Here is a 110,623-nt window from a genome sequence, read left to right as displayed (position 1 = left end):
CTTCTTTTCAAGAACCACTGGACCAATAAAGCTGAAACTTATTTGGAAGCATCCTGAGGTAGTGTAGATTCTAAATTGTTCAAATCATGACCCCCGGGGGTAGGGCGGGGCCACAATAGGTATATTAAAAGGGTGGAAATCTGGTAAAGAACAGCATGGCCAAAGTTACTCAGGTGAGCGATGTGGCCCATGGGCCTCTTGTTTTTATTACCATGAGAAAAATAATTTGGGGGAGACTCACCTTTAAAGAGCCTTTTTTGAAAGTGTTTACACTACCAAGGTTTCTAATCTCAGTAGGCAAAGTATTCCATTATGAAATTGTTGATGGAAAGAATGAATTATTTTAGCAAGTATGTTCTTCATTGGGGAATAGCACTATTATTATAACTACGTAAATCAGAATGAATAGTTTGTGAGACATCAGGAGATAATAAATTTAATAAATACTCTGGCGCCAGACCATGTTTAATTTTAAACATTAAATATATTGTCCTTCCTGATATACTTTAATTTTGACAATAAAATATAAGATAGTCATATTGTATATTTTATTTGTCAAAATAAAGTATATCAGGAAGGACAATACCTTGAAAAGGAAAAACAATACTTCTTTTGTTAGTAATGAAAATCTTTTTCTCCGAATGATTATCTTGTGACACAGAGTAATAATTTCCAATCGCCGCACGATATGTCATTAGATCATTACCCATAATATATAAACATTGCTACCCTGTTTTAAATTACGGAAAATTGTTTCATGTAAGTTAAAAGACGCTGTCAGACAACCTAGCTTCTGTTGAAAACCTTTTTGTTTGAGATTAGGGAATACTTTATTACCTAAAACATGTTCAGAAATGCGGATATGAATGATACTCTCAAAAATCAAAAGAAGCATGACAATAAAGCGACTGGTCTTTAGCTATTGCAAGAGGTTTTGGATTTTCCTCCTCTCTTATATAGAGGCACTATGAAACCCCGTGTCCATGAAGATGGTATTGTAACAAACAACACAATAGCATTAAACAGTTTTACGGTACATTCAAGAACACGTTCGCACCGAAGAAAACGTGCTCATAAGTAACTCGATCAGCGCCAGGAGCTTTTCTGTATTTGAGTTTGCGAATAATGGGTGATAACTCGGTTACGGTAATTACAGAAATAAAGAAATATTCAATAGTTTATTTGTTTAGTTTTCCTCTGATTTTCCATGCTGCATTTTAAAGTGAAAGTGGACATAGTGTATAATGAACACGGCACAAAAAAGAAAGAAAAAAATGAAAATTGTTTAATTAAGGGTCCTCCACACCCCGTGACTTGTGACGAATATCGAGAAAAAAAATACTTTTACTTCCGGTTTTATATAGTTTGTGCACTGGCGATTTCCCTGGTACCGCCAAGGGAGTTTTATAAACGCTTTAGAGATGGTGGTTTTATGCAGTAAACTGAGAGCGACAGCCTAATCAAAAACAGTGAACACAATTACGCATGGCATGATTACGGCTGACGAAAGAAAAAGGCGCCGATTTTTTTCAATGAAAGAACAGTTACTGTAGACCTTATTTGTAGCATAATAATTCGTAAATAACAGGCCCCAAGACCATAAACTGAAAACAGACTTAAGTGAAAATGTCAAACCAATATAACTTTTGAAATAATTTTGATACTAAGGCAAAATCATCATATATTTGAATTTAAATGTTACATAAAATTACAAATTTTTAAGCAGATACAGGTACATTAAATAAAACTCAAGATATTAAAAATCAAAATTTTGACTTCTCTGTTGTAACAAATTTAATGAATTCGTTATAACGAATTCAAAAATTTGTTATAACGAATTAAATTCGTTTAAACGAATTATAAATTTTGTTCCAACAAATTAAATTCGTTTAAACAAATTCTAAAATTTGTTTTAACGAATGAAATTCGTTTTATCAAATTCAACAATCGGGTTCTATAGAAATATATATATGAATTCGATATAACGATTTGTCGAATTCGTTTTAAAGAATTTAATATGTTATAACAAATTAAGGAATTCGCTATAACGAAATAAATTCGTCATAACAAGTTTAAGTTACGATCCTGATCGCACCTCTGTTATTTTAGAGGTCCGGGTTGCATTGCTTCAATAACCTTTGATCTTGATTACTGTTCGTTACTTTCATAATTAATTATATTAATTACCTTTATCTAACAAGTAGTGAATGCATTCTGTGGGGTTTTTTTTATGTCAAGTCTGCATTCAGCATATTTTGTTTTGAGAAGTAAACATATAAAAATTTTGAAATATGCTTTGTTACAAAGATAGATAATTTTTCTTACTGGTTCATGATTACTAGACTAATCATCAGAAGCCTTAGTGATCATCATTAACCGACTCTTAAAGTATAAAATTTTCAAGAGAAGATAACCATATATTAACTCTATATTGTGTTGAAAACACCTTTCAAAACACCAAACCCCTAAACATTGCTAGGTACTTTATGTCGTTTAAACTGCTGCACTAAACATACTTCAGTTTAAAAAAAAATATTTCAGTTGTTCATCAGTTTTATTTAAACAATGAAAAAAAATTACAAAATTTAAAATATACAAAACATGTTAGTTATGTTTTACAAAACAATGAAAAAAGAAGAGAGTTAACTATACAAGCGTTAATATACAGAAAAAAGGGAATTACAGGAGGTAAGCATATGACTGTCCAAAAATAGAATATAGAAAAGCCTAAATATACAATGTAGGTGGTTAAAGTTTCTTTCATCATTCACTAACTAAAAACTTTTATTTTCATTCTTTTGGCTATTTTGTGCATGCTTATATATGAGAATAACTATTTTCATTAACGTTATTTCATGAAAAAGGACATAAGATTACATGTATTTCATGAAGTTGGCCATAAGGAAAGCATATACGTGCACAAATGTGCTCTCATAAATGACACCAAACGTATGAAACTGCAAAGCTTACATTTTAATAAATGTACAACAAGAGAGGCTCTTTAAGTTATAAAAAAAATACTAGTTAATTAATTACTAGTGTCACATAGTAAATTTTATGAAATTAACTAACTGTCACGTAGTAAATTTAATAAAATTTATTAACAATGTAGCACTAGGAGCACTGGTGTGTTACCATTCCCTTTCTTCTGTACATGTTTGACATACTTATATAACACTCGAATAACTAAATATCACAAAGAGAGCAACAGCTATCATTTCAGAATGTCTAACATCAATATAACTTAAGTATCACAGTTAAACTGAAAGCTCACAAATGAAAACAAAACAAATTCAATATATATCATATCTTTCATTTTCCTTATCATATTGCACTGGTATCAATTTCATTCATTTTCTTCATCTACCATACTAAGCTGGCGATCTGTTCCGCGGTAGAAATCTTCCTCCGACTCCAGACTTTCACGGTGTGACTTCCGTCGCCGTCTTTTCATCACCGGGGGAGGTGGCGGGAAGTGCTCTACATCCGTGACACAGCCAAAACGGGCGTAATGTTTGATCAAGCTCCTCCATACAAAATCACATGATAAAAGATGTTTGTTCCCTATTTGTAAAACTTATAATTACTTTTAAGGCAATTACAACAGTCTTGGTACTTAATACCAAAGATTTTTAGCATTAGTGACGACACTCAAACTACAACACTGTAAATCAAATTTAATTTGCCAATAAGACAAAAAGAAAGGTATTTCAAAAGTATGACCAAGGTAGTTTTTTTTAATGCCTGCGTTTATGTGCATGTTACATTTAATCTTTGTATTAACAAACAGGGACATCTTCTACTTGTGCAATTCCTATATTAGTCAAACAACTACATGTCTGGTAAATATGACAAAGATAATTCTCACTTTGCTAGAATAATGTCAAATTGCTGGATAATATTTAGGAGTCTAGAAAGATTGCATTATGAAATCCAGAACAAATATAGGTATCTGAACTTAAGTTTCATTTAAACTTTCTTTTATTTCTTTCTGATATTTTAATCCAGATAAAAATATTTTTTAAAAGTATATTCTAGTTTCAAATTGATCTTCTAATAGAAATAGCTTTGTATTAGACCCTAGCATTGTTTGCCAAAATCATAGTTTTGTTGAATTAGACAATTTTTACATGATGTCATTACCAATGATGATGAGTCCACGTCTTGCTCTGGTCAAAGCAACATTGATCTGGTGTTTATCCGTTATAAACCCCAAGTTCTGTTTACACCATCCCAGGGTTGGTTGTTTCTCGATTCGGTAATCTGGTAGAGACCGAGCTGTGCTGAAAATGACGTAGTCCCATTCTCCGCCTTCAAAATAAGGAAAATACAAAATATAAAATATCTGTCATCAATCTTAACCAAAGATCTATTACTACTCAAATGCTATGTGTGCCGAGTAGAGGTCTAAATTCTAATTTTCAACTAATGGCTTCCCAACACGTGAAGAATTCTCGAAAGGACAAAATGCAATCAAACAACTAGTAATTCTGAACATTGTTTGAAATAGCCTATGTTGTCATTCATTTAAATCAGGAGGCTCATCCCTATTATATTTAATTCAGTTCAAAATAATATGGAAAGCACAGCCCTTATGTCTTCCAGTATGGATACCGAGGGTAAATAAACTGTTGGACCATTTGTTTAAAGCTTTAACTGTGATCATAATTTCGTTAGTTAACGACTGAGAATCTCAGAAGTAATTTATGACCTGAATATGTGCTATTATCCTAACTGAAGGTCATTTGGAAGACATGGTCATAAGAATTCAAATTGTAAAATTCTTGTCTGGTCATTTTCTAATTGGAAACATCGCAAGTTCTTACTTGGCGCAGAGATAGGTGTGATCCTGACACATGTCATCAACAAAGTTCACTTGTCTTGCTCTGGTCTTGCATTCGTTGGGGACATTCGTATTTAAATACACATGTCCTTTTCAATATTATTTTTTAAAAAGGGCTTAAACATACCCTGACTGGCAACAACAGTGTTGACGTTGATATTAATGTACTTCTTTTCCAAAAGAGCCTTCCGAATTCTTGTACATTGTGCATTGTACTGCGACATGATGTTGATGGCCTGTTTATTGCTCGGATTAATCTTCTCATACTTCACTAGGTATTCAAAAACTTTAACCTACAATGAATTAAATTTATTAAATCTCATCTCATTAAGTATGACGATCATATAAATCATCATGCTTTTGTAAAACAAATATTGTGGGAAGACATTTTTTGGTTACACGGTTTCCAAAAAACTTGATCTACATTACAAAAAAAAAAAATACAGCAAAATTGTGTCATATAAGGATGGATTTTACGATAGCCTTGATATATATTCATGAGTAACTTTTGACCTTACAGTGGCCATACATGAGGATTAGAACCGTTATCTTAAATTATAGCACATACAAATTCTGTTCTTAAAAATACATGAAGTATAATCTTTATAAAAAAAAAATCCATTTTTTCAAATTTAGAATTAAGATCTCTGTATTGTAGCAATTCACGACAAGGCTGCGTTGTTGTTATCTATACATTTGAAAAAGTGTCAAATATACTGTAAAATTAGAATTGAACCAGCTGATAAAATGTAAATTTTGTATTCACTGTCACCCGGATAATTCAAAATTTTCAACATAACACTACAGAAATTATTATCAATAACAAGAAATGAAAATTCGGATGTTTTCCTTGCATACCACGTGATCTACTTCTTGTTTGTTGCTACAAGACTGTTCATTTCCTTCTTCTGTAGAAACAGTCAGATACTCCTCCTCTCCCTCCACATGACAGAATATGATTGGTTTTTCCTTGTCTATCCAAATATTTAACGGAGTCTTAGTTTTCCAAGCAGAGGACTTCTTGGTTATCAATTTTTTATCGTAAAAATGAGTTGAGGGAAACTCGCATATTGCTGGATGCTGGAATTTAACCAAAAAAATTGTTGTAACAATATCTATTTCAAAGCCAGCAAAAATAAACATGAACCTTTTCAAATAAAAAAAAAGATGTTAAAATATTAACCATTCTGTACTGGAATCTCAGCATTTTTGCAAAGATTGCATAACGTTCAAACAGTGAAACTTCTAAGCCAAGCTCAGCAGCATGAGTGGAACAAATTACTGGACTAAGTTGTTTGTGATCTCCAATTAAAACAACTTGTTTTGCTTTTGTAGCTATGATGGCTGCAATACTTTCCGGCTCTGTACACATTCCTGCTTCATCAATAATCAACTGGAAAACTTTCCCACGCGTACCCTTAATGAACCGTGGACTGGTTGTGACGGCAGTGGTACAGAATATGACGTCATGCTTCTTTAGTTCTTCTTGTGCAGCTTCACTGGTGATATGCTTGTATCGCCTAATATCTCTTATTGTAGGTCTGTAGCTTTTGTCGGTTCTGAAGAGTTTAAATTTGTCATCGAAGTCCTTTATCTCAGTGGCATGAAGACTTCCTTCTTGACGTATCAGACGATGTACAGATATATCTTTTAATTGTGGATCTGGTCGATTTTCTTTTGCTGAGGCAGATGTAGCATAGTGCTTTCCTGGCATGGGATAATCTTTGTTTTCGAGGGAGTTGCCATATAAGCGTACCATATCAGGTGCTAAATCGTCAAATTTATTCAATATCCATCCTGAATTCACAAACAGATACATGTATTTCCTACTTTTAGATTTGAGCATGTTAATGTATATAGTACAAATTGATTTGGCCTAGAATAAGATGGATTCGATACCTAACTGGCGGCGTTTGTGACCAGCTTTAATTTGCTGGATCCTTGTTTTTCTTGCAAATTGATATTTTTAAAGAAAAAGAGAGAGAGAAAACTTAAAATCTTACTTGCAACAAGATCCACTGATTTATTATTGGGTCCACAGAAGACAACCTGCTGATGCTTATGTCCATCTGCTCTTAGCAAATCATTTATCATGTCAAACAGATAAACTAATTTTATTCCCGTATAAGTCTTCCCCGTGCCTGGAAAAAAACAATTAGAAGAACACATGAAATTTGGCTGAATTTGAGGTCATCTGCTCCACCTAGATCAATACCACTATAATACATGATCCCCATTTATTACGTACGTCATTTCACTATGCAACCTAATGAACCCTTTTCACCAATCACGTTAAGACGATAGTCAATAATTTTAAACTGCTATTTTTTCCTTTCTATTCCTAGTTTGCTTTATATATTTTTATTGTCATGTAAATCTTAGTACCTCAAAAAACAAGCACTATTTTAACAATCTTTACAAATCAGATACTGACTCAATTCAGACTTCCTTATGTTAAGTTTTTAAATATATTTAACCTAATCAGAGTTGGATAATAGTGATGAAACGGAGTGAAATTGCCTAGGTAGGAGAGTGAAATGATCAACGGTGAAACGAGTTATCATGAATTGGTGCTAGAGCGAAATAAACTAATACAGAAAGAGTTCTAGGAAGAAGAAACACCAACTGAATATCAATTAAAGCCTTCAATGTATTACATCAATAATAAATAAATATGACTATAACTTTTAAGAATTAATTTTTTTTTTTTAAACTTGACATAAAGAAGTATGTATGTTGTTTTCCACAAAGAATTTATCTTTATATCTAGTTCTGTTCGAGTTTTGTAGCACACAAGGCATCAGTCAAGAGACCCATGCACCATATTTTCCCCCTTTTTATTTCGATGATTTTTCCACTCCATATTATTGCCCCTGACTATCCTCAAGGGGTTATGATTTAACCAGCCTTAATTTAGACAGCACTGGGATGCTTTAATTTCAATATAACATGACCTTGCTGTTCATTATGAAAAAAAGAATCAACAGAACTTATAGCTCAATCTTGCTTTTTCAATCACATTTCCTTGTAAAACTATGATCTGTCATTGTAGCCCTACCCTACATATTTGATACTGTATATATACAATGCTGTCTTATCTGAATTTGCTCCGTTTAAAATTCTTCAACATGCAACGAAATATCCGTGTATTCAGTTACATGTATATACTAAGCTTCCACCCCACCTCACCCCCCGAGGCAAGATTTGATTCAAGTCGAATTTACTTTACTTGACTTACCTGATGATTCTTCAATATTTATATGAATAAACATGGCCGTCCTGATCTCGATGAAAGTGGAGATGAAGATCTCCTTGTATCCCCCCACCTTTTCTTGGGTCATGAGTTGAACAAACTTGATTCTACTTTATTTGTGAATGCCCCCAAAAGAATATGACTAATTTAGGGTCCAGCTGTTCTTCTGTTTCCCCAATATCTTATCATGTAAATCTTTTATCACCAATTGCATCCCGGGGACCATGATTTTATAAATTAAATAAATTTAAACCTCAACAACCTGAGGACCTGTTTCCATACAAATTTGATTGATCATGGCCCATTTGCTCATCGTCAGAAGACTTTTTAGATTTTTTTCCTAAAGACATGTACTCCCATGTTGACCCCCTATTGTTCCACAACGTTACTCTCCTGGTCCATGATTTAAACAAACTTGATTCTATCTTACTTGTGAATGTTTTTACATATCACAAATCATTGCCGACTTTTAAAACCTTTCATATATTTCCCATGTAAAACTTTGATACCCTATTATGGCCAATTTTCCCCCCAGGGGCCACAATTTAAACAAACTTAAATATACATTATGTCAGGAAACTTTCATTAAGTTTTATCTTTTCTGACCAAGTGGTTCTTGCGGGAAATTTTAAAAGATGTCACCATTGTTCCACCAATTTTTAAATATCTTCCCTTGAAAGAGGACGTGGCTATCAATTTTCTCAAACTTGATTACCATTGATCCAAGGAAGGTTTGTAGCAAGTTAAGTTGAAACTGGCTCAATGGTATTTGAGAAAATGAAAATGTTAAAAGTTTACAGACGGACATATTGATTTAGAACAAAATGTGATAAAAAAAAAATATCACTTGAGATTTCGGCTCATGTGAGCCAATATACTTTCAATCATTACCATGGAAAAGAGGATTTGTAAAACACTTCTTCCTTCGATGATTATATTTTAAAAAAATAGTAAACAACATTTCTGTTTTTCTTTCAGACAAAACATCTTTACATGTAATAATTTAAATCTGCATGTACTTTAAACTTACCTGGAGGTCCATGGATAAGGCTAAAGCTCTTGGTTAGTGAATTCCTGATGGCTTGTGTTTGATATACATTGCTTGCTGCAATGGATGGTAAATCTATTTCGATTTGTATATTTCTTGCTTTTTCCAGGTAAGTTTCACCTGTAAAAAAAGACTCAAGTGTTCCAAGGAAAAGCATTTGTCGCCCGCTATAGCATTATTAAAGATATACACCAAAGTTTATTTGAATACAAGTATCATTGTTCATGCATTTTTCTGCAAAGAAATAAATATCAACAAATATTAACACTTCGATATAATAGCCTTTATCATAAAGTACGACATCAAAAATAATAATTCAACCTTCAAAGCTAAAATAAATAATAAAATTAAAACTATTAGAAAAGATTATTTCTGTATTTTACTCAAAAGTGTTGATTTAAGTCTGTCTTTATGCATTGTCAGTGTACAACTTTATTTTAAACACGATCCATTTCGGTGTTCCGATGCCGATGTATTGTCATATATAGTATTTGTGGTAAGTACATGTATTTATCACACAGTTTATAAGATTAATTTCATAAGCTCAAAATAAGTATACCATTTACCGAAGCTCTGCGTCCCAAATTTCAGAAGATACATGTATAAGATAAAATAACCGTTAAGAGTATTTTTTAAAATTTTGTCAAAGGTCAAGTGGACTGTAACGCTTGTTTTTTCATGTCTTATGACAAACAGTGTACATACTAAACAGCACAGTTTTATCCTCTCAAATGTCTTTAAAAAAAATGCTGTACATTGGCATTTTGAATTTTTTTTATAAAGTGGGTCAAAGGCTATTTTGAAAGTGCACGAGGTTGGTGACCACTGATTTAACTAAAGCCATACAGCCTAGCAATACATGACCAGAAAATCATGCAAATCCATACCTCTTAAAGATCTCAAGATATACGGTGTAACAGACGGACACACAGACGTCGGGAAAAATGATTCCTATGTGTCGCTCTGCACTGCAGAGCGACACAAAAATCAAGGACACATATTTAAATAATTTTCTACCGAGATTTCTTGTACATGCATAGAAAGATATAAAGCTCGGTATTACCTAGATCTGGTGTGACTCTCTGTAGAGCTATATTTTTAGCTAACTTGCTGGATTTCCCAAGACAATTCACAACAGCCTCTATCCGGCTATGAAAAATAAAAGTAGGCAAATTTTCAACACCAATAAAAAGAAAATATGACTTCTAAATGTAAATTACTAAGAAATGTAATTTCATTCAGTTTATTAGCGCACATAAGCCAAAGGGTTTCTGAGCAACGTTTGTTCATCGTCTGTCTCCTCTTAGTCTGTCAACTGTTGTTTCGTTTCATATTCTTTTCTCCAGAGCCATTCGCCCAGTTTTAACAACACTCGACACAAAGCATCACTTGGTAAATTAATTTTCTGAGCGAAATAAGCAAGAACAAGTGAATATATAGTGGAGTCATTTAAAAAGCAAATTAAATATATAGTGGAGTCAATTAAAAAGCTTTCACTGGACCAGAAAATACAGAACTTGTGTTAATTTTTTCTTCCTTAATGTATATTCAATTTGTTCAAGCCATCCCATCGCATGGGCTAGGATTAGACCATACAGGTGTCAAAGTTTAACACAGTAATACGTAGGAATAAAATTCTTGTTCTCGATAAACAATAGCTACAATTAGTCATATTAATATTTGAGAATCCCAAAGTAGTAAAGATTCAACCTTGTTCAAATCATGCCCGGCCAAGGTCACAACAGGGAGTCAAATAATGTAATATAAAGATTGTATGTTGTTTTACGTTCCGTTTCGAGAATAGTTCTCTCATATAGAGACGTCACCATATACCAGCGAAGGGCTTCAAATTTAGACCATTACTCAGCAAACAGGGCCAAGAACAGTACAGTCGAAATTAGTCAAATTGATATGCTCAGGTCCATATAGAGAAAATGGAATTTTGATCCGATTGTGGCCCATGAGTTAAGGCAGGACCACATCAAAGGTCAAAACTTCAAAAAAGCAGGGTTAAAATTAGCCACATTCCTATGTTATATTCATATATACTCTTTGTATGTTGTTTAACGCCCATTCGAAATTTTTTCACTCATACAGAGACGTCATCATTTGCCGGTGAAGGGCTTCAAACTATATTACTTCAAACTTCACCTATACTTAGCACTCATGGCCATTGAGCAATGAGGGTTCTTTATCGTGCCAACGCCTATCAAGACAAGAAACCTCGATATTTAAGATCTTATCTGAAGCATCCCTGATTTTCAATTCCGAACTAACATACATTCATGTTCGGTCAAGTCACTGTCCCCTCACCGCGAAAAAGGATCATAGTTTCATGCTGGATTTAAAAGGAAAATACTTTTTTAAACCGTGTTCTCAAGAACAGCAAGAACAAAGTGATTCGAGCGAACTTGTGGCCCATGGGCCTCTTGGATAATATACAGCACAAAAACAAAGATAGCTACGTTTCTGTTTCGGATTTCTGCACCAGTTCTACACAGCTAGGAAATCCATTTCCCGAGAACATCATTTCGGTTGATGCTTTATTGCTTTCCTTGTGGAGCTTAAAATGAATCTTATACTTGTCTATGACATTCCGCTTCTTTTCGTCACCCTCTCTCGTTTCAACCTCCAAGGAATCTTTCTTTTGAGGCGTAGGTTTCATGATTTTTTCAATGTTGCCAATCTGTCCATGAAGGACCCACTGAAAACGGTAATTTGGGTCTACGGATGATGTTTTCCTTTCTTCATTAGATTTACTGGTTAAATGTTCAGACCTAATGCATAAATAATCAGTATTTGTAATTAGTTCACTTTTGTTCTCGTCGTCACCAACAAGGATAAAATGTGGCGACATTGCACTGAAATCAATGTCTCTTTGTTCACAAAAATAATGATCAAGAATGAAATATCCCATTTGACATGACTCCATGTAGACACTTATTCCATTGATGATTGGAGAATCATCATGCGCTGCATTTGTAACGGCCTCCATCTCAATTATTGGCAACCAAATTTGTAGATAAGCAACCACTGAAGGGTATTTTGATTTGGATTTGTGTATCGAATATTTGGATAAAAACTTGATTGGATCGCGGCTGTGTTGCAAGCAGTGTTTGATATTTTTCGACATATCAAGCAGTTGTAAGGATGGTACAAGAACTCCTTTCTGTGGTTCAGCAGTTATTTGCACACAAACTACTTGTCCTCGAGATAAAGACATTGAAAATCTACATGCTTGGCGAATCACTTCTCCATCTTCTACTTCGGATGAGTGATCAAGTAATGTATCTTTACATGCAGGTACATAATTATGAAGATCTTCATCGACTTCTTTATTGCAATCCGGTTTATTTGAGTCTTTGTACAATGCTTTTCCCTGAAGAACTGTGATACTGTTTTCCAGATCATGGTATTCTCCACGAACCACCTTTAATAGTATTTCTTTCCACCTCTCTTGAAGAACAAACTTTGTTCTTGCATGGGGATTTATTCGTTTGCAAACTTCCTTTCTAGCCTCATCTGACAACCAGTGTAATCTCTGAGCTTTACGTTCATCTCTGTTTGGTTTGCCTGACACATCATAAATGCGAAGTAGCCAGTTAAGGGTCATAATGAGGTCTCCAGTAGTTGTATCTTTATCAAATTTTGGCCTCTCGTATACATGTAGAAGGTTCAACTCAATTTCTTTGCATATCTGAGGAAGACTTCTGAGTCCAGGTAAAACAATGGAAACAGATCTGTCGGATACCTCATGAACAAATCCCTGCAGAATTTGTGGACATTGCTTTAATCTAAATCCCCAAGTCAACATCCTGCATTGCTTTTGAAAATCTTTTGCTCTCCTAATGACATCGTTCAAGCTTTGACACAGGGTATCAACCTCTGATTCTGAATATGGACATTTTTTATTGTCAATAGCTGCATGAAGTAGACGATGGACAATAATGTCAGGGTATCTCCTTATTGGTGATGTAAAATGTACATACATCATTCGTTGCAAAGAAAAATGCATCCCTTCTCTTTGGTCATTTAGGGTACCACTGCATTTGTATGAAGCACTCTCCTGGAAAGAAATCCATTCTTCTAATGCCAAACACTGGCTAGGATGCAGTTCATCAGTGCAAAGGTATTGTATTGCTGACTGGATGTCATTATTTCTTACCGCATCGATGATATTTTCCCACACCCATTTCTGAACAGGCATGATCCTTGTATACCGGAAAGGTCCAAGAGAATTTAGGTCTATCTTATCACCCCCCATTCCTGCACTTGGATCAACATTCTGAAGGCGAAGCACCATGTGCAGAAATGGATAATTTTGATCTTTCCATTTCTTAAGAATTTCTAAAGAGGGGGCAGCTTGACAACGGAGAGGGATAACTTTCGGAAATCGACTTCTTAAATATGCAGCAACATATGTATTTGACAAAATCATGAACTCTTCAACTAGATAATGGGCTTCTCTTGAATTCAAAATTGAATCCTCATTGTCATTCAGTTTGGTCTCAACGGGAAAAGCATGAAATCCTGATCCTGGTCTTTTTGTACGTATTGTTTTAGCTATTTCAAAAAGCTGGAGGATGTCCTTCTCTAAAGCATTGTCACTAGATGATCCCTTCTCAATAATCTGCTGCACTTCCTCGTAACTGAATTTTCTGCAGGATTTAATTTTCGTTTTTTTAATGCATTGGTTTTCAATACGACCAGTTTTAGTCATTCTGAACATAACAGACAATGTAGGCCGCATAACCCCAGGCCTTAAACTACATATATCACGTGACAACGGCTCAGGAAGCATGTGGTAAGGATTCATTCCTTGGCCAGGATAGAATGTACAAGCTCTTTCTTGAGCTTCCCCGTCAATTTGATCATCTTTCTTCACAACCAAGCTTACATCAGCAATATGAACTCCAATTTCAAAAATGTCGCCGACTTTTTCTACGCTGAGAGCATCATCAATGTCCTGGGATCCTTCGGGGTCAATAGTAAAGACCCTAAGATGAGTTAAGTCTTCACGGTCCTCCTCACTCACGATTCTACTAGCTTCTCCTTGTATATCATTAATTAGTTTCTTTGTATATTCAACAGTTTCTTTCTGGTAATACTCTGGTACCTGATGATGAAGTCGAAGAATTTTCATTGCAGATGAGTAACTTTCTTCAATTTCGATAACATCTATCACTGCACCCATTGGGTACAAACTAGACCAAGACAAATACACGACCAAGAAGACAAAGGACGATTTTCTCCCAGGGTCGATCCGAAATTCGGAGTCAGGTTCAATATTTGAGGACTTTGTATCATACTTATACACTTGAAGTGTGTACTTTTTCTGTCTGTTATGGTCAACGTGAAGTTTTGGAACTGTTCTGCATACAGGTCTCATCAAATAATATGCTGTGTCATCCAAGGTACATACAAAAACTGGATGATCAATGTCTCTGGCCTTCCTCCTTTCAAAAACACCGATAATTTTGCCATAGATCTTCTGCGACCTGTTATCCTTATTGATGTCACGCTGAAGTCTTTGAATGACTGTTTTTGTAAATTTTTCGTAGTTAAAAATCTCCACTAGCACAATGTCTCCATCAAATACCTTTCCTGCCTTTGATCTTCCTGATATCTCAATTTCTTTCAGCTCATCTCTAACGTCAAGGTTTGTACACTGTGCTACATGTGCTCCTTGAATGGAAACTTTACAACGTTTGTAACGCTGTGTATTTGACCGAAGTATTTGTTCTAATTGATCAACTGGCAAAAATTCGTCGTATAATTTCTGCTGTTTTTTATCTGTTTGGCTCGGTTCATTGCATTCAGGTAGGTCTAAACCATACTTCATCATATCCTGTTGTAATATATCCTCTTCTTCATTTTCGTTGTTTTCATAATATGCACAACTGTCTTCAAATTTTGACTTTTCACTGTCTTCTTTCGGAATCGTGAAACATCTTCCTGGCTGAGAAGAATTAACCTCTTCTTCGTCAACGTAAAAGTCTTCATCTTCAGCCGACTCTGAATATCCACTGCACGATTCCAATTCTTCCATATCGGACGATGTAGAATCGCTTGCAGAGTTACCAGTATCAAACTGGACTGAAATGTTTGAACTTGACTGTGCATGAGCTGGATGAAAAAGAGAGGAGAACGAACGCCTTTGAGAAGGCAACTCGTTGTTAGAAATGTCCTGCAAACTTTGAACTCTGTGTATATTTTGCTCATCATCTCTGTCCAGAAGGGCCTCATCTTCTCTAGATAATTCTGAAAGAAATTCAATAAAAGTTCAGATTTTTTAAAATAATTTAATTTAACTTTGGATAATTCTTAAAGATGCATTATCATATGTTACTTTTTTTATTTCTCTGACATCATCTGCAGCTCAAACACATTTATATTATGTCTTTTTCTGCTTTTTTGGGTCATTATTTAGTTTTGGACTTGTTCTGCAGATCAGTCGAAACAAAAAGTACACAGTGATATCCAAAGCAGATCAAAGTGAATATTCAAAATTCCTGAGATAATTATCGTGCGTATCACTCTCTTCAAAACTTTCATAAGGGCTCTTCAAAACTATGGACACTTGTGTGTGTGTGTGTGTGTGTGTGTGTGTGTGTGTGTGTGTAGTAACCACCATGTCCATATGTCTCTTTATCGCTGACTTTTATGTGACGCATTTATTGCCATTACTGAATACTACAAAAGTATTTACTAAATAAGGGATTGATTAGTGAATGAAGCGTGGAGTTTTTAGCGAATTTGGTCATGTCAATATTATTTGTGTTCATCTTTCTGCATCCATTTAAAGTAATACAATAATTTGATCATTTTGAAACCCCCAGATTTCATATGTACAACATGATAGTTAACAATGGCGTAGCTAAGCACCAAACAAAGTGTATCCTTAAAATGGCAGGTAGTCTGGGGACCCCAAGTAGGTCCATGCGAAGCTCTGGTGGGGGCACGAGTGATAATTTAATGTGCACTCCCTATTTTTATGCCTCCGTATCGAAGATTCGGGGGTATATAGTTTTTTCCCCGTCCGTCCGTTCGTCTAGCTGTCTGTCTGTCTGTCTGTTTAGCTGTCTGTTTGTCCGCAAAAACTTTAACCTTGTCCATAACTTTTGATTGGTTGGAGCTATGACTTTCATATTTCACATGTGTATTCCTTGTGACAAGATCTTTCTTTGGGTACCATTATGTTTGACCTCTTGACCTTGGAGTTTGAACCACTTTGCAAAATTTTATGCGACTTTAACCTTGGCCATAACTTTTGAAAAGTTGGTGCTTGGGCTTTTAAACTTCACATGTGTATTTCTTGTGACAAGACCTTTCTTTAAATACATACAACTTTGACCTTGGAGTTTGAACTACTTTTGAAAAAACTTTAACCTTGGCCATAACTTTTGAACAGTTGGTGCTAGGGCTTTCATACTTCACATGTGTATTCCTTGTGAGAAAACCTTCCTTTGGATACCAACAATTTGACCTTTTGACCCTGACATAGGAGTTTGACCTACTTTTGAAAAACTTTAACCTTGGCCATAACTTTTAAATAGTTGGTGCTAGGGCTTTCCTACTTCACATGTGCATACCTTGTGACAAGACTTTCCTTTTGACACCAACAACTTTGGCGTTGACCTTGACCTTGGAGTTTGACATACTTTTGAAAAACTTTAACCTTGGCCATAACATGTGAACGTTTGGTTCTAGAGCTTTAACATTTCACGAACATGTGTATCACTTGTGACAAGACCTTCACTTGGGGCCCCATTTGACCTTGACCTTGACGTTTTACTTACTTTTAAAAAAAATTACCTTCGCCATAACTTTTGAAGAGTTGGTGCTAGGGCTTTCAAATTTCACTGGTATATTCCTCGAGAAAAGACCTTTTTTGGGTACCAACATTTTTTATCTCTTGACCTGGAGTTTGGCTTGCATTTGAGAAACTTTAACCTTCGCCTTAAGCTGTCATATGGGGGCATCAGGGTTTCACAAACACATCTTGTGTCTAAATGTAATATGATTGAGAAAACTAGTCTATTCCAGAATGGACGTAAACAGTTCCAGATGAAATGTCACATATTTTTTAAAGATCTAAATTCAACTATATACACTTAATTATGTTTATTACTTTCATCATTTTTCAAATATTTTATTTATTTATTTATTATTATCATATATATATATATATATATATATATATATATATATATATATATATATATATATATATATATATATATATATATATACAGTGTATATATATATATATATATATATATATATATACAGTGTATATATATATATATATATATATATATATATACAGTGTATATATATATATATATATATATATACAGTGTATATATATATATATATATATATATATATATATATATATATATATATATATATATATATATATATATATATATATATATATATATATATCATATGTGTGTGTGTGTGTTTCGTGTCGGGGACACGGAAAGGGGCAAAGGTAATTGCAACCTTTGTTTATCTTTCTTACACATGCTGGATACGTCATTTTTAAAACGTGCATATTAATTTAAATTTCTGTGACAGCTTAATGTATATATGTATCGAACAGAAAGATTTTTAAAAAAAAATTAAATAGAATAAACACTGTGAGCTTGAAAAAAATGTTACAACAATAGTTCGAATTTCCTTGACAATACATTATAACATATAAAATATATATTATCGGATTATCCTTCACCCAAAAGCCTATGGTCAACTAAAGCATATTGAGTTTATACAATTTCTGTCCGTCTGTCCGTCATTCTATCCCATTTGGTTTTCCCAGTTTTCTTTTTCCAGACGCTTGCATCTACTGAACTGATTTTAGTACTGACTGATGCGAGTCTTTCTTGATGAATTAAATACTGTTCGTTTGTCATTTAGATGTGATCATGTTAGATAAAAGTTGTCATTTCTTACAAAAAAAGGTTTCTTAATTTAGAAGAAAATGCCAACATACAAAAAACATTTTTTTTATTTGAGAATCTTTATGAATATTTTGTTTTTCAATACACATTTACTCCTGATACAAGAAAGGTTTAATACATGTATATTATTCCAAGAACAATAACTGGACAAATTCAGAAAAAATAAAGAAACTAATACTTCTGCCTGACCAATCTGATAGTGAACACCCTGATAAAACTTAATGACTTCCTGGATTAAGAATTGACAGTTAAAAATAGATTGAAGGGTGTTAAAGGAACACTAACGGGCCAAGTACCTCACACAAGAATTTTCTTTTTTCCATGCATGTCTGGGTCATTCATTATTTTCACAACTTACAGGTACGATATTCATTACTCCTGTTTGTTTTAAGTTTTTTTTTTAAGATATCAATCAAACAAATTGAAAATCTCTGAAACCATGGAAGTTAGATTAACTGACTTGATATTCTGAAGACGAGGTGAAAAAAATCTTAGTTACAGGATAAACATACACTGAGGTAAAAAAAAAAAATAAGTTTGTTAAAAAAAAAACGGTGGGGGCGTGGCACTAGATTACAGAAACTTTTATCTAAGGACTGCATCTGTACCTTTAATTAATTAATACAAATTAACAGATTTTAATTACAAATTATCAATTTGTAATAACAATTTATTTATTTATTTTAACATATTATCCTTTGTTATTACCGATTATTGATTGTTATATTAAATTAGTTAATTGTTAAAACAAATAATTAATTGGAGTGTTTTTGTGTATTTACGGAAGCTTCTAACGGCGGCTCGGGTGCCTTTTCTAATTTAAAATTACAAATTATTAATTTGTAATTACAATGTCTTAATTTGTTATCTCAAATTCATAATATAATTTATCTGTTATAACAAATTATCAATTTGATCTGACAAATAAATACTTTGTTTAGTCAAATAAGTTACATGTATTTGTTCTTACAAATTACTAATTTGGGGGTTTTGTTACGTTTTTTCAAGTTTAATAAAATCATCATTAGCTGATCAAGAGGGGGGGGGGGGGGAGTTGGAAGTAAGAACCCCCTTTCTCCGAGTTGTGTAATCACTGATTTGTTTTAACAATTATTTGTACTTTCATTTTTTTTTTCAAACTAATTAATATTTGTTATTTTTAAACTGATACATGTAATATAAAATAGGAAAAGGCACTGGTGCATCCCTGTAAAGCTTCGTACTTGATGCATAAAAATTAAATGCATGTACAATCAATTCCTTATGGACACTCATATTTTTTTATATGTACATTTTGTATATTCAAAATTATTTCTGTCGTACATATATACTGAAACACCTGTTACTTAAAAACATTTCTTAAATAGATGTTGTGGTTCCTTGGTATGTGCACTTTCATTTTGCACCCACTGAAAGCCATGTATGATGATTGATTTTTCTCAATAATTAAGGTTGGATATTAACTTTCGTTTTTGAAATTGCTTGAATTTACCTAGAAGTAATGACTGTTACCGAATGTGCAGCGTGTGTATAAGTACGGAGTTCGGGCGCTGTACACGTAAATGACCACCACTCTGTAGGGTTATGAACTACTAGGTATTTCCGATTCTGATATGCTATCCCTTATCGTATCCTACATTGTGTGTTTGATAACAATGTTTGTAAAATGTGTATTTAAACCTTTGTTGAAAATGGCTTTTAAGCACAGTTTCGAAGTGCTATACATGCATTTTTCTGCTATGCAGTTTTTCAGTATATACTTGAAGTGCATCCAGTGCAAGACAAATATAATCACACATGCATGACAATTATTTTTCATTAAATATGCATTTTTAATTTCAATAAAAATGAATCAGATTAACCATATATGATAGACTTACGTTATTGTTGGTTTCTTTTTCGTGAAAAGTGATAAAATTATTCAGCCCGTGACCCCCCAAACCATTAAGAAACCCAATTACTACTCACGGCTCCAGCTGGTCCGCCTTATCCTTGGTTTACGTTTGCCCGGCATTCTTGATTCAGTACGGAGTTTCTCCTCTCTTCTGGACTGTTCTGTTTTATAAATACATTTTGTTATCAATCTACTTTCTGTTTTAACATATACGCGGAAGTGTACAACATATACAACAGTGATGCATGCAATGACGTAATACTTGTATAGCGGAGTATGGTCTAATTATTGATTAAAACTTGTGGTCGATACAGAGGCTTCTTGGCGAAGTTTCAACATTTTCGGAAAATGCAATTTATTTTTAAACACAGGGGAAATCCATTAAACTATGTATAGACCTGTACAGAGGGTCGTACAAGCTTACATGGTGTATATACGAACTTGTAATTTATTTTCAAGAGGTGATAGTGATGTCTTGCCTAATTATATGAATTGTCTAGAATTGTCAAGAGATATAAGTATATGGCCATATAAGAGTCATAATAGCATTTTTACACTATATATTTCATTGAAAAACCAATTTTTATTAAAACTTATTGTGAAGTCAATTTTAGCCCAATTTCCATGATTTTTTCCACTAAATCATGCAGAATTGTTCAAATTTTCTTGTCTAATAATGCTAAACATAATGATACACTAAACAATGAGAATAATTTACTAAATCGTCGAGACAAATATTTCTAACCTCAAATTACTATGATTTCTTAACAAATTAGAGTCGTAATTTTTTTAATTTGCATTTGACTTGTGGGTATCACCGCAGTGCCTACAGATAAAATTATTTTGAAATTATATCAAGAAACTGCAAAGAATTCTACATTTTATGGTGTTTTAGTCATAAAAAATGATCTACAAATAACACTGCAATAATATTTTAGAAAAATGCATTTTTCAATGAAATTTATAGTGGGAAAATAAAATTATGACTCACTTATGGCCAGGTACGTTCATATATATAAATAAAGATATTCTAACAATCTCTTTCTAATAAATAAGATGTGTAAATTAGGAGTATTTACCTGACTGAAAGCGTGCTCTTTTATCATCTTGCGCTTGTTTTTGCTGTAAATAAAAAAGGATATTTTTCCGTTTTGTAAATTTGCTTCAAGAATTAAAATAGCTTAGCTTTTAGCTATTCTGAAAAGTTTAATAAAACAATATATAGCTGGTTCAAGCTATAAATAATAGTTACTATTTTGATGAACTAGCCTATTTGTTCGACAGTAAATTAATTTTTTTTATTTATAAATATAAAAAAAAAATGTACCCCTGAATGCCGTCTGATCATTATTCAATCATACGATTCATAAGAGAATACAATAGATCTAACGTACACAACCACGAGAAATACTAGTAATCATCGGTCATCCTTCAGATTGATATTTAATTTTATTTAATCTATTAATCAAATTTACTTCAAATAAAACACAATAAAAATATGTACATTCCTTTTGTCATCAATTCATTGAAATATTTGCTAATAACTATTGCAGAACTGTGGTCTCTGGGACAGACAAACTGGACAGACATACCTGAGCGCTCTCTTGGATCTATAGTCATATGCCAAAATTACCAATTATTTTCTGACGTCATATTTTAAAATGGCGTCATTAGTCTGGTTCTGTTTAGGACATAAATATAATACTATAGTCTAGTTTAATGACAATTAAAGGCTTTGCCGTACTATATGTAAAATGTTCATGCTAAACACTTAAGGTGGATAATCATATAATTACCTTTAATATATAGAAAAAAAAATAATTAGGTTTACATATGCGCACGGTCCATTTACAAATATTTCTATTTCAAATGATACGTTAATGATGAAAGCAAAGCCATCGAGCCATTTCCCTTGGATTCTGATAATCAACAACTATGAAACAAAGAGTCTACGGGATATTAGCACAGTTTGCTCGATTACTGCCTCCATGTTGGGGCATCAGATCTTACCTGTTTGATGATTGACTGATTAGAATCCTTAACCCACTCATTATCACTGTTGTACTCCTCTTCTTCAGAATCGTCTGACCCAAAAAAGAAAACTTTCAAAGTTTTCAAAACACCGGCCATGATGATGTAATAAATATCAGATTGTATGGAGATCCATTGATGTCATATTTTTTTTTAATCTCGTGTTTATATATATAAATTTACCTTTATGCAATACGCGTTATAGAGTACACACAATCAATACAAGGGGCTACCTCTAACAGAAAGTTGTTATTCAATGATAGGCTATGCAGATTATAATAAAAAGAATGATATCTAGAACGTCCATAACGAAGCTTTCAACAAATTAAGGAGGGGGGTTGACCCTTTTTTCCACATCATATTTTACTGTAAATTTACTATGAAAATATGTCATGTAAGGGTTGGTTGCTCCCACCCACCCCACCCCACACCAACTTTCCTTTCTTTTATGCTGGAGTTTTATGCTAAAGTTTTTCATATATATTTTCTTCCGGCAACACCCTCTTTTCAAAATCGATACTACGTGCCTGCTTTAAAAAGAAAACACATATGAAATGTAAATGTAGGTTAAATAAATGTACATTTAAGAAAGTCATTTCCGTTCCATCTGTTTAAAGTCATTTAAAGCATACGGCGGAATAATTTTGAAACCATTCACATTTTCTGTAAAATTTAAGTAGTAGTTCACTAAAGGATAGATTCGTTGGATCGGATGATGCTCTGTATTCAGTCGTACGATGCAGTGGCGGATTTAGGGGGGGGGGCGCAACCGGCGCCCCTCCCCCTAAAATTGTTAAAGTTAGCGTAAATCATAGTTTCGTCGAGGAAATGTAAAAATTTCTACTTGGTCGGCCTCATCTTTACCCTACAAAATCTCTAGAATCCAGGAGCTTCCATGGACTTCAATAAAACATTCCTATTCTTTTTTCTGATTTTTACATCCAAAAAGTAATTTTTATATATTGATTAAACGAATGCACCGAAAATTAGGTAGTGTCATTTCTTTTAACTTGCTGTTTATATAAACTGACTTGTAGATGATGAAATAAAATTTTTTGACATTTAGTTTTTGTTTTACTTTGACAGCAAAAGATTTATTATAAAATTCATGTGCCTTTTCCTTAAACTGTTGGATTTTTTTTTTAATTGCCGATTTGATGCTTTGCAAAATTATTATATCTTGTGCAAACATACATGTACATGTATATGAATGTAGTGAAACGATATTCTATAATTAAATACAATTGATAAAGATTTTATGTTTTAAAGTACAACAGTACATATTAATTGATATTTTTTTCTTTTTATGAAATAAGCATAGGGTTTGAAATCTAAACCACTATACAAGTGTATTACAAACGTATAAATTTTCGTGATCTCAAAGTACGGTATGTATAGTTAGGCTAATTGTTTCTTGCTCAGGAAAATTCATAACACCTACATATGAACAATTCATAAATACTTTCACAATTATTTATCTACACTTTTTTTTTTAAAAAATCATCTAGACCTAAGTCTATCTTAAAATTAGGAAGAATGGAATTTCAAACAAACCTCTATATCTGGAAAGCAAATTGAAAGTAGAATATTGACGTCTGTTTCTATTTATAGATACTGAGTTTCCACGAATTGTTTACATTTGCGCACTCTGTATGTAACAAAAATAAACGCTGATTTTCAAAAAGTTGACCCGATTTCTCTTTATAAAGACTTACCGTTAAAAGGTAGTCCATACTTATAGCATCATACACAAATCTAGACAATTGCAGAAGGAATTATTACGAATACGCTGAATTTTCATTGAAAGGACACTACAGACAGAGTATAAACACACGGTAAGGGACCTTAAATTATCAGTTTGTAGTCTTGTTTAAAATCGGTTCTAGATATTATTGAATTAGATTCATTTAAGATTAATTTGATCACTAACGACACAGATCAACCAATTCTTCATGACGATTTTGCTCTAAAAAAGCAAACAAACATCAGTTTTGAAAGTTTTTCATGTGTTTTTATACTGCGAAGAGGAGTTAAAATTATCATTAATGTGGCATTGTCAGGATTGTACATCTGCTTTTTATACCTCCATTGTAGAAATGATAGATATTTTATGATATGCTTTAAGAAATTTAATATTTAACTTTTCCACAATTGTTTGAAACTGGGTCAAAAATAAAGAAGAGGTACAAAACCACATGAAGATATTGTACTATATTGCACAGTGTAAAAAAAAAAGGTGACTCGAATACAGAGGGTGCCGAGGGACGCTGTCTGTGCACAATCAATCTGACTGGCAAACCTGTACTCTGAGTATTCAAGACACTCGTTCAACATGCATTTAAAAGTGATAGGGAAAGCATAAAAAAAATTACAAATAATTATGTACTTTGCACAAAATAGACCTTTATGAAATGAGTTATAGATATTTTATATTCCAGTTTTCAGAATCATGTTGCACTTACTTGCATTAAATTTTGAAATATTTAACATTTCCACAGTTAAAAATTGGGTAAAAAAGAATAAAAAATTGAAGAGATACAAAACCATATGAATACTTGTTAAAAATAAAAAATAAAAATAATAGCAGCATACTATAGCATGATGTTAAAAATGGACTTGAATACAGACGATACCAAGGGACGATGCCCGTGCACAGTCAATCTGATTGGCAAACTTGAACCCCTCAGTATTCAAGACACTCTGTCAATATACATGTAAAAGGGAAAGAGGAAAAGGGACAACAAAACCTACTTTAGAAGTAAATATGCACTTAACACAAACTAGACTTTAGTGTCAGAACTGAGTTACTGATATTTTATATTCCAGTTTTCAGAATCATTTTACCGACTTAAACTATTATTTGCACATTTCCTTGGTCATAAACCAGGTTCACTTATTGTCACTGTCCAAGTTATGAAAATTCTTACACAATTTGTTTATTTATTCAGAAAGGAAACTGAATCTAGCACCTGGAAATTCCTTATATGCGTCATATACTGCACATTTTGTTGTGCTTAATGTCATAAAGCTATAGCATAGAAACCATTTTAGTTTTCTCGTTAAATATAGATCTATTCGGTAATATTAAGACCAATGTGCTTTCTGGATTAATTTTTTATACTGATTAGTTGTTTCCTCAATCAATACACCTTTTTTTTTATTCGGTGATTTTTTTTATGGATTTTTAGTGTAGCAAAGGTAAGAAGGATTGTATATACATGTATCAGGAAATTAGAATACTTACATTTTTTTTAAATACCCCTTCTATGAATTTATTATTTTTTTTATTTTAAAATTTATATAAGGAATAAAATAAATACAGTAAATGAGTGTAGTGTTTTAACCGCTTTAAGGATATAGACTTACATGTAATGTAATTAGTAAGCCTCATAACTATAACCGTTGGGACCAACACTGAGTTATTTTTAAACTCGCTGTATATTAAATATACCGAACTTTCTAGAAATATTTTTTTAAAGAAAACTTTAACGATAAAACAATTACCTATTTTAATAACAGGGTATATTACCAGTATGGAAACAGACTCGGACTGGCAGAAGTTCCATCTTGCGGCAGACACCTGCTGTAAGAATGGAGATTATATCAGAGCCAAGGAATTTGCAACACAGTTATATGACTCCATTGCATTATATTATGAAGAGGAAATGGACGATGAGAAAGTCTGTGTTGCTTACGACAGATGTTTAGGTCTCGCTTTAGAGGTAAGTACGAAGTACGAAATTTGGAAACAATGTAAGGTCTGATTTTATTTTATCTAGATGAAGTTGAAGATCATCTGAGATGTAAGATCCGTTTGATATTCATCGTTATCAGTTTGATATTCATCGTTATCATATTCATACAGAAACCGGAACTGCAGATCTTTATTATTATTATTATTTCTTTCAGCTTAATGACAGTAGTTTAGCACTAAAGTGCCTTTACCGAGGTATGTGAATTTGGTTGTTATAGTATTTATGCTAAGTGATACCTAGTTTGGATTGATAAATTAAATCGATACAAAAACGTGTGATTTAACATACTAACATATAAACTTACAGGTTCTATTTATTTTGGTATACTGCTTGAAATTTCTAGAAAATCATACGCGATTTTTGCCTAAAACACGTGTACATACCTCATTTCTATTTTATTTTCATAGTATAACATGATTTTTCAGAGAAATTTCACTCACTGGAGTATATAGACCCTGCAATGTTTTGGGGTGGAATTTTGACAAATCCAGAGTCTCATTTAGCGGTATGAAACCTGTATTTTAATTCTAGATCTATCTAGTAGCGTATATGTTGTGGATAAATGTGACTATTCTTTCTGAAAAAAGAAATCTCTTTTGTTATAGAATGGAACACTTTAAAAAAAATCTTTTCTATGAGACTGTGATTATTAATGTTTTCTCTGGGCATTTTGACTCAGTCCCATTTATGAAAGAAACTCTGATTATCTAATTAAGGATGCAGTATCCCTGATAGATTTAAAATTTAACAGCATTATTAATTTGGAAACAGTGTAAGTTCTGATTTTATTTTATCTAGATGAAGTTGAAGATCATCCGAGATGTAAGATCCGTTATTGATGAGTATGAACACAGATCGGGGCCAGTTGTTTCGAATTGCATCAAAGAAATACAGATATGCTATCACCTGTTGCTGTCCACTTACTGTATAGATAGGTCAAGTATGGAACTTATCCTGCGTGAGGTTCTAAAATTTGATATAAGCAACGGATGGAAACTTCTGAAAAAGGTAAATGCGATATTATTGTATGTAAATTATTTTATTTAATTATAAAGTAAACATTATCGTATCCAAAAAAGTATGCTATGAAAAAAACTGTCACCGAACAGTATTTTTAAAAAGTTTGAAAATCAAATTTCGAGATTAATGAAAAGATTATTTATCTAAAGTGGAAACCGTTATTTACAGCAAAATCCCAGACCGGTGTGTGGAATGTGCAAAAATCGTAAGTTAGTTACTACTATAGAAATATTCTGTCATCTCAATCCTAACAGGACTAGGTGCTTCTCAATATTACCTAAAAACAGAAAAATAACTTTAAAACGTCCTGTTGGAATACAGTTGATTAAATTATTTTGCAAATATTCCTCTCTATAAAAGTTTGTTAAAATTGTGACAATCGTCAAATTGATATGCAAAGATTTCCGTGTTATACGTATACACTGGCAGGTTCAAATTTGTCAAAATCAAGATCTTCAAAGTTAGGACACAGCAAAGAGGAAGTTCTATCAAAATAATTTTGAAATCCTTCTCTAAAAGACAGAAAATTACTGATGTAGATTTTCATTTGTTAAGTCTATTGCCTGGGGAAGAACTAGGGTATAAAAGCTTTGTATTAGCTTTGTTTGGGATCAAGCTGAGTTACTTTACATTGTATTAAATATAGGAAATGGTGACTTGACTTAGAGAAGCATAGTGACCAGTTTTTATCATTTGAATGAAAGTAAATGTTTTTTTTAAATTTGAAATCATTGATTCAGTTTGCAAGAGTCATTCGTCCGACCCTAATTTGGCATTAGTGATGGAGCTGTGGGCGTGTGCGTTGGAACAGCTTGAAATGTTGGATGTAGCGATCAACAAGGCAAAAGACGCCATAGCTATGGCAGAAGCGGTCAGTTATACTATTTTTTTGATTGATATGCCATGCAAGACTACTTTGTACATTGAGAAACAAAAACACTCGAAACGAGTAAACATTTGTTAACGTTTGAATGCTACAGATACATGATAAAACATCCTTTGAGAGATTACTTACCAGACTAGAAACGAAGGTTGCAGAATTGAACGAAAGCACATGTGCAGAAAGACCTGAAATAGCTGCTGCCAAAGTCTCCAAAAGGGTAGGACAATATATTGAATTAGAAAGCTATAAGTTTAATTGATATCGACAGAATCAAGAATAAAATAATTATATTGAAAAAATTTCAGAGTAACACAGACGTAAAGAGGGAACTATTAAAAAGAGAAAACAAGCGTGAAAGAGGTTTGTTTGATGTTTTTTTTATACTGAACAAATGTGATCTGACAAATCTGATAATTTAATGATTTATAAATATAAGTCATGGAAACTAAGAAGTAAGTAATGACTTGAAATTTGCACAATGATAGTATGTTGCTAAATCACAATGTATTATATTATACTAATTTTTGCATAACAAACAGCAGGTTCAAGTTACAGTTTAACAGTTATTATACATTCTAGTATGTAAATGTTAAAAGTTAACTTTAATGCATTTTTCAGTCAAAAAGAAAAATAAAGACAAGGAAACTGTCCTTGGTAGATTAACGACCACAGAAAGTGATGGAACAGAACCAAATTGTTGTTCTAAATATGATTCGGATGCTTCTCAAGATGCACAAGAAATAACACTCACCCTGTCAGATAACTCTCCCAAAAGCTGGAAAGATGTCAAAGATTTTGACCTACCTGTAACCAAGCCCAAAAGAAAACGAAGGCGCAACCGTACTGGTGACTCTGGATTGTCCTCCACTGGACACCAAACAGGAACCCCAGAGTTTGGTAGTGAGGTAAATTCTGAGGGGTCATGTATTTTCTCTAATATGCATGTAGCTGATTCTGAAGACAGTGAGGATGAATACCAACCACTTCCTGCAAGTTCAACTCATGATCTTTACTTTACGGACCAAACACAAGATTTCAATTCTCAGTTTTTTAATCAAGAGAGCGAAGAGGATGATCTTCAGGAAGATACTTTTTTTAATGAAAGCTGTGAACGTCTGCTGCAACCTGAGGACATAAATCTTGATATTATGCATGACATTGACAAGCGTGTCTTGGAAAATGGTTTGAATTTGTCAGAACGTTTCATTGGAAGCTTTAAAAGAAACAAAATGAAATATGCCGAATATCCAGATCTGAAAACAAAAGAAGAATCATTGATGCTTTGCTTAAAGAAACCACAAAAATACAAACATTGCAGAATCACAATTGAAACCTCTCATGGAGCAGTCTGCACAGTATTGGACGAAAAAGACAAAATTAAGACAATAGAAATATCAGGTCGATCAAAATGCGGAAAGGTATATAATGAAGATGAAGTAGTTGTAGAAATCCTCAGTGAGCCACTTGGAGGAGATGTCATTCCTCGCCTAAATAAAACTCCCAGTTTCGGTTACAAGAGTGAAGGGAAAGTGTATGGGCAAGTAGTTGGAATAACAAAGAGGACACGTTTCAACAACATTAAAAATCCAGTGTTGTTATGCACGCTTGATGCATTTGAAACACATCTTGTGAAGCCTTTATGCAAAACTGTCCCAAAAATTAGTATCCTTCATAACAATATTGAGAATCAGTTCCAGATAGAGACATATAGATTTGACGAGAATGCAAAAGATCTGAAATTTGAAGAATTGAAGTCAATAGATCCGGCTAACCGTAACGGATACTTATTTCTTGTTTGTCTCATTTGTTGGAATGAGCTCTATCCTGTTGGTGCAGTCCTCTCCGTACACAGCTTCAGTGAAAATTCAAAGTCAAATCTGAAGGTACTGTGTCTCCAAAACCAAATACCAACTTATTACAAGGAAGAGACAATACAGCTTACAAATGACATCATTCAAAACCCATTCCAAGAGAACATGCATAAACCCAGAGAGGTTCTTGCAGAAGACCATCAGGCCTTTACGATTGACCCCCCAGGATCCAAAGATTTAGATGACGCACTGAGTGTCAAAAAAATTGAAGACAATTGTTATCAAATTGGCGTGCACATTGCTGATGTAGCGAGTGTCATACAGAAAGGTGATTCCATTGATAGAGAAGCCAGAGAAAGAACAAGAACATTTTATCCTGGTGAAGGTTATCGACCTCATCACATGTTGCCCGAGCCTCTAAGTACAAACATTTGCAGCCTTTTGCCAAACGAAAATAGGAACGCCATATCAGTCTTCTTTGTTGTTAATTCCTCTGGAGACGTGACTAGTGCTCCCCTAGTAGAAAGAACAATCGTGAAGTCATGTCGTCAGTTTACCTACCAGGAGGTTCAAAGAATAATATCTGATCAAAATGAAAGCAATAAGACTGAATTAAATGAAAATATTCGTATTTTGAGTGCCATTGCCGAAAAACGTCGGAAAAAACGTCTTGGAAACAAGCGTTTTGCTTTTCAATTCGAAGGTGATTATATGAAAAGTAGCGACAGCTATTACTCAGCAATCGATGCTCACAACCTTGTTGAGGAATTTATGCTTTTGGCAAATCATCAAATTGCTAGCTATCTATTGAGTAAATATCCAAAATGCCTGCCACTCAGAGTTCAGGAGCAACCCTCAGCAGAGAAAGTAATGGAATGGATGGAGTCAAATCCAGTAATAGGGAAGTTTGTGCTTGGAATTCAACATCTGCCATTGCCGAACAACACAAGAATTGATGTTGGTACAGTTTCACCAATGAGATGGAATAAAATATTTCCAATTCAGATATCTGTCTGGAAAAGAATGACCTTGAATGTAATGGAAGGAAATTTTGAAGAAGTACTTCGTCTTATTGGATGTGATGAACTCCATCCAAAACAGGCATTAGCATTTGAAGAATGGATTGCCTTTCAGGAGTCTGCAAAATACAGATGTTCAGGAAATTTGACTTCAAGAAATGACGGATGTCACTTTTCCCTTGGAATTTTCCCATACGTTCATTTCACTTCTCCAATTCGAAGGTATGCTGATATTATAGTTCAGAGACTTGTTCATGCAGCACTTGATGGACAAAAATCTCCATACACAAAGGAAGAAGTTGAAAGATTGTGTGATGAAATCAACGATGTTACAAAGCGAGAAAAATCGTTTGAGAAACAATGCTTTGCTCTTCATTTAGGTAAAAAACTTTCTAAAAGATCCCAGATGAGCTATTCTATGGTTCAAAATGTGTCGGAGAAAGAGGTTTCTTTGCATTTTCCAGGAATGAGAAAACTACCGAAAGACTGCAAAGATATTCCTTATTCTTTGATGAAAGTTTGTGCTAAACCACTGGTGAAATCTGACGAAGAATCTAAACCACTAGCTTTGCTTTCATGGCAACAACGATTGTATTCATTTACAGGATATGCCCCAAAAATGAGATTTCAGAAGAAAGGACTTACGGTGCGAATTGATCCACACCAACGGGTGACATATCAGCAATTTCCGAAATGGCAGAAGATCTTAAAAGTAATATTGAGTGGCAAGACTTCCCATTTGAAAGAGGCTTTTTTCGGAACGGATCATCCAGATGTAAACATGAGTCAATCTGTGCCTGCCTGCTTCAACGCAGAGTCTGATGTCAGCTCTGAAGTTCGAGATGGCAACATCATACAACAATGCTGTGAATTTAGCATGAGTCTCAATCATGGTCAAATTTTGGCAGTGCAACTAACAGCAGAACCGAAAAAAGGTGTCATGGTTCCTACTGTTCAAATGGTAGAATTAACGAACAATGTGAAGTTATGCCTTCAGCATATTGAAGATCCTGTAAAGTATTTTGCACGTTATTCAACGCAAAGAATTCCACAACAAATTAAATCCCCAGTTGAATACGTAAAAATTTGGTTGAGTATCTTTCGCATGGAATCTGCTGTTAAAATGACCCAGGGGACTCCTGTTGTCATAAATGATTTACCTGTTGAATTTTCTGGCCGCTCAGATTGTAGTGATTGTAACTTTACCTTGCGAAATTCCTTCTGTATTAAAAGAGATCTAGAATTTGGATGTATATCCGAGAAAACGATCATCTTTGGTGAAGAGGATAACGAAGATGAAAAAGAGTCAAAATATCTCTTGAGTTCTGACTGCGTTTGTATTAGATGTGACTTGGTGAAAGGTGTTCCCTCCCGACCTACCATCGAAACAAACCCAGATGACAGACAGATCTGGATAGGTCATGGGGAAATTAACATTTTGCAGAAAAGCAAGAAGGACAGCAGAATGAAAGTCCACATTCGACTACACAAGGACAGTCTCAAGCCAACAGCAGAAATGTGCTCCAATCCTCCACCGCGGTGTGGTGTTGAACTTCTTCTTAAAGCTGATGCAGACAAGTAAGATGCATGATGTAAAAAAAATTGTTCAGTAATTCAGTATATTTCGATTTTTTATCATCGATATCATGACCGGTATATATGTTTTTTTTACAGACGCGTGGAGGCAATTTTAAGTTGTCTTGGTAAATCAACAGATTTGGCAAAAGCAATTGCGTTGACGAAGAGGATCCCAAAACTCGGTAGCTGATTGCTTAATTGTAGTCATTGTAGCTTTCTGTTATTTAAATAAATTGATCAGGAAGCTTGAATTTTGTATATTCTATTTTAAATATACATGCGTGTAACTTTTCTTAGAAAAAGATCATTTGGAATTGTCCAATAAGATAGAGGCGGACGTGACTATCTGTGGTCTAACTCCAAACAACACACAACAGTTGAAGGCGATACAACGTGCGCTGAGTTCTCGTTTCAGTCTAATTCAAGGTCCACCAGGTTTGTGGTTCATATCTCAAAGTACTAGTATTTTTCATTTTGTCAGTATCATGAATCAGATAAAAGTTCAATGTTTATCTTTTTTCAGGCACGGGGAAAACTTATACCGGTATAAAGCTGGTATACTTGTTCGTGAAAATCAATGATATACTTCAACAGGAAGGAGGAGGCCACAAGCAAGTTGTCTTCTGTGGTCCATCAAACAAATCTGTAGATTTAGTTGCCAGTAAGGATTTTAGTGTATTTTATTTTCTGTAAATTTCCTTTACAAAAAATATTTATATATATATATATATATATATATATATATATATATATATATATATATATATATATATATATATATATATATATATTAATCACTAATATTAATTATATATGGGATGTCAACGAGTACCCGGTTAACCGGGTACTCGATCGAACGTCCGAGTATCGAATACTAAAATCGGTACTCGGTTACTCGGATGTATATTTTTTCGTATTTCAAGTGCAAATATTTATTAAAAAACTTTTATTTAAATATGCACTGTCCATGTCTATACAGTAATGAGCGTCACCTCCACCAGTTAATACCCGTTATCGCTTGTGGCTGTGTACATGTATACACAGTTATTACCGTGACCAATCACTTGACACTGTACACAGCTGTTATCGCTTGTGGCTGTGTACATGTATACACAGTAATTACCGTGACCAATCACTTGACACTGTACACAGCTGTCTTCAACTCTTGTGACCTTAATTTTTGGATGGCTTCAATTATTTGATGTTAATGTTTCAATTTAATTAGCATACTGTAGCGAAATCGGACATACTTAGAAATACTGCTACCAATTCAAAAGTGGAGAAATGTTTAAAAATAACCGAAGATTAAAAAAAATGTTAAAAGTCAGCTGTGCGTAGTAAATTAAGGGTGGGGAAACAACGATATATTTAAGGAATCACTGTCTAGTTTTTTGGGAAGAAGAAATCGTCATATTTAATTTTCAGAGATTTCACAAAAAAAAAAAATAAAATTTGGAAATGTCAATAATATACGATACTCGATCACGCCAACGATATTCTTTTTCGCTAGTCTAATCATTACTAAGTTGATCCTTCTTTCCGTTGATCAAAATGTTTTCCTAAACAAGAACTGTAAACTTAATCATTAATTTTGTAGTCATTGGTCATGTCTTTTGTGTTTGTTTGATACATAAATTAAGTACCAAAAATCATTTTCGTTGGTCTCGAAGATTAGAACTACTAAATTGTTTGTAGCATATAATATGTATGTACATATTTAATGTATATAACACTGAAAGAATCGAATAGTTTTATATATGTGGGTCTATATATGTATAATATATAATGTAGCAAGTCTACTGAAATTATTATATATAACTTTTCATTGTGTATATTTCATGTCATACTATATGATGTGCCATATGGCATAAGGAAAATAAAGAATTGAAATGTACATGCATTAAAAACGAAAGAAAACATCGATGGGGTATACAGTAAATCAACAAACTTTTACATGTATACACACATTTTCCGAGTACCCGGGTACTCGATCGGAAAATCGTCCGAGTAACCGATTATCAAATATTGACCGATTTGACATCCCTAATATATATATATATATATATATATATATATATATATATATATATATATATATATATATATATATATATATATATATATATAATGGTTACACATTTGAAGAATTTTTCTCTTTTCAAGGATGGATGCTCAAGAAGTTAGGTGAATATACCCCCAAAATTGTGCGCATGTATGGCAGTTCATTGGAAAACATTGTTTTTCCAATGCCTGGAAGAGATTACACAAGTAAAACTTCGTGCAAAGACAACAGACCAGATCCGCAATTAGAAGATATTTCCTTACACCATCTCATTCGAATGCAAGGAAAACCACATGCTGAAGAATTAAGAAACTATGACAACATGTTCAAAAATAACCCAAGCTTTTCTGATCAAGGCGAAATACAGAATTATAGAAAGCTGCTAAACAAAGCTTGCCAGGAGGAATTGAAACACTATGACGTCATTTTTTGTACAACTGCTGTCGCAACAAATGCGAGATTTTCGAAGGCAACACAAGGGAATGTTTATCAGATGATCATAGATGAAGCTGGCATGTGCACTGAACCGGAAACCCTTGCACCAATCATCACCAACAAAGCAGAACAGGTTGTACTGATTGGTGATCACAAACAGCTTCAGCCAGTCGTTCTTTGCTCAGAAGCAGCCTCGCTTGGATTGGAGAAATCGTTATTTGAGAGATATGCAGATCGTGCTGTGTTCCTAAACTGTCAATACAGAATGGTAGGTGATTCAAATAAATTAACGTGTATAGTTTCCCAATCAGAGAAAGTGGTTTTTAAGAAATTATTAATTCATTTTACATATGGAAACTAATTTTGATGTAAATATAAGCACGATAGATTGTAATGTTTTTCAGCACCCAAGAATATGCGATTTCCCTTCAGACAAGTTTTACAAAGGAAATTTGGAAACAATGCCTTCGACTGCATGGAAGGTAGAGAAACCCTTATCCCTCTGGCGTGTACCAAACGTGCCACACATGTTTTGCCATGTTGAAGGTGAAGAGGAGAGCTTAAGCGTTACAACCGAGGAAGGAAATCAGCAGTCAAAAAGCAACAAGGCGGAAGTGAAAGAAGTGGTAAGAAGTATTTTAAACCACCATTTACACTGTTTTCAAAAAAGAGGTATAAAATAAGAATCATGATGTGCTACTTTCTTTCTCTCGCACTTGTCGTCAACCAGCCTTTGAAAGAGGATAAAAAATTGAAGTTCATACTTGGCTCAAAGGTTGTTTATAAGTACAGGTTTTGTCATGGTCCTGAATTTTGGTCATTTAGTCAAGCTGATTATCAAAGTACAAAGTCCGGGATATAGTTGTGCAATTAATAGAAACTCGTACTTGGCTCGATTGCAGACGACAACGTTTCTCCGGCATATGGAGAATGTATCATGGTCGAATAGTCAATACAGTTGGAGAAGTTCAAGACTGTATATAAAATGGCTTTGTAGTTTTCTTTCATTTTTTGTGAATGTTTATAGCTTATGATTCTTTTATATTTAATATAAATAATACCTAAATATAAACATACCTTTGATTGAGGAGAAATGTATGAGTCCCAAAAAATAACATAAAAATGTGAATTTCAAAGCATCTATTCAGTATGTTCTTTTCAAGAAACACAAAACTTCAAGTATATCTAGTAAAAATTGATAATACGAATAAAGCAAACGTCATTCAAATTATTCTGAACCAAGATTTTAATTTATTATTCAACTGAAATGGTCGAGGACTTTAAAATCGCCTGAATAAAATATTCTGATCCTTTTTGCCCCGATGTTATCGTTTTCATATATCTCGTGAATGTTTGATTAATTGTTTTTCAATGAATTTAAGAGCAAGACTGCTATGTAAATATTAAATATTAATTACTAGCTGCTTAAACAATGTTTTACCTTTTACTCTTTGTAGGTTCGAATCTTTAGTGAACTGGTTCAGCGTGAGAAAGTAAATCAATTCCAAATCAACATTGTTTCTCAGTACAACGCCCAGTGCTTTGCCATTAAAGAGGCATTGAAAAAAGAAAAATTCATTAATTTCAACGTCAACACTGTAGTGGCAAGTCAAGGTATATACAGATTTGTCATAAGCTTTTTTAGTGGTGTTGCAATTGTCTATGTTCATAGATCTTTCTATGATTATTGTCCAAAAGGCATGCTTATTATCTTAGCTTGAACTTTACAATTGTTAATGATGCATGTTTGGGTGATAAACATGCAAACACTTATTTAAAAGTTCTCTCACCTCACCAAACTTAGTGATATCTTGATAAAGATATAAACAGACATTTCTACATTCATGAAAGTACTGTATATGACGTTATTTCTGAATAAATAATGTACAGAGTCAAATGTATATGATTAATTTTATTTTTAGGAGGAGAGTGGGATTATGTGATATTCAGTACCGTGAGATCACTCCCAGACTACAGAATAGAACCCAATCCTACTTTAGGCTGGTGCAAGCAGAACCTGGGCTTTATTACTGACCAACATCAAATCAACGTGGCTCTTACTAGGGCAAGGAAAGGTCTCTTTATCATAGGTAAGAAGTAAATGATTTCGAATACTGTTCCAAATGCAGGGTGTTTTAGCAAATATGTTCAGACTTTGGGATTTCCCTGAAAAGGTAAGAAGTGTTAAAGGAAGTCAATTTAGCAAAAAAAAAAAAAAAATAAAGAATATAAGTATGCAAGGTTGATCTTTTTTTTTTTGGTAAGACCTTTTAAAAACATGGACTTTAGAGGCATTTCTTTTTAATTTAATGTCATTTGATAATGTTTTCCAAATGGCTGTACGTTTAATTCTCAGTCACCAACTTTGTTTTGCCTCGGAAGTCCCATATTGCTAAAATTTGAACACAGATAAAAAATTCTGTTTCCTAGAAAGAAACTTCTCATCTGATTACTGTTTTGCAAAATTCTATTCAATAGAATTTGAATAAAATTAAATTAATTAAAAGACTTTTGCATAAAATTATTTAACAATATCGATATTGTGATATCTTTTATCATACATAAAAAACTGACTGATGTAATTAATACTTTCAATAAACAATTATGACGTTATTGTATAATATGTAATACTTTACAATAAGATATATATTGAGAGAAAACATACTATTTAAAAAAAAACAGTTGCTATTTTTGTAAATATTTTATCATTGTGCAAAAATATAGACACCCAAAGTTTGGACATGTTTGTTAAAACAAAAGAATTCTCAACTTTCAAAGTTTAGAAATCTATTGTATTTAGAAAAGTAATTACATAGTTTACTGTAGTTACTGGTGAAGAGGATTTTTTATATCAATGATAAAAATTTTACTGCAGTTCATGGTTTCACATAATCTGTTATATCTTGTCTTTCTGTTTGATGTCAGAAACCTATAAAACTAGCACATAGATAACCCTTTAGAAATTTATATCTTCAGAAACTTTTTATGTTTCCAATTAGATCGTACACGTATATCTGCACATCAAGATAGAAAGATAAAGTTGACGAATGTCACCTTTAACAACTATTTTTGCAAATAGTTCGATTAGTTTAATGTGTTGATGTCTTAAGAATTTTTTGTTGATTTGTTGTATAGTGAATTTGTATGACAAGGTTCTTTGTTAAGTTTTTTGAAAATGGCTTCATAACGAATGTAAAGGAAAGACAGTGGTTGCAGACCACCTTACGATTCAAAACATTTATTTTTTGTCCGAGGAATAAATTTTTCAATAAGGAAAATATTCATACCAGAGCAAGTCCAAAGAAAAATGTATATAGAAATAAAAGATTTTAGGCGTGTTGACTAAAACTATAATGTATAAGTTCATACCTATAAACCAAGCGATTTTTTTTTGTCAAGGCTCATAAATGGATCCTCATAATAATAAGGTAATAATGAATACACAATATTTTAATATTTTGTGTTTCAATACTTAGTCTCGATATTGTTTATACAGGAAACAAGAATCTAATGAAATGCGACAATGTTTGGCGCGACTTATTAACACACTACAGTCGACAGGGCTGTGTCGTGGATGCGGAATCTGTTAAGTCCAAACGCCAGAAGAAAAGCAGAAAAGTCAGAGAGGCCACACAGGAAGAATTCAATGCTTAGAAATGGAAATGTTATGAGTAAAATTGTTTGTTTTGTTTTTTTTTGTCAACAAAGTTTAAAATGTACATGTCGTATGTAGTTACATCATAAATAATTCATAGATTTGTTTAAAAAAAAAATAAATGTCTAAAAGTAGGAATTAGATTTGTATTGTTTCTTTTGTATACAATTGAATCTTGGCTTATGTTTTTTTTTTAATTTGTTAACACTAATAATGCAACTTTTATTATTAATGATTTTAATTTTTTATGAATCCTGTAATTTGTTTCCTTGTCGTTTTTCTTCCATAATCTGATCTTTACATCATGTGATAAACCATAGAGATTTTATTTTACTTTCTGTTTTATATCGTTTTAATGTTTTTTATTAACCTACACACAACTATGATATATGTTTTCTATTTGTTTTTACTTATGTTTTTTATTCAATTTATGCATATGGAATTGCAATCAACGTTTCAAAGATTTGTTTATATTTATGTCACTTAAACCTTACACATTTCATTTTGTTGAATAAATTCGTTTAAAAAACACACAAACAGACTTTTGAATGCTTTTTAATGACAAAATTAATAATTTTTAAAAAGGTTAACAGAAATTTAATGAAGTTTGAAATTTGACCATTGAGACTCGAAATGAAATGAAGTTTGAAATTTGACCATTGAGACTCGAAAAAAATGAGTTTGCCGATAAGTTAAACATCAAGGTAACCTTTCATTATGTTGAATTCATAAAATAATGATGAGATTTGAATAGCCAAGTTGTTAAATCCAAATCCACAAATAGTCTGAACAAAGAAAATATTCTTTCCAAATAAGTTACAGGATGCCAAAGTGTTAAAATTGTAATCAAAATCCAGTGACCGAATCCACTAAAGACCACAGGTAATATTAGGTTGTGGAATTTATATGACTATGTATATCAAAATTAACAATTTCTGAAAAGAAACAGATCAATGATTTGATATAGAAGACTTGCTTCGCTTTTTCAATTCTCGATTTCTAAGTATAAGCTGGTAACGCAATCGAGACTGGTTATCCAGAATGCGTGATTTCTATAAATAAATTCCTGAATGACCTACCATAATCAGGCAAACGGAAAAATCCGTAGACAATTCAGTGAGAAAATAATGGTTTAACAATTTTTATTAAAAACGTTAGACAACATTCGTATTTGCTGACATGTCATTGTATCGATCATAGAATTTAGGAAATGTAAACTTTAAACGAGAGAATTGATTTTCTTGTATCATCAACTTAATTTGTCAATAGCTTGCCTCGTTTAAGAAATTGTTCATATCTGGACCATGTTCAAGTGCTTTGGAGGAGTAAGCATTCCCTTTCGACCGGTCACTCCTGCCGTGTGCCAATTTTTTTTTTTTTTTTTTTAGAAAAACGTTCCATTCCACTCAACAACAGATTGTATTTGCAAACAAAGTCATTGTATCGACCATATAATTTGGGTGATGTTGACTTGTATCATCAATTTATTTTGTTCAATAGCCTGCCTCAATTTAAAATTTGTTCGTACTTAGAACATGCTCTTGCGTTTGAATCATCTTGGGGACATAAACTCCATATTCAGGTGAAAATGGTTTATTAGGGAAGTTGACGATAGAAAAGTTGAAGTCATCACGTTACTTATAAAATAGTTGTTAGTTTGTCATCAGTGTCTTTCTCTAGTAAAACATCTAAATATGAAACAGATGTGTTAGACTCTGTGGTGTTTTTTTATTTCGAGTTCATTGGAATATATCGAATCAATGTCGGAATGAAAATCAATATTATTATTGATAAAAAAAAAAGTCCTCCATATATCTAAATGTCAGATTGAAAGCCACTGCAAGAGACTTCTTTTTACCATATAAAAGTTTTTAAATAAATTTTGCTTTATATGAATGCAAAAACAGGTCTGTTTATGAAGGTGTAGAATCAGAAAGTTTTTTAAACACAATTAGTTTGCCGATAGCCAATGACAAAGTATACAAATACGAGTTCTATTTTTTTAAGAAACATTGTCTATGATGTCAAAAAGCCGGGTCCTTAATCAGTCATGGGGAATGATTGAAAAAAAGTGTTGAATAGTCGTACGTTTTTATGCTAGTGGTTTTGGTAAACTTTTGTAATATCGAAGTTCCTTGGAGTTTTTAAAGATCCACATTTGATTAATACCAACTCTCGAGTGTCTCCTTGAACAGTTCTCCGGAAATTTTCACCTTCACTGCTGTGAATATTTCCGTGAGGCGTAAAGAAAGAGTTTTTTAAAAGATATACTAAAACTCGCGATGTATCTTTCTTTGTAAAAACTTTGGCTAATGCTAAAAATCTAGTATAGGTATAGTAATTCAAATTCAATTTGTTGTTGGGGATATTAAAAATATTTAAAAGTTGTTTGGTATGCCAAGGTATTAAGGAGGCTGGGGGGTCAACAAATTAACCACAAATTAACCACCAGATTTAACTTAATTTTCTAGATATGATATCTTAAGCTGTCAACTATCAATTGGCAAAGAAAAATTTCAAAAATTATAGTTTTAAAATTTGATCATTTTCTATATCTTCATATGGAGCTTTTCTTCTAAAGGAGATCAATATAGTCTAAAAATGGCCACAACCCCCCAGTCTCTTTAACGAAAATCCTTTGTCCTCCGACAAAATTAAATGATTTGACCAACGATGTCGTTTTAATTAGTGCGGCATAATAATATTGAATTTAATAAATTTTTTTAATAAAACGGGATATGATATTGATAAGATGTGACGCATTTACTATATCTTGGCTGTCAACCAACCAAGTTCATGCATATTTCAGAGAATTCAAAACGAAAATGAAACACGTTGACAGTATTTTAACGCCTTTTTTAAAAATGGTAATTTTTACTACCTGACAACAAGTAAACATCTACTGTTAATATATTCGCTATAAAAACTTGTTTATTTGGATTAAAATGAATAGGGTGAGTAAAAGCTACATTTTTTTTTTTTTAATTTCAGTCAAGTACTCGTTTGTTTAGTTTTACTCTTTCTCTCTTTAGTTCACAGGCACTTGGGGTATGGACCCCCCCTTTCCATTTTTTTTCCTTTTTAAATCTGGGGTCGAGTCACCTTTTTCCTATTTTTATATTCTAATATGCACTTTATATTATCAATAATGTAACTCTTTTGTCTCTATGTGCTGTTTTTAAATATACCGTTTTCGACTGATACATAAAAAGAGAGAAGGCTTGCAACTCTTTTCTCGTCGTCTGCCTCACCTCGCTTAAACTTCGCCTGATTATTTATCTAAAGCATAAGAACACATGGGATATGCATTCATCAAGAAATTTGTTACATATTCTTCTTCCTTTTCATATTTTCATGTAATTTTTATGTGCCCCAGATTTGTAAATATTTCGATTAAATCAACCGCATCTAGGGTAAATTTTGTTGATGTGCACTCGCTGGGACGGAAGTGTCCGGTATTTTCGGGAGTCATCATTAAGTGTAATGTCATTTGGAACATTAAATGCAAGAGGGAAAAATCCCGAATGTTCTCTTCATATTACATGTAACGGTTAAGTTCTGTGTATAACAAGATAACTCTAACTAGCAGATTCTAATGGATGAAGATAAACATTTAACATACGACCTAGACAATCAAATTTCTCAATATTTTTTGATTACATAGCTTGGAATTTTTATATAATGCAGAACATTTATAAAGTTAGAGTTACCGTTATTGCACTTCCGTCCCAGCGAAAGGGGGGGGGGGGGTCCATACCCCAAGTGCCTGTGCTTTAGTTTACAAAAAAAACAAAACGAAACAAAACAAAACAAAAAGATAAACTCAAATTTTAACACTGCCTATATGTCACTGACAAAAAAAATTATTGAGCAGAGCTGCCTATGAATTACATCCATAAAAGGAAAATAAAATACATGATTATTATTAAGACGGTTAATTTGAAAAAGTATGCTTAGATAACAAAAGTAGTTTTATAATGTAAGAAATGAAAGTAATGAACCGTGGATTGAATAAAGAATACGAATTGTAAACAAGGCAAAAAGACAGAGCTCCGAAAAATCCAAAGGTGGGAAGAGTGAACATCTCCTTTCGAATGGTCACAACCGCTGTGAGCTCTCTGTATTGTTCAGGTAAATAAAGAATTACGTAGTAAAAATGGACAAACGTCTGGTGGGAAACATGATAGTCAAAGTAGGGTTGTCTTGTTTATAGATGTTTGGTGTACTGGATACCTTTTTTGTCATTTGTGTAGATTCAACCATGTTCAAACATCTTTGGAGAAATCAATGAAAACTACGATTAAAAGCTAACTGAAAATTGAAAATACTCTGTATGTTTTATGACCCGAATATATTTTGACTTTTATCCTTCTTAACTGCTCTAATGAGTGCAAAGACCTATTTTTGCTTATTTAACTATGAAGAAAAAAATAAAATACCTTACGCAACATAGTTATTTTCTTGTTCAATATTTAAAAAGGAACCTTGAAAATAAATGTATGCCTATTTAATCATTGAACAACGGTCGATATTTAACAATGCTGAGTAGAGAGGGAAAAGCAATTTAACTTTCAAAGTCTTTTTAAAACGTTATATTATATTTGCTTAATAAAACATCTTCCGTAATGAAATCAAAATGATATCATTCATGACTGATAAATCATGTAATATCTATTTTTACTGCTGACTGCATTACAGAGATTGAATTTTAATAAGTTCACCTTTATCAATAGATATCAATTAGAACAGGACTATCGAACACCTCTTATATGTAATATGAAGATAACAAACAGTAATGAATCACAAAAATCCATTGAAACAATACAAATTTGGAGCAGAGCAAACAAGGCCGTTTAAATAACATTAGAGGTGGGATATATTGAATATTACATAATATTTATATTTAATTTATTTTAATGATTTTAACACTTTACGTAATCTTTCTAAACCGTTAGACAGCGGTAGCTCGTAAAAAATGAATTCAATCAAAAGTTGTATTTCATTTATGAAATTTGCTGTAAAATCTTTAAAGTAACAGCATAGGAGTTGATAACTTTCATGTTTAATCAAGGAATTAATCTTAGTATATCACAAAATTAAAAAAAATACAAAAAACCTTTCTTAAACCTTCGGATTAAAATGATTCAGTAAACTGTTATTGAAATGATGAAGCAGTGCCTTATTCGTTTCTTGAAACATCCACTCAAATATTCTTCAAATGTTTTAAGAATTTTCTGCTGCTCTATGAATAGTGGTTGTGTCATTTATTTATTAGTGTTAAAGTGAATACTAAAATACGCCGTCGATCTTCACTGAGAAGGTTAGAAATTATGTACCAGTAGAAATTGAAAGACCACTCAAATTCTGCCCAGTTTTTCTTGTTATATATTTACTGTAAAATCATATCAAACCTCGTTATCTCGAACTTCACCTGGCCAAGAAAATACTTCGAGATATCCGAGAATTCGATATATCAAGGGTAAAATACTTAAGAAATAGGCGCTTGGGACTTCAAAATCGCTTCGACATATCCATCGTATTCGAGATATCCGTGTTCGAGATACCGAAGTTCAACTGTACTTTCGTGGGGTCTAATTTGCAAGGTTCGAGGAAAAGTCAGAATGCGTTCTTTGGGATTTGATTTCAAGATTTAAGATATGCAGAGTTGTTATACTGTACATATGATATTTTACCTTTCATGGACGACATGAGTTCGCGGGTCTATTCATACCATGAAAACAATGAAAATGTTTTTGTTTTGTTTGTTTGTTGTTAAACGTCCCTCTCCAGAATTTTTCACTCATATGGAGATGCCATAACTTGCCGGTAGAGGACTGCAAATTTATACCTATACTCGGCACTTAGGGCCATTGAGCAATGAGGGTTCAGTTTCGTGCCAACACCTACTGCAACACGGGGCCTCGGTTTATACGGTCTCATCCGAAGGACCGGTCTCCACGTCCGGCAGTGGATTCGAACCCGCTACGAAAGTATCAGTTCCTTACTCCTCGACTTTTGAGCAGACGCACGAACCACTGCACCACGCGGGCGGCAGAATGAAAATGAAACCCACGCAAAAATAAATGAATTTTTTTTAAGAATTTGTATTTTACAATACAAAAGACAGAAAAAGAAATAACAGATAAAAAATTTATGTAATTGATTAGTAGTTTGCCCATTGACCCACTCTAGAATGCAAAATTATTATACTAAAAATGGGATCGGATATCACGGAGGTTTGACGCATTCAAATTACGAACATAAACTCTTTATGCAACATTAACTAAACCAAGTTAATTTCATTCATATATCAAGGAATTTAAATAGAAAATGAAACATGATAGCAGTAAGAACTTTTGTTTTCTTTCAATTGAATTTCAGAATAAAGAAGGAAACCTGTTCTGTGTTCTGTATTATACCTGTGAAAAAAAAAACAAAACAAAAAGAGACTCACATGACAAGGGTTAATAAGGGCTATCTCTTTTTTCTCATTTTCCTCTTCTTTATAAAATGCTCTTTTCTTTTAGCCAAGTACTAATTTGTTCCACCTTTTCACATATCTTTTATCATTATATTTGATTCCCGAATAAATCAAGGACTTCTCCAATTCAGAGGTTGCCCGTATCATCGATGACTTTAAAGATATATATGTTTTTTTTTACTACTGTACGCATTAATAATTTCTAAAATTGTATGAATAGCATTTTTTTTTTACAATACATCTAAACAAGAATAGATATGGGTATTGCATATCCAAGATATTCGACTTTTAATTTAATCGAATTTTCACTGTGCTCATCTGATCTGTAAAAAAAAAAATGCACGTGTTATCAAAAAAAGTTCTTCAATCCGTAGCAAATACTGTCATTAGTATTGCGTCACTAGCAAACAGTGCACACACCTGTGATTACAAGACCAAATAGCCTAGGTCTACACAAGTGCGACCAGAAAGTCAGTCTAAACTCGTTGTTTTCCCGCTTGTCGGGAAGTCCTGAGAACTTGCGATTGCAGCTGTTGTACAACTATTCTGTCAGTAAACAGTTATTAAAAGAAGAAAACACACACACACACCCTCTCTCTCTCTCTCACACACACACACACACAATTAATGATTATCATTGTCTATCATAAGAAATTGTATGATAATTAACGAACAATAATTATGAAAGTAATGAATTTGTGAAAAGATTGTCAATCGAAGAATGACATACATAGCCTGAGAAGGCAGCTGACTAAGAAATATGAATACTTCTTATTTACATTTATGTCTCTCACTATTTCCTAATACAAGCAGCTCACCGCAGCTTTGTTTTGCTCCGAATTTTATTTCAAATACGACAGGACACTTATATGTGAGAATGAAAATTGTCATTTATTCAATACAGTAAATGACGAAAAAAATAAGTTTTACAAACAAGGGGGGAAATCAGCAAATACCAAACATTTTGAACATATAGATATATACATTTTACAAGATATGCACACATACGTTCTGATTTCCCCCATAGAAAATAGGTCACAAAGAAAACTTTAGCTCTGACTAGATACAACATAAACTTTATAAAAATTGGTATACGGCTTACAAAAAGCAAAAGATGGCGACAAATATGGCCAATATGCATATGGCATTACCAAAGACAAAGGATGTTCAAAAATTGTGATATTAACAAAAAAACTCGTAAAAAATATACATCATGAACACAGACTTCAATATGCAAGGGATGTAACACTGTATATAATACAAAAATAAGAATCACATCAAAAACTTCAACCCTGAGTACAAATGAAAAACAATAGGTGGAAATGAGAATGGGGAGGCGGTGGGCAATTAAAATTCCAAAGGTCTAAAAGCGTGTTCCTCGAATCAATGTTTGGCAATAATAACATAACCACGTGACTCTTTATCAAATTCTAATTGGCTAAAGCACCATCTACTTGGCTCATATTACCAGGGGTTCAACACAGGGTTTAATCGACAGGGGTTCATTTCTGGGGATATAATGATTTTCTTAAAATCATTTTACGTTAATTTTGTTTTCTTCCATATATAACATAAAACATACACATCGATATTCTAAACATTTGTTGTAATGTTGTATCTGCTGATCATGAATTGAACTATATCTTTCAGAGCAATTGTGTGAAGAGTACCTGTCTTAAGTAATATATCTTGAAAAAATAGTATGCACTGTTCGAATATTTTAAAAAGAAAAGTCGCCCCAAAAAATATTCGCTGCAATGAATCAACATATTTTGACTTTCATCCAGATGCTTGTCCCTGGCATCAGATATTTACAGAGACAAAAGTATAGTATATGGGGAAGAGAACAATGGGAAACAATGTAGTTACTCTGACCTAGATTTTGATCGGGGGGCGGGGGGTTATGAATATAAATGCACTTATACCGAATGAGAAAACAAGGGTTTTAAAATGTCAAAGTGGGGGAGCAAGAGCAGGCAACAAATTCTCTGTCTGTATTTTTGCCGAATCAGAAATATCTTGGCACTGTTTCTCCATCTTCTCTTATGGTTTTCCGTCATTCTCGGCAGCAAAGGTTCATCTGAACGCTATATATTAAGTAGCGTTTAATTCAGCTATGACAAACTCTAGCGAATCATGAAAATGCTTAGATTGTGCTGAAAGCAGTTTTTCTACGAGGAGTTGTTCGTAAGGGTCTCGTAGGTTGGTAGATTAGGATTGTGCTGAAAGCTGTTTTTTCTACGAGAAGTCCCTCGTTAGGATCTCGGAGGTGGGTAGAGGAGGATTTTCATGGGCACTAAGTTATCCCATTTGTCATAAGGTTCAGCTTTTTTGTTTGCCATTTGAGTTAATATTCAGAAAAATATCCAAATATGAAGCAAATGTTGCAGAATCTCTCATGTCTTTGATTTCAATAACTGGGGTTTATCTAATCTTTAAAAAAATAAAAGTGATAATTTTAAATTGATAAAATGTTAACGATGTATCAAAATGTCGAATTGAAGGTGACAGCAACATTTTTCATAGGGGTTTTGAATTATTCATGTCTCATAAGAAAATTAAAACATGTCAGATCACAAAGGAATATAATTTCAGGAATTCCAACCGATTGATGGAAGACATGATCTCCAAAGACTAAATAGATATTGTCAATCATGAATGCCAGCATCTTTTTGATGAAATATGGAGATAACGAAAAGTATTTAAGCTCAAAGTTCATTAAAACAATACAGATCGGGAGCAGAGCAAACATGGATCTCCAAAAACATCATTAGAGGTGGGATCAGGTGCCATGGAGGAGTGAACATAACGGAAACTACGTCGACAATTCAGTATGTAAATAATGACCTAATAATTTGTATGAAAAACGTTAGTCAGCATATGACTTAATGATAGATTGTATTTGCTGATCTTACAATATCATTGTATCGACCATAGAACTTACGAAATGATGACTTTAAACGAGACTGTTGATATTCTTGTTTCATCAACTTGTTTGTCAATAACTTACCTCGTTTTAGAAATTATTCATACGTGGAGCATGCTCTTACGTATCGAATCAACTGAGAGATATACGCCTCATGTGCAGGTGATAAGGGTATATTGCTGCATAAATAAGGAAAGTTGACGATTGAAAATTTAAAGTCATCACGCTTATCATAAAGCTTTGTTGTTAGATTTCCATAAACGTCTTTTTCTAGTAAAATATCCAATTATGATACAGATGTGTTAGACTCTGTGGTATCTTTTATTTTAAGCTCACTGAGATATATCGTGTCGACATATAAATGGAAATAACTTTTGTTAATTGATAATACGTCGTCGATATATCTAAATGTCGAGTTGAATGTCACAGCAAGAGATTTCTTTTTTTTTAAATAAAATTTTGAATAAATGCTTCTTCATATGAATACAAAATAGGTCTGCTAACAACGGGGCGCAATTGGTACCCATGGGGATTCCAATAGATTGTTCGACCCGGTCTCCAAAAACCACAGATATTGTCAATCAGAAACTCAAGCATCTTTTTAATATCAACTTCAGAGTACTTGTGTGTACAATCAGAATGTTTTTTTAACAAAATAAGTTTGCAAATGACCAATGACAAGGTAAGCATATTTACGAGTCCCATTTTTTATTGAAAAAAAAAACAGCTGTCGATGATGTCAAAAAGCCTGGACTTTAATTTATCGTTGGGAATGGTTGTTTAAAGAGTTGAAAAATCGTATAAGTTGTAATGTTATTGATTTTGGTAAAATTTTGTGATTTCAAATTTTCCAAATTGTGATTTCAAATTTACCAAATCCTTGGAATTTTTAAGTATCCACATTTGATTTACACCACTTCTCGAATATATTGTTGCACAGTACTCCTGAAGTTTCTCCTTCACTGCTGTTAATATTTTAGTGAGGGGTAAAGAAAGAAGCTTGGTAGAACATGTTTACTGGAACCAGCTTTATATCTTTGTTTGTAAGGATTTTTATGAAGTTTCGGAATCCAATATAAATATGGTATTTCAAATTCATTTTGGTTGTTGGGAATATTAAAAATATTCAAAGCTGACATATGATTTTGAAAAATTTCCTTCTTAGAAAGGGAGCCATGAGTAAAAGTTGGATTGTCTTTTGTAGAATTAAATCCCCAAAAATCCCTTCTAAAATACAATTAAAATAATGAGCCTTACAAAGACAATGTTGTTACCTGCTTTGTCAGCTGGGACCAGTACATACTGATAATGTAGTCTATCTAATTTTTTTTCACTTCTGAATTATTGAACACAGAAGGATAGATGGTTTTTCATATTGCCCCCCCCCCATCGCTTAATGCGAGAGTTTAATCCATTCTGACAAAGTGTCAAGATCTTCTTTTCAGGGATTGTGGGAAGAATCAGAATGATACTTGACAATGTAATTTTGTAATTTACCTATTCAGAATATATAAAAATAAAAAAAAGTTCCATTTATATTGAAAAAGCAGTTGTCTTTAATGTTCAAAAAGCATGTTTTTTAATCTACCAATACTACTGAAAATTAGTTTCACAAAGTGTTGAAAAGCCAGTTGTTTTATTCGTTTCCAAAAGCATCCAATCAGATATGCAACAAAAGATTAAGATATTTCAGCGTTATGAATAAGAGTTGTGTCATCTAGCTTTTGGTCTTAAATTAAAAATTTGAACTATGCCATTAAAGGCATTATAGATACTGGTTATAAAAGACATTTAAAAACGGACTCAGATTTATGGACTTTTCTTCAATGCTCATTAAACAGATAATTTATATCATGCAAGAATATGGGCGTATCATGATCGAGAATCTTATTTCTTTGTGATAGATAATTAATGATTTTTATAATTCAGAGATATTGTAATAAATAAAAATGCTTTTTGTATATATTCAAAAGCAATCACCACTTAAAATTTATTGCTTGCCAGAAAGGCGTGATTAGAAGAGGATACTTAATTTGAAATCATGGAAACAGACGAGAACTGGGTAAAATTTTTCCAATCAGTTCTAGTGTGCATTGAGAATAAAGATCACGCCAGAGCTTTAGAATTCATCCGACAGCTTTACGATTCTGGCGAGGTCTACTACGGCGGAGTGGAGAACGAGGACATTGCCAATGAGATCTACAGGCATTGCTTGCATCTTTTAGATACAGGACAGGTGCTTCAATATTTTATTACCAATTTGTGTTTTTAAAATCAAAATGCATATATCTGTTTATTATTTCATGCTCAAATAAATTATTTAAAATATTTTTTTCATAAGGGTGAATTAAAAAAAAAAATGACCAAACGCATATTTATCAACCCACACTAAAAATACAGGCAATGAAAATAGATTTCTATGTCTCAGCATATGTCTTTAGATAGTGTCTAAATACCTGCCAAATATCTCGTTGATATCTCAATTAACAAAAAAGTTATGCCCAAAAATGATGCTAAAATTGTCAGGAGTGCAACACCTTTTTGTGACTTTTTGAAATTTCAGTATTTTTTGGAGATCTGTGAAATAAAAAATAATGCTTCATGTTGAAAATAAAGACTTTCCTGATAATATTCAAAGTATTGAGCTTTAAATGTGGACTGTAGTAACTTTTGTTTAATCAGGTTGTGGTCATGGCTGATGTTTAAAAAAATGTTATACCATGTCAGGAGTGCAAGAGAAAAAATGAAGTGTTGCCAAAAAAACATCAATTGTAAAATTCTAATAGAAAATTAAGACAAAAAAGAATTTTGGAAGTGTAAAATAATAACATATATACATTTTAAAACTTAAAAATGTTATATAAATCACAAGCAGCATTAATGAGAGTCAAGTATATGTGCATACTCCAAAATGTCAGGAGTGCAACATTTGATATTTTGCTCCCAAGCATGAAAAAACTATTATCATTATATGACTTTCTGATTTTTATTTTGGAAAATAGAGACACAAAGAACATTTTTACCAAATAGATTTATCAATTACAGGATCTGTCTGTGCTTCAGATCCATATTTCTATGGTCAGGAGTGCAACACATTTTTTTAAAGATTCAAGTTGTGTGACGAAAAGAGTTCTATTCATGCTTAGAAGTATTCATTAATTAATAATGATCTTTTTGTATAATTTAATGCTAAATTATTGACAGTTTTATTATTAGAGTCCTTCCTTTTTCAATTTTATCAATTCAGATGTGTTTTTATTCTTTTTGTGACTTTTTTAATGAACATTAAAAATAAACACACTAAAACATTGTCATAAAATTCGAGCAATTCCTCCTCAACTTCACAGAAACAACAGAACAAGTTCTTATGTAATTTTCACTTCACAATTCTACTTTAAAGGCCCCAATGCTTTTGGTCAGGAGTGCAACAAATATGTTAGAATTATAAATCATCCAATAAGAATAAAAAGAAAGAAAAAATGATGAGTAGAATTTCTCTGGTGGGTTACTGTGTTTGTCTTCTAAAGGAAAATATGCTTTAAAATATATTTTATCTTCTAAATATACATTTAAGCTAGTTTTTTGGCATAAAATAGGGTATAATTCCAGATAAAATGCGAATTTTAAATACTTTCATCTGTTTTGATTATGAAGTATTGGACTATAAGTATTGCACAATTTTATTACCACTTGATGTTGCCAACACTTTATGAATTTTTGTGTTCTGTGGTTTTAATTTTAAACTTTACTGCAGTCAGGAGTGCAACAAAACTGCTTCATAATTACCGATGCTTTTTAACTATCTTTACTAAAAATTAAGTTGAAAAAAAATGCTTGATGCTATTTGATGTTCAAAACACTATGTCTATCAACAAATTACAGAAATTTTACAGTCAATTCAGGGAATACATGTAGTTTTCATCATTTCACGTATATTTTAAATACAATTTATATATATTACACTTTGCAAATAATCATGTTTTAAGGTCTTCAAAATATAAGAAACCTGCTGTAAACGATGAAAAATATCAACACGACAAATTGGTTTACAAAGTAAGAATGGGTTATTGTGTGTTATCATTTTTAAAACAATGTTAAATAAAATACATATCAGATGTCAGCAGTGCAACACAATAATGTAACATAGGGTCACTTCAAAATCTAGTATTTTTTGTAAGAGAACTCGTATATAACAATTCTTTTTTGGCTTAGATTTAAAGAATTGACTTGAACGGACAAGAAAGTGAATTTTGGGGAATTTTATTGCTTCATATTTTTTTCATATTAAAACTTTTCAAACCAGAATTGAAAAAATAATGTAAAATAACAATCAAAAAGCCAATTTTTTTTGTCACATGTGCAAGAGAAGATACTCATTCAAGGTCTAGATTTAATCATTTATACCCCTTTTACCATTTTAAAGCATAAAAAACTATAATTTCTTGTGATTATGTATTTTAGAAAGTCTTTTAAGGTGTAATGATATTTTCTTTTTTCAAAAGAAATTTTACTAATAAAAATTCTGAAACTTTTTAATCCAATTGTCTATTCTATTGCCACTTCAGGATTTTAAACTAGAATGCATTTGCAATATGATGATATAAGTGAAAAATATGTTATAAGTAGTTGAATTTTGCCAAAAAAATTCAGTTTGGTGGTCATTTTTTTTTAATTCACCCATAAGTTAATACCCAAAAACGGTAAACTAAATGTACCATTTGATTTTGGCACAATGTCCAAATTACTGTAGATTCCTTATTTTTCGCGAGTACTTTAGAACGTGAAATGCCCGTTACATGTCAAATCGCGAGAACAATAATTCGCGAATAGACGTTTGATCTAGACATGCATTTCAAAACCATAACAATAAAAACGAGTAATTTAATTTCGAGAGTTGCTTCTCGCGAAATTACGCGATAATTAATACCTCGCGTATATTTTGGAATTTGCAGTACTCTATCAGTAAAAAAAAAACGTACTGAGATGAGAACATTTTACTTTACTTTGAACTTTAATCTCAGCGTGTTTTATAAGGGGGAAAACTTGCAATTAATGTTCCAATTATTTTAATTTTCTTCAGTCATCGTTAAAAAAACATAACAAATGTATTTTTGCAATTGGAAAGGAAGGGTGGGGTGGTTAGTGGATTTTTTTAATTGAAGGTAAAGAAGGAAACTGTCATCCAGAGTTACGAATTGGGGATTTCCTAGTGAAAATGAGTAAAATTGGTTGTCAATTCTGGAAATGTTACTTAATTCGAGTTCTTATTTTATATGCCACTTATTGAATTTTATTCTGATTTCTTGAAATCATGATAGCACTCTGCTAGACGACCGGATTGGACCCTCTCCCCTCCTCGATTTCAAATTTATCATTACCCTTATTCTCCTCTTTTTTAATTTCCTCTCTTCTTAAATATTAAATTTTTTTTTCAATCGTAATGATAAGACAGAAAAAAAAATAATGGTCTGTGCTAATAAATAAAACAGATCTTGTAAATGAATCTTCATGTTTATTGAAAATTGATGGGATTTAAAATAAAAACCTTATATTAATAAAAACGTTATTCTTTTACATTTGAACAGGTTTGTGATCCATTCCTAAGGACTAAGTGCTTTTACAGAGGTATGGAAAAAATCTTAACTAAAATATATTTTGTCCTTTCAGAGACCAAAATACATAACTTCACTTCACTTATGATAGTTTACATAATATAAATTTTCAGTAAAGCTGCTGTCTTCCGAGAATAGGGATCCAACCGACGTCTGGTTACGAGTCTTGACAGATTCAAGTATTTCTCTGGCAGTATGTATTATTTACATATCTACATGCAATTAAACACAGATGTTTGTAAAAAGATATGTTGTATTGAAAATTCCAAATTCTATTATCATATACTATATTTTATTTACATCCTGTGAATTTTATCGATTTCATTTCTTAAGGAAACCATTGTCCTTCATCAATCAGTAAACGCCATTACATGTATACCACCTGTAAAGATTTCTTGATCAGTGGCTAATCCATCAATGAAACATACAATTACGTACATTTCAGAAATACAATATCCAACCTACTTCATCCTACTTTAGATGATTATTTATAAAGACATAAATATAAACAATAAAATATCTTTCTTTGTTTGTTAGTATGGATATTAACGTTGCAGAAAAAAATTACATAGCCCCCTTCCGCGGGTTATGTATTTTTTTCTACGACAGCAAACAAAGAAAGCATTTCATTGTTTCAATGATTCCAGATTCCAAATTCTATATTCATATACTATCATGATTAATGCATCACATTTACGACGGAAATTTGTCTCCCGCGTGGCGCAGTGGTTAGAGCGTCTGCTCTGGAGTCGCGGAGTAAGGAGCTGATCCTTACGTTGAATCCACTGCAGGACGTGGAGACCGGTCCTTATATGAGATAAGTTAAACCGAGGTCCTGTGTCGCAGTAGGTGTTGGCACAAAAAAGACATCTCACTGCTCAAGCAGGGCCTGAGTGCTGAGTATAGGTATAAATTTGCAGCCCTCCACCGGAAAGTGTTGGCCTCTCCTTATGAGTGAAAAATTCTCGAGAGGGACTTTAAACAACAAACAAACGACGGAAATTTGGCGAAATTCCAAAGTCTATGGAAAAGTTGATGCGCAAAAATTGCACGTTGTATACGTTTGAAATTACTAAAACATTATATGAATTTCTTATATACAGGGCACTTCCTCCTTTCTCTTTCGATTAAAACAATCTATGTTCAATTTTACTTTGTCGCTGGGAACAGAGCAGTCTATAAATGGAGGTAGTTGTTATCAGTCTAACACTGACCAGAGCGTGTGCTCAAAAGAAAAGCACCCTCTGGGAATACAAGTTATGTGAATTTCTTCAGAACTTCTGGTCTAAGTATTCCCCAGAATTCCAGTCTACGCAAACGCACTTGCAGTTTCATACATGTACTAAGGTAATTAGTCCTGTAATTTTCAAGAATATACATATATTAGTGCTTTACAATAAAAAGGCTCGACGAAGTTTCGAACGACTCATTTGAAAAGGAAATAAGTCTCAATTATGTCATGTCAAAATTTAATGACCCCAGGACTGGGTTGCTCAAAACATTAGTTAATTTTGACCACTGGGTAAGTTAGCCGGTGGTTAAATTCTATATCCACTGGTCAACTAACCACTGGTTAAATATTTGTTGCTCAAAATAAAATTAGCCTCTGGTTAGATAACCACTGGTTAAATGATTTAACCAGTGGTTAGTATCCCATAATGCAGTACATTTGTCCACTTGTCAACCAAAAAAATGGCTACCATGGTAAATACAATGCGAGTAAAAAATGAGAAGTTATAATGTTACAACTGTATTGAAGAAGCGGAGAAACACCCATAGATGTACCAGTTATCAACACTAAACAAACGGTTTAAGTCACAAAAAGTCATGAAAGCACATGTTTGGCTAAAAATGCTGTATATTCAAGTGGAGGATCAATAAGAACATAGGGCGGTTTTGATAGGAAAATTAGCACCACGGCCAAGGTGGATAGTTGGCTGTGTAAAGACCGATGATGGTCATCATGGCCCTCATTAATCTAGTGTCGAAGATAATGCAAAGTGACTCGCCATATATCTCTTCGGAATTATTCGTATTCAATACTTGGCTATACTTAAAAGGTAAGTACATCAATTTGCATCGTTTCAAACTCAAATAATAACTTATTGAACACCTTTACCTGTTATCACCATGTAAACGTCGTCTGCTATGTTTCCGAGGAAATTCGCACTGGTTACATTCTCGCTTTAAATGCCTTGCCAGAAGGAACTCACTTCAACGTTTTAAGTCAAACACTTACAAAGAAAAAAAACTTTCTTCACATTTATATCTGTCTTTGTAACACCGATAGTTGGTAGTCTATTTGTCTGCTATTTGCACTTCTGTAAATAACAGAAATGTCATGGTCGAATACATAGATAAAGTGAGTTTGTCACTAAGGCATTTCGCTCCGTACCCGTACACTGTGTAACTAAAATGCATTGATGCATTATCCAAAGTTTATTACATAAATATCACACCTTTTAATAAGTATCAATATTTAGAGAAAATAAAGGACTACATGTATATATAGATATCTGTAAATATCAAATGTGCAAATCATTTTCTATAATTATTTTTAATTATTTATAATCACAGTGGGACCTAGTCAAAATGAATGTAAATTCAAAGGAAATAGAACACTCTTTATTTAATGCAGAAGGCAAGAAGCATCGCTTAACGAAATGGGGCCAATAAAAAATTATTTTCAAGCAAATGATAATTAAAATTGTAAAAAAAAAAAAAATTAAATAAGACATTTGATGAGAAGGGGTGGGGGGAGGTCAATTCCCAATTTATTTTTATGTATTTTAATAATTCATGGTTGGTTACCAAACTAATATATCAATTTATTTGTATCCGTTAGTAAGCCTATATACAAATGACAGACAATTTTATTCATTTTACATACATATATTTATCATAATTTTTTTTATCAACAGGATATTGCCACTTGATAAAATCCTTTGCAATACGAACAATTTTAGCCTTGAAAGAACCCATTCAATACATTCTTGCTGATGCTGAAGACATAAAATCCTATCATATCTCTGACAGTGTTGTAATCCCCTCTTCTATTTTGCTGCAAAGCCATTTCTGCTTGACTTATAAATGAATGTGTCTTTGTTTAAGTACTCCTCAACATTAAATTCATGATTACAATGTATACAAGACTTTGTTTCTTTTGTTATCCTCCAAAATCTACAACAAACAATAACTAGGTAGCCATGCTTATCCACTGGATAAGAGACTTAACAGCACCTCTGTGGAATGGCTAACTTTGGCCAATATTTAACCACTGTTCTTATTGATCCTCCACTTGAATATACAGCATTTTTAGCCAAACATGTGCTTTCATGACTTTTTGTGACTTAAACCGTTTGTTTAGTGTTGATAACTGGTACATCTATGGGTGTTTCTCCGCTTCTTCAATACAGTTGTAACATTATAACTTCTCATTTTTTACTCATTTAACCAGTGGTTATCTAACCAGAGGCTAATTTTATTTTGAGCAACAAATATTTAACCAGTGGTTAGTTGACCAGTGGATATAGAATTTAACCACCGGCTAACTTACCCAGTGGTCAAAATTAACTAATGTTTTGAGCAACCCAGTCCTGGACTGGGTTGCTCAAAACCTTGGTTAGCGCTAACCGCTGGTTAAATCTCTTATCCAGCGGTTAACTTTTAACCATTGGTTAAATTCTGTTGCTCAGTGGTTAGTATCCCATAATGCAGTACATTTGTCCACTTGTCAACCAAAAAAATGGCTACCATGGTAAATACAATGCGAGTAAATTACCTACATTTAACAATTTGATAGCAAAGTTAACCAGTGGATAAATTCTGAGCAACAGAATTTAACCAATGGTTAAAAGTTAACCGCTGGATAAGAGATTTAACCAGCGGTTAGCGCTAACCAAGGTTTTGAGCAACCCAGTCCAGCTGGAAAATTCTTCTCACACCGTGAAGTTATATGTACTAATCTCCGGCGAAATGTGTTCTTGGATTTTAATTGGCTAAAAATCTGTTTCTAAATTTACATCAGAAAAAAAACGTAACGTGTTAAAGAAATAAATACGTTAACAAATTTTATGTATTCACTGCAAAATTTAAACATTGGAAATGAATTTTTAAACCCACTAATTTTTAAATTTAATTTTGCTCTCTACCCGAGATAAGTACATACCATTTCATTGTGTGAGACGAATTTTCCTTTCGGCGAGCAGAATATGATGGAGATAAAAGAAATATAAAGACAAGCATGTTTTATAATGGTTTTGTAGATAGAAGTAGATAATGGTAATAAACAGTTTGCCAGTACATTTTGTCTGAAAGTGTAAATGACTGCCATTCTGGGAAGGGGGTGCTCTATGTAAATCGGAGTTAGATACCTTGTGTTATAATTAAAGTATGGGTTAAGTAATTTATTCAGAAACAAGTGTCTGTAATATTAATACATGTACATGTATATGAGAATTCTGCATTGCAACATTATTTTTCGTGTGCTGGATTAATCCTTATGTTATGATTCAACAAAAAAAGTCGTAGGCTGTATGAACGGATTTCGTGTATTAAGAGGGAATAGAATGGTAATAAACTGAAGATGAATGTGTTATTTGATCTAAAACAATAGCTAGCTGTCTAAGCTTTAAGCTGCTTAATTAGTTTGTTTGTCTTTGACATAATTTTTTGTTGTTGTAAATGTTGAAATTCATGTTTACTTCCAAAGAAAAAACTCAGGTTGCTGAGAGAAATACAAGAAGTCATAAACGAGTACTCTGTAGTAGAACATCCGATAGTTTGGCACTGCATGGCCGAGTTAAGGACTTCCTACAACCATATGCTGGGTCTGAATGCCGGAAATCAAACCGCCACAGAAATCATACGAAGAGAATTGCTTAAATTTTTTGTTTGCAGTGGCTGGAAACTTCTTGAAGAGGTAAAGAAGTGGTTATCAAAAGAAATATCAAGTAGTTTATACATGTATGTATGGCATGTCAAACGTTGCAATTTTTGATCTTTTTCATTTATATTGTATAATTTTCCATTTGTATTGGATAATTTTCCATTTGTATTGCATAATTCTTATTTGTATTGTATAATTTCTTAAAAATTATCTATATTCGTTAATTTTTTTTCATGTCTATTGTATCCGAGCATTGTTTATTTTGTTTCGTTACGAAGGATTTCATTTGATCAAGTTTTAACCTGTATCGTGCTGAAAACGAGCGAGATGTTCCGGGTGCTCAAAGCAAACTATTTGCGTGCATAATAGGGGACGCCAGATGGAAATAAATAATATGTCCTCAGAAATGTTGACTGGGAAGAAAATAAATAAAATGACCTTGACTAGTGGGAAATTTTACAATAAAAATGGAAATTATATAATACAAAGGAGCAAATAAATCCACATTTTAAGTTCAGTATTTATACTCAGTATACTGGTTGAATAGACAATATCTTTAAACATCTTTTTCATAATGTGTTTAAAACTTCACTTCTCTAGATTGTTTTTATAATTCTCAAAGCAGTGTAATTGATTTTTGCCCCCCCCCCCCCCCCGCCTTTGTCTTTGTCTGAACCTGAATATACACATATATGCGAAAATTATGCATAAAGAATTGTTGAATATTTTGTCATTTTTACTTGCTTGGTTCACAGAAAATTTTATTTTTGAAACAGAATTTAGGTGAATTGGTTTGCAGAATGTGCATGAACCGTAAGTAGGATCACAGTTTTACCTGCATAAAGGGGATTTGGTTAGTTATTTTAATAACCGTAAAATATTTTTTCTTAAATACAAGACATTTTATTATCCCCATATAAAAGAACTGTAGTGATATTCAAAGTGCCATTCTTTCTCGGTAAAAAGGGGGGGGGGGTATGAATAAATAGAAAAAATATGTTAAATGTATGTCGTTTTCCAGAAGAGATTGATTACATACCTATGTGAATTTATCAAAGGATTAATAGGTGTTTAGGAAACATTCAAATTTATAAGATGTGTTATTTGTATACTACTTGATAATTTTGCTTCAACATGACGAAGAACAATTTGCTTCTGAAGATGGCGTACATACTATTTTTGTATTAAAACATTGCTCACCCCAAATAAGATAAATGTAACGATGTTCTTTCTCCAGTGCGGAGAGATTTCCAACAATATCCCGAATTTTTAACACTTTTAACCCTCTGGGCCCACGCACTGGAAAAAGTTGGGAAAGTGGAATTAGCTATTCAAAAGGCACAGGAGGCAAATGACGAGGTATATTTACATGTAAGAAACACTTTTTTATGATAAATGCTAATATGTCTATTTCATAATAATGTAACAAATCGTTAATTTTTACTGTGTGTGTGAAAATTTTTTTTTACATAAATATGAAGAAATTGGAGTCAAGATTACTTTGCCAAAAGGCCCGAGAAAGCGACAGCGAACCAGATGAAGAGTGGTTAAAAGATACATATGCTTTTGACTTTGCAAAGGTATTTATTTACTTATTACATGTATGAAGTGCAATGTTAAATGATTAATATCCTTTAGAAAGATTATTTACCATTTTATGTTTCTTTTTAGTTCATCTGAGTTACTCAGATTATATAGTGCTTTCTGTTTCCTGTTGTTTTGTAAAACATTTTTTTACTTCAGAACCACTGAACAAATTTCAACCAAACTTGCCTAACAAGGATACTTGAGTGTTTGAAAATCATTTTTCCCAGATGAAAAAGACCTTCCAACAGAAGATTTTTTTTTCCAGACCCACTTCTTTCCACCTATGCCCTAGAATTAATCCATTCCACCCCATATACATCCGCATGAAAAAACTTCTATTCCTAAACTAGCACTACTTCCGTGGTCAATGAAATAGGATAAAATTAGTAACCTGTGACTTACTTTTGCTTTCTACTATAAAATGAAGGATTACAGGTACGTGATGACTTCAACTTTTCAATCGTCAACTTCCCTTGCTTATGTTGCAATATACCCTTATCACCTGCAGATGGCGAGGGTTCTCCATCATTTGAAATTTTACTGTGTTTCAGACTTTACGTAAACCACTAATATTCGCGGTATTTTCGCGATCAAATTCGCAACTGAACCACTATTCATTATAATTACAAAAGCATATTCACACAATTTTTTGAATCACTTATTTGTTACACAAATTGTATGGTCATGCATAATAATAAAAAAAAAAGATTAATGGATATTTAAAACGCTTAGAATGTATCCATATAATAATGTACATACAATGTACTACATGTATAAGACAAATCAACTGTAAACCCCCCCCCCCCCCACTTACACACACCTTAAAAATATAAGTACGATTTAAAACAAGAGGCCCATGGGCCACATCGCTCACCTGAGTAACTTTGGCCATGCTGTTCTTTACCAGATTCCCCCCTTTTAATATACCTATTGTGGCCCCGCCCTACCCCCGGGGGTCATGATTTGAACAATTTAGAATAACCAATTTACAATAATGTCTGATGACGTTTTTTTTATTTTGCTTGACAAGGATACTTGGGTAGCTCCCCCCTTAACTGAAAATGTTTGTTTGTGTCCCACACCCCCTCCTATCTGAAAATGCTTCCTACGAGCCTTATCAGTGAGAACATCACAACAAACTCACATTTATTAATACTTGTACCGGAATGAATGATGTTTCACGATTGCTAGCTATATGAATAAGGCCCAAATAATATCTGTGTTTCATTAGTTGTATGTCAAACTAAACTTTATGAACAACTAAGTACTAATGGCTTGATATCTACAGAAAAGATATCATTTGATTTTAAATTAAAAAGTCAAATCTATACATTGTTTCTTCATTATTTACCCCTGTCTTACGTTTTGGTATTAAATTAATTAAGTATTAAAAGTAATAAATAAATTACCTATTCCCAAAACCCCCTCTCAGTTTTTCCTTTCTTCAGTCTTTTGCAAAAGTGTATTCTGTTTGCGATTTCTTATTTTCTTGTGGTTTGAATTTTGATGATAGATCCCGTGGTTTGAATTGTATTGCAATTTTTTTTTTCATTTTTAATTAACAATTTACCATCAATATATATATCAATATATCTCTTTGTTTTTAAATATATCCTTTCGAAATTTCACCAGTTATATTAAAATTTGTTTTAAAGTGCTGTAAAATTAGGAAACTTACTAGCCTTCAACATTTTTATTTGAGTAAGTCAAGATTAGGTAAGCCTTACTCAGTTTTATAGCGTGCAACAGAAGTACGTCTCAAGTAAACCCGACTCAACTGGGGTTTAAACCCGGCTTACGTGATCCGCGGATCAGCGGCTGAGCTGTACTTATCTGAGCCATAGGTACGCAACCGGCCATTAAAGTTACGACATAACTTTGGAATATCCTAAGATAAGACGAGGTTTGTGAAACGGATAAGTAATGAACTTAGGAAAAAGTTCTTTCTTAAGATACAACTTAGTCCTAAGTTAGCTTTGTCAAACGGGCCAGTGGTTCTGAAGTATAAAGACATATATTTATAATAAATTTTGAAATTTTGAAATAATTAAAAATGCAACTAGCAATTATACGGTCACATGGAAGCGTGAAAACAATTAATTTGTCTTTCTTCCTTCATGCGTAAAGTTCAGCATAGGCATGGGGATAATTGATTCATGCATGGTGAAGCAAGACAAAGTGCCCTAATTAGAAGATAATTATATAAGTGCTTTGCCTTAAAAATTGAAAGACGGTAGATTTGTTTGATTAAAGTTTCAGTTAGAGAGAATTTATGATCTTATTTTCTGGTTATCACAGATCTTACTGTGTCGCAAAATTTTTACTGTGTCGCACGAATAAAGTTTGAATCGTTACTGTTTCGGAGAAAATTTTACTGTGTCGGGGCCGACACAGTAAAACAGCTCATGGAGAACCCTGTTAATGGGGTTTATGTCTCTCAGTTGACTCGATACGCAAGAGCATGCTCTACGTTACTCCTACAAGTAAGAGCCTCGGTTAACGTCCCTACGCTCCTTATATACCTTGGACTCTTACATCCGAAAGCCATTTTCTAATTGGGTCGTTCCGCCTGAGATTTTGGGCGGAACATATTATGCGTTAAATAAACTGGAAACAATTAATTCTCAGGTACCTACATGTTAACATGGGGTGTAAAAGTCACAAGAAATCTTGAAATCCACTTTATTCAGTGTGCATTATTGTTCATTAATCAAAATCGTCATTATTTCAATTTGTCACCAGAATTACTTTCGATTTGACCTCATGTTAATTTTGCGGATTGCTAGTCAGAAAACAAAAATTTCAGTGATTTCATAGCGGAAAACTAGTTTCGTTTCGTCAGATTTTCTGCATTCCATTCCAGAATTTCAAACAGACGACTTGTTTTAATTTCTGCTTCGATTTTAAAAATAATGGATTTATCGCTAATACGAGAGATTAACATTGTTTTGTGTGTATTACAAGTTTTATCGCAAATAGTGAATATTTTATTGTTTTGTGTCATTCGTTAATGTTTAAAGCCTGAATTTTTAATTAAACAATTTATTTCTACTTGAGGTCTCAGCGGCGAGAATTTTTACAATGGATGCTAGAAGTTACGCGGCGCCAAGTCAAAAGTATCTCGCCATGAACCTCTAGCATGCTGGAGTAGCTCTACGTATGATCAATTTCTAAAACGAGGCAAGCTATTGACAAACAAGTTTATGAATCAAGGATATCAACAGTCTCGTTTGAAGTCATCATTTCGCAAGTTTTACGGTCGATACAATGACCTTGTCAGCACATACAACTTATCATTGAGTCAAATGCTGACTGACCTTTTTCATACTAATTGTTAAGCCTTTAATTATAGACTGAACTGTTGACGGATTTTTCCGGTTTTTTTTTTTTTTTTTTTTTTTTTTTGATCATGACAAGGAGCACACGGCGGGTGTGACCGGTCGGCAGGGGATGCTCACTCCTCCATGGCACCTGATCCCACCTCTAAATTTTGAGGTACGTGTTTGCTCTGCTCCAAATTTGTATCGTTTCATTGGACTTTCGAGATTGAATACTGTTCGTTATCGTCATATTTCATTTCAAACAATTATTTTTCTTTTTTATTTAACTTTGTTTATTATTAACTTTTTTTTTTTATTTTTTACGATTTATTTTATTTTTACTACTTATTATTATTATTGAGCACATAGGATGTTGAAATCGTTGCCCCCCCCCCCCCCCGAAAAAGAAAAACAACGTTGAACGAGCTTTTATAATTCTCTGAAGAATGAAGTTCCTAGTTTTAATGTCATTGTATTCAATTTTGATAAAAGCAAAACTTAAGATCTATTATTCCCATCTATACGAGGATTTATCAAAATTTAAGTGGACTAGCGCCATAAAATTAAAACCACTTTAGGTGTCGTCAAACCCCTTCACTCCGTCACTACCCTAACTCCGTCACTTTCGTGAAACTCCGCGCTGTTTGTGAATGAATGCGATCGTGAGTCATTTTTTTACATGCTGAAAATCTACAATCCTAATTGGTACAAATCTCTTTTCTGCTTAAACTTGCAGTAAGACATGACATTCTCGGCGATACATAATTAGCGTCTCTCAAATGGTGACCTAGATTCTCACTGGTTAAGAAATTAATAACATTAGCAACTTTAGATTCTTGTTAACAAACAATGAGATGACATAAGCCACACCTTTTTACTGTAAGAAACGATGTAATTGGTTCCTTGCGTCACTCGTTGACTCTGACTCATTTTTATTCGATGTGTGTTTCACCCGTGAATGAAAAGCTGTGTAAAGAGCAAGGTTCCCTTTATGCATGAAACGGCCCTTTTCTTGTATCAATTAATTGACTATCACCCTCTGTCCCATTTCATATATCATAATAATGTAGAGACTTAACTCTCTAAGTTCCTATAACAAAATTTCTTTTTGAGAATTCAGGTATTGGAAAACAGGCTTTGTGGAAATGTAATGTTCTTGAAATTTGCAGAAAACAGGCATATTTGACTACATTCAGCAAAGAATAAAAATATGAGCACAGCCCTTGATCCAAAATTAAAACATGCTTTATGATCTTATGAAACAGAAAATGACGCATTTCATGACGACATAATGCATTGACCATGCGGAAAATTACGTCATGTTTAATAGATGCACTGTCACCAAGGGTCCAAGTGATAAATACTGTAGTCAACAAAAACTGAGCAGTTTCGATTTTTCAGAAACTCACAGTTCCAAAAAAATGCTAATTGGCCCTTGCTCTTTCAGTACTGATGAGCTAATCCGGCAACCAATGAGAATCTAGGTCACTATTTAAGAGACGCTAATTATGTATCGCCGAGAATGTCACGCCTTACCGAAAGTTTAAACAGAAAAGAGATTTGTATTAATACGGTATGGATTGTTAAATTCACTCGAGGTTTGTTTGGATGGAGTTATAAGCTTTAAAAATATTTAAAAAATATTTTAAACATCAACAACATGGTTTAATGTTAAATAATTATAAAGATGATATAATGAAGCAGTGTAGGTTTATTTTCCTCCAACTTATTTCTCTATGGTCCAAGTTGAAATACGCTAGGGATATCAGGATCACAAAAAGGTAGAAAAGGAAAAATATCACATGTGGATGAACAAAAAAATTGTGTATTATACTCAGATGATCCGTAAGGCCAATGGGTCTCTTATTTTTATTCAACACAATTTAGTCTCAAGAACAAAGAAAATCAGCGAACATATCATTAAAGAAGAAAAAATCAAGAAGCAGACGTAAGACCTTTCTTGGAAAACTCTTTTTGACATCAATTTGTTATCAAATAATCTCACCTATCTCGAGTAAAACTTTTTAATTTATTTATCTATATATTTTTTATTATTTTTTGCAGCAAAACGAAGAGATAAAACAAGCCAAGATAGTGGGAGGTTTGACCCATTGGGCGAGGAAAACAAGGCTGAAGATGTACATAATGCAATTGTTGAAGTTAATAGTTCCATCAAAAGCTGGAAAGACGTAACAGAATTTGATCTGCCGATTGGAAAACCCCGAAGGAGAAGACATAGACTACAAAAAATAATACCGGATGAAGGAAATTCTCAACAACATCAGCGACATCCAAAGTCACAAGCTGAATCACGCTCGAAATTTAATAGGCCGATCACTAGAAAAACGACTACCCCGGGAGGATTTTCTGAAGATGAATTTGACATGTTAACTCCTGAAGATTTAGAGGAATTTGGTTGGGACTTTGAATCCTCTGATGAGGAAAGTTCATCGCAAGAAGAATTTAGAAAGTCATCACAAGGTGAAGAATCGCAGCATGAAAGTTTTTTTGAAGAATCGCGCCAATTCTACAGCTCTCAAAACCAAAATGAAAGTATTGATGAAAACCTGTTAAGAAATGGTCTTGAACTTTCTGAAGGTTGTGTAAGTAAACTAAGGCATGTCAAAAATAGGACATTTTACCACGAAATGCGCAGCAAAGAGGAATGCCTTGAGCTGTGCAAAAACTTTCCTGATACCTACAAACATTGTAAATTGCAAATTTTCAATCCTCACAAAGCACTTTGTTTTTCCTTGGTTGATGAACTTGAGATAGAAATTTCAGGACGATCAAAATGCGGGAAAGCCTTTAATCAAGACCAGGTTGTTGTTGAAATTTTGAAAAATCCCAGAAAACTACCTATCAGTTCAGTGCAACCTACGAAGAGTTCTGAAAATGCTTTGAACAAAACATTTGGAAAAGTCATTGGAATTACCAAAAGAAATGAAACATTGCCTAAACATCCTGTCTTTGTGTGTACCCTTGATCGATATCAAATGTACCATATGAAGCCGCTTTGCAAAACAGTTCCCAAAATTCATATTCTAAATTCGAAGAAGGAAAGAGAGTCTCAAGTTCAGATTTATAAGTATGACAAAAGAGGAAAGGATCTTATATTTGATAGGCTAAAATCAATCGATCAATCAAAACGAAAAGGATATATTTTTCTTGTGTGTTTCATTGCTTGGAATGATCTCTATCCACTTGGAGCTGTCATCAGAATGTTTGATGGAAAATGCGATATAAAAACCTCACTCAGACTGCTTTGTTTGAGAAACAATATATCTGTACTCTACCAGAAAAATACAGTCAACGAGGTAGAAAAAATAATACAGCAAATGTCCGATCAGAACAAAAATGAACAACGGATAGACTTTTCAGAAAGTCTGTCTGTTTTCACAATCGATGGAAAAGGCTCTCAAGACTTAGATGATGCACTTAGCATACGAAAAATATCAGAAACAGAATTCGAAATCGGTGTTCATATTGCTGATGTTGGCAGTGTTGTAAAGAAGGATGATCCTATTGATCGAGAGGCACAAGAGAGATCAAATTCGTGTTATCCGGGTAATAACAGTCCACCATATCATATGCTCCCTGAGCCTTTGGCGACAGATATCTGTAGTCTTCTTCCTCAAAAGAAGCGAAAAACACTTTCAATTTTTTACAAAATGGACGTATATGGAAATGTCTTGGGAAAAAAGATTGAACGCACTTTAATTGAATCCAGACGACGTTTTACGTATCAAGAAGTTCAACAACTGTTGTCAAGAACAACTGAAAACGAAGAGTTCATGCAAGAATTTCGAAACTTGCATTGTATAACCAAGCAAATTCGTTTAAGGCGCTTGAAAAATAAAATATTTTCCTTTCCATTTGAATCACCATTCAAAGACAGCGATAACTCTTACTTAGAGAGTCTTGATGCTCACATAATTGTAGAAGAATGTATGATTCTTGCAAATCAAACCATAGGCCAGGCATTGATTGAAAGGTTTCCAGACTGTGTTCCTCTTAGAATACAAAGTGAACCTTCATCTTCAAAAATCAATGAATGGTTAGAAAGTTACCCTGTCATTGCAGAATTCGTTCTATCGCTTCAGGATCAAAAACTTCCAACAAATAGAACATTGTCTTTCGAAAACATTTCTGAAGACAAATTATTGCAACAACTACCAGTACAAAAACATATATGGAACAAAATCGAATCAAATTGTAGAGAGAAAAATTTTAAGAATATGCAGAGATTAATTGGTACCGATGAATTTCACCCATTTCAAGCAATGGCATATCAGTCATGGATCTCATTTCAAGAGACTTCATGTTATCAGTGTTCGGGATCATCTCAAGAGAAAGGACATTTTTCTCTGGGAATTGCTCCGTACGTTCATTTTACGTCTCCCATTCGGCGTTATGCAGATCTGATTGTGAATCGTCTTGTTCATGCCCTTCTTGACAACAAAGGGTCTCCCTATTCTCAGAGAGAAGTTGAAATGTTGTGCAAAAAAATCAATGGAAGCCGAAGCAGAGAATTTGAGAGACAGTGTCGGTTAATGCACCTTGGAAAACAAATTAAACAACAACCAATTATATTAAACAGCTTGGTCTTATCAGCATCAGAAAAATCTCTTTTAGTTTGTTTTCCTGGTCAAAGAGAATTAACCAAATCATGTGGTGAAATTCAATATCATTTACTAAAGCTGAAATCAAAACCAGATGTAGAGGAAAGTAAAGACAAAAAACATTTATTGACTCTTTCATGGCAACAGCGTTTGTATTCATCACTTGGATTTTCGTCTAATGCGTCAAATTCTAAAAGAGGGCCAGTTAAAATCAATCCACATCAAAGGGTACTTTTTATGTCCCTCTTAAAATGGAAACGGTTGTTAGAATCTCTCATCAGAAACAATATGAGTTCTCTGGATGAGAATATATTCTTTGAAAAAGAAGTTTTACCAAGTGCTATTGAGTGCCAAGGTACACATTCCGATGTAAGTTCTGAAACGATAGATGGTATCATTGGAAAACAATACACTGATTTCAGTTTGACTTTTAGCTCTGCCCAAATCATTCCTATTCAAATGGGAGCTGAACAATATGGAGGAATGCTTATGCCAGTTATTCACCTCATAGAAAATACAAAAAATGTGAAGTGCTGCGTACAACATATGTCTGATCCAGTGCAATGTTTCTCTTCATACGCCACTAGACATGCAGGCAACCGAAGGATGACATCTTCTGAATATATTCAAAGATGGCTGAACATATTTCGAATGGAATCCGTAACCAATGCAACAAAGTCCATATCAATTGTCATAAACGATTTGCGCGTTAACTTTCATGGATCTGGTGAAATTTACGATGGTTCGTTCATACTTCTAAGGTCATTTTGTCTGCAGAGAGATATAGACTTCAGATGGCACATTGAAAAGGAGAGTGAAAAGTGTGTCTCATACCAAACGGATTTTATTTGCATCCGATGTGAATTGATAAAAGGGATTCCTTTGCAGGCAAGTATAGCAAGTTCACCAAATGAGCGAAGAATATGGGTTGGTCATGGAGAGACAAAGATTTTTCAAAGGGGTAAAAACAGTGGAGATGTTAAAGTACACTTTAAATTGCACAAAGACAGTCCTAAACTAGCCCCTTCGATGGAGGGTGAGAGCAGTCCAGTGTGCACTGTTGAAATACTTCAAATGTCTGATTCAGACAAGTAAGTCACTAAAATTCGTTAATTTTAATTTCAGGTAAATGATTGATTAACAGATAAATCTAGAGTTTAAAAAATATTCTGTATTTTCAGGAATATTGAAGATGCCTTTAAAGGATTAGAAAACGCAGGGCAACTTGCTAAGTCAATAGCTTTAAGAGAAAAATTTCAATCTCTAGGTAAATAATTTACTTTAGAAGAACAACTGCTAGATTTTAATTTTTTTTGGGGGGGGGGGGGGGGGCTTACATAGAAATTGCAAAGGCTTACATTAAGAAATTTATAAAAACACGATTTTTTTAGACGACGCCCATGTGAGATTGGCAAAAGAAACAAAGCCTGATGTGATGCACGAATCTTTACAACCGAACAATGAAAAGCAGTTAGAGGCCATAAAGAAGGCCCTTTCATCTAGATTTACTCTCATTCAAGGTCCTCCTGGTAAGTATTTACCTGATCATGTTTTATTTAATTTATTCAAAGAAATGTGTTCAACTTCTAATATTGTAAAATCAAGAATTTTCGAGGGTGTTTAATTTTCGTTGTTTGGTTACCCACGAGTTTATGTCCCCAACGAAATATACAAGTTGACGTTTCTTCTTCAACCACGAAATCAAATCCCTTCGAAGAGACATCTTTTCCTCAAACCACGAAAATTTGACCCCACGAAAGTGATTTTACAGTATAGCTAATGCAAATGAAAGTAGACTCGCGAGTTTTTTGATAACACCAACTAAATAAAATATTATGTCAAAGTAATACGCAAGCATTTTATAAATTAAGAATGCCTGCATCAGATCATTTAGCTTTGATTGGTCATCAATAAAGGGTTTGGTTCAGTCTAGGAATACTTCATTAAGGCGAGATCTGTAGCAAATTTGCCTGTTGTTTGCAATTAATATTTATTGTAATAGGTACAGGCAAGACCTTGACTGGAATTAAGCTCATATTGTTGTTTACGGACATCAATCTGAAGTATCGAGAAAACGGTGGTGACCATAAGCAAGTTGTTTACTGCGGACCTTCAAATAAGTCTGTTGATTTAGTAGCACGTATGTATTGATAGTATTGATTGATGTATTGATATGATAATTTCATCACCTGTATTATTAATTCAACAAGCTAATAGTCATAAAAATATTAATTCAATAAATACATACTTCCTATTAAAAGTGGTGATTTTTTCCTTCCAATGTAGGATGGATAAGAACTCATTTAAGAGATCGTTCCCCAAAAATGGTGAGAATGTATGGAAGTTCCATAGAAAGTACCGTATACCCAATTCCCGGTAGAGATTACATAAATCAAACCTCATGCAAAGACAATCGACCGGATTTTGATCTCGAAGAAGTGTCACTCCATAACTTGATTCGAGTAAAGGATAAAGAATTCGCTGAAGAACTTAGACAGTTTGATAAACTTTTCAGGGAAAATCCAGATGGTACCTGTATTGACCCAGAAAAAGTTATTGAATATAAAAAGTTACTCTCAAAGGCGACAGAGGAGGAGCTTAAACATTATGACGTTATCTTTTGCACAACTGCCGTAGCAACAAATGCAAAATTTCTTAAAGCCACAAAAAATAAAATATTTCAGCTCATAATTGATGAGGCAGGCATGTGCACTGAACCAGAAACCATGGCTCCAATTATTGCTGCAAAACCAGACCAAGTCGTTCTTATTGGTGACCATAAACAACTTCAACCAATCATCATTTGTGAAGAAGCGGCTAAATTGGGACTTTCAACATCCCTCTTTGAGCGATATGCTGACAATGCTGTGTTTTTAGACATCCAATACAGAATGGTAGGGATATTTTTTCATCTGAGTTAATTGAATATTTATACGTACTATGCATGTAGAAAGGCAATCAGAGCTAATAAATCCGTATTTCATTTATTAGAATGAAAAGATTTGCGAATTTCCATCAAAACAGTTTTACAAGGGAAAACTTAAAACCGGACCTTCCGGAAAATATAAAGTCAAGGAACCTTTACAAATATGGAGAAATCCACATATCCCTCTCCTGTTTTGTCACATAGAAGGAGAAGAAGAATGCCTAGCGGTATCTACAGAAGAGGGAAATCAGCAGTCGAGGAGCAACAAGGCAGAAGTGGAACACGTGGTAAGATATTTCTTCCAACCGCTCCTATAATCAATTTGAATTTAATTTCATCTTTCCAGCTCCCTGAATTTGTTACAATTCAAAATCTTTAGTTGTATAAATCAAATTACTATACACTTAAAGAAAAAATCAAAATTCTAGTGGAACATAAGATGAAAATGATTTATTTGTCTTGCTTTAATAGGTTAAAGTTTATGATTTTCTGATGTCTCATAATGGAATACAGACACATAACATTAAAGTTATGTCGCAGTACAATGCACAGTGTTTTGCGATACGACAGGCTCTGTCGGAGAAAAGATTCATTAATTACAAAGTTAATACGGTTGTATCTAGTCAAGGTATGTTGTTTGTTAAATTTTGTGACAAAAAGCAAATTTCATTATTTCACAATTAGAATTCCTCTTCTTTTCCATTGCCAGGTGGTGAGTGGGACTATGTGATTTTCAGCACTGTCAGATCACTTCCAGATTACAGGATTGAATCATATCCTACACTAGGCTGGTGCAAGAAAAACCTAGGTTTTATTACAGATAAACACCAAATCAATGTTGCTCTTACCCGTGCCAGAAAAGGCATTATAATCATAGGTAAAAATCATGGTTTTCCAGAATTCATTATTCATTCACTGTCTATGAAGATAAAAAGTTTTGAGCCATAATTGAATAGTATCATTGCTTTTATTAATGTATCTGACGAGAGGGAAAAAATTATTTCATAAAAACGTGAAAAGTAATTTTACTTGATTTAATATAAAACCACACGTAAAGCTTAATCGCTGTATGTCATTGTAATACGCCTTACATTATTCATGACTATTGTAGGAAACAAGAAGCTGCTTCAATGTGACCTTGTTTGGGGAGAACTGATAAGCCACTACACAGCACTAGGCTGCGTAGTGGATGCTGAGAAACAAAATCTCAAGAGAAGAAAATAAAATTTTATAAAGACAAGATAATTACCAAATTTGTTCAAATAATTATCCAACGAAACCAGTTTTCGAAAATCAGAAAAGACATAGATTTGAGATATAACTACATAAATTAAAAATTGATCAGTGAACAAGATAGACCATACATTTAATCAAAACTTTCCATTTTATTTTACATTATTTTAAAAGACATATTAAGTATTATGAGCAAATGAAAAAGAAAATACCGTACAGTGAAACCTATCTAAACCGAAATACAGCTGGGGACATAGATTGTGTCGAAAAAGACAGGGAGTTGGATTGCACTAAAACATAGAATAAAATGAAAGGGAATCAATATGAACGTCAGAATTCACAGAAGTATATGATTAGACTTCTTCTGCAGCATACACATCATCGCAACGTCAACTGATTCCTAAAACACCTAATTCAACTTTGCCATGTGATCCCTTAGAAGTTCAAAATTTTTTAGGATATTCAGCGTCTGTTCTGAAAAGTTTTTCTCCTTTCAACAATAAGCGCATGTTTGTCTTTTAATCTCCTTTTGACACAGCATTATTAATGCAAATATACAACTACTGTTAAACGGAGAACAATAGACAAACATACGCTGACTATGTATAAAGTTAGTGAAAATGTGGACGTACTCATTATCGTACGGATATTCAAGAAACCGTGATGCCCCGCCTTTGAAAATAGCTTCGTACTTCGTAAATACATACTTTTATTTAATGTAATTACATAAAGTTGTAGATTAGATGTTGGCTATTCCTACAAATTAAAGAAAAATGCTTGTTTTTAAAGTTTATTTTGTCCCAATTTTCGCATGTCCTTAAGTGCAGTAATCCTTTCTTTTAATCTTGAACATGTATTAAAAAACATACGCATTATGATATCGGAGAAGTAAGATGTATTTCCGTGAAATAGTAAAATTGATTTTGAACATTTCAGGAAGGAAGTTAATAGATATTGGGGGTTAAGAAACTCGTAATACTTTAGTGATTTTCAAGACCTTCTTAGTGTATAAGGTCAATTATAAGGTCAAGAAATTTTTTGTTAAAATTGTTTACATTTTTCTTTGTTTATATTATCTTAATATATTTACTTCTGTAGATAAATATTGCCATTTATGATCGTCATGTTCGCCTTTTCTGCAAAAGCGCATTGTTTGTGTCACCTTTTCAATTTTAAAGTTAATGAATGGATGAAGATATAACACATGTATTGTGATAATGATTTATGCTCGTATAATATGAAAAATACGTATGTAATTCATGTTTAAAGAAGTTATTTTGTTTCTGCCTTATGTACGGATGTACGAAATTGATAATAGATAAGAAAACCTTACTAGTGGTCATAGGTATAGCGAAAGGGGCACTAACATGATTTACCTGTATGTAATCAACACAAGAGATGATGGGAGGCAGAATAACATAACTTAAAATACCGTATTCGTGGAGATAGTATCTCCTTTCAATCTCATTTTCTGAAGGAATCAAATAAGCAAGAAAAAACATTCCGGAAGGAAAACTTGACAGGAATTGGTTAACCCCCTTTCCCGCAGTCACACATTTTAACGCATATACCATTTCCTATTTCTAACGCAAAATCACGCATATACCGTTTCCCCGCAATCACGCATTTTTCACGCACTTTCAAAAGTACATTTAATCTTCAATTTAATGTCAATTCCCTTCTATTTTATACTTGCTAGAATCTCATAAAACAAGAAAAGTTATAATCCACTTAAAATATTACGTCTTAATTATTAACGCTAAACTTTAGGGAAACTTGTACCGTGCTATTAAGTGCTTGCGGAGAAAAGGTAATGTCATATTTCTATGACGTGAACATTAAGTGTATGTTGCGTCACAGTTCAGTAAGTTGTAAAGAGTTAAGATGGGATAGGAGAGGGTTAAGGATATGGTGGTTGTCGTTCCCTTCCTAAACAATGTAATATGTGCTTTGAAATGGCCCATTATTATCGTTTAATTAACTGTTAAGCTAAATATTTATATCGCAAAAGAGCTCTCGTATATTGTCCTAGTGTAATCGTCAACCGTCGATTGTAAAATGTTGAGCGGTTTCAAAAGAAGCTGAAAATGTTCAAATGTTAATGCTATGTTTGCTCTCAAATCAAAAATGAATTAGTTTAAAGTATTGTAATTTGTACTTTTTCACCGTTAGAAAGCCATTTCTCGTTTGTGCGGACTTTCCCACCATTTCTAAAAACAACAACTTTAGTTTTTGATACATTTACATCTAGACCCCACTCATATGTTTTACCTCGTTATAAGACCAATAACTATTTTTCAAGATTAGAAGCGTGTATAGCAGATACTAGTTCATGGATGGCTACTAACCTGTTGAAACATAACCGGGACAAAACGGAGCTAATTGTCTTCTCTTCCAAACACAACGCAGCAAACATTCCACTACACCATCTTAAAGCTGGAGAAAATGACATTTCTGTTGCATTGCTCGTCAAGAACCTTGGTGTTTATTTCGATTCCCATCTGACATTTGAGAGTCATGTGTCATCTATTGTGAAGACATGTTACTTTCATATCAGTAATATTGGACAAATTCGCCATCTAATAACAACGGATGCATGTAAGACTCTTGCCAATGCACAAGTTACATCAAGGGCTCGATTATGCCAAATCTCATCTGTTTGGAATCAACAGGACCACCTTGGACCGCTTACAGAAGGTGCAGAATACTGCGGCAAGATTTGTCTCGAGGACATCAAAACGGAATCATATTTCTCCCGTCCTTGCGGAGCTGCACTGGCTTCCGGTCCAGTATCGACCACAATTTAAGATACTGGTGCTTACCTACTGCACCCTGTTTGGATGTGCCCCTTCATATCTGCAAGAACTTGTTGAAGTTTATAAGCCAGCCCGATCACTAAGATCGGAAACATCAATAAGACTTGTAGTTTCCAAAAGTTCGAACTAATACTTTTGGAGAACGGACTTTTAGTTGGGCTGCCGCCAGTTTATGGAATGAACTTCCAGCATGCATAAAAGTGGCACGAAGTGTGGATTTTTTTTTTTAAGAAATGCTAAAAACACACTTTTTAAGACTGCTTTTTAATCTTTAATTACTATCTTGTATATTTATTTTACTATAATCTTATTGTTAAGCGCCTTAGAGTAATTTTTATTAAATAGGGCGCTCTACAAATGTTTCATATATTATTATTTATTATGTGTATATAATTGTAGCGTATTTAACATGCTTTGCAATTCATTGATTGATTCTGAAAGCAATAGTTTTTCATCTGCATACATTAAAAGATAAATATTTAATAGTTGCAAATTCAGTAGGCGTATTACCTAGCTTGTTTAATGAACTCATTTTCAAGATCATTAACGTATAATACAAACAGCATGGGAGATAAAACTTCTCCTTGTAAAAGACCAACATGACTTACAAAGAAATTAGAAATACGATCAGGAGATTTTACATAGGTTCTAATTCTAGAATACATGGAACAAATGATTTTAAGTAGCTTCCCTTGTATACCGTAATACTTCAATTTTCTATATAATTTTCCCTAATGATAGAGTCAAAGGCCTTCTTATAATCAACAAAACAACAGTAAAATCGTTTCTTAGTTTGGAGTACTTGTGATACAAGACAATTTAGTGCAAATATTGCTTCTGTAGTACCTAAGTCAGTGGATATTGTAGAGTAATGGTTGTACTTAAAAATTCAGTGACCAAGCAACTGCGCTAATAGACTGGATAGTTTAAGGTTGTGAAACCTTTGATGACCATTACATTTAAATCAGTGGTGACATTGGAATCAGACAGATTGATGATGTTTTGTAGAAGACTTGCTTTGCCTCAGCATTATCCTTCTACTGATGTCTAAGCTGGGAAATTGAAACTGATGCTAGCTTATATCAATTAGGGAATCGAACAGTTTGCTTCTATTCGGTATCCATAATTCCTATAATTAAATTCACGAATATCGTCGGATTTAAAATATTTAGAAAAGAATTTCTTGGTATATATTAAATGAAGACTATGTCCACACTGAATTTACAAAATTACTTGAATTTACATAAACATGATTAGAGACTGTTGTAGTGCATGATCATTTAGTTTTTCAATTTCACACTTTAAAAATATTTATTCAGCATGCATTCACATAACGAGTCAACGCAAGAATGAGTTAAGTGTGAATGGGTTAAGTGTGAAGATAAAATATGGAAAAAATCCCCTTTGAGCATATTTTTCGTATTAATAATCTTCACCAGAGGGAAGTGATATTCCGATTTAACTGCTGTCGTTTCAAATATTTAACAAAAATTACGCAGGTGAATTAAGGCTAGGTATAGGCGTTTCTATGCAAATGAGCTAATAAAAATGCCAAAAAAGGTATATCTATTATACAGAGAAAGGTTAATTTCATTTTCTTATACATACTTAGTTCCCAAGGCATGTTATAGCTAATGCATATTATGACGTCATATTATGACGTCATTGTTCTTTAGTACTCAAAGTAATAAAACACATCAACAAATGGCTTTGGCGCAAGGGCATACCCTATTTAATTTAAAGTAAATAATGTATAATACAGCGAAGAATATTCTAAAGATTAATAAAAGTGCTGCACAAATCCTATGCACTTTCTCGTTTGATAAAAATTTGAGGAAACTTACGCTGGACTGTGAATTTTTACCCCGTTTCAACTCAAAGCTTTACAAATAGTAAATAAACAATTGATCTGTCGACATTTGTGCAGCAATATCACAAATCCTTGGAATATTCTGCTTCTAATTAGACACTGTTTCTGTAAAAATAATTAGGGTATGCCCTTGCGCCGGAGTTTTTTTGTTGATGTTCTTTATAACTTTGTGTAGTAGAGAGCAATGACGTCATAATATGACGTCATAATGTGTACTGGCTATCACTTGTCTCGGGTACCAAGTTTGCATTAGAAAATAAGTTTTAACCTTTTCTGTGTAATAAGTTTAGCCCTTATGCGTTTTAATTAGTTCAGTTTCATAGAAAAGTCTATACTTAGCCTTAACTCACTTGCGTATGATTCATAAATTTAATGATTAAGTTACCATAAATATTGGCTTTTATGATTTTTTTTTCATTTAACAAATTTTAAGATGCAACTTTTGGGAATTTCTTAAATAAAAAAAATGGTATTTCACGGGCCTTAAAACAGAATGGAGAGTACTTGAAGAAAGTTGACTTGGGAAAGTGACTTCTTCTATACCCCCCCCCCTCCAAACACACACACTCACGAAGTAGGTTTTTCAAGTTTGGGTAAGTTGCGGACGCTTTTCTCTTTCTTTCCTTCTTTTTTCTTGTCAATACATTTCCCGGTCTGACATATGGAACCTTCCCCCTATCCCCGAAAAGACATCCCGGATCTGCCCCTGATGCAATATTATGTTCCCATAGAGGAAGTGGAGATAATGAGCAGAGCTGCCAGTTATTATGTTCCCATAGAGGAAGTGGAGATAATGAGCAGAGCTGCCAGTTATAGTAACATGTATAAGAAATACTTTTGTTCATCTAACATGTTTCAGTTCTGATTGAAAAAAATATAGAGAAACAAAACATAACATACTTCAAGAAACTGTTCAGGAAACACAAGAGAACATCTGTGGAAAATAATTGGAGCAGTACATATCCATTTTAATTTCGAGTTCTATGTTTTGAACATTGAAATTATTCAAACTTTAGGGGGAAAATTCAAAGCAGGTATCTGAAAGATGTTGACTTAATCTAAAAAAGAACAAGTTAAATTGATGCAAAGCATCAAATCAGCCTCAAAATTATATTTTTAGCATTTAAAAGTAAGATTATAGAAAGATAGAGTCTAAAGAAAAACATCAAAGCAGAAAAAGTATATGAAACAATTTTATAGCAAACTCTATATTTTCTATACTTTAACTTTCAGTGATCAATCTAAAATAAATAAATTCATGGAATTGAAAGTCGGACTGCTTGCGATAAAGGATAGGAATGTGTTTTCGTCAAATTATTTGATTCAAAGAAATGCAACAAATATCTAAATTATTACTCATAAATGTTGGCAAAAAGGACTTACAAACTTCATGTGCTGATACCTTGGATCTTTGTCGCGTGATAATGCCAGTGATGTGTATCACAATAGATGTGGAGTGCAAAAAAAAGCATTGTGTCATTTGCAACTGAAGTGTATTCAAAACAAAGTTCACTTCTGAAAAACTTTCACAATTGATTATTTTAGGCACTGTAATTCATAATACGTTTTGTTTTTATATCTTACGCAGGCCCATGTTGGGCAGTTCATGGAACAACTTTTTTTATATATAAAATTATAAATTAATAAATGTCTCTTGAGATATAAAAAACAAATTAAAATGTAACAACAGCCATTTAGATAGTCTGGTTCCCGCCCCCGCCACTCCGTTTTCACTTCGTTTTGGGGACCCCAAAACGAAGTGAAAACGGAGTGGCGGGGACGGGAACCAGACTACCATTTAGATTAAATATTAAACAAATTCTAAAATTTTTATTCATAACCTATCAATGAGGAATTATTCCATCGGAGCATGTGCACATTCTAACACGACCACAAATAGATCGACCGCTTCTCCGGCTTCAATAAATTACCTTAAATATACAAATGTACTGATAAAATGTGTCGATGGCAATGGAAATAAATAGTTTTAGTGGACCACTTTGACTTAGGGGCAGTATTAGCGATATTGTTTTCTTAATTTTTCAAAGTATTAGCTTTACTATTCTTCGATATGCTTTGTCTTAGGACTAACCAGTCTTGAACATTCAGATGGAATATGTCACACATGGGATGTAAGCTAAGAATATGACATTTAAAGCAAATGACATTTCCTTGATGAGAAATAATATTTCTTCTTCCACACATGCTATGTACTAAATACTACCATAAGTGGACAGCAGGTATTTTCCTGATTTATCTCTCTGTTGCATGTACGTTTGAAAAATAGCCATCATATTCTTTCCTATTATACTTTACATTTGTTGTTTACCTAATGTTTACGTTGAGGTATCACTTGCCATTTTTCTATCCACTAGGTTGATCATTTTGTAAATTACCGATAAAATATCATTTGCATGGTATGTTTGGTCTTTTCTTATCAAATATTCATTTTTTCTTCAACTCAAATGTGTCCTTCAAACTTTATTCAAATCATTATGGAATAAAAGAAGTGAATGCAAACATGTTATGAAAAATAGGATCGAATACAACGAGCTGTGAGGTATTTAAGTTAGCAATAACAAACCTTCATACATTTCTGTCTTGATATTCAACCCAGTCAATTCATGGACATTTCATTTAGAGTTTATATCGAAAATGAAAGCGGACAGCACATAACTGTTTTAGAAGGAAAAAAAATAAAGTCTGCATAACAAGTAAACATGCACTGCGAATGTCTTCGTATGAAAAAATATTGATAAGGGTAAGCAAGAGCTTTTTTCTTTATCTTTTCCTCTTTTATAAGATCAAGTTTATTTTATCACACTTTTTTTTATTCACACCAACTTCTCACATATCCTTTTTCCTTTATCTCCCTTCCTAAGAAAACCTTAAATTAAAAGGTTGTCAGCACCTTCACTGACTTAAAAGAGTGGATTATTGTCAGCTTTCTGGCTGATTCAAATAAATGTATTCAAAATAAATTTGCAGAAATGTTCTTTGTTTTGATATGTTAAAATTTCAAAATCTTTAACTTTTCTTTTCTTTTTAGTTCTTACAATTATATAATTTATTAAAATGCTTTTCACATATCGGTGAATTAAAAAGTATGACCAACAAATTTATTTTTTTTTCAAAATCAACTAACCATAACATATTTTTCACTTGTGTAATCATACTGTATATGCATTCGAGTTAAAATTCCTGAAGTGGCAATAGGATACACAATTGCATAAACAAGTTTCAGAATTTTTATTAGTAAAACTTTATTTGAAGAAAGAAAATATTACTACATCCTAAAAGAATTTCTAAAATACACGTACATAATCAAAAGAAATTATAGTTTTATGCTTCAAAATGATGTCAGGGATATAAATAATTTGATCTAAACCTTGATTCAGTTTCTTCTCTTGTATATGTGAGAGAAATTGGCTTTTTGGTTGTCATTTTACATAATTTTTTTTTTTAAATTCTGGTTTGAAAAGTTGTAATATGAAAGAAATATGATACAATAAATTCCCCAAAAATTACTTTTGTCCATTCAAGTCAATTCTTTAAATCAAAGCCAAAAAAGAATTTTGATATACAAGTTCTCTTGCAAAAAATATTACATTTTGAAGTGATCCTATTTTACCTTATTTGTTGCACTTCTGACATCTGATTTGTATTTTATTAAACATTGTTTTAAAATCATAAAAGACAAAAACTCATTCAAAATTTGTAAATCAGTACGTCGTTTTGATATTTTTTTATCATTTACGGCAAGTTTTTCATATTTTTTCGAGTTTAAAATATGATAATGTATATGTGTAATATACATTTGAAAATATATCTTTTGTGAAGAAAACTATTCTGTAACTTGACTGTAAAGTGTCCAAACATTTTCTGTAATTTATTGATAGACATAATGATTTGAACTACAAACACAAAAATTCATAAAGTGTGGGCAACATCAAGTGGTAACAAAAATGTGCAATATTTCTAGTCCAATACTTCAAGGTTAAAACACATTAAAGTATTAAACTTGGTTTTATATCTTGAATTATTCCCTATGTATGTCAAAAAACTAGCTTAACATATATTTAGAAGATAAAATTATATTTTATCGTATATTTTCCTTCACAGGACAAACACTGTAAGCAATTGAGGTCAACCATAAACATTCTACTCATTTTTCTTTATATTTATTATTATCCCCTCGCAACGGAGTTGGGGGGGGGGGGGATATAGTAACGCAATTGTGTGTGTGGATGTGTTAGTTAGTCCTGTGCGAAACGGAAGTGACGTAATTTGCACCGGGATCGAATGTTGCCTTATATATATATATATATATATATATATATATATATATATATATATATATATATATATATATATATATATATATATATATATATATATATATAATTTATTCATCTATTGTATGATCTTCTCATATTCCAATCACATAAATAAAACTGAATAAGAGGATAACAAAATATAACATACAGTATTTTGCTTTTCCAAATGTAAATTATCATGAGTTGTGTGCAATCGGTTCGATTTTTTTTTACATCAAATTTAGCTATGAAGCTTGAATTACCTTCGCACAGTAATTACATGTAGCTTGCCTACGTACAGTGAAATCGCCAATTACGGGTTTTCTTAGTTTCTATTCATTCGAATGTATTTTATGCCATATTGTTTAAAATGAAGCACGGAAAAATTAATAAACACACAGGTCAAGAATTGATTTTTCTGTCTGTAATCAGTAACAGAAAATCAACATTAACGTTTTTGTTCACTGCAGCAAGGCAAAAGTTGTAGTTAAACAATAATAGCTCCAAAGTATAGCACTTGCATTTAGTTATAACTCAGAAATGATTCATAATGATCACTTCTCAAATAAATTTACACTGATTAATAAATCAAACTGTAGCAGCGGTCCACATACATGATATGACATGGAATATATTAAAACTCAACATGCTCAATATTCAAAACCTAGTGTCAAATTTTTATTACTTAGAGTTACAAAAGTATTCTCCAAGGAAAATATAAAAAGTAAAATTGTGTTTCCCTTGCAAAAAAATTTAAATAGAATAATATAAAATAAAATTTAACGAAGTTGGAGACGATATAGTAACCCTATCGCGTGTGTGTGTGTTGAGGCTGGAGGGGGGGGGGGGGGGGGGGTGCGTAACAAAAGATGAGCAAGTAATAATCCATACCAGGATTAATATGCTCTTTGGCGAGGGGATGCCCCGCTTTGCAGTGCCCTTGTTCATATTTGATCTGAAATAATTCTAACATTTTTGTTGCACTCTTGACTAAGAGCATGCAAGTTTTTAAAGTAGAATTGTAGAGCATAAATTACATCAGAACGTGTTCTGTTGTTTCAATGAAGTTGAGGTGGAACTACTTGTATTTTATAACAGTTTTTCAGTATGTGTTTTTTAATTTCATGAAAAAAAGTCAAAGAAAAGAGAAAAACACCTCTTGATCAAATTGAAAAAGAAACAGATTTTAATAATAAAACTGGCAATAATTTAGTAATAAATTATTAAAGTAGATCATTATTGATTAAAGAATATTTATTAGTATGAATAGAAGTCTTTTCATCATATAACTTGGATCTGTAAAAAAAAATGTTTTGCACTCTTGACCATAGAAATCTAGATTTGAAACACAGACAGACTCTGTAATTTATAAATCTATTTGGTAAAAATGTTCTTTATGTCTTTAATTTAAAAAAAAAGAAACCAGAGAGTCATATATTGATAAAAGTTTTTTCCATGCTGGGGAGCAAAACATCAAATATTGCACTCCTGACATAATTGGGTATGCACAGATACTTGACATTCATTTATGCTGCTTGTGATTCATATACTAGTAACATTTTTAAATTTTAAATTGTAAACCAGTTATTGTATTCTTTCTTGACTAAATTGTCGTACAGATTTTTAAAACCAATGTTTTTTTGGCAACATTACATTGTTTCTGTTGCACTCCTGACATGGTATAACCTTTTTTTTCAGCATCAGCCAGGACCACAACTTTGTCAAACAAAAGATGCTACAGTCTAAATTTAAAGCTCAATACTATGAATATTATCAGGAAAGTCTTTATTTCCAACATAAACCATATTTATTTATTTTACAGATCTTTAAAAAAAAATTAAAATAATAAAAAATAAAATTAAAAAATGAATTTTCAAAATGTCACAGAAAGGTGTAGCACTCCTGACATTTTTAGCATCATTTTTGGGCCTAACTTTTTTGCAACTTTAGATATTAATGCGATATTTGGCGGGTTTTTAGCCTATATCAAAATACATATACTGAGATATATTCCATGCCTGTATTTTTTGTGCAGGTTGATAACTATGTCTCTGATCATTTTTTTTTTAAATTCACCAATATACTAAGAATTATGAACATATAACTTATTTCACATTTTCCCACAAAGTCTCATAAGATTTTCTGCACTAAATGAAATCTATTTTCGGACTTGAGTTTTTTGAATATTAAATATGATTTTCCAAATAATCTATATAATCTTTAGCTTTTGTAAACTTGCAATCTATTTCAATCTTGTTTGAAAAATCTGCATATAAAAAACCTTTTTATTCTTTTCATTTAACGGTCAATATTTTCCCTGTTTTTCTAGCATTTTATATCCAATATAATTTCTTCACCATATGTTAAAAATTATAAGAAAATTAGATATGTGAAGCATAGAAAAATAACTAAATTACCTTTAAAAAACTAATATGAGAGAAACAATAGCTATATTCCTGCTGTATTTTTAAAACTCTCAGTTTGATCTTGAATGTGATATCCTTGTTTGTTGAAGGTTCCTAAATGAGTATGATATATTTTTCTTTAAAACTAGAAGCAGGTATCATAAAGAATTTTTGTTTATCCTCAACGTCGTGGAAAAATGACCTTGACCGAGCTTGCTACTAAACTAAAACTGCCAACTTTCATTGATATCATATCTCAGTGACACTGCATTCTTGAATTTCGTCCATTTTTAAATAAAACAAGATGAGAAGGTCCTATCCTTAAGAGAACTTCATAATGTTGTGGCTGTCTTTCATTTCTCTGTATATTTTCTGACTTCTGAACTGAACTTTTCGTATTTCTGTCTTGTTTTACATATATATATATACATAATTTTGTGATATACTGTACAACCCCCGCAGCCTCTAAACAAGATCATTATCAGGATGGTAGTGAAAAATATGCTTAGATCATAAACGTATATATATGCCCAGGTTGATAAACGTGTGTCCTGTCTTGGGGTTTGTTTGTTCAAACTACGATGTACTGAATACGTAATCATTCTTGTAATCCAACCATACTCCACCGAATCCTTGGAATATCAGGTATTACAAATTCAATCTAAAAACACATATCATTAAAAAAAGGAAGTTTTACATTTTTCAAATTAAACAAGAACATGCATCGTAATAAACTTGTGAACTATTTTCTTGCCGAGACTTGGTCACCTATTTCAGCATTCTTTCAATGCACACCTATTTCAGCATTCTTTGAACGAAGGTCTATATAACTATATTCAACAATTGAGAAGGAAACCCAATTCAACTTCAAGTCTCTTCAAGAAAAAAGTTTTATATTTCTAAACATTTTCTGGAAGATAATCAAAATGGTTTAGTCATGTCAGATGAATTATGCAATTTCTATTTTTAATGTTGTTCCAGAGGTAGGATAACGCACGTAATAACCTCCCTGTCTTGTATTGAACAAAAGTTTTACCTGACTGCAATTGTCCAGATTACTATGGTTCCCGAGAAACAAATAGTCGATTCCTTCATTAATTCTTTTTTACCACAGATTTTGCTGGTATCGCTTAGTGAGTATAAAATATTTTATTTTCTAAACACAAATGAATAAGACTGAATAGAATTTTGAATAGATTTTTCTTAAAAGTTGGGCTTTTATTATACTAAGAGGAATTCTGCTTATAGTGCAATAAAGCACTTCAATAGAGCAAGAAGTCTTTTTTTTTTATTATTAATTATTGATCGCAAACTTTATCAGATCTATTATTTAAAACCAGATCGGCCATAGGCGTACACTTTTTAATACTTGTGAAAGACATGAACCTGTGACGTACAGATGCATATAACTGATACTGTGCACTGCTATAGAAAAATTACACCTTCCATCCGAAATGATGTTTTTTTTGTAAACATTGTATATACAAGGATTTGCACTCATTTAAATAGATCAAAGCTTACTGTTTTATTTTCAATTAATCGTTTGTTATGTTATGTTTCTGTTGAAGTTTTGTTGTTTTCTAAATTCAAAATGTTTACATGTATATTTCAATTCTATTTTATTGCATGATAAACCGCTTACACCCGTGTTTTACTTAGACTACCCTTAAAGTGTCTGTTATTTACAATGCAACATAAACAGACGGATTAATATAGTTTTTAACTTGTTTCCGAGTCTTTTCTTTTTAAACTTTCTCCACTGTTTATCTGTACCGTTTCAAATCAGATATGGTTAATCGAATTGTTTGGACGAAATTGAAGGTCTTAAATATAAAATGAAAAACCGGTATCATAGAAGGCCCGATACCTGATGTATTCTTTCTGACATTTATAATATATATATATATATACATATATATATGATTCATAGTTTTAATATGGTTAAAGTTTGATTTTTTATATTTTTATTTGATTCATGTAAGTCGTACGGAAGCCCATTAGTGCCAACCTGTATATATAAAGGAAAAGAAATATATAAAAGCAAACCTCGATATATAAAGGAAATGCGAAATATAAAAACAAAATCTCGATATATATAAAGGAAATATCGCCTGACCTTTACATGTTTAATGACTTTCATTGCCCCACACGTTTGAAATATAAGAAGAACAGCAGTTTATTAATTCGTCCCCTACCGGTGAAACCGGAGGTGACTATAGGTTTCCTCTGAGTCTGTCCGTCCGTCTAGCTGTCCCTCTGTCTGTCATTCTGTCCCACTTGGTTTTCCGCACTTTTTTCTAAACGCTTGCAGATATTGAACTGATTTTTGGTATGTAAGTGTATATTGATGAATTACAGATCAAGTTTGCATTAAGTTCTGCTTCAATGATTTTTTTAATCCAATACTCTCAGAATGCTTGTTAGCTTTAGTTTTAATCATCATAATTATTAAGATACACAAATAAAGAAAACATAATACACTAATACCATCCTGAAACTGAGCCATATCAACTGATTGCATTCAAAACATGAGATCGGGAGCCGCGTATCATATGTTGGCGAAGTCCCTATTGTAATGAAAGTCATTAAACATGTTAAAGGTCAGGCGATATATATCGATGTTTTGTTTATATATTTCGCATTTCTCTTTATATATATATCGAGGTTTTGTTTATATATTTCGCGTTTCCATTATATATATCGAGGTCCTGTTTATATATTTCGCGTTTCCTTTATATATATCGAGGTTTTGTTTTTATATTTCGCATTTCCTTTATATATCGAGGTTTGCTTTTATATATTGCTTTTCCTTTATATATACAGGTTGGAACTAATGGGCTTCCGTAGATTCATGCGTATTTCAGAGAATGTAAATCGAAAATGAAACAAGACAAAAATACTTCGGTGATTAGGTATCAAACATTTCAATAGCATGTGATTTCGAATAGGTTGCAATGTTATCTTATCATGATGTTTATCATAGATGACGAAGTGACTAAAGGTAAAAATTTAAAAATATGATTGTTATTATAATTTCATTGTTTTAAGACAACGTTTAATTTTTGTCCTTCAAATGAGAATTTTCTTAAGAGGGGGGGGGGGGGGTCCGTCTTAATATAGTAACCCTCTCCTCTGGAATTTCACTAAGTAGTAACCCCCCTTAATCTAGATAATTATCCTCCACCTCTAATTTGCTTTCGTCTCCCATGCATTATATTTATCTATTTTTTGCATAATACACCCATATGGGTCAAGAAATTACATAAAAAAATTATTTATACGACATACAGTTACACATTTTAAAATGACTTTATTATAAGTACAATGTTAAAATGTTAAATCTTTTGACTGACATGGAGCTCATTTTTGCTTTTCTAATGACTGCTTTATAAAGTCTCCAACAGCTAACAAAAGTTCAGATTTTGGATTTAAAATTTGTTGCATTTTACTGAGTGGCTAATCTTTCAAACATAGTGTTTATATTATTGGTTTTAGAAAATAATTGATTTCTGAGAAAAAGGTTTTTTTGACATTCAAGAAAGAATTGTATTCATCATCCAATTTATTACAATGTTTACTAAGTCTATGATTTCTTGAAATATTTTTGTGTCTACCATTTTCAATTTTCTAAAGAATTGTCACTTACTCTGAATTTTGAAATTAGCTGCCTGGTTGTAATTTTTTTTTCTGATAATAGGTATTCTTCCATTTTAATATCAGTTTTTACTATAGAGATGTAATCTTTATTGAAGTTTATTTAAGACCTTAGACTGTAAACATCATGTAAATCTTTTTTGATTTTTTTTTATATAGAATACTTAGTTTTATTGTATGTTTTATCAAAAGTTTACATGATGAATTAACAGGAATAGAATCTCCTTTTGAGTTCAAATAATTTTTTTTTGATAATTCTTAGGTAGCTTTTATTAAAGTTATGACATTACCCAAGAAATTATATTCTTTGATTTCATATAACGGAATATTTTTATGAAATAATTTAGGTGTAGATAACTTTTCTTTGTGTTGACAGTTCATTGCCATTTGTAACAATAATTTTCCAGCTTCGATAGTGCATTCTGAAGTCCGTATGTGAACTTGACAAGATTATTAAATCTTAAACTTAGGCTAGATAATTTCGAATCTTTGAGCAATAATGAATGACATGATTCATCAAAGATCTGGTGTAGATCATTTATATAACAATTGAATAAATAATTTTTTACCGTATTTTAGCATTAATGATTTTAGAATAAATGTACTATTTGTTGTTCTGTATTCTTTTCTGAAACCACATTGTTGATTATCAAATAATGTTTCATAATGCAGTGTAAGCCTGTTATTTATCAATGAGAAATAATTTAGCAATACAGTTGTAAAGAGATATTCCTCTTTAATTATTAAGATCGGTTTGACTTCCTGATTTATAAATTATAATTGTAAATGAATTTCTTGAAGATGGGTACTTGCCAGACAGCAATGTCAGATTAAATAATTTAGTTACTGATTTTCAAGTAACTATGCTACTATATTTTATTATCTCATTTGTAATTCTATCTGGCCCTGCACTTTTCCCATTTTTAGATTTCGATTACTACTCTTTACTTCCTGAATTGTAAAGTGCTTGTCTGTTATTTCTCTTTCTTTTAAAATGCTGTTAGATTTATTTACATATTTGTTTACTTTTTCACTGAAATCTTCATCAACTTGAACTGGGGTACCTTGGTTTTGAAAATGTTTTAAAATTATACGCAACCAGCTAAGGGGCCTAAATGGTGCTTGAAGTAACAAGTTACGTTCCAGTCTGCCCATGAAAATATTGGCATAAGATGGGGCCATTCTCGCATCCATAACAGTGCCATTAACCTGCAGGTAATATTCTCCATTAAACATGAAATTGTTACATTTGAGAGCATGTTCAAGGAGCTTGGCAAGGGACTCAGTGAAAGGAGTTTGTATTTATCTGCTGTCCCAGACTTCTCTACAGGCCTCGATACCCTCATCGTGCAGAATGTTGCTGTACAAAGATGTAACGTCCATAGTCACGAGAAGGGTATGGTCTGGAAGACCAGTCGAGGGCGTCTTGTCGATATAGTACGTGGTGTCCTTTAGATAGGATGACAAATTTTCTACATGTGGACGGAGATGCAAATCAATGTATTCAGAAATTTTCTCCGTGGGGTGTCTGATTGCGCTAACCATAGGGCGACCTGGCATGCCTCCTTTTTGTATCTTAGGAAGCAGGAAAATTGTCCTGGTCTACAGTCAATAGGATTGGGTGTCTCATAGACGTTTATACCAATCTCGTTATTTTCGAACATTTTGTCAAGAGTTTTGGTGATAACGGTGGAGAATTCTCTAGTAGGGTCAGAGTCAAGTTTCTTATAGAAACATTCGTCTGAGAGTTGTCTATGGGCCTCCGCCATGTACGTCTCTTTGTAAAGTACTACTAGTGTAGAGCCTTTGTCTGCTTTCTTGATCACGATGTCATCCCGATTCTTTAATGATTGTAAGGCGGATCTCTCTTCCTTACTTAAATTGTCGGGGGCCTTGTCTGGCATGGAAAGGAGTTTCTCAATGTCTGACTCAAAGGCGTCAATGTACGACTCAAGGGCTCCTCATTTGCCCGGTGCAGGTTTCCAGCTGCTTTTGGTCCGATAGAGTTTGTGTTTCTCTAGGTCGTGCAATTGTGGCTGGGAAGAGTCGTATGAATCATCATCGGAGTCTTTTCTAGAGAAGTGCTCCTTCAGTCGAAGTCTCCGAAAGAATGCCCTGGTGTCCTCTCTGACTTGTTATTCGTGGACCTCATGAGACGTGGGACAGAAATTCAGCCCCTTAGAAAGAAGTGAGGTCTCCGACTCGGAGAGAGGAACACTAGATTTATTGAGCACAGGACAGACGTCAGGAGTTTGTAAGGGTCCGTCCCCCGTGAATGTATTTTAGCGCTTGAAGCGTCTAGAGCGAGGTTTACGTGATTGGTTAACTCTGACCTCTGTCCAGTTGTTTCTGGTCTGTGGAACACTGTCTCGGAGAAATTTCTTCTTTTGAATTTTGTTGAGATCATTGGTTAGGGCCATATTGTTGGTGGCAATAATACTATGGGCTTCATCAAGGTTAGCTTGGGACATGCTATCAGTGAGGGATGATTCTAAGGACGTGATATCACTCTCAAATTGCTGTAACTTGTGGATATTCCAAGAAAGACAGAGTGACATCAAATGTCTAGAACACCTCCTTTTAATAAATTGACAGCGGGTTTTTATTTTTTGAAAGCGGTTGTAGATTGACCCTATGTTAGGCGTGTCATTATCTGGAAACCTTTAGGTATAATGTCACACTTTAGGTAGGTCTGTAAATTTGAAACACAGTGTTTAGTTTTGATTGATTTTTGGTGTTGTTTCTTCAGGAGTTTGAATGTTGGATTACTTTTTATTGACATGCTGAAAAGGAATTAAAAGTTGTTTGCCTAAACAATGAGAGTAATGATTTATATTGAATTTGTGTGAAGTCGAAAGACTCGAGGAACGATTGAACTTAATTTCGTAACATAATTTCCGGAGATAAATTCCAAAATTTGATACCCAAATGCTGTGAAGAGAAGAATGGAAAAAAAAAACTAATTTGCAAAAATTTAAAGATTGAAATAAACAAAACAGAAACAATATATAACTGGGTGGGTCATTTTCAAATCATCATCTAAGAACAACTGGATCAAAAATGAGGAAACTAATATGAAATATTCCTCACAAAGAAAAAGATTAAAATTTGTTCAAATCATGACCCCGGGGTTATGGCGGGCTACATTAAAAGATCAAAGTTTAAAAGGAAAAAGCATGGTCATACTAAGTCGTATTAAAATGCAAACGTTCTTAAGTTGTATCGATTCTTTTTTGTCCCCCACTTTCACTGAAGTGAAAGCTGGGGATATTAATTTGGCCCCTTCTATTTGTCTGACTGTCATTCTGTCTGTGTGTAAGATTTTCGTTTCCAGACGATATCTCAAGAAGCCTTTGAGCTTTTGCAATGAAATTTTATTCCACTACTGCCTATGGACTAAAGAAGACCCCTATTGATTGTGAGGTCAATTTTTTTTCAATGTATAAAAAAGAATAATTAAAAAGAGTTACTTTATGGAGGTCTTTTTTTGCTTGTCAAAGAATGTTTGCTTGGTAGTGCCAATCCAAATTGAAAATGTTTGGTTGTGCCCCCACCCCCAAAAAAGAATATTGCAGCTTACAGGGCTCCAAAGCATGATTTTCTAATCCCTTATTAAATTATTTGACAAATTGATTTTACATAAAACATATTTTATATTATACATGTATTTTAAAAAATCATGAACACTGCTATACGACAGTCACTACGATCGCCAGACATGGTATAAAAGATATATACAGAACGACAAATAACCTAAATGTTTATCGATGTCTAGAATTCTAGGATTAATTTTAGCTGATTGACAGGGGTGCAAACACCAGGCAAATCTCAAGGCGGTGCTATTTTTCTCTACTATTAATTGCATAATTTTCAAAAAATACAATCAGTCTATGAAATATCGAATATTACATTTTTCCAATTTCCAATTTCTCGTTGTTTTAATTATTTGCAAGACAAAATAAAGACAACATACCTATTTTAAAGTGATTATACCTTCAGGTCTATGAACTTAAAAACAGTTTGAGAAATGGGTGCACACCTTGGAAGGACATACGAAGTAAAAGATGAGGTAACTTCTAATCTTTCACACTTGCAGATCCAATCATAGATTTTCAGGAAGAATATTTTACAGAAAAATTCAAATCATGCTATTTATCGACTATTACAACTTTGATATAAAAATAAATTAGATACAAACATGAAGAATTTTCAATAGGAACCGAAACAAGAAATACCTCAGCATCAGAGGGAACTGCAGCAATCCTCCAGAAACAACCATAAACCGGATACAGAATGGTTAAAAGGCACATATGCTTATGAATTTCATGAGGTATATAATATTTCACTCCCTTGTCCTCATTTTGGAATTTTCATATACAGCAGAATAAAATCTATATTTATTGTAATATGTAATGTTTCAGTCACAATTGTCAAGGATTTCTGAGAACATGACACCCAAGAAGAAAAAACAAAGAAGCAGGCGTAAGTATGTCTAATTAGCAAAATCGTTATTCTTCAAAGCAATATCAAAATGTTTCAAAGTATTTCAGTAAATACACTTTTTCCAGCTAAAAGAAGAAACAGTGATAGTCGACTTGATTACAGTTTTGACTCTCTGATCGACAATGAAGATCACAGTATTCTTAAAACAATCGCTGATGAGAAAAGACAAAATGGAAGCATAGATGACTCTACCAAATTTAATTTATCCACAAGAAAAGATCGAAGCAGAGAACAAAGACTTCATAAGATGCATCATGAAGTGGAAAGTTCTCAACATCGGCAACAAATACATAAGGAAAAACATTCTGATGTGCGGTTTAGGCTTCAGAAAGCAACTGACGTAACCGATTCAACGGCTTTACTTGAGGATGATTTTGACTCGTTATCATCCGAAATGTCAGAAGAGAATGACATGGACTCTGAAACCGATGAGGAATTTTCAGCAAAGAAAAATTCCAGCGGGTCACAACATGAAACAGAATCAAAAAAGAAAAATTATTACGAAGAATCGCGCAAATTTTACCAAAATAAGCATCGGGACAGAAATAATGATGAAAACTTATTAACCAATGGCCTTGATTTATCGAAAAGATTCATAAATTCCTCCAGGAAAAAACAACCACAAATTTATGAGGAAATGCTGAGTGCAAATGAAAGTCTTCAGCTGTGTAAAAACTTTCCTCAGAAGTACAAACATTGCAAAATAAAAATTTTTAATCCCCACAGGGCACTTTGTTCGTCTCTTGATGAAGACATAGAAATTGAAATATCAGGGCGGTCTAAATGTGGAAAGGCCTTCAATCAAGATGAAGTTGTTGTTGAAATTCTAAAAAATCGTGAAAAACAAGCTGATTGTTCAATACAATCTGCAACGTTTTCTAAAGAGAATGAGAATAAATCATTCGGAAAAATTGTTGGAATAACGAAGAGAAATGAAACATTGCCCAAGAACCCCGTCTTTGTTTGTACCATTGATCAATATGTGATGCATCTTATGAAACCTGTATGTAAAACGGTTCCAAAAATTCATGTTCTTAATGAGAGACAAAAAACAAAATTTCAAGTAGAAATTTACAAATACGACAAAAGAGCAAAAGACTTAAAATTCGATCGACTGAAAACAATACATCGATCAAAAAGAAAAGGATACACTTTTCTGGTGTGTTTCATTGCTTGGAATGAAATTTATCCAAAGGGAGCCATTATAGGAGTGTACGATTTTAGATGTGACTTAAATACCTCTCTTAAACTGGTTTGTCTGCAGAGCAATGTTTCTGTAATATACAAAGAAAGTACAGTCCGTGAAGTGGAAAAGATCTTAAAACGAAAGGCACATCTGAACGGCGATGAACATAGAACAGATTTTTCCGAGAGTCTCAATGCTTTTACAATCGATGAAAGTGATTCAAAAGATCTAGATGATGCTCTCAGTGTACAGACTATCTCAGAAACAGAATTTGAAATCGGAGTCCATATTGCAGATGTTGGCAGTGTTGTAAAGAGGGATGATCCTGTTGATGTAGAGGCACTGGAAAGATCAAATACTTTCTATCCAGGGGAAAACTGTCAACCATTTCATATGCTCCCAGAGCCTTTAGGAACAGATATTTGTAGTCTTTTGCCTCACCAGGAGAGAAAAACTCTTTCAATTTTTTTCAGAATAGATAAGGATGGAAATATCTTGGAACAAAGGCTGGACCGCACAAAAATTAAGTCTAGGCGACGCTTCACATATCTGGAAGTGCAAAAATTATTATCAAAAGCAAATAAAAACGAAAACTTTAAACAAGAATTGGAAATTTTATCTGCTTTTACCAAACAAATACGGTCTAAGCGACTAGGAAATGGAATGTTTTCATTTCCATTTGAATCACCTGATACTGAATGCAGTAAATCATATTTTCAAAGTATCGATGCACATATTATAGTAGAAGAATGCATGATTCTTGCAAACCAATTTATTGGCAAAATATTAATCGAGGCATTTCCAGATTGTATACCTCTTCGTGTTCAAAGTAAGCCATCTTCCCATAGAATGAATGAATGGCTTTTGAATTTTTCCGTCATTGCGAATTTCGTACTTTCGCTTCAACATAAATGTCTTGAAAATGGTAAAATATTGTCTGTTGATAAAATTCATGAACACCAAATGTCTCAACAACTACCAATACAAAAGCATGTTTGGAACAAAATAGTTTCAAGTTATAGCAAGGGAGACTTTAAGAATTTACAGAGATTCATAGGTACCGATGAATTCCATCCACAACAAGCATCTGCTTATGACTCATGGATGTCATTTCAAGAGACTTCACGTTATGAATGTTCTGGATCACCTCACGAGAAAATACATTTTTCTCTAGGCATTTATCCTTATGTACACTTTACTTCTCCAATCCGACGTTATGCAGATTTGATTGCAAATCGATTGGTTCATGCACTGCTTGACAATAAAGTGTCACCCTACTCTCAAAGAGAAGTTGAAATGATATGCAAAAATGTCAACAGAAGTCGACCTCGAGAATTTGAAAGGAAATGTCGATTGCTGCATCTTGGAAGGCAACTCGAAAGACAGCCAGTCATTTTACATACCTTGGTCAAGTCGGCATCAGAAAAATCTGTTTCCATTTGTTTTCCCGGCCAAAGTGAGCTAGCAAATTCGTGTGGTGAAATTAATTACCATCTAATGAAGTTAAAGTCAAAACCACTTTTAGAGGAAGATTGTGATAAAAAGCATTTACTTACCCTGTCATGGCAACAGCGTTTGTATTCAACACTGGGATTTTCTGCAGGTGCCTCTAATTCTATAGGAGGACCAGTATGTTTAAATCCACATCAAAAAGTAACCTATGTGTCCTTGAAAAAATGGAAAAAGCTCGTAGATTCTCTTATCAGAGATGATATGAATTTGTTGAATAAGAAGATTTTTGAGGGGAATGAGGATCTACCAAGTGTTTTTGAGTGTCAAGGTACACATTCTGATGCAAGCTCTGAAACAAAAGATGGCGTGATTGGAAAACAATATACGGAGTTCAAACTCACCTTTAGCAAAGCTCAAGTCATTCCTATTCAAATCGGAGTAGAACGCAGTAAGGGAATGTTGATGCCATCTATTCAGCTGTTAGAAATTACAAGGAATCTTAAATGCTGTATTCAACACATGTCTGATCCAGTACAATGTTTCTCTTCTTATGCCAAAATGCACGAAGGCAACAGAAAAATGACATCACCCGAATATGTGAGTCGTTGGTTGAACATATTTCGAATGGAATCAGTTACCAATGCAACTAAATCTTTATCAATAGTTATAAACGATTTGCATGTTAAGTTTTACACAGGCAAGAAATATGACGGTTCTTTTGTACTTTTGAAACATTTTTGTCTTCAAAGAGATATAGATTTTCGTTGGCACGTTGAGAACAATTCAGAAAACACAGTTTCTGACCAAACGGATTTTCTTTGCATTCGATGCGAGCTAGTAAAGGGTGTTCCTTCGCGACCAAGTATTGCATGTTCACCAGAAGAACGAAGGATATGGATTGGTCATGGAGAAACAAAATTTTGTCAAAAGGGTAGAGAAAATGGAGACGTTAAAGTTCATTTTAAACTGCATAGAGACAGTCCAAAACCAAGTCTTTCTATGATAGATTCCGGCAATCCAACATGTGCCGTTGAAATACTTCAAATGTCTGAAGCAGATAAGTAAGATCTTCCAATGAAATAATGAATCGGAAACCTATTAGATAAATGGCGTTAAATAGAAAAAAAGAATATATATATATATATATATATATATATATATATATATATATATATATATATATATAAGGGATGTTAAATCGGTCAATATTTGATAATCAGTTACTCGGACAATTTTCCGATCGAGTACCCGGGTACTCGGAAAAAGTGCATATATACATGTAAACGTTTGTTGATTTTATTAAGACCTGTGTACTTCATCGATGTTTTCTTTCGTTTTTAATGTATGTACATAAACATCGAGCCCAACAAAAACAATTTTTGGTACTTAATTTATGTATCAAACACAAAAGACGACCAATTAATACAAATGCTTTACGGAAGACAATTTAATCAACGGAAGAGAAGGATGCAACTTTGTAATGATTAGACTATCGAAAGAAAATATCTTTGGGAATGGACGTTGTTGTGATCACGAGTCGTATATTATTTATCTTTCCAAATGTTTCTCTGTGTTAACTCTGAAAGTATGTTGATTTCTCGATATTTACAACTTCACCCGTGATGCATAAATTATCCCACGTTTTCAACTGCCTTTGAAGCCCTGGCATACCCAACCAACTAAAAAGTGATTACTTAAAACTATGCACAGGTGACTTTTAATATATATTTTTTAATCTTCGGTTATTTTTTAATATGTCCGATTTCGCTACCGTATTCTAATTAAATAATCCAAGGATAATTAATGTATCATAATTGAACCATGTTTATTGAAAATAAATAATTGAAACCATCCAAATATTAGGGTCACAAGATGTGAGAACAGCTTTTTACAGTGTCCAGTGATTGGTCACGGTAATTGTATAAACATGTACACAGGCGATAGCGGGTATAAACTAGTGTAGGTGATTACTGTATAGACATGGACAAGGCATATTTAAATCAAAATTTTTTGATAAGTTTTAATAAATATATGCACTTTGAAATATGATAAAAAAAAAATCTACATCCGAGTAATCGAGTTTTATTTGATAATTGGACGTTCGATCGAGTACCCGGTTAACCGGATACTAGTTTACATCCCTTATATATATATATATATATATATATATATATATATATATATATATATATATATATATATATATATATATATATATATATATATATATCCTTTCAGGAATATTGAGGATGCTGTTAAGGGATTAGAGTCAGGAAAAGAGCTTGCGAAATCGATAGCTCTGAGAGGAGAAATTCATTCTCTAGGTAATCAGTTGGTTTTGTCCCACTACAATTTGAAGAAAAATTTGAAATTTTATTGTTGTAATCATCAATAATAAGATGTTTTTAAACTTTATATTACAGACGATGTCCATGTAAGACTGGGAAAACAAATTAGACCGGACGTGATACACGACTCTTTGCAGCCCAACAACGAAAAACAGCTAGAAGCTATAAAAAAGGCTTTATGTTCAAGATTTACTCTCATACAAGGACCACCTGGTAAGTGCTTTTTCAATTATTCCGAATATTGTTTGTGATAGTTCTGTAATATTTATCATGTAATTGGTATTTTCGTTTTCCTGTGGAAAGCCCTAGGATCGATTCCATGCAATATTTATGATTATACATATTCAGCCTGTTCATCCGTTGATGTCTGATGTAGAATTAAGATGTACAGTACCTGGCCATAAGTCTGTAATAAAATGGCTGACGTAACGTAACGTGAACAACGTAAACGTAAATTCAAAAATAAAATAACTTTATAAATATTAAGTGATTACCCTTTTATCTCTAGTATTTAGTTGCTTGACCCTTAGTTTTAATAACTTGTCGGATTCGCCTTGGAATTGAAGCATACAGGCTCTGAATGTAGTGCTGAGGCAGTGACCGCCATATTTCCTTAAATTTCATGATAAGGTATAAGGTCTTCAAGATTATAAATATTGTGTACCTGTCTCTGAACTCATATTTTATGGTTCTCCACACATTTTCAATTAAATTTATATCTGAAAATTGTGATGGCCAAGTTAGACATTTAATTTCGTTTTCGGTTTTCCATAATTTCGTGGCGTTTATGAGTGGAGTGAACCGGTCTTCGTCCTGGAATAAATAGTCACCATTCGGGAAGTGACGCAAAATAACAGGCCATACATTTGTATCCAAAATGTTTATGTATTTTGGGGAATTAATATTCCCATCGACTTCTGTAAATGTTCCGACTCCTTCATGAGTAATACACCCCCAAAGCATCGCCAAGTATTTACGCCAAGACACTCAGGTCGCAATACTTCGTCCGGTCTTCTCTAGATGTAAACTCGCGTATTCTGATCAATCACAACCTGAGTTTCATCGCTGAAAATCACCTTTTCCAATTATTATTCACTGTCCAATGTTATTTACCTCGACACCAATTTACAGGGCGAGTGCGGTTTACAGACCGAATTGTCAGGGTCTTCCTGGTTTTCCTTCTTGTAAAGTTAAAAAATCGCAAACGTCTTCTTACTGTCCGTGAACAGATGGAACTTGGTAATTTTGAGTTCACTTCATCAGTTATTTCCGACAGAGTTTGCCGTCTGTTGAGTTTCACACATCGTAGTATCTTACGATCACCTCGTACATCAGTTTTTCTAGGGCGTCCGCTTCGATGCTTATTTCACTGGATCCGCGCATCTTGTATCGCTTAAGAAACTTGGAAATCCCAGACTGGCTCACACAAAGAATAGTAGCAATGTCCTGGTGGGTATATCCACTCTCAAAGAAAGTTATTATAGCATTTTTCATTGGGGTAGGGGTAGACATTTGTTTACCTTTAGTAGCCATCTTGCATTTGCTAAATATTTGACAGATAATACGTCACTTTTATAAGGTGTCGTTAAATTATTGTATACACTCTAGGGTGAATTCACCATGCATCGGACGCCCTCGCACTTCAACAAGTTCTAGCGGTATCGCTACCGACCGAATATTATCTAAATGGAACTTAATATGTAGTATGTGGTTAAGATATAAATTTTTGACACAATCATGTGCTAGCCTATATACTGGGGAAAATACCATTAAAACACGATTTTTTCGAAATAAGTCAGAATTCACCATGGATCGGACAATATTCACCATCCATCGGACATACGGTATTTAAACCTGAAAAATATCATACCTTGATCTCGGTGCTTTAAAATTAGTGATATCGAAACATTTTTATCTTTTATTAAAAAATTAAACTTCTAGTTAAATTTGAATGACTATTTTGATCCACAAATGTAAAGAGATTTTAGGTACATCACATCGCCTTAGAAAGGCTTTACAATGCTAGTAATATGGCAACTCGCGCCTTTGTCTCGTGGGTTATCATCATCTAATTTAAAGAAATAAATTGAGTCCACTTCTAGTCGTCTTATATCTATAATTGTATTTTCACTTAGAGGTCAGAGTTTTTATTTTCTATTTCCGTAAAAAGCAACTGTCATTTGGGTTTTATATGAAAATGGAAGTGATTACCCATGCATCGGAAAGTGTCTGATGCATGGTTAATTTGTGTCCGATGTACGGTGAAATAAACAAGCTAGTAAAAAACAACTCTAAAAATTATTATACAAACATTGAAGTAGAATTTTTGAAAAATTTCTGTAAAATTATCAATCGTTGACAAATTTTACCTAGACCTGACTCGTTCCGTTGAAATCTATTTAAAAGAGCGACAACTCTAAAAATCGCAAAATCGTAAATTTCTGGTTACTCCCATTTGATGATGCAAAATATGACGTAATTTCAAGGCCATTCTTGTGGTATTTTTATCACAACATGAAAATAAAAAATCGGCATCATTTAAAAGTTTAAATCTTCAACTTTAAAACAGAAACAAGTAAAAACACAGGGAGACTCAGGTTCAATGAAAGTTTATTGCTTAAAGTTGTCCGAAGCAAGGTATGTGTCCGATGCATGGTTAACTCACCCTATAGAAAGGAACTATTCAACAGCGGCTTGTTTAGAGGGATTTATTTACCCAAAAAAATGGCTTTCTGAGGTTTGATACTTCGGCAGCCATTTTTATGAAGACTTATGGCCAGTTACTATAGATTACTCCTACATTTTTGCATGATTTAAATGAGAACGGGTTGTATATTTGCATTTTATTACGTCCTCTGAGTCACAGAGATTACCTATTGCTATCCGTTTTCGTCTATGGTCGTTGGTCGTGCGTTGACATTTGAACATTTTCCGCTTCTTCTCTGGAACCACTGAACCAATTTCAATCAATTTCTTACATGTATATAGCATCTGTGGGTAAAGGGAACCAAAAGTGTTAAATTTCTTGATTCTTGTCTCCCCTGGGGCCTGAGCCCTGGGTGGGACTAAAACCATCAAAATAAATTCAATCTGTAAAAAAATCCTTGACATCAAATAATTAAACTATTGAGATGATTGTAATAAGAACTGAGCTATGGTAGGGTTAGGGATGGACTCCTTGATGATATAGTGAATATTTTTTTTAAAAAGTTTCTTTTCTCCAAGCGTATATTTAGCAGACAATCTAAGTGCATGGTAATAATGAATAAGGGTGCCTCTTCCAAAATCGTGAAAGTCATGGTCCGTGGCTTAGGGGTTCTGGCGCTGGGATGGGGTTCATTTGATCATATACTAGTAATAAAAATGCATTATTTCTTTGAAAATGGGTAAAATGCAAACAAAGTACTTAGTAATGATGAGCAAGGATGCTTTTTTCAAAAATGTGAAATTTAGGGCCCCTGGGTCAGGGGTTCTGGTATTAGGGCGGGGCTCTATTGATAATACATTCGAAATGCACTTTTTTTCTTTGACAATCTTCTTCTCTGCTCCTGGATATTAAGCAAACAAAGTGTATGATTATTATGAGCAAGGGTGCCTCTTCCAAAGTTGTTAAAGTTAAATCCCCTAGGTCAGGAGTTTTGGTGTTAGGAAGGGACCCTATTGATTATATTGTGAAAATGTATTAATGCTTCAAAAATCTTCTCTGCTCATTGGCATCTAGGAAGCAGAGTACAAAGTTGTAATGAGCAAGGGTATTTTTACCAGATTTTTGAAACTCTGGATCAATGGGTCGACTGTTCTTCTGCAGAGCCGAGCTCTATTGATGTTGTAGGGAAATATACTTTATTATACTTTACCGAGAGAATTTATTACCCTTTGCTATTCAACTTTGATAATTAATTACTGTAAATAATGTAATTGTAAAATTTGAGACAAAAAACCTTATCTTTGTACATTATATATTTTTCAAAGAACAAGAGAAGACTATGTGTGAGGTAATATGAAGTGTTTTACTCCAAGTTATCAAGCACTGTTGTATTATTTAGTCTGCATGATGATAATGACGAATGGGAGTGTATTAGGAGTGGCAAGTAAATAGATCTACGTTATAATGTACTAGATGAAATCCCGCGCAAGCGGGAAATTGAATTTATACCACTACCGACTGTAAATATATTGTAGTTTCTACTATTAACAGTCTACAGGCTTATAGCAGGAAGAAATACTTTGTTCAAAATCCCGAATGAAGTAGATGTACGTCTCCATCCCCCTCTTTTTTGTAAAAACTTGAAAAATAACAATTTCATTAATTGACGTTTATTGTGACACCTTTTATACTATGTTACGGATATTGTACTTCAGATGCTCTCATTTCATTTCCGTCAAGGATAAAAGCAGGGAATATGCACATTTTACTGATTAATTGATTTTTTTTTGGGGGGGGGGGGTAAAATTTCACAGGTACTTGGGTCTTGGTTTATAACTTGAATATGTTTGTACCTTGTTGATATGTAAAAAATGTACTTTACTTTTTTTTTACATATCAATAAGGTACATACGTATTTATAAACCAAAACCCAAGTACCTGTGTAAAAATGGGCTTTTAATTTAACGCCCTATGAATAGGCCGAGTATTTGATACAAAAGACTGTATTAAAAAAAAAAACTGGAATGTATTGATTAAAACACAAAATTTTACATCTTTAATTGTATTTGAACAATATCTTATTCATTAATTTTCTCTTTTCATGTAAGCAAGTTTATTACGAAATACAAATTGTACTTGGGGTTCGTTGCCACGATGCTCTCAGTAAGGAATATAGCCTATACAAATTTTACCGATAAATTTATTAGGAAAACCTACTACATACATGTATATATAATAGTCTTTCGATATATAAATATATTCACAAATGTGAACTAATAGTGTTATCAATGATTTACCATTATTTCAATGACCATTCACACTAAAGCTTTTTTTTTATTTATGCAGTCGCCTAATTTTTCTTTTTAACATCGGACCCGATGCTATATGATGTTCTAGAAGCTTCCGTCAATATAAAGATCGGTGAATGGCGAAAATAATTTGCACATTTCCCTTTTTAATCGGGCATCACAACTTATTTCTTTTATATCATTTAAATCAAGTTTTGATCGAATAATTCAGTGACGACGTTTTATGAAATAAATAAACGACTGCTTGTTGTCAGTGTCATTAAAAATTGCCAGTAACTTAGATCCGCCAACCGGAAACACCACCGTACTCACGTTTTTACTATTTCATGGCTGTTTATAGAAAATGAAAGTAGACTTTTAATTTAATGTACAATACTTACTATGAGAGTGAAATCTGAATATAGTTTACGGACATCATCTTGTATCTAGTGTATTGTTAGAGGAGAAGTAAGAACTCTTTTGCACCCGTTTCGGAGTTTATTTGCAAAATTTATTAATTTATAAGTATAGATTAGACAAACTAGGGGTATTTTGTTTTAGGGCATATTTTGTTTATTAGCTCACCTGAACATTAGAACCACTGACAAAATTTCAACCAATTTTGACATACATGTATAAGATCTATGAGTAATAGGGAATAAAAATTGTGAATTTCATGGTCCCAGCCCCCTGGGGCCCGAGGGTTGGGGATAAAACCATCAAATTAATACAATCTTTAAAAATCATCGTCTTTACTCCTGGACAACAAGCAGTAGAACTGTTGCTATTGTTGTAACAAGCATTGAGCCCCTACCAAAATTGTGAAATTCATGGCCCAAGCGTCAGGGGTTCTGCAGTAAAGGTGGGACTCTAATGATCATATAGTAAAAATGCATAAATTCTTCAAAATTCCTCTTCTCTCTCCCTGTATATTTAGCAGATAAACTAGGTGTATGGATATGATTATCAAGGGTGCTTCTTCCAAAATTTGTGGCCCTAGGGTCAGGGATTCTGGTGGGGTGGGGATCTATTGATTATATAGTTAAACTGCAATATTTCTTTAAAAATATTTTTCTCTGCTAAAAGGTATTAAGCAGCAACCTAAGTACTAGTTATGATGAGCAAAGGTACTTCTTTAAAAGTTGTGAATTTCATAGCCCTTGGATAGATGGTTCTGGTGTTAGGACGGGGTTTTAATGATTATAAAGTGAAATTGCATTATTTCTTTAAAAATCTTCTTCTATACTTCTGATTATTTAGGAAAAAATCTAAGTTGCATGGTTATGATGAGGAAGGGTACCTCTTCCGAAATTGTGAATTTCCTGGTCCCTTGGTCAGGGGTTCTAAGGGGTGGGGGTGGGTGGTGGGTGATTTATTGATGTTATAGTGAAAATGTATTATCTGTTTGAAAATATCTGCTCCTGGGTATAAAGGGAAAAAAGTAAGTGCATGGTTAAGTTGAGCAAGGGTGCCTCTTCCAAAATTGTGAATTTCATGGATCAGGGTCAAGGGTTCTATTTTAGTGTTGGGCTCTATAGATCAGATAGTGAAATGCATAAATATTTTAAATATCTTCTTTGTCCTTTGGTATTTAGCAGAAAAAAACCATTTACGTGGTTTTAATTAGCAATGATGCCTCTTCTAAATTATGAAATTCATAGTCCCTGAGTCCGGAGTTTTTTGTGCTAGGGCGGGGCTCTGTTGAATATATAGTGAAAATGCATTATTTCTGTAAAAATCTTCTCTGCCTTTGGGGTACTTTTTCCAAAATTATGTGTCAGGGGCTCTGATGTTAGGGCGGGGCTCTATTGTTTATATAGTGAAAATCCATTAATTCTTTAAATTCTTCTTCTGTGCTCTTAGGTATCTAGCAGGAAAACTAGGTAAATAGTAGTGATGAGCAAGTTTGCTTTTTCAAAATCATAAATTTCAAAGCCCTGGGACTGGGAATTTGGGTGTGATTTTGTTAAACTTTAGTGAAAATACATTATTTCTTTGAAAATCTGCATTGCCCCTGGGAAAATAAAGTACAAAGTTGTAATAAGCAAGGGTATTTTTACCACATCTCCTATGATAATTAAGCATTATAAATAATGTCATTGAAAGGTCAACTGAATAAGAGAATTATACAAGAATTTTTATAATATATAATACAAAAAGTACTTTCATTTCTTTTAATGGTTACGCAAATTTGTAAATAATAGATAAATGAAAATGAGACAAAATACCTATCTTTGAATATATTTAATGTTCTTCAAAGAACAAGAGAATCCAATGTGAGAGGGAATGAGATGGGTTTAATACTAGTGGTCAAGTACTATTGTTTTTGTTTAGTTTGCATGATGCTAGTGATAAATGGAGGTAAGTACAGGCAAGTAGATAGCTCTACTGTAAGATTTGTCACCGAGTACTAGACTTATTATTTTTGTTGATCCCTATGGATCCTTTACAGTGTTGATTATACTCTGGTGACTCTTAAGGACATACGCAACGTAGTTTGAACTTTATTGTCTTTTTCCCTGGAGTTGAAGAGTTCCAATACTTAAAGGAACTGTGTGCTACATTTTAATGTCTGTATATGCTGTTGTACATTTCTTTTAAAACAAATTTGGATAAACATATGTTTAGTAATTTTTGCATATTTTTCTTTGAATTATACAAGAATTTTTATCAATTGATATCTTTTCAAAACCCCTGATAATGCTTTTTTGTCTATGAACATCTGATGGCACTGTAATCTTAAATTAAGAATATCTTGAAAATTTATCAGTAGGTAAGGTACCTTGCGTATTTTTTTTTTTTTGTTTGTTTGTATTTTGGTTTTTTTTTTCTTTTCTCTTTTGCTTGTTTGTTTTTTGTTTTGTTTTGTTTAGTTTCTTTTTTTTTTTTTTTTGGGGGGGGGGGGGGGGTTAAGGAAAAGACAGCTCATATGTCAAGTAAAAACAAAGCTAAACTTATCAAACACTCAAGGCACTTTGACTTGAGAGAAAAAGGAATATGCCAGAGGTGAAGATCTAAACAGAATAAAAAGTTCATTGATTATTTTCCTTTATTCAAAAGGTTATGGTTTGTTTTAGGCACAGGGAAGACTTTGACTGGAATCAAGCTTATTTTGTTATTCATGAACATCAATTTAACGCACCGAGAAAACGGTGGTGACCATAATCAGGTTGTTTATTGTGGACCTTCTAATAAGTCTGTCGATTTAGTAGCACGTATGTATTAACTTCTCTTCGTTCTTTTTCATGAACATTTACTATCATTACTATAGTTATTTCATATAGGTCAAGATTACTTTTACGTTTTCATTATAATGTTGCGCTTTAATACTCAGTTTTGCGTTCTATATAGGGTGGATAAGAACATATATACGAGATCTCTGCCCCAAAATGGTTAGAATGTATGGAAGTTCCATAGAAAGTACCGTTTTTCCTGTTCCTGGTAGAGATTATATAAACCAATCCTCTTGCAAAGACAATCGACCGGATTCAGATTTAGTAGAAGTGTCACTTCATAATTTGATCAGAAAAAAGGATAAACCATTCGCTGAAAAAATCAAACAGTTTGATAAACTCTTCAAAGAAAATCCAAACGGTATATATTTTGATCCAGAATTAGTTAATGAGTACAGAAAAGTACTTTCAGATGCAACACAGGAGGAGCTCAAACATTATGATGTCATTTTTTGCACAACTGCAGTTGCAACAAACCAAAAATTTCTTAAAGCCACTGAGGGTAAGATATATCAGCTAATTATTGATGAGGCAGGGATGTGTACCGAACCAGAAACCATGGCTCCAATTATTGCTACAAAAGCAGAACAAGTTGTTCTAATTGGTGATCACAAACAACTTCAACCAATCATCATTTGTCAAGAGGCGGCTGAACTAGGACTGTCAAAATCTCTTTTTGAACGTTTTGCAGACAATGCTGTGTTTTTAGACACCCAGTACAGAATGGTTAGTTTATATATTATTATACCCCCTGCAAACAAATTTGGGGGTATATAGGAATCACCTTGTCCGTCTCTCTGTCTGTCTGTCTGTGTAAACGTGTCCGGTCCATATCTTTGTTACAAAGGACCATTAGAATGTACTACTTCATACAAATATTGTTCGTAACCTGAGGGTGTGTCATGACCTTGACCCAATATCATTTGGGCAACTTCAAGGTCACTGAAAGAAAGTTTATAATTCGTGTCCGGTCCGTATCTTTCTTATGCATAAACTTGGTGAGTTCCCATTTTACACAAAGATTGCTTATGACCTGAAGGTGTGTCATGATCTTGACCCAAGGTCATTTGGGCAAATACAAGGTCACTGTCAGAAAAAGTTCATCATTCGTGTCCAGTCCATATCTTTCTTATGGATAAACTTGGTGAGTTTCCATTTTACACAAAGATTGCCTATGATCTGAGGGTGTGACATGTCCTTGACCCAAGGCAAGTTCAAGGCCACCGGCAGAAAAAGTTCATAATTCTTTCTTATGGAGAATAATGTTGGGGTGTTGGGAGTTTCCACTTCACACAAAGATTGCTTATGACCTAAGGGTGTGTCATGATCTTGACATTTAGTCACTGTAGAAAAGATAGATAAATAATGCATCCATATTTTTCAATAGAGAAATACTTGGAAAATTGTTTTTTTATCTTTTCAATGTAATAACAAACGATGTTATTATTAGTATTGATGTTTACTAGACTGCGCCTTAGTTTCATTCATTAAAAAATATAATGAGCAATTACCGGTAAATTTTCACTTTAAATGTTTAAATAAAATGGGAACACCTCTTAGATCCATTAAATATTAGTATTGGTGACTTGACACCTTCTCTGAAAAACCCAGAGGGGGATATTTGTCCATTCTGGATAGTTCTAGTTGATTTTTACTTTCAACTACTGGATATTTTTTGCTGTTGTTATAAACGAAGATATCTGACAACGTAATATCAAACTAAATGATATATTTGATTTTCATTTTTCAGAATGAAAAAATTTGTGAGTTTCCATCCAAACAGTTTTACAAGGGAAAACTTAAAACTGGACCTTCAAAAAAATATGAAGTCAAGGAACCTTTAAAAATATGGAGAAATCCACACACACCCCTCTTGTTTTGTCACATGGAAGGAGAAGAAGAATGCCTGGCAGTATCCACGGAAGAGGGAAACCAGCAATCGAGAAGCAACAAGGCAGAAGTGGAACACGTGGTAGGACAATTCAATTTCAAATCATTTCTAATCGAAATATTCGTTTGTTAATTAAACAAAATTTCTGTTAACTAATTATTTTTTGTGGAAGTTCATAAAACGTGGATATTTCCTGCGAATTTAAGATCTTAAAGAATATAGAAAAAATATGCGTTATCCTTCATTGATATCACTTCTGTGAAATTTCCATCCCACGAAATCTTAAATTTAAAGCAAATTTAAAAATGGCTTCGATAATTTAAAATACTTCCCTAACCAAAAAAACCTGAATAATATTTAATAACATTATGTTTTATGTGCATTAATCACCTTTACAAAATAATGTTTCTGCGAATGAAGTTCTTTAATGTTTGAAAAAAATCTCAAAATTATGAGTGCTGTGAACTACAAAAAATGTTTTTATATCTGTACTTGTATTTAAATGAATCCAAAAACTGTGCTTCTCTGCAATGTGATACATGTAGATGAATTTTTCCATGCAATAAATAATTTTTTTTTTGTTTTCCACAGGTGAGAGTGTATGAGTTTCTGATGTCGCATAAAGGAATACAAACACAACATGTCAAAGTAATGTCACAGTACAATGCACAATGCTTTGCAATCCGCGAAGCCCTTCTGAAGAAAGGTTTCATTAATTCCAAAGTTCACACAGTTGTTTCCAGTCAAGGTATTTTTTTTTCAAATGTGTTAACATGCAAACTAGAGTACCTTGCAAAATATATTTTCCTTCTGCATTATCAGGTGGTGAGTGGGACTATGTCATATTCAGCACGGTCAGATCCCTCCCTGACTACAGAATAGAACCTAATCCATCTCTAGGATGGCGCAAGAGAAACCTGGGTTTCATTACAGATGAACACCAGATAAACGTGGCCCTTACTCGTGCAAGGAAGGGCATCATTATCATAGGTATCTAATTAATTATTATATTATATTATTAAGCTACAAATTTTAACTTCATAGGCCTAATTAATCAATATTCACATACTGATAATGATTAATCATAATCTGTGCTTGAAGGTTGTCGTCACTCATATTCTAAAAGTCAGCAGTTGAATAACTGAAATTTATCACAAAAATGTCACTGAACTCACAAAATACTAGTAATGAGTAAAAACAAATGTAATTTTCTTCAAAATTCATCAATGTAGTTGACCATATTATATTGGAAAAAATTACAAAAATACCTCTTCAGGAAATGCAAATAAAAACACAAACTATGCATTTTCTAGTCGGAAATTGATCCTAATTATATTTCAGAATAGAAGTAAAGATATCCAGGCATCTGAAATAATTGCATTTTTTATACCATGTGATATTAAGGTCAAGATCTAGTAAATGAAAGGTGCCTACAGATTTCTCAAATTTGAGAAATCAATTCCTTTAATGATGCTTTATAACTTAAGCTTGGTCAAATAAGGTGTTTCGGGGCATACTTTGTAGATAAACAAGACGAAAAAATCATATTTTACACTGTCATTTTCAATGAAAAATTAAGAAAACAGTCATGAATATGGGAGTTTTTTCCATATCAGACAAAGGAAATGTATCCAGATTGCCTACAGTCTCTCAGAAAACGGCAATTTGTATGTTCTTGGCCTCTTCTTTAAAAAAATATTAAATTGAATACAGGTATCGGGATTACTTTTCACATGATTTCAAATTGAATTCCATGAAAATACTTTATTTTCTACATAATTCTATTAGAGCCGTAGAGTACGGGAAAAAGAAAGTTGAAATTGATTATGACGTCATAATGGATCTAGCACCAAAAAGTTAGTCTAAAGTCATTTACTAGATCTTGACCTTAAACTTCTTCTATTAACTTTAAATCATATATAATATGTTTTGTAAGTAGCATGTGATACCATTGCAAGTTATCACATATGACTGTATGTCTATTTAGTTTCATGCTAATAAGCAAGTTTAAATGAAATTTGATTTATATAAAAATTTCATTTTCTCCTTTTATCAGGAGCAATATATCAACAAATTACAATACTATTTCGAAGACCTCGAAATTTGTGCACGAAAGCAAATTAATTTCAATCTTCATTTTGCGAACTATTCTAACAAATGATAATTTCAGAAAGTATTGTTCCTGTCTGAAAAACGAACATCCCTAAGTTTAGTGGTACAATATGGTTTTTATTGAGTTATTTATTTGTTAAGAAGGAAAATATAAGTTAAGCTAGTTTTGTTGTCCTTTGGTCTGATATTTATGATTTACAAATTGCAGGAAACAAGAAGCTGCTTCAATGTGACCTTGTTTGGAGAGAACTGATAAGACACTACATAACATTGGACTGTGTAGTGGATGGCGACAGTCAAAAATTAACTCTTCTTAAGAGACAGGGTAAAAAAAGATGACCTGAAACACTGCAAATTTTCATAAAGCTCGTTCAGTGATTATTTCAATTAATTAAATACAACATTGATTTGAAAAGTTAACAATATAGATTTACAGATTTATAATTTCCATGCTTTATATACATGTATATATATGTAGAGAGAGAGAGAGCGCTTCTTGTTTGATTTTATTCACATTTTTAGTACGTACATGCATCATCTTTTTTTATGTGGATCTGCGATTGCCAGATGGACTCTTTACCATTATAATATAATTACATGCACATCATTTCATTTTTTTCTATGTAAAAAAAAATTCTTTGTATCTTATCATGAGTGATACTATTAAGTTTGTTTGGAATTACATTACAACCTGAATAGAAATCTTATATGATAAATTGTGATAAAATGGAATGTGATTTTATGTATTTTTCAGAATTATTGATATATATTTCATTTCAAATGTCGACTTTTTTAAAATTATCTTTTATATTAAAAAATTGTGTAAAAATTCAAAATGATGTTTCTATATACTTCTGTAGCAATAGTGTACCAAAGGAATTCATCTGATTTTTAAACATACTACATGTATATGTTGAAAACAGTTACAATATTTTCTGACTTCTTATTCATACTTAAAAATCATTGCCCCTGTAAAGTTACATAAAAACCCAAAGAATTATAACTAGGGTCGTTTTTCAACGTTGAATAAATGGCCCCCAGTAATTATTCAACTAAGAAAAAACGACCGTAGGGTCATTTTTGCCCGTAAAAAAAATTACCTTAAAATAAGTACACCCTAAATTTTCGAGTCCTGAGGTACGCTGTATGTCCCAAAACACTGTGAGAGAATTCAGTAAATAAATCAAAATGTCCTCATAAACACGAAAAGCAGTTTTTTTTAACATGTATTTTAAATCTGCCGAAATGTTCTTTAATAGATTTCTCAACTTTTATACTCACGAGACACTGGTGGCTCTCACCTGAATATATACACGGTGTCTTCTTGTGATGATTCTTCTTTCGAGTTTTTGGGTATTATAATAATTCACACGGAGGAAGATCTGGCGAATACAGAGGATAGCTAAGCAATGGAGCAATTTCTTTTTTCAAATTCCCCGGACATCTTCAATCTTACTTGCAGCGGCGTTGTCATGTACAAGAAAAACACCACGGAGTATGGAATGCCAAACATTGCAATATTCTTTTTTTCAATTTGTATTGTATAATTTTCCATTCGTATTGTTTAATTTTCCATTTGTATTGTAAAATTTTCCATTTGGATTCTATAATTTTTCATCTGCATGTAAAATTTTTATTTGTAAGGAGTAGATATTCTGTTGCTATAGAAGTAATATATATATTGTTTATGCGCCTCTTCAGTCCTACTTTAAAATTTATTAATGCACTGGATATAACTGAGCCGAAAGTGATGAAAGTTATTTTGTAACAGATAGCAGGTGTTTGAAGTTTCAGAGAGAGAGAGAGAGAGAGAATCCTGGTCTTTTTTTAAATGAATTTATATTATCAAGTTATTTGCACTATTATCCTCTCCACAGTATTACTTATACACGTGTTTATTAAGTGTAGTGTTCACTGCCGCTGCTTCTCTGGAGTTGAAAAAATGTCAAATAAGCGAACTCATGAAAATTGAATATATAAATTTCGATATCATCATCACCACCACCATTCATATTACTGTAACTCTAATAATGGAACAACACTATATGCAG

The 110,623-nt window shown here is 33.0% G+C and overlaps 4 protein-coding genes across 4 annotated transcripts; 3 read left to right on the top strand and 1 right to left on the bottom strand.

Moving 5' to 3' along the window:
* Positions 1 to 3,323: 3,323 nt before the first annotated feature.
* Positions 3,324 to 22,137, bottom strand: LOC133177103 (helicase with zinc finger domain 2-like). Its single transcript, XM_061312195.1, has 13 exons — positions 22,018 to 22,137; positions 21,087 to 21,129; positions 20,202 to 20,204; positions 20,082 to 20,168; positions 11,610 to 15,405; positions 10,208 to 10,293; positions 9,127 to 9,264; positions 6,847 to 6,984; positions 6,027 to 6,640; positions 5,702 to 5,923; positions 4,971 to 5,136; positions 4,144 to 4,311; positions 3,324 to 3,564 (listed from the first exon to the last, which is right to left on the bottom strand). The coding sequence occupies exons 1-13, from the start codon at positions 22,135 to 22,137 to the stop codon at positions 3,347 to 3,349; spliced, it is 5,799 nt and encodes a 1,932-aa protein (XP_061168179.1). The 3' UTR covers positions 3,324 to 3,346.
* Positions 22,138 to 25,558: 3,421 nt separating this feature from the next.
* On the top strand, positions 25,559 to 38,277 carry LOC133177063 (helicase with zinc finger domain 2-like). The gene is made up of 17 exons (XM_061312154.1): positions 25,559 to 25,760; positions 25,948 to 25,987; positions 26,219 to 26,298; positions 26,592 to 26,801; positions 26,982 to 27,018; positions 27,554 to 27,684; positions 27,794 to 27,913; positions 28,002 to 28,056; positions 28,315 to 32,104; positions 32,201 to 32,286; positions 32,402 to 32,539; positions 32,628 to 32,765; positions 34,268 to 34,869; positions 35,006 to 35,227; positions 36,059 to 36,215; positions 36,524 to 36,691; positions 38,098 to 38,277. Exons 1-17 carry the CDS (start codon positions 25,572 to 25,574, stop codon positions 38,253 to 38,255), a joined length of 6,321 nt encoding a protein of 2,106 aa, XP_061168138.1. The 5' UTR covers positions 25,559 to 25,571; the 3' UTR covers positions 38,256 to 38,277.
* An 11,427-nt stretch (positions 38,278 to 49,704) lies between these two features.
* LOC133177062 (helicase with zinc finger domain 2-like) lies at positions 49,705 to 71,842 on the top strand. The gene is made up of 15 exons (XM_061312153.1): positions 49,705 to 49,899; positions 57,987 to 58,196; positions 58,940 to 58,976; positions 59,401 to 59,522; positions 59,645 to 59,743; positions 64,958 to 65,018; positions 65,135 to 68,783; positions 68,874 to 68,959; positions 69,084 to 69,221; positions 69,695 to 69,832; positions 69,979 to 70,586; positions 70,684 to 70,905; positions 71,090 to 71,246; positions 71,328 to 71,495; positions 71,730 to 71,842. The coding sequence occupies exons 1-15, from the start codon at positions 49,705 to 49,707 to the stop codon at positions 71,840 to 71,842; spliced, it is 6,003 nt and encodes a 2,000-aa protein (XP_061168137.1).
* A 19,097-nt stretch (positions 71,843 to 90,939) lies between these two features.
* LOC133177061 (helicase with zinc finger domain 2-like) lies at positions 90,940 to 108,918 on the top strand. The gene is made up of 12 exons (XM_061312151.1): positions 90,940 to 90,981; positions 91,129 to 91,242; positions 91,334 to 91,394; positions 91,481 to 95,114; positions 96,292 to 96,377; positions 96,477 to 96,614; positions 104,414 to 104,551; positions 104,688 to 105,295; positions 106,320 to 106,541; positions 107,052 to 107,208; positions 107,283 to 107,450; positions 108,781 to 108,918. The coding sequence occupies exons 1-12, from the start codon at positions 90,940 to 90,942 to the stop codon at positions 108,909 to 108,911; spliced, it is 5,499 nt and encodes a 1,832-aa protein (XP_061168135.1). The 3' UTR covers positions 108,912 to 108,918.
* The last annotated feature ends 1,705 nt before the right edge of the window (positions 108,919 to 110,623 follow it).

This window comes from Saccostrea echinata, unplaced genomic scaffold (assembly GCF_033153115.1).
Source record: "Saccostrea echinata isolate AGI-Se365-2 ecotype Australia unplaced genomic scaffold, CSIRO_AGI_Sech_v1 ptg000086l, whole genome shotgun sequence".
Lineage (NCBI taxonomy): Eukaryota > Metazoa > Mollusca > Bivalvia > Ostreida > Ostreidae > Saccostrea > Saccostrea echinata.
This window is presented reverse-complemented; position numbering and strand designations above follow the sequence as displayed.

What these genes read in the sequence shown, in the direction of transcription:
- LOC133177103 (XM_061312195.1), bottom strand. Translation starts at nt 22,137, where the DNA reads ATGGCCGGTGTTTTGAAAACTTTGAAAGTTTTCTTTTTTGGGTCAGAC. An exon ending in AACAAGAAGTAGATCACGTG is followed by an intron (nt 5,137 to 5,701) that starts GTATGCAAGGAA and finishes AATTCATTGTAG; the next exon opens with GTTAAAGTTTTTGAATACCT. An exon ending in ACGTGGACTCATCATCATTG is followed by an intron (nt 3,565 to 4,143) that starts GTAATGACATCA and finishes TTTTACAAATAG; the next exon opens with GGAACAAACATCTTTTATCA.
- LOC133177061 (XM_061312151.1), top strand. Translation starts at nt 90,940, where the DNA reads ATGGGTGCACACCTTGGAAGGACATACGAAGTAAAAGATGAG. An exon ending in AGGAGAAATTCATTCTCTAG is followed by an intron (nt 96,378 to 96,476) that starts GTAATCAGTTGG and finishes TTTATATTACAG; the next exon opens with ACGATGTCCATGTAAGACTG. An exon ending in TCTCATACAAGGACCACCTG is followed by an intron (nt 96,615 to 104,413) that starts GTAAGTGCTTTT and finishes GGTTTGTTTTAG; the next exon opens with GCACAGGGAAGACTTTGACT.
- LOC133177063 (XM_061312154.1), top strand. Translation starts at nt 25,572, where the DNA reads ATGGAAACAGACTCGGACTGGCAGAAGTTCCATCTTGCGGCAGACACC. An exon ending in GTGTGGAATGTGCAAAAATC is followed by an intron (nt 27,019 to 27,553) that starts GTAAGTTAGTTA and finishes TCATTGATTCAG; the next exon opens with TTTGCAAGAGTCATTCGTCC. An exon ending in TAAACTGTCAATACAGAATG is followed by an intron (nt 34,870 to 35,005) that starts GTAGGTGATTCA and finishes AATGTTTTTCAG; the next exon opens with CACCCAAGAATATGCGATTT.
- LOC133177062 (XM_061312153.1), top strand. Translation starts at nt 49,705, where the DNA reads ATGGAAACAGACGAGAACTGGGTAAAATTTTTCCAATCAGTTCTAGTG. An exon ending in AGAAAAATTTCAATCTCTAG is followed by an intron (nt 68,960 to 69,083) that starts GTAAATAATTTA and finishes CGATTTTTTTAG; the next exon opens with ACGACGCCCATGTGAGATTG. An exon ending in TAGACATCCAATACAGAATG is followed by an intron (nt 70,587 to 70,683) that starts GTAGGGATATTT and finishes TTCATTTATTAG; the next exon opens with AATGAAAAGATTTGCGAATT.